This window comes from Styela clava, chromosome 13 (assembly GCF_964204865.1).
Source record: "Styela clava chromosome 13, kaStyClav1.hap1.2, whole genome shotgun sequence".
Lineage (NCBI taxonomy): Eukaryota > Metazoa > Chordata > Ascidiacea > Stolidobranchia > Styelidae > Styela > Styela clava.
The window spans coordinates 861,800-982,717 of NC_135262.1; the positions used below are offsets into that span (position 1 = coordinate 861,800).

The 120,918-nt window shown below is 35.8% G+C and overlaps 5 protein-coding genes and 1 pseudogene across 10 annotated transcripts; 1 reads left to right on the forward strand and 5 right to left on the reverse strand.

Moving 5' to 3' along the window:
• Positions 1-31,534: 31,534 nt before the first annotated feature.
• Positions 31,535-36,453, reverse strand: LOC120332262 (uncharacterized). The gene is made up of 5 exons (XM_078118985.1): positions 36,231-36,453; positions 35,961-36,019; positions 33,881-33,931; positions 33,221-33,498; positions 31,535-32,280 (listed from the first exon to the last, which is right to left on the reverse strand). The coding sequence occupies exons 1-5, from the start codon at positions 36,371-36,373 to the stop codon at positions 32,083-32,085; spliced, it is 729 nt and encodes a 242-aa protein (XP_077975111.1). The 5' UTR covers positions 36,374-36,453; the 3' UTR covers positions 31,535-32,082.
• Positions 36,454-47,655: 11,202 nt separating this feature from the next.
• On the forward strand, positions 47,656-60,214 carry LOC120333326 (mitochondrial thiamine pyrophosphate carrier-like). The gene is made up of 7 exons (XM_078119237.1): positions 47,656-47,827; positions 51,207-51,362; positions 53,987-54,130; positions 54,472-54,654; positions 55,428-55,599; positions 56,321-56,412; positions 57,136-60,214. Exons 2-7 carry the CDS (start codon positions 51,231-51,233, stop codon positions 57,352-57,354), a joined length of 942 nt encoding a protein of 313 aa, XP_077975363.1. The 5' UTR covers positions 47,656-47,827; positions 51,207-51,230; the 3' UTR covers positions 57,355-60,214.
• Positions 60,215-64,954: 4,740 nt separating this feature from the next.
• LOC120332261 (kelch-like protein 3) lies at positions 64,955-75,882 on the reverse strand. The gene is made up of 13 exons (XM_078119252.1): positions 75,781-75,882; positions 72,391-72,511; positions 72,048-72,204; positions 71,471-71,688; positions 71,087-71,233; positions 70,583-70,676; positions 70,358-70,390; positions 69,941-70,017; positions 68,847-69,027; positions 68,011-68,145; positions 66,704-66,856; positions 66,193-66,334; positions 64,955-65,786 (listed from the first exon to the last, which is right to left on the reverse strand). The coding sequence occupies exons 1-13, from the start codon at positions 75,840-75,842 to the stop codon at positions 65,663-65,665; spliced, it is 1,644 nt and encodes a 547-aa protein (XP_077975378.1). The 5' UTR covers positions 75,843-75,882; the 3' UTR covers positions 64,955-65,662.
• Positions 75,883-77,604: 1,722 nt separating this feature from the next.
• On the reverse strand, positions 77,605-89,639 carry LOC120333324 (kelch-like protein 28). 3 transcript variants are annotated; one of them, XM_039400725.2, is made up of 13 exons: positions 89,332-89,639; positions 87,229-87,349; positions 86,284-86,440; positions 85,755-85,972; positions 83,032-83,178; positions 82,404-82,497; positions 82,252-82,272; positions 81,936-82,012; positions 81,219-81,399; positions 80,856-80,990; positions 79,641-79,796; positions 79,125-79,266; positions 77,607-78,383 (listed from the first exon to the last, which is right to left on the reverse strand). In XM_039400725.2, exons 1-13 carry the CDS (start codon positions 89,394-89,396, stop codon positions 78,260-78,262), a joined length of 1,638 nt encoding a protein of 545 aa, XP_039256659.2. In that variant the 5' UTR covers positions 89,397-89,639; the 3' UTR covers positions 77,607-78,259. The 3 variants fall into 3 exon arrangements, with proteins under 3 accessions (XP_077975733.1, XP_039256659.2, XP_039256660.2); XM_078119607.1 differs by lacking the exon at positions 83,032-83,178 and having other exon boundaries at positions 77,605-78,383; XM_039400726.2 differs by lacking the exon at positions 77,607-78,383 and having other exon boundaries at positions 79,236-79,371.
• Positions 89,640-100,303: 10,664 nt separating this feature from the next.
• LOC120332259 (kelch-like protein 21) lies at positions 100,304-114,149 on the reverse strand. Of its 4 annotated transcripts, none has more exons than XM_078119249.1 (14): positions 113,955-114,095; positions 110,360-110,456; positions 110,004-110,124; positions 109,553-109,709; positions 108,991-109,208; positions 108,593-108,739; positions 108,074-108,167; positions 107,679-107,717; positions 107,503-107,579; positions 105,457-105,637; positions 104,593-104,730; positions 103,705-103,863; positions 103,138-103,279; positions 100,304-102,889 (listed from the first exon to the last, which is right to left on the reverse strand). In XM_078119249.1, the coding sequence occupies exons 2-14, from the start codon at positions 110,419-110,421 to the stop codon at positions 102,766-102,768; spliced, it is 1,659 nt and encodes a 552-aa protein (XP_077975375.1). In that variant the 5' UTR covers positions 110,422-110,456; positions 113,955-114,095; the 3' UTR covers positions 100,304-102,765. The 4 variants fall into 4 exon arrangements, with proteins under 4 accessions (XP_077975375.1, XP_077975376.1, XP_077975374.1 ...); XM_078119250.1 differs by having other exon boundaries at positions 110,360-110,434; positions 113,955-114,088; XM_078119248.1 differs by lacking the exon at positions 110,360-110,456 and having other exon boundaries at positions 113,955-114,149.
• Positions 114,150-116,052: 1,903 nt separating this feature from the next.
• On the reverse strand, positions 116,053-118,304 carry LOC144431352 (uncharacterized; annotated as a pseudogene).
• Positions 118,305-120,918: the final 2,614 nt, after the last annotated feature.

Consider the following 120,918-nt stretch of genomic DNA (forward strand, 5'->3'; position numbering starts at 1 on the left):
CAAACCACACGACTAAAAAACAGCACCCAACAGTAAACCAGACAAACACAACACCAGGGGTCGGAAAAAATGCGGCCCGCGAGATGATTTGTTGCGGCCCTTGAACGACCCGACATTTAATAAATATAACAAAAATTAATCCCAAATTTATCATTGTCTCTACACGGATTTATGTGGTCACAAGTGCTGCTGTACGGCGCTTCTTATGTAACAAGTAGCGTCAGTTGTATGTCGTTCGCGGAGCGACGCGGGTCGAGCATTCCAAAGTGCTTGATCGGAAAAATATTTTTTTTTCTTGTGCATTCCAAAACCAGTTTGCTCGACACGCCCAGTCAGCATAGCAGTTGTTAAGTGTTTCAATGTTAAACTCGTTGTCGTTACGGAACGAGTCGTCGAAAATTCGACCCCGAGACCCAGCACTGCGCCACAGCTCATCTGTGCGACAGTGCAAAACGTGTAATGTGCACGTTCGGAAGAACGTATGGCCCTCTAAAATGCATTACACTTAGATTAAATTTCGTACTCGATTGTCAGATCATCAGTTGGACGACGAGTTGCCATAAAAACATCATCTTTCACATTGATAATAAGTACATAAAAACAATGTATTGCTGGATAATAAAAAAACCCACATATACATCTCATTGGGACAGGCTTTCAACACAGCAATAGAAGGGTAGCAATGCGAATGCGCCATAATTTGAAGTTTAATTTTGGTAGCGATTGTTCGAAGGCGGAAATATTGCGGCCCGCGCGCTACCAGAAATGTTTATATTTGGCCCGCAAGTACATGAATTTTGCCGACCACTGCATAACACTATTGAGCAACATGTCTGATTTCATAAACAATTGCCACGGCAGTATGTCGCAATAATGCTGGGTCAATTGTTTTCTCTACGCCCGTATAAGAATGTCTCTCATCAGTCCGACAAAGATCTCCCCAACAAAACGATACAGGCATTGTTAACTTTCCCGAAATCTTAATGTGAGGCCTGGTTTTCAATATTGATAACTACAAAAACGAAATATCGAAATAGGCTGGAAGTAAGAAACATGTTACGTGTGTCAATGTCGACCATATCTCAAATATGGGAACAGTTAATGGCCATCAAAGAAATACAGACATCACATTAAATAGCATCACCGTCGTTTTTAGTATATTGTCAACATAAATTTCCTAATCCGTATAATTTATTGCATAGGCTTAGTTCGTTAGTATAAAAGTGGTCCGCCAAAAGTTTGGTCAAGCTTTACCGGTCCGTCACTTGAAAAAGGTTGCCGACCACTGCTCTATATGACCGCGATCAAAATCTGTGTCAAATTTCAGCTAACTAGAGAATATAGCTAGATAGTCTTTATAGTGCTATCCTCCAATCCTAAACGATACGATACATTCTAAATTTGAAGTTGTGTCATAGGAAATAACTTATAGTGTGTTCACAACACAGAACGCCCACGTGTCAAGAACAGTGAAGCGCATACAGCATTTACTTTTAGTTAAGTTTCCCTCACGTAATACACTGCGTTACTTAATAATAATATTAGAATATCAATATTTAAGTATTTCATGCATTATTGAATTAAAAAACTCATCTAGGTAGCTGGTTAGACAAAACTGTTACCGGGTCCTATAGATATTTATCCATAATCCTCATGTTAGGATCTAAGGCTCCTAATTTAGTACTTGCGTGACACCACTATGGGGCAGTGGTTGACTGACTTGACTCCCAGGCAACAACTGAAAATCGGGAGCGCACAGTAAATCTGATCATCTACTTTTGCTGTTAATCGTAAATCTCGCTGGTGTGCCTCATTAGACAACAAGGCAGGTTTGTGGACTCGTGTAAATGCAATGAGTTTCATCTACATTTTGGAATTAAGTTGAATTTACTTGGACTTTGGCTACTGCAACAGAAGGTATGAATGAATATTAGGTCGACATGTCAATTCGGAAAAACCTATTAAACTTTCGACTTTCTGAAGGAAACCGTTTGCTGTCACTGATATGACATTGTCATTTGATATGAGTAGCAATACCTGAGCATATATCATCTTCAGTCGGGCTGTAGACAGGCGTGTGCTATAGACAGCAAACTTTTTTGCTGCCCAGAACGAGTTTCTCATAATGATGCCCCATAGACCTAACCATAGAGGCGGTTGCCCCATAGCCCTAGCCACACCCTTGGAAATGCTGCAGGAATGGCCATTTCCGAATACTAAACTATTCCGAATACATTCTAAAACAATGTTTTCGAATCTGGAATTCCGAATACATTCTAAAATCAAAAATAACATATTTTTGTTTAAGTTCATTTAAACCCAGTAAAATAGGAAATAAGCTTCAATAGAAATATAAGAATAATGCCACAAACCAACAGTATATGTACACAAAGTAATCGATAGTTTATAGCTATCAATAAAAATAATAGCAACTTGTGACACAGTCAGTTTATTAAAATTGTACACTTAGTACAAGTCAAGTCTATTGACAAAAATACTACTTGTATTCAGATAGTTGTGTATATTTTCTGAGAGTAATAAATGCATTGGCAATACAGGCAACTGAAGCAAGCAACAACAATCGAATATCCATTACGCCTTTACAAATTCTAATATTTAAGCCTAGAGTATTCTACTACCTACCAGTATATTCGTATATTAATTTATGTGAACCATATTGTAATTATGTGTAGCATATCGTTATGTCTGAAATTAGCAATAAGTTAGAGGATAGAAGACCACCACTGCCAGGCCCGCAGCCCGGATTTTCAAAATCGGAAATTCCCATTGCCGCCTGTAACAGCCACCACGTTTCCGTGCTCGTTCCGTCTTTTTAGCGTATAGTGATCATCCTGTCACGTAAAATATTTAATTCATGACAACTACGAGATTCTGAAATATCTTTATATATTAATTTTATGTGTCCAACGTAACTCGCGGTTGCTTCTTCTTACGTCAAAATAAAAACATTACTATTCGGTACACGGCGATCTGTGGCCTAAACGAGATAAACTGCCTGATGCATTTAATTTTAATACGTATTTTTGCAATCTCGCCAACTCGATATCGCCGTTGGAAAAATCTCAATAACTGATATAAAATCCTGTAGAGTACAACTTCATTTCATACAATGATTTTACATATAAAGTTTAGCAGTAAATTAAAAAGACATATCGCCGCGATTACTCCACCTGTTAAAAGAGCCGACTTTTACAACAGATAATATAACGACGAATATATATTTTTCTGTTGTGCAAAGTATTTAATTCGTGACCGATACGGACATATTTAAAATATCTTGCTTTATTAATTTAATTATTTTCAATTTAACCTGCGGCTGCGTCGACAAAATAAAATTCTCACCACTCTAATATACCATGGCAATCCGCATAAAAATAAAAATGTTTTGTAAACTGGCCGATTATATATTGTTTTTATCCGTATTTTGCGAATTCGGCAATTTTGAGATGTTTAACACTATCTCCGATCAATCGAAATGCCGCCACTCCGATTATTTTTAAGATAAAACCGTTCGTAAAATCCATAAATATGCCGTAAAATTTATTTCATCAAAATAAAATTGATTGAATATACTTTAGATTAATTATATTATATACATTCTCACAATCCGGCAAAAGTCGCGTTTCAAACCTTGTATAATGTTAACACAAAAATTTCCGACGGCAATTTATTTAAGGTAATGGATAATCAGGCAAATCCCGTCCTCAATTAGTGACGATATGTTTGTAAACGCGGACCAAACATAATGTGGAAATTTTGAGATTTCCAGTGCCTAGAAGAGCGTTTTTTAAACTGTCGAGAGCTTCAATAAAACCTATTTTGTTTACGGTTAAATTTTCAGTATTTTAAATTGCCGTATTTCAATCCAAAAATGTGCGTTTTCTTCAGAAACTCGCCGCCGATAAACGTATTCACCGGATTTACAATTCCGTGCGAGTACAAAAATAAAATAATTGTCTTCGTTATCGTGAAACAAATTTGTGGAAAATTTGCGTTTTAGAAAAAGTGTTCGTATTTTTCAGCAATAACTCGACCATTTATTGTACAAACAGACCAAAATTGCTTGATTCTTTTTATATCTCTTTTAATTTTTTTTGCCAAGATGCGAGTAATTATGTTGGTTGGTTATTTTGTATCAGTATAGCCGCTTTATTATGGAATATATAAATCAAAGTTGCTTTCATTTGCGATCGGCCTTTAATTAGGTGTTTGACAAGTTCGGTATTGATTACCAGGCGGTGTCTTGGTGGTTAGGTGTTTGACAAGTTTGGTATTGATTACCAGGCGGTGTCTTGGTGGAGAATTTACACTTTAGGTTTCGATCAGTTGCGATTGCGATTGCGCACGTGTCCAAAACCTACGAGTCTGCTGCGTGTTTTTTTCACATCGCCCCCACATAAAAGTAAACATTCTCGTATTGCAATATTACGTATTTAGACGTTTCATAATTTCGAAGCGTTCCGAGTAGTCAAACACAGAACCCCAACAAGTTCTAGCATAATAAAAGGCGATTTGATATCGTACACGTTTTTTTTATTTTACTTTCATGCTCTGCGTTACTTTAGAGTTAATAATGGAGCAATCTGTAATATGTTAACATTGTACTGCAAATAATAAAGACACTGTTGGAATATACTAAGATTTAAAAGTTATGTATTTGTAGAAGCATCTATCTCCGAATCTTATTATTTACGAGGTATCATACGCTTACAATCTAATACCTTTTTTTCAAGTCCGTCTATGTTTTGCCAAAGAACCGTTATAAATCTGATCTAAGCAATTTTTACACTGTGGTTTTCATACGATGCCAGTGTTATCAAATTTTCCGTTGTTTCCCCGTTTTCAGCGCATTGTCGGACTCGTTCGTATATTTTTGGGCCGATGTTCACCGTCAACGTCCACTTGCAGTTGATATACAGGTACATTGTTCCCATTGAGATAATTAAACTTATATATAGTACGGAATACTGAAGTTGCTGAACGTTTCTAGTTGTGGGGTCGCGAGTATCTGTAGGCTTTGATTTTATCAAAAATGGGATCCCGAAAAAAAAGTTTGGGAACCACTGCTCTATATGACCGCGATCAAAATCTGTGTCAAATTTCAGCTAACTGGAGAATATAGCTAGATAGTCTTTATAGTGCTATCCTCCAATCCTAAACGATACAATACATTTTAAATTTGAAGTTGTGTCATATGAAATAACTTATAGTGTGTTCACAATACAGAACGCCCACGTGACGTATCAAGAACAGTGAAGCAAATACAGCATTTGCCTTTAGTTAAGTTTCTCCCACGTAATACATTGCGTTACCTAATTATAATATTAGAGTATCAATATTTAGGTATTTCATGCATTATTGAATTAAAAAACTCATCTAGGTAGCTGGTTAGACATAACTGTTACCGGGTCCCATAGATATTTATCCATAATCCTCCTGTTTGGCTATAAGGCTCCTAATTTAGTACTTGCGTAACACCACTATGGGGCAGTGAGTGACTGACTTGACTCCCAGGCAACAACTGAAAATCGGGAGCGCACAGTAAATCTGATCATCTACTTTTGCTGTTAATCGTAAATCTCGCTGGTGTGCCTCATTTATGGTGGCCCATCGTTGTCACGCGTAAAATTGAAAATAAAAATAAAAAATAAAATAAAAAACCGATAATAAAAACATTTTTGTAAAAAAACATAAAAATAATTAAAAAAAAAATGAAAAAAAAAAATTAAAATTAAAAAAAAAAAAATAATTGAAAACGAAAAAAAAAAAAAAAAAAAATGAAAAAAAAAAAAATGAAAAAAAAAAAATTGAATAAAAAGAAAATAAAAAGGTTGACAACGATGGTCCGCCTCGTGGCCCATCGTTGTCACGCGTTTTTATTTTTAGAAAATTTGCTTCTGCTTGGGACCAACGATGTCAGGCATAATCCTACGCGCACAAATGTGTTCCCTGGGTTTCAAACTCACTACTGATTTTCTTGAGCAATATTCAATATGAAAATGTTCTATAAATTCTCCATGCTACAAGTTCAACAAGAAGTAATATATTTATAACAATGATAAGAGAATATAGAATTGAATACGAAAATTCGGAAAATTTGTTTTTACGTGTATAAGGTAATTTAATTGGAGAATGCTGCTTAACTACTCAGTTGTCTGGACACTCGCGATGCCGGTACCGTACCGTCTTACCAAATACCGGTAGTCGGTTATAGTCGCTTTGCGTCTGACCGTACCGGTAGCCATACAATCACTCATCATCTCCCATTCTTTCACGAGTGATTGCATGGGTACCGGTACGGTCAGACGATACCGTACCGGCATCGCACGAGTGTCTGAGCAGTTAAGCAGCATTTTCCAATTAAATTACCTTCTACACGTAAAAACAAATTTTCGTATCCAATTCTATATTCTCTTATCCTTATTATAAATATATTGCTTGTGGTTGAATTTGTAGCATGGAGAATTTGTAGAACATTTTCATGTTGAATTTATTGGATATTGGTCATGAAAATCAGTAGTGAGTTAGAAACCCAGGAAACACATTTGTGCGTGTAGGATTAAGTCTGACAACGTTGGTCCCAAGCAGCATCAAATTTTCTAAAAATAAAAACGCGTGACAACGATGGGCCACGAGGCGGACCATCGTTGTCAACCTTTCTATTTTCTTTTTATCCAATTTTTTTTTTCAAATTTTTTTTTTTTTTTAATTTTTTTTTTTAATTTTAATTTTTTTTTAAATTTTTTTGTTTGTTTTATTTTTCAATTTTTTTTTTAATTCAAATTTTATTTTATTTTTTTTCAATTATTTTCATGTTTTTTCACAACTATATTTTTATTTTCGCTTTTTCATTTTATTTTTTCATTTTTTTTTTAAATTTTACACGTGACAACGATGGGCCACCATACTCATTAGACAACAAGGCAGGTTTGTGGACTCGTGTAAATACAATGAGTTTCGTCTACATTTTGGAATTAAGTTGAATTTACTTGGACTTTGGCTACTGCCACAGAAGGTATGAATGAATATTAGATCGACATGTTAATTCGGAAAAACTTTTTAAACTTAAACTTTCGACTTTCTGAAGGAAACCGTTTGCTGTCACTGATATGACATTGTCATTTGATATGAGTAGCAATACCTGAGCATATATCATCGTCAGTCGGGCTGTAGACAGGCGTGTGCTATAGACAGCAAACTTTTTTGCTGCCCAGAACGAGTTTCTCATAATGATGCCCCATAGACCTAACCATAGAGGCGGTTGCCCCCCATAGCCCGAGCCACACCCCTGGAAATGCTGCAGGAATGACCATTTCCGAATACTAAACTATTCCGAATACATTCTAAAATAATGTTTTCGAATCTGGAATTCCGAATACATTCTAAAATCAAAAATAACATATTTTTGTTTAAGTTCATTTAAACCCAGTAAAATAGGGAATAAGCTTCAAAAGTAATATCAGAATAAAGCCACAAACCAACAGTATATGTACACAAAGTAATTGATAGTTTATAGCTATCAATAAAAATAATAGCAACTTGTGACACAGTCAGTTTATTAAAATTGTATACTTAGTACAAATGACCATATAAAAAGGTAGCCAAGGACGCATCATTGGTACCATGATATTACGATAATAGTCAAGTCTATTGACAAAAATACTTCTTGTATTCAGATAATTGTGTATATTTTCTGAGAGTAATAAATGCATTGGCAATACAGGCAACTGAAGCAAGCAACAACAATCGAATATCCATTACGCCTTTACAAATTCTAATATTTAAGCCTAGAGTATTCTACTACCTACCAGTATATATATTATATTAATTTATGTGAACCCTATTGTTATTATGTGCAGCATATCGTTATGTCTGAAATTAGCAATAAGTTAGAGGATAGATGACCACCACTGCCAGGCCCGCAGCCCGGATTTTCGAAATCGGAAATTCCCATTGCCGCCTGTAACAGCCACCGCGATTCCGCGCTCGTTCCGTCTTTTCAGCGTATAATGATCATCCTGTCACGTAAAATATTTAATTCATGACAACTACGAGATTCTAAAATATCTTTATATATTAATTTTATGTGTCCAACGTAACTCGCGGTTGCTTCTTTTTACGTCAAAATAAAAACATTACTATTCGGTCCACGGCGATCTGTGGCCTAAAAGTACGAGATAAACTGCCTGATGCATTTAATTTTAATACGTATATTTGCAATCTCGCCAACTCGATATCGCCGTTGGAAAAATCTCAATAACTGATATAAAATCCTGTAGAGTACAACTTCATTTCATACAATGAATATACATATAAAGTTTAGCAGTAAATTAAAAATACATATTCATCGCCGCGATTACTCCACCTGATTAGATGCATGGTTAGTGGACGGGGTCGTAACCGACTAGTGGTTGGGTTAATCACCCAGCGACCGAGGATCCGATACTTGAACGCTTTAGTAAACTTAATCTATATTCAATCCTAAGTGCTGTGTAAATCAGCTCTTAACATATTTACGGTTGTGGCAGATTCCATAGTCTAATTATCAAATCACTAACGTAGAAATTACTTTCAGCCTTTTTCTTCTCATCAAAACTCTTTTTGATCAGTCTGGCGATTTCTGTAAGAAAATTAATATTTTAGTCATGTGAAGGGTAAGACTTTTAAATCAATGTCCGTGATATTTTAACGTACCTTATTTCGCAGATCATGAAGCGCACCTAGCTATAAAGCGCACCTAGCTATAAAGCGCACTGTCAATTGCTTAGATCGGGTTTCATATAAGACGGAACGGGTACCGTTATGATTTCGAGTGCATGCGATAAAGCATTAGGTAGTACCTGATCCATTGGGTGCCCGCTTATAAAGCGTACGATCGAATATTTCAGAAAAAAAAGTTTTGTATGTGTGTCTTATGATTTGTAAAATACGGTACATACTATATCTTCATTGTACTTCAAGTAACTTTGTCATCATAATAAAAAAACGTCGAAAAATATCTTTCATCAAATATGAGACGGACTTGTTTATTGCAGTGACCGATGGCCTACTATTTCAGGCATTTAATCCTGCTAAGTTGGCATTGCACGTTGAATATCTCAGGTTCAAGCCCCATGCTGAACATATAACTTAGGTTTTATTAAATTGATTTAGCGATGACTGTAACGCCAATATACTGCAGTTACTTTTTTCCCGCTAGATGGCGGTATAAAAAGTATTTTCTCTCGCGCATCATAGGTGGTCGGAGTTTTATAATAGAATAAGATAGAATTCACATATTTATCCCGGAGGAAAGGAAAGCCAATAAGACGGCTTAACCATATGGCGAACCACGGCCTCTCGTCCGGTTACCATTCCATATCGAGCATGGGATTAGTTAGCTAATTTTGGGGGCATGCACTTGATGGTGGAGGAAGCCGTAACTGACCAGCGGTTACGTAAACTACCCTACGGCGGCGAGGAGTCCAGCAATCCCTTGCACATAACCATCCTTGCATGGGATTCGAACCTGCGAACCCACGCAGAGTAATCAGAGGTGCGGCGGCGAGCGTATTTCTAACGCTTAGCACGATGAGCCACACCGCCGTGCCAAATACAAATCTGAATTTTACTGCATTCGCAGTGGAACATAAATTCTTATGCTTTTTGCAACACCGTTTTGCTCTATTGTTGAACGATTTAAGAAAACCGGACGTGTACGGGCTTGCTTAAATACCTTGGATAACTTCGAAAGCCTAGTAAGTCTGTAGGGATATTATTTAAGATAATGTTGTATATGAGCGGCTTCTTGTATCTGGCTTTGTTCGGAACAAAAGACACGACTTTGACTTCTTTCAAGATTTTGGGCTGTCTAGCTCTTAATCGGGAGTTCAACTGTAAATTTTGCCCAAAACCACAACTCTGGTTAATAGTTTCCTATCCGAGTTCAAAGTCACAGTTTTCTTCCATTTGCCCTTTGATAAAATGTGGAAAACGTATTTGGCCATCAAACGCCGTGAAAGAGCCATTGCTACATATACATTCCTGCACAGATAATCAATCAATGGGCAATTTTTTTTTATCATACTTGAAACAGTTCTCGACTCGAACTGCATGGTGATGTAAATTTATACTTCAGCTTCGAACTTCCAAAGAAACCAAATTCTAACAACAAATTTTTTCAGTCTTATCTACGCGAGCTTACAGTCATAGCCTTACAGTCACTGGTCACTGTCTTTCAGAACAGTAAAAAACAATTATATACAATATTAAAAAAGGAAATAATCACACAGTTTACTGGGTGACGAAGCGACGGGGAACCAAAGCTGGTTATCGAGGTGCGACACCCAAGGTCGGAATATCTGATTAAAATTATCAGGAATTATATTTACGATACCACTGTCATTGTCGGTGAGTACCGTTTGGCTTTGCTAAATAATTTACCAACGAACAGACTGCAGACAGATGGGGGACTCTCCACTCTATCTAACTCGTGCTAGTGTTATCCTCTCACGTGGTTACAATGTGAAATTGTAACGAGAGAGAATTGAAGTTCAGCGAATGCCCCTCCCTAGACACACCCCTGAAAAGGCTACACAATTTTACCTTCTTTGCATAAATCACATGTAATGAGATAGATACGTAATATATTTGTTTTTTAAAAGGTTTCAACAGACAAAAGCCTAACAATTCAAGGCATGGGTTGGTTGCATAAGAGTAACGGAATAATATAAGTAATAAAAAGTAGAAGCGAGTTTTACTTATCGATCGAAACATACTTGTGTGACCTTTAATTTTGTCTAATTCTAATCACAGGCCAATATCACTGATCAATAAACCTCACAAATAAAAAAATAACAAATATAAAAATTTAACTTTCATAAACACGTAATTTAGTCTTCTCTCTTAAATAAAATCATGTTTTAATGCCAGGGAGACAGACATTGCAAAAAAGAGTAATTTAAGTTTGGATCATCTATGACTTGTTATAGTTTATGCATAATCCAACACGAGCCAAAAATAACTCGGCGATAATCAACGGCCATAGGAAAAGCAAACAAAATTTTTTGATAAAACTGATAACGTTTATCTATGCACATTACAGTAAAGTTATTAAAGTGTTTTGTCTTTTTATATCAATCAATCCGTCATCTAAGTTTACTCAGGTTTTGAGCTAGTTTTATATTTCACAGAAGACACCGTAGTTTGTAAAGGTTGGTGGTTCATTGTACATTCCCTGATATTTTTTTTCCTCTGAATCTTTAGAGACAAGAACACCAACATTTGTCCACGATGCAAGGTATCTAGGATAACCATCATACCACATTTCTGTTACGAGTGTGGTATTTTCTCCACTTGACAGCAAAAGCTGATTGTTCTGTAACAATTAAATAAACAGCTCAAAATCTGTTGTTGAAATAGGGTGTAAACCAGAAAGTAGTCTAGGAATGGGACGAGTCCGGTATTACAGGGATTCGACGAATCCGAGTAATAGGTCATGGACTCGAATCGAATCCTCCGAATTCATGACGTCACATGGAAAACTACGAAAAACACGTTTTCGACTGTGCTAACTGCTAACTCGGTATTTTCTTGCCTAAGCGCCGTAGGTAGCTAATGAACTATTTTAGAAGTATATTTTTCTTCTTCGGCCGCAATACCAAAGCCGAATTCTGTACAATGTTTGTCTTGGCTGTGAACTTGCTTCAAGGTCCACCGGCTTTCGTTAATCTTTAGCGGCGATTCAGCACAGATGATGTTCTAATGCCGTCGTTACGTGACCGTCTGAACCCACAATACGTCGGAATGCTCTTGTGTCAATAAAAAAACACAAGATTTCGACTACGACTCGTGCCCGTAATTGCAGTAAGTTTTAGCTGTAGTCTTACCATATCGGATCCGCAATTAGTAGAAAGATGTCACTCGTTACTTACCTACTAATGTTTCATTTTTACGTAGACCGAAAACTCAAACACACTGCACCAACTTGTACGGTACTTCTCTATATATACGTACACCAATGAGGATAGACTATATATATGCTTGATAAGGGAATTTGGGGGTAGATATTTCAGTTTGGTTGGCGTCAACATTCCTAAAAATAGCTTTTACCTTGCGTCCTTTTATCGGGATATTCGTCGTCGTTTTATATTTCATAGATTTATAAAGCTAAGCTAGAATGAGTTTTATCTGCATATAATGTGCAACGGGTACCAGTACTAATTTTCAGTGTAGCCAATTAGGCACTACCCGATCCATACATTAGGCATTAGGTACCCGCGTATAAGGTGCACGATCGAATTTTTAGAAAAAAAGGATTTCAAGTGCGCTTTATGGTTTGTAAAATACGGTACACACTTTATATAATTTTATTTAATTCAAGAGTCTTGCTGCACACTAACACAAATGTATTTCTGTAACGTTTCGTCTGATCGGGGTCAGACTTCTTCAGACAAGTGGCAGTGTCCAAATTTTATTTATTCTTTCTATCGAAAACAGATTCAACATTTGATACCATTATTTATGTGAACGCTATTGCGTTTCTTGCCACAGTTGTAAAATGCTAGTGTTATTGTGCAGCACTCTTGACTTAAATGAAATAGTCATTTTCACGCTTGCTACAGCATCCTTGCCTTATACGCGTACGGATCCACTTGCGCAAAGGCATAGAGCAAGGAAAGGTAGTTAGTTTCACGCAACCTCAACTGTTAGTTACTTTATATAACTTAGCGACTTTACCCATATAATACAAAAAAGACCTCAAAAAAATCTTTTATCGAATATGAAGCGGACATGTTTATTGTAGTGATCTTTTTGGGTCTTCTTTGTGATCTTCTTGGTCGTCCGCAGGGTTTGGTAATGGCCTATTCGGACATTCTAGGTGGGCATATTCCGCGCTCCAATATTAAATGATAATCGAGGCTGTGTATACAATTAAAAAAATCCCGATGATTTTAAAAATTCTAGTTTCTTGCAGTACCCGTGAATACGTGGATTGAGATGCACGACAGGAAAAAGTCATTGTTTACTCGCGAGAAAAAATATTTTTGAACCTAAAATATATCATGTATTAGTGTAAACTCACCAGACTCATCGTTCTTCTGTAAAATAAATACAAAATACAGATGATTAGTTGAGTGATTATAACACCTAAGCTGTTGATATTACTTGCGTGAGATGCAGAAGTTGGATCAATCATAAAATTGGGGGCAAACTATTGAGACCGAATCATGAATTGTTAAGTCTATGCCGAACCGAAAAGCATCAAGTCCTTACTAAAATCGTATATTTGAAAGTGTCCCCTTGTCCAGAGCCTTGTTTAGAGTCGAAATGTGAAAAAAGTTAATATTAATAAGAACTCTATTTTACCTTGCAATCTCCAACTTGGACGAGTTTCCCATTCACGATCTTGGAAACGCAGGTTCCAGCTGTCAAAAAAAAAGAGGTGATATTCGAAACAAGAGAGCAATTCTCAAATACAAAGTGTTTTGAAAAAAATATAGAAATGTCTTATATTATAGCATTTGTGGTACCAGAATGAACGATTGGGTGTATAAAGGAAAGTATCACTGTATTATGTGAACCAAGATGGTGAACACCGGAACGTAGTATGTGTACCATGTTAGAGTTAGGCCATTATTTCAGGTACAAATACTACGGGTGTCACTTGGCTAGTCCCCGAACTCATAATAGAACTGAAATGCGGAAAATTGGAATAAAATTATGAAATTATGTCCTAAACTTAACCTAGTACACATAATACGTTCCGGTGTCCGCGACCTTGGTTCACATACTTTGGGAGAGCTGAAAGGAATGCTTGCAAACATTATTTATCAAGTAATTGTATCCAAATCTTACCGGGTACTTTTATCTTCGCAAGCAAGCCACAGATGAAAGAGATGAACAAAATGATTTGGAAGAAGTACATATTTGCTTTTAGAAAGGTTTGATGACGCGACTAAGCTCTTAGCTAGACGGTAAATATCTGTAAAAGTATTCAAAGTTATTACAGGTTCATAACCGCTCCGTTAATATATCAAATAATTTCAAGTATACGCTAGACTTCATTCTCGTAAACCTACCTACATTGGCGCGATAGTGCGTTTTCGCAAAACTGAAAAATACACAGCTTCACAACTCCAACTGTTATTTGCTCCACCTATAATATTGCTCGCCAAAACCCCACATAATTTAAAATTTAAATAATCTTGCATGTCGTGATATTCAGTTTGTCGATCACTCTCTATATGCCCATGTTTAGAATCCCCATCAAATTTCAGCTCACTACAGAATCATTTTTGCTAACTAGAGAATTTAGTTAGAGAGTCTTCCTAGCGCGACCCGCTCATTCTAAACACACAAGACATTTGATGTTGTATTAAATGAAATATCATATAGTGTATTCACAACACAGAACGTCCACATGACGTATCATCAGTAAAGCGCACACAACATCGATCTTTACGTAAGCTTCCTGCACGTACAGCATATTTAAAGCAATACATTGCGTTTCTTAATAATAATTTCAAAATATCCATATTAAAGTATTTCACGCAGTATTGAACTAAAAACGCCAGTTGGGTAACTGACTACACGAAGCCTGGATGAATATTGAATCGCCAAGTTGATTAAAAAAATGATAAATGAATATAGAATACTAAATTCCTACCCAAACAGGATAACTACTGAATTGTTATTTTGAAACGTGGTGAGGGTGTATTTTCACAATCTGGCATTAGTGGGGAAGGCTTTGTACAGTAGCTAACAAAAGTAATTTCAATATTACATTCTCGCAAAACTACACTGTCATAAAAGTTCATTCCTTCGCAAGTTAATTCTCGCAAAGCTACATTTCCGCAAAGTCCATTTTCACAAACCTACATCATCGCCAACCTACAATCGAGCGAAAGTCGCAAACCTAATGATCAAACTAGTTTACTGACTACGGATTTATTTCGGCTAACTAGAGAAACTATCTAGAGAGCCTTTAAAGCGTTCTAAACGACACAAGACATTTAAAGTTGTGTAATAATTAAATATCTCTGTGTTCACAACAGAACGCCCACAAGACGTATCGTTAAAAGTAAAGCGCAACCAACATCGACCTTTAATTAGTTTCCCCACGTAATACATTGCGTACTTAATACAAGAACGATACTAAAATATAAGAACACAAAAGACAAACGGGTATGCAATCTGTCACAGTGGAAAATCTGGGTAATCTGAACAATTTTTGAAGACGTCATCACACGCAAAACGAATTCATCAAAGCCCGCAGAAAATTTTGAAATAAATAAAAGTAATAGCAAAAAATACAATCATCAACCACTGAAAATTCCGGGTTCAGAATGATTTCAAAATGTAAATTCCGAACTCAACCTGCATTCCTAGCCTCCACCCTAACGGGATAATTACTAATTATCTTTTTTGGACCGAAGTGGGGGTGTTTTTTGGCGGGGGTGAAAATGTAAAAATGTTTTTTTTGCGATTTCCACGTGAACATTAATATGAATTGATTTAGTCTCAGTTTAATCAATATCTTATTGCACGTAATTGATTTCTCACCACTCACTCATTAATAAGTTGAGTTCACTTTAAAATATTCTCGTATTGCTTTGTTCCAAGCAAATACTCATTTGTACAGAGCCTCCACCAGAAACACCCCATCACGTTCAAAATAAAAGTAATTATGCAGTTAGGGTGAAGGCAAGAAATGCAAATAGCTGGAAATTCACATTTTTAAATCATTCCTAATCCGAACCTTAACTGAATTATTACTAATATGTTATTTTTTCTCAGATCTCACATGTTTTCCATTATGGGCGAGATATTTGTTCAAGAGTCCCCCAAAAGGCATTTAATATTACATTCTCACAAAAAATACTTTTCACAAAAGTTTGTTTTCTCAAACCTATATTTTGCTGCTCTATGTCCTCAGGCTCCATTGGACCTTGATGTTTGATTACTGGGACAGGTACACAATATTTATGGGCCTCGATGAATTAACTTAACGCTCCTGGCTGTGTCGTCGCCCTTCTTCATTTATGCCCGCCCCAAACCCAAAGAGTTGGAATTTATATAAACTTGCATGCCAGAATCATCGTCAATTTTAGCTGACTAGAGAATCTAGCCAGATAGTCTTTATAGCGCAATCAGCCCAATTCTAAACTATAGAATACATTTGAAGTTATGTCATAATGAAACATCTCTGTGTTTACAACACAGAACGCCTACATGACGTATCATAGAAAGAAAAGCAGTAACAACATCAAACTGTTGTTACGTTTCCCCCACGTCATACAGTGCGTTACTTTGTAAGAATTTCAACAAATCAATATGTAGTATTGGAAGGAAATCGTCCGGAAAATCCATTTTTTTTTGGTTTTAACGGTATATATGTCTAATGGACGTCTTTTATCGTAGATGAATAGCGAAGCCTGTTGGCATCTCGGATTAGAGATGTAAATTAAGGCTGTAGTTAGGCGTCCATTGTTCAACATCCGACTCAACGATGAAAATCTGTAGCTCAAGGCTATCCAACCCGCGACCGTTTTGAGTGACCCGCGATGTAATAAGTTCGTAAGCAGACTTTTTATAAATATATTTGTATTTCTTATAGCTTTGATCCTACTTGCCAATAAAAACCGGTTGTCTTTGTTATGAACCTACCACTCAAAAACATTCATGTAACAAACGCCTCGAAAATATGTCAATTTTTTAGACTTAGGCATCCATACAAGCTGGCAATGCTGTACGTAATTATAGTGATGCACCTCGTGCGACGCATCCTATAAAAATCAAAGTATTTCCAACGTCATAATAGTTTATCTGTCTCTGTTTGAGTAATCGGACTTCGCTTGCAGTTAGCTAGGTGGGACGAGTTTTTTTTAGTACAGTATGGTTTGAGTAATATTTGATTGAGCAAATATGACCATACAGGAAAACCGATGACGTAAATACAGCGACAAAACCGAGTTTTTAATGATCAATGGAGAATGCAGTTTTTGTTTATTGAGAGGACTGGGAAGCCCATGTGCCTGGTCTGTCAAGAAACAATATCTGTCGTAAAGGAATATAACCTCAAACGTCATTATAAGAGCCGACATGAAGCCAAGCATTACAACATCACAGGTCAGGAACGTGAAGATAAAATTAAACATTTTACCAAGTCAGTACGTAGGCAACAAACCGCCATCACAAGACTTGAAGACGTAGCTTACATGACTCCGTCAAAGCAAATTACCTTTATTCTCGGGACATTGCTGAAAATATGAAATCATTCAGCGATAGAGATTCCATAAAAAGCTCCATTATACATGCAGCGAAATGAGTCTTGCCTAAAACGGTAAGGATATTTAAAAAAAAAACAGTCTTTCAGGAAACACAATCCACAGGAGAGTTAGAAGACCTTTCTCGCAACACCGAAAGAGTTTTGAAGGAAAAATTGCGCGTTTCCGTCTTTTACTCATTGACACTGCTTAGCTACTTATTTTTGCTCAGGGGATTGATAGCAATTTTCATGTATTCGAGGAACTTAAACTGTTAAAAGATCGCGCAAGAGGTGAAGATATGTTCAAAGCATTAAAGAACGAGATGGAGTTATATGATTTGCGTTTAGAAAAATTTGCGGGCGTGACTACAGACGGAGCACCGTCAATGACTGGGAAATACACTGATTTGGTTACCCGTTCAAAATTCAGGACGAAATTAATAAAAAACACATTCATGGATTATCACTGAATTACACACCAAGAAAATGTATGTCCAAAAACGTTGAGATTTGATGCCTTCATGAAAGTGATTAATAATGTGATAAAATTTATTAGGTTATTTTCAAAACTTTTTACCATCCGAATGGAAAGCAGATCTTGGCGACGTGATTTACTACTGCGATGGTTGAGTCGTGAAAAGGTACCAATTTGCCGATTTAAAAGATTCAATCCAGAAATTCATGACTTTAAAAAATAAACCGATTTCGGAATTTGACGATCCGCAATTCATAGCAGATTTTAATTTCTCACTTATATATATTCTCCCATAGCTATTGTCAAGCGTTAAAATGCAACAAAGAGGGCAATTGAACATCAGCTTGGCAAAAAAGATCTGAGTCATTTCCCGGTAATGGCTCACCCAAATTGCAAAGAGAATTCATCGAAATTTGTGACGTGCATTTCTGAATTGCAAAACACGCTCACTGAGCGCTTCCATGACTTCCGTTTACAGGAGCGAAATATTATTTTCGATATACATGTGTGCATTTGGCAACTAGATCTTTTTAACCGGACATCAGTTTTTTAGTTCGAGAAAAACAAACTAAAGTGACTCGTTAACGAGTGACTATTGAGTTGATTGAATTGGTAAATAAATGTAACTTGAAATGAATAACTTACATTTGGTGCAAATTCTTACGTAAAATAAAACTTGATTGGTATATAAGTTATCATTAGTTAGTAAATTAAAATGTGAATAACTTACATTTTGTGCCAATTCTTACGTACATTAAAACTTGATTGGTATATAAGTTTTGTTGAAAAGTTTGCGGCCCGCGATAAATAGGAAAGTGGCCCGCGACACAAAAAAGGTTGGGCAGACCTGTGTAGATGTTATATGACGTTTATTGCTAAGTCATCATCGGTGCCGATATGAGAGTTTCCTAATTTCTGTCAAACATGCGCACACAAGTGACTAGGATTTAAAAGCTGGAAAGTGAAATTTGTTCTGGTCGGCAGGTTCCGTAAAAGTGTTCGAATTTTTCAGCAATAACTCGACCATTTATTGTCCAAACGGATCCAAAATTGCCGGTAAAAGATTTATGTGGTACTTAACCTTTCCAGCTGGTCGGTATTAGTAATTGTTAACGAGTAATAGTGTTACGAGCGCCAATAATATTTCCCTTTTTATATATTTTTTTAATCATGTTACATGTTTAAACATGTTTAATCATGTTACATGTTCTGAATGAGTATAGTTGATCCGCTGGCACGCAAATCGGATATCGCCAAGCTGGAGAAATTATGTTGGTTTGGTATTTTGTACTAGTGTAGCCGCTTGGTTATCGAATATACAAAACAAGTTGCCTCGTTAGGCGATTGACCCCTAATTAGGTGTTTGACAAGTATGGTATTGGTTGCCAGTCGGTGTCCTGGCCTAGTAATTACACTTTAGTTTCGATCAGTGGCCGAAGCGCTTTATTAATTCGCGCGCGTGTCTAAAATCTACGAGTCTGCTGCGTGTTTTTCCACATTGCCTCGTCAAAAAAGTTAACATTTTCGTATCGCAATATTACGTATTTGGACGTTTCATAATTTCGAAGCGTTCCGAGTAGTCAAACACAGAACCCCATTAAGTTCTAGCATAATAAAAGGCACCTGAACGATTTGATTTCGTACACGTTTTTCCTATTTTACTTTCATGCTCTGCGTTACTTTAGAGTTAATAATAAAGACACTGTTGGAATATACTAGCTAAGATTTAAAATTTATGTATTTGTAGAAGCATCTATCTCCGAATCTTATTATTTACGAGGTATCATACGCTTACAATCTAATACCTTTTTTCAAGTCCGTCTATGTTTTGCCAAAGAACCGTTATAAACCTGATCTAAGCAATTTTTACACTGTGGTTTTCATACGATGCCAGTGTTATCAAATCTTCCGATGTTTCCCCGTTTTCAGCGCATTGTCGGACTCGTTCGTATATTTTTGGGCCGATGTTCACCGTCAACGTCCACTTGCAGTTGATATACAGGTACATTGTTCCCATTGAGATAATTAAACTTATATATAGTAAGGAATACTGAGGTTGCTGAACGTTTCTAGTTGTGGGGTCGCGAGTATCTGTAGGCTTTGATTTTATCAAAAATTGGGATCCCGAAAAAAAAGTTTGGGAATCACTGCTCTATATGACCGCGATCAAAATCTGTGTCAAATTTCAGCTAACTACTACTGCAACGGAAGGTATGAATGAATATTAGGTCGAATATTAGGTCGACATGGTTTTCATGTTTTTCAAATTTGTTATATACACATATTATTCAATTGTTTGATGTCATGTTTTTTATGTTTTGTAAATAATAATGATTAGAAGCATAGGCGTTAACTAAATTTATTTATTAAGCTGAATCAGCATCGTAGGTGTCGCTGCTCGAAGACCTTTCGTGGTCCCTCGCGACTCCTGTCACACATATGAAGTTCTTTTTTTTTACTTATTGTATATCTTGCCATATTTCCGTGATATATTTATATTGATTGTGTTGACGAATAAATGATGATTGATTGATTGATTGATATTAAACTTTCGACTTTCTGAAGGAAACCGTTTGCTGTCACTGATATGACATTGTCATTTGATATGAGTAGCAATACCTGATCATATGTCATCTTCAGTCGGGCTGTAGACAGGCGTGTGCTATAGACAGCAAACTTTTTTGCTGCCCAGAACGAGTTTCTCATAATGATGCCCCATAGACCTAACCATAGAGGCGGTTACCCCCATAGCCCTAGCCACACCCTTGGAAATGCTGCAGGAATGGCCATTTCCGAATACTAAACTATTCCGAATACATTCTAAAATAATGTTTTCGAATCGGGAATTCCGAATACATTCTAAAATCAAAAAATAACATACTTTTGTTTAAGTTCATTTAAACCCAGTAAAATAGGGAATAAGCTTCAATAGTAATATCAGAATAAAGCCACAAACCAACAGTATATGCACACAAAGTAATCGATAGTTTATAGCTATCAATAAAAATAATAGCAACTTGTGACACAGTCAGTTTATTAAAATTGTACACTTAGTACAAATGACCATATGAAAAGGTAGCCAAGAACGCTTTCTATCGTTGGTACCATGATATTACGATTACAGTCAAGTCTATTGACAAAAATACTACTTGTATTCAGATAATTGTGTATATTTTCTGAGAGTTATAAAATGCATTGGCAATACAGGCAACTGAAGCAAGCAACAACAATCGAAAATCTGTTACGCCTTTACAAATTCTAATATTTAAGCCTGGAGTATTCTGCTACTTACCAGTATATTTGTATATTAATTTATGTGAACCATATTGTTATTATGTGTAGCATATCGTTATGTCTGAAATTAGCAATAAGTTAGAGGATAGAAGACCACCACTGCCAGGCCCGCAGCCCGGATTTTCAAAATCGGAAATTCCCATTGCCGCCTGTAACAGCCACCACGATTCCGTGCTCGTTCCGTCTTTTTAGCGTATAATGATCATCCTGTCACGTAAAATATTTAATTCATGACAACTACGAGATTCTAAAATATCTTTATATATTAATTTTATGTGTCCAACGTAACTCGCGGTTGCTTCTTCTTACGTCAAAATAAAAACATTACTATTCGGTCCACGGCGATCTGTGGCCTAAAAGTACGAGATAAACAATGATTATACATATAAAGTTTAGCAGTAAATTAAAAATACATATCGCCGCGATTACTCCACCTGTTAAAAGAGTCGACTTTTACAACAGATAATATAACAACGAATATATATTTTTCTGTTGTGCAAAGTGATTAATTCGTGACCGATACGGACATATTTAAAATGTCTTGCTTTATTAATTTAATTATTTTCAATTTAACCTGCGGTTGCGTCGACAAAATAAAACTCTCACCACTCTAATATACCATGGCAATCCGCATAAAAATAAAAATGTGTGGTAAACTGGCCGATTATATATTGTTTTGATCCGTATTTTGCGAATTCGGCAAATTTGAGATGTTTAACACTAACTCCGCTCAATCGAAATGCCGCCACTCCGATTATTTTTAAGATAAAACCGTTCGAAAAATCAATAAATCTGCCGTAAAATCTCAGAGTAAAATTTTTTTCAGCACAATAAAAATTGATTGAATATACTTTAGATTAAATATATTATATACATTCTCACAACCCGGGAAAAGTCACGTTTCAAACCTTGTATAATGTTACCACAAAAATTTCCGACGGCAATTTAATTGAGGTAATGAATGGATAATCAGGAAAATCCCGCCCTCAATTAGTGACGATATGTTTGTAAACGCGGACCAAACATAATGTGGAAACTTTGAGATTTTCACTGCCTAGAAAAGCGTTTTTTAAACTGTCGCGAGCTTCAATAAAACATATTTTGTTTACGGTTTTATTTTCAGTATGTCAAATTGCCGCTTTTCAATCGAAAAACTTGCGTTTTCTTTAGAAACTCGCCGCCGATAAACGTACTCACCGGATTTACAATTCCGTGCGAGTACAAAAATAAAATAATTGTCTTCGTTATCGTGAAACAAATTTGTGGAAAATTTGCGTTTTAGAGAAAATAACACAAACGTAAAGGCGTTTACGGCCTAAATAACACGTCCGCTGATAAAGCAATCGCGCGCAAGTTTCTATAGAGAATGTTTTCATTCAACGGAAACGTATCGAAAGCGGCGTCGGGAATGTGTGACGTCACACAAATATCCGATATTCTTATGAACGCTAATTCCGATATTCGAATAACTAGATATTCGAATACTTTATTCGAATTGGCCATTCCTGGCTGCAAGATTTCACCATTGTGACAGAAATCACACGGAATAAGACAGTTACGAATTATATTTTCAGAGCAAAAGATTTCAATAGACAAGCCTATCAATTCAAAGCATGAGTTAAATATTAGTAAAGGAATAAAATAAGCAAAAATAAGTAGAAGCAAATTTTACTGATCAAGACAAACATACTTGTCGGACTTTTTATTTTGTCACATGCCGACTTCACTGTGGAATGAAAATATCAGTAATTTACTCAAGTAAAAATTCACCTCAACATTAAAATTATTTCAGTAAGACTAAAAGGAAAGTTGTAACCTTCAATAAGCACGCAATTTAGTCTTTTCTTATAAATAAAATCAGGTTTTAATGTCTGGAAGACAGCTATTGCAAAATACGCAATGTAACGAAATTAAAAAGTGATTAAGTGAGCAAATGATTTCAATATTCCAAATCAAGGCATGGGTTACATAATTTTGAAGGAATAATAAAAGTAAAATAAGTAGGAGCAAGCTTTAGTTATCAAGACAAACGTACCTATGTGACCCTTCATTTTGTCTAATTCTGATTACAGACTTAATTTAACTTTCATAAGCATGTAATTTAGCCCCCTCTCATAAATAAAATCGTGTTTTAATGCCCGGCAGACATACATTGCAAAAAAAGAGTAATTTAAGTTTGGATCATCTATGGGTTGTTTATAATTTAACCATAATCAGACACGGGCCAATAATAACTCGGTTAGAATTGAAGAATCAACGGCCACAGGAAAGCAACAAAATTGAGATAAAAATGATATTAGAACAAGTTTATCTATGCACATTATAAAGTCATTAGAGTGTTTTGTCTTTTTATATCAATCAATCCGTAAGTTAAATTCACTCAGGTTTTGAGCTGGTTTTATATTTCACAGATGACGCCGTTGGATGTCCAGGATGGTGGTACATTACCGATTCCCTGATATTTACTCTCGGGATTTTTATCGACTCCCAACACCAACATTTGTGTACGATCCATCGGATCCCGGATAATCGGGGAACCACACTCCTGATGCGGGTGTAATATTTGCTCCACTTGACAGCAAAAGCTGATTGTTCTGTACCAATTAAATAAACGGATATAAATCTGTTGCGGTTGTTATTGATAGGATGTAAACCTGAAACTACTGGAAGAAATATTTGGAAATCTTCGACCCAGTGACGTAAACGAGTAAAACTCTGCTGAGATTACAGGTTGTGACTTATTAAACTTACCTTATACTGCATTCCAGTCCAGATGCCATTATCTGTCCAATCATCGGGGGTCAGTGGATTCAGATGAGTGAGCAACATTCGGTAGTGAATGAGATCGTAAATATTCGCGGATTTGCCGATGTTCATTGATTTGCAAATTGGTTCAGCACCAGTTGAAGGTGACGTTTCGTACATCACAGACAACTGCTTGGAGACATTTCGAATCGTATTTGAAGTCCCATTTAACTAAAAACATTATTTTGGTCAATGTATATTCCATGTTAAAAAAGAAACGCCTTCAGAAATGGCTTAAAAAATATGGGATTAGACTTAGACAATTTGTTAGTTCAATGAAACTTCATTCCGAAATACTGTATTCTAATAATTTCAGCGATAGAAAACGGAATAAACCCGTTTCGGATAATAGATGCATGGTTAGTGGACGGGGTCGTAACCGACCAGTGGTTGGGTTAATTACCCAGCGACCGAGGATCCGGTACTTGAACTCTTTAGTAAACTTAATCTATATTGAATCCTAAGAGCTATGTAAATCAGCTCTTAACATATTTACGGGTGTGGCAGATTCCATAGTCTAATTATCAAATCACTAACGTAGAAATTACTTTCAGCCTTTTTCTTCTCATCAAAACTCTTTTTGATCAGTCTGGCGATTTCTCTAAGAAAATTGATATTTTAGTCATGTGAAGGGTAAGACTTTTAAATCAATGTCCGTGATATTTTAACGTACCTTATTTCGCAGACCATGAAGCGCACCTAGCTGTAAAGCGCACTGTCAATTGCTTAGATCGGGTTTCATATAAGACGGAACGGGTACCGTTATGATTTCGAGTGCATGCGATAAAGCATTAGGTAGTACCTGATCCATTGGGTGCCCGCTTATAAAGCGTACGATCGATTATTTCAGAAAAAAAAGTATTGTGTGTGTGCCTTATGATTTGTAAAATACGGTACATACTATATCTTCATTGTACTTCAAGTAACTTTGTCATCATAACACAAAAACGTCGAAAAATATCTTTTATTAAATATGAGACGGACTTGTTTATTGCAGTGATCGACGGTTACCATTCCATGTCGAGTATGGGATTAGTTAGCTAATTTCGGGGGCTGCACTTGATGGTGGAAAAAGCCGTAACTGACCAGCGGTTACATGAACCACCCCTACGGCGGCGAGGAGTCCAGCAATCCTCTCGCACATAACCATTAGTGCATGTGATTCGAACCTGCGAACCCACGCAGAGTAATTAGAGGTGCGGTGGCGAGCGTATTTTTAACGCTTAGCACGATGAACCACACCGCCGTGCCAAATACAAATCTGAATTTTACCGCATTCGCAGTGGAACATAAATTCTTATGCTTTTTGCAACACCGTTTTGCTCTATTGTTAAACGATTTAAGACCATCAAACGCCGTAAAAGAGCCATTGCTACATATACATTCCAGCACAGATAATCAATCAATTGGCAATTTTTTTTATCATTCTTGAAACAGTTCTCGACTCGAACTGCATGGTGATGTAAATTTATACTTCAGCTTCGAACTTCCAAAGAAACCAAATTCTAACAAGAAATTTCTTCAGTGTTATCTACGCGAGCTTACAGTTATAGCCGTACAGTCACTGTCTTTCCGAACAGTAAAAAACAATTATATACAATATTAAAAAAGGAAATAATCACACAGTTGGGTGACGAAGCGACGGGGAACCAAAGCTGGTTATTGAGGTGCGACACCCAAGGTCGGAATATCTGATTAAAATGATCAGGAATTATATTTACGATACCACTGTCATTGTCGGTGAGTACCGTTTGGCTTTGCTAAATAATTTACCAACGAAAAATAATAATTAAAGATTGTACAAAAAAGTCATCAGACTGCAGACAGATGGGGGACTCTCCACTCTATCTAGATTTTTCGTGCTAGTATTAGCCTCCCACGTGGTCACAATGTGAAATTGTAACGAGAGAGAATTGAAGTTCAGCGAATGACCCTCCCTAGACACACCCCTGAAAAGGCTACACAATTTTACCAGTTGTGGGGTTGCGAGTATCTGTAGGCTTTGATTTTATGAAAATTGGGTCGCGAAAAAATAAGTTTGGGAACCAATGCCTTAGGCTTAGACAACAAGACAGGCTTGTGGGCGCGTGTAAATGCAGGAAGTTCATGTACATTTGTGGGGCTGTTGAATTAAGTTGGACTTTGACTACCGCAGCGAAAGCCATAAATGAATATAATGTCATCAATTCAATTATTTGAAATTATCAAACTTCCGACTATTCTGAGGGAAACCGTTTGCTGTCATTGGAAATACTGCACGATATCGCCACCGTAGCGAAATTCACAAGAGATAAGACAGCTTTGAATTATATTCTTCAAGCAAAAATTTCCAATAATCAATCCTACCAATTAGAAGCCTGAGTTACATATTAATAATAGAATAATATAAGTATAAATAAGTAGAAGAATTAGTATCGGGCCAAACATACTTGAGTGACCTTTCATTTTGTCACAGGCCGAATGCATTGTGAAATGAAATGCGCAAGGCGCAAGGCGCACTCCCGCGTTTGGAATGGGTGCATAAATAAGAATCACTGTAATAATAAAAACTAAAGAATATTTGTAATACTACTGCAAATGCAAATAAAATTCTCACTCAGGAATAGCAGAATTCCTCCCCAGTTGGGAAACGTTCAGTTAGGGTTAGACGATTACTCTCTATATCAGGTGTTCCCAAATTGTGAGTCGGGACCCCGGATGGGGTCGCGTGAAGATTTTCCGGGGTCGCCTGTCAAACATGCGCACACAAGTGAATAGGATTTGAAAATTGGAAAATAAAATTTGTGCTGGCCAGCCGAAATACCGAAAAAATGAACAACTTCGGATTTTTCAGCAATAACTCGACCATTTATTGTCCAAACAGCGCTAAAATTGCTTGATTCTTTTTATATCTCTTTTGATTTTTTTTTGCCAGGATGCGAGTAATTATGTTAGTTGGTTGTTTTGTATCAGTATAGCCGCTTAGTTATGGAATATATAAATCAAAGTTGCTTTATTTGGGGATCGGCCTTTAATTAGGTGTTTGACAAGTTTGGTATTGATTACCAGGCGGTGTCTTGGTGGAGTATTTACACTTTAGGTTTCGATCAGTTGCGAAAGCGCTTTGTTAATTTGCGCACTTGTCCAAAACCTACGAGTCGGCTGCGTGTTTTTTTCACATCGCCCCCACATAAAAGTGAACATTTCGTATCGCAATATTACGTATTTAGACGTTTCATAATTTCGAAGCGTTCCGAGTAGTCAAACACAAAACCCCAACAAGTTCTAGCATAATAAAAGGCACCTGAACGATTTGATTTCGTACACGTTTTTCCTATTTTACTTTCATGCTCTGCGTTAATTTAGAGTTAATAATGGAGCAATTTGTAATATGTTAACATTGTACTGCAAATAATAAAGACACTGTTGGAATATACTAGCTAAGATTTAAAATTTATGTATTTGTAGAAGCATCTATCTCCGAATCTTATTATTTACGAGGTATCATACGCTTACAATCTAATACCTTTTTTCAAGTCCGTCTATGTTTTGCCAAAGAACCGTTATAAATCTGATCTAAGCAATTTTTACACTGTGGTTTTCATACGATGCCAGTGTTATCAAATCTTCCGATGTTTCCCCGTTTTCAGCGCATTGTCGGACTCGTTCGTATATTTTTGGGCCGATGTTCACCGTCAACGTCCACTTGCAGTTGATATACAGGTTCATTGTTCCCATTGAGATAATTAAACTTATATATAGTAAGGAATACTGAGGTTGCTGAACGTTTCTAGTTGTGGGGTCGCGAGTATCTGTAGGCTTTGATTTTTACGAAAAATGGGATCCCGAAAAAAAAAAGTTTGGGAACCACTGCTCTATATGACCGCGATCAAAATCTGTGTCAAATTTCAGCTAACTGGAGAATATAGCTAGATAGTCTTTATAGTGCTATCCTCCAATCCTAAACGATACAATACATTCTAAATTTGAAGTTGTGTCATATGAAATAACTTATAGTGTGTTCACAACACAGAACGCCCACGTGACGTATCAAGAACAGTGAAGCAAATACAGCATTTGCCTTTAGTTAAGTTTTTCCCACGTAATACATTGCGTTACCTAATAATAATTTTAGAATATCAATATTTAAGTATTTCATGCATTATTGAATTAAAAAACTCATCTAGGTAGCTGGTTAGCCAAAACTGTTACCGGTTCCCATGGATATTTATCCATAATCCTCCTGTTTGGCTATAAGGCTCCTAATTTAGTACTTGCGTAACACCACTATGGGGCAGTGATTGACTGACTTGACTCCCAGGCAACAACTGAAAATCGGGAGCGCACAGTAAATCTGATCATCTACTTTTGCTGTTAATCGTAAATCTCGCTGGTGTGCCTCATTAGACAACAAGGCAGGTTTGTGGACTCGTGTAAATGCAATGAGTTTCGTCTACATTTTGGAATTAAGTTGAATTTACTTGGACTTTGGCTACTGCAACAGAAGGTATGAATGAATATTAGGTCGACATGTCAATTCGGAAAAACCTATTAAACTTTCGACTTTCTGAAGGAATCCGTTTGCTGTCACTGGTATGACAATGTCATTTGATATGAGTAGCAATACCTGAGCATATATCATCTTCAGTCGGGCTGTAGACAGGCGTGTGCTATAGACAGCAAACTTTTTTGCTGCCCAGAACGAGTTTCTCATAATGATGCCCCATAGACCTAACCATAGAGGCGGTTGCCCCCATAGCCCTAGCCACACCCCTGGAAATGCTGCAGGAATGGCCATTTCCGAATACTAAACTATTCCGAATACATTCTAAAATAATGTTTTCGAATCTGGAATTCCGAATACATTCTAAAATCAAAAATAACATATTTTTGTTTAAGTTCATTTAAACCCAGTAAAATAGGGAATAAGCTTCAATAGTAATATCAGAATAAAGCCACAAACCAACAGTATACGTACACAAAGTAATTGATAGTTTATAGCTATCAATAAAAATAATAGCAACTTGTGACACAGTCAGTTTATTAAAATTGTACACTTAGTACAAATGACCATATAAAAAGGTAGCCAAGGACTCTTTCTATCATTGGTACCATGATATTACGATAATAGTCAAGGTAATTCATGACAACTACGAGATTCTAAAATATCTTTATATATTAATTTTATGTGTCCAACGTAACTCGCGGTTGCTTCTTTTTAAGTCAAAATAAAAACATTACTATTCGGTCCACGGCGATCTGTGGCCTAAAAGTACGAGATAAACTGCCTGATGCATTTAATTTTAATACGTATATTTGCAATCTCGCCAACTCGATATCGCCGTTGGAAAAATCTCAATAACTGATATAAAATCCTGTAGAGTACAACTTCATTTCATACAATGAATATACATATAAAGTTTAGCAGTAAATTAAAAATACATATTCATCGCCGCGATTACTCCACCTGATTAGATGCATGGTTAGTGGACGGGGTCGTAACCGACTAGTGGTTGGGTTAATCACCCAGCGACCGAGGATCCGATACTTGAACTCTTTAGTAAACTTAATCTATATTCAATCCTAAGTGCTGTGTAAATCAGCTCTTAACATATTTACGGTTGTGGCAGATTCCATAGTCTAATTATCAAATCACTAACGTAGAAATTACTTTCAGCCTTTTTCTTCTCATCAAAACTCTTTTTGATCAGTCTGGCGATTTCTGTAAGAAAATTAATATTTTAGTCATGTGAAGGGTAAGACTTTTAAATCAATGTCCGTGATATTTTAACGTACCTTATTTCGCAGATCATGAAGCGCACCTAGCTATAAAGCGCACCTAGCTATAAAGCGCACTGTCAATTGCTTAGATCGGGTTTCATATAAGACGGAACGGGTACCGTTATGATTTCGAGTGCATGCGATAAAGCATTAGGTAGTACCTGATCCATTGGGTGCCCGCTTATAAAGCGTACGATCGAATATTTCAGAAAAAAAAGTTTTGTATGTGTGTCTTATGATTTGTAAAATACGGTACATACTATATCTTCATTGTACTTCAAGTAACTTTGTCATCATAATAAAAAAACGTCGAAAAATATCTTTCATCAAATATGAGACGGACTTGTTTATTGCAGTGACCGATGGCCTACTATTTCAGGCATTTAATCCTGCTAAGTTGGCATTGCACGTTGAATATCTCAGGTTCAAGCCCCATGCTGAACATATAACTTAGGTTTTATTAAATTGATTTAGCGATGACTGTAACGCCAATATACTGCAGTTACTTTTTTCCCGCTAGATGGCGGTATAAAAAGTATTTTCTCTCGCGCATCATAGGTGGTCGGAGTTTTATAATAGAATAAGATAGAATTCACATATTTATCCCGGAGGAAAGGAAAGCCGATAAGACGGCTTAACCATATGGCGAACCACGGCCTCTCGTCCGGTTACCATTCCATATCGAGCATGGGATTAGTTAGCTAATTTTGGGGGCATGCACTTGATGGTGGAGGAAGCCGTAACTGACCAGCGGTTACGTAAACTACCCTACGGCGGCGAGGAGTCCAGCAATCCCTTGCACATAACCATCCTTGCATGGGATTCGAACCTGCGAACCCACGCAGAGTAATCAGAGGTGCGGCGGCGAGCGTATTTCTAACGCTTAGCACGATGAGCCACACCGCCGTGCCAAATACAAATCTGAATTTTACTGCATTCGCAGTGGAACATAAATTCTTATGCTTTTTGCAACACCGTTTTGCTCTATTGTTGAACGATTTAAGAAAACCGGACGTGTACGGGCTTGCTTAAATACCTTGGATAACTTCGAAAGCCTAGTAAGTCTGTAGGGATATTATTTAAGATAATGTTGTATATGAGCGGCTTCTTGTATCTGGCTTTGTTCGGAACAAAAGACACGACTTTGACTTCTTTCAAGATTTTGGGCTGTCTAGCTCTTAATCGGGAGTTCAACTGTAAATTTTGCCCAAAACCACAACTCTGGTTAATAGTTTCCTATCCGAGTTCAAAGTCACAGTTTTCTTCCATTTGCCCTTTGATAAAATGTGGAAAACGTATTTGGCCATCAAACGCCGTGAAAGAGCCATTGCTACATATACATTCCTGCACAGATAATCAATCAATGGGCAATTTTTTTTTATCATACTTGAAACAGTTCTCGACTCGAACTGCATGGTGATGTAAATTTATACTTCAGCTTCGAACTTCCAAAGAAACCAAATTCTAACAACAAATTTTTTCAGTCTTATCTACGCGAGCTTACAGTCATAGCCTTACAGTCACTGGTCACTGTCTTTCAGAACAGTAAAAAACAATTATATACAATATTAAAAAAGGAAATAATCACACAGTTTACTGGGTGACGAAGCGACGGGGAACCAAAGCTGGTTATCGAGGTGCGACACCCAAGGTCGGAATATCTGATTAAAATTATCAGGAATTATATTTACGATACCACTGTCATTGTCGGTGAGTACCGTTTGGCTTTGCTAAATAATTTACCAACGAACAGACTGCAGACAGATGGGGGACTCTCCACTCTATCTAACTCGTGCTAGTGTTATCCTCTCACGTGGTTACAATGTGAAATTGTAACGAGAGAGAATTGAAGTTCAGCGAATGCCCCTCCCTAGACACACCCCTGAAAAGGCTACACAATTTTACCTTCTTTGCATAAATCACATGTAATGAGATAGATACGTAATATATTTGTTTTTTAAAAGGTTTCAACAGACAAAAGCCTAACAATTCAAGGCATGGGTTGGTTACATACGAGTAACGGAATAATATAAGTAATAAAAAGTAGAAGCGAGTTTTACTTATCGATCGAAACATACTTGTGTGACCTTTAATTTTGTCTAATTCTAATCACAGGCCAATATCACTGATCAATAAACCTCACAAATAAAAAAATAACAAATATAAAAATTTAACTTTCATAAACACGTAATTTAGTCTTCTCTCTTAAATAAAATCATGTTTTAATGCCAGGGAGACAGACATTGCAAAAAAGAGTAATTTAAGTTTGGATCATCTATGACTTGTTATAGTTTATGCATAATCCAACACGAGCCAAAAATAACTCGGCGATAATCAACGGCCATAGGAAAAGCAAACAAAATTTTTTGATAAAACTGATAACGTTTATCTATGCACATTACAGTAAAGTTATTAAAGTGTTTTGTCTTTTTATATCAATCAATCCGTCATCTAAGTTTACTCAGGTTTTGAGCTAGTTTTATATTTCACAGAAGACACCGTAGTTTGTAAAGGTTGGTGGTTCATTGTACATTCCCTGATATTTTTTTTCCTCTGAATCTTTAGAGACAAGAACACCAACATTTGTCCACGATGCAAGGTATCTAGGATAACCATCATACCACATTTCTGTTACGAGTGTGGTATTTTCTCCACTTGACAGCAAAAGCTGATTGTTCTGTAACAATTAAATAAACAGCTCAAAATCTGTTGTTGAAATAGGGTGTAAACCAGAAAGTAGTCTAGGAATGGGACGAGTCCGGTATTACAGGGATTCGACGAATCCGAGTAATAGGTCATGGACTCGAATCGAATCCTCCGAATTCATGACGTCACATGGAAAACTACGAAAAACACGTTTTCGACTGTGCTAACTGCTAACTCGGTATTTTCTTGCCTAAGCGCCGTAGGTAGCTAATGAACTATTTTAGAAGTATATTTTTCTTCTTCGGCCGCAATACCAAAGCCGAATTCTGTACAATGTTTGTCTTGGCTGTGAACTTGCTTCAAGGTCCACCGGCTTTCGTTAATCTTTAGCGGCGATTCAGCACAGATGATGTTCTAATGCCGTCGTTACGTGACCGTCTGAACCCACAATACGTCGGAATGCTCTTGTGTCAATAAAAAAACACAAGATTTCGACTACGACTCGTGCCCGTAATTGCAGTAAGTTTTAGCTGTAGTCTTACTATATCGGATCCGCAATTAGTAGAGAGATGTCACTCGTTACTTACTTACTAATGTTTCATTTTTACGTAGACCGAAAACTCAAACACACTGCACCAACTTATACGGTACTTCTCCATAAATACGTACACCAATGAGGATACACTATATATATATGATTAATTAGGGAATTTGGGGGTAGATATTTCAGTTTGGGCGGCGTCAACATTCCTAAAAATAGCTTTTACTTTGCTTCATTTTATCGGGATATTCGTCGTCGTTTTATATTTCATAGATTTATAAAGCTAAAAATACATAACAAAGGCATCAATTGATAAAAACAAAATGGACTTAGGACTCGGTAAAAATGACCCCGACTCGAATCCGAGTCCGGATCCGAATCTCGGCCCATCCCTAGAAAGTACTGGAAGAAATACTAGGAAATCTTCGACCTGGTGACGTAAACGGATAAAACGCTGCTTAGATGTGTGACTTATACAACTGATCTTATACTTCATCCCAGTCCAGATGTGCATCCATGCCCAAAAAGCAGGTATCAGTGGACGTACATGAGTGAGCAACATCTGGTAGTGAGTGAGGTTGTAAATATTCGCGGGTTTCCCGATGTTCATTGATTTGCAAATAGATTCAGAATCGTTGAAGGTGACGTTCATTGTGCCATACACAACTATTCGGAAGCATTTCGAATCGTATTTGACGTCGCATTTAACTAAAAACATTGAATAATTTTTGTTCAAAAATGAAAAAGCCTTCAGAAATGACTTCAACGAGCCTGGGAAAAAATTTGCTTTGTTGGTTCAATAAGATTTTATTTTGAAATACTGTATTCTATTAATTCCAGGAGAGGGAAGCCGATAAGAAGAACTAATAAACAAATCTATTTCAGATAGCAGTTTAGATGTATGGTGGTGGAAGGAGTCGTGACCGACTAGTGGCGGGGTTAATCTCCAGAGACGACTAAGGGTTCGATACTTGAAATCTTGGTAAATTAAATCTAGATTCAAATCTAAGCGCTGTGAAAATCTGCTCTTAACCTTTCTACGGATGTGGCAGATTATTTAGTCAATATATCAAACAAATATATAAATTACTTTCAGCTTTTTTCTTCTCATCGCGACTTTTCTTGATCAATCTGACGATATCTGTAAGAAAATTGCTATATTTTAGTCGTGTGTAAGGTTAGTTGTGGTCCATAAGGCGCACCAGGTTATAATGCGCACCACCCCAATTGTTTAGACTGCGTTTTCCCTGCATATGATGTGCAACGGGTACCAGTACTAATTTTTAGTGTAGCCAATTAGGCACTACCCGATCCATACATTAGGCATTAGGTACCCGCGTATAAGGTGCACGATCGAATTTTTAGAAAAAAAGGATTTTAAGTGCGCTTCATGGTTCGTAAAATACGGTACACACTTTATATAATTTTACTTAGTTCAAGAGTCTTGCTGCACACTAACACAAATGTATTTCTGTAACGTTTCGTCTGATCGGGGTCAGACTTCTTCAGACAAGTGACAGTGTCCAAATTTTATTTAATCTCTCTATCGAAAACAGACCCAACATTTGATACCATTATTTATGTGAATGCTATTGCGTTTCTTGCCACAGTTGTAAAATGCTAATGTTAGTGTGCAGCAAGACTCTTGAACTAAATGAAATAGTCATTTTCACTCTTGCTACAGCATCCTTGCGATATACGCATACGGATCCACTTGCGCAAAGGCATGGGGCAAGAAAAGGTAGTTAGTTTCACGTAACCTCAACTGTTAGTTACTTTATATAACTTAGCAACTTTGCCCATTATAATACAGAACGTCGTCAAAAATATCTTTTATTAAATATGAAGCGGACTTGTTTATTGCAGTAACCGATGGCCTAGTACAGTGGTTCTTAAACTTTTTCGAGCGCGACCCAAATCTGAGTTTTATGAATACTCGCGACCCAATCCTAAATAACGCAAAATGTGTTTTTAATGTTAGTACAGTTTGACTCAAATACAGACAACTATTTATTAGAAACAGTCCATTGACTCAGTGAGATTGATGAAACTGAAATTTCCTTTTCATTATATCTTCAATACACAGCTCTATTTTACATAACGCAATACGCAAGTTGTCACGGGTATCGAGGTGATTGCGAGCTTAGTTTTGATAACCGTCAGTGCCAAATATCCTCGCTCGCACAAGTGCCTTGTCGCGAATTGTAGCAGAAAAGGCGTCCGCTGTCCGTCGCAAACACGACATCCTAGCTGGCCTTCGGTATCTCTCGCAATATACAACTTTTTACTCATCAAATGTGCACACACCGCTTCGTTCGCGGTAAATGGTGCCTCGAGATGAAGTCACATTTTCTCTAGATATTGAATAATGTAATGTCGAGAAGCGAGCTTTTTCATTGCGTCGTCTATTACAATTTACAATACCAAAAAGACACCCATTTTTGGTTATTTTAATCCACTAAGACGACATTCCACGCGGTCAACACAACGTTGCATGGTTACCGATACCATAAAAATAATACACGTGACTGGCATATCAGAATTGTGATGTAACAATGAGCTCAAGACAGTTCTTTCCGTGAATGAAATTTTATATTCCATTATTTTTAAATACCAGAGTTTAGAAGCTAAATTGAAACATTGGGAAATCTGAAAATTCGTCCGTCTCCTCTTAGATTGCCCTTGCATTGACGACCTTGTCGCGACCCATTTTTAAACCTTCCGCGACCCATGTTTGGGTCGCGACCCATGCTTTAAGAACCACTGGCCTAGTAGTTAGAGCGTAAAACCGGCTAAATTGGCATCGCATTTTAAACATCTCAGGTTCGAACCCCATGCCCAATATATAACTTAGGTTTTAATAAATTGATTCATCAATGACTGTAACGCCAATATCTTGTAGTACAGTTGGTTTTATTCGCTAGGTGGCGGTATGGAGCAGTGAAGCGAATTCCTGTTTCATACTGTTTGCAACACAACACAAAAAGAAAAACATTTTGCGCTGATAATGCGCGTCTTTTGAGAGCAACCATGGTCGCCCGGAGGGTTTGGTAATAGCCTATCCGGACACTCTAGGTGGGCAGAATCCGCGCTCCAAAATATTAAAGTCCAAAGCCTTGTTTAGACTCGAAATGTGAAAACACCAGATAAAAATACCAACTCAATTTTACCTGGCAATCTCCAACTTGGACAAGTTTCCCATTCACGATCTTGGAAACGCAGGTTCCAGCTGTCAAATATAAAACGTGATTTAAATAATGAAAGAGCAAAATCTAAACGAGTTGGCTGATTGATAGCTGAGTGTGATGAGTTTTGAAATCATCCAGAAATGTCTTTTATTATAACATTTCTAGTACAAAAAGCTAGGGTTGGAAGGATTGCTAGAAAATTAATCAGTATTTCAAACTCTATCAATAAATTATATCCAAAACAAATCTTACCGGGCAATTTTAGCTTCGCGGACAAGCCACAGATGAGAGAGATGAAGAAAACAATTTTGACGAATTCCATCTTTTCTTCTAAAAATGTTTGATGACACAACTAAATGCTTATATATAAAGTAAATATCTGTTAAAATATTCATTGAAAGTTATTTTAGGTTCATAACCGCCGTGTTAAAATGCCTTGCTCTGAATTGACCTCATTTGTTGACATTTTATAATTATTTCCTAGAAAAAGTAAATTTAACAATGACACAGAGCGAACGAAACTCATTATTGAGTGAGTGGCAAGAGATCAACTGCTACACACTGCATTCTCACAAAAGTTCGTTCTCGCAAAACTACATTCCCCCGAAAGTCCGTTCTTGCAAAACTGCATTTCCGCGAAAGTCCGTTCTCGCAAAACTACATTCCCGCGAAAGTCGGTTCTCGCATTATTGAGTTTTATGTTATTTCATAGTTTTTGAATTTTCAAATTCAGTTTCCCAGATCTTTCTTCTAGGAACATGAACTGTTGATTTTAAGGTTTGAATGCAGGATGTATTTGCTCAGTGGCATATTCATGTGATTTTTCTATTTTCTGAATCATCACTAGATAAAGCAAAGGCAAATGAAATGCAAAGCGAATATGAAAATCTCTTACAGCGTACGTACTAGATGAAGCATAAGCAAATGAAGGGAAAAAAATGCAAAGCGATTATAGAAATCTTCTACAGCCGCAGGTACTAGATGAAGCAGAGGCAAATAAATGAAATAAATGCAAAGCGATTATGAAAATCTCTTACGGTCGCAGGTACTAGATGAAGCAGAGGCAAATAAAGGAAATGAAATGCAAAGAGATTATGAAAATCTTTTACAGCCGCACGTACTAGATGAAGCAGAGGCAAATGAAGAAAATGAAATGCAAAGTGATTATGAAAATCTCTTACAGCCACACGTACTAGATAAAGCAAAGGCAAATAAAGGAAATAAATGCAAAGCGATTATGAAAATCTCTTACGGTCGCAGGTACTAGATGAAGCAAAGGCAAATAAAGGAAATAAATGCAAAGTGAATATGAAAATCTCTTACGGTCGCAGGTACTAGATGAAGCAGATGCAAATGAAGGAAATGAAATGCAAAGCAATTATAAAAATCTCTCACATACAGTGGTTCTTAACTTTTGCGAGACTGCCGAACCCCTACTTCACACTGTGAGCTATCGTCGAACCCCAATGTTTTGAGCAGTTAAAACCAGGGCGCAATCAGAACTTTCTCAAGGGATAATTCAATAACTTCTAAACTTTCTGATTTCCAACTTGTGCATTAAATCGAGCTACATTTTACTGATAGATTATGAATTTGAACGTTGACGAAAATATTCAACTCAAAATCATGAGGTTTGCCACAACAATCTTAGCTAAGCAGAAAGCAACTTAAACGCTATCACGCAGAAGCACAAAAAGCGTGCAACATCTGTGGCAATACGAGTTTTTGATGAACTGGAATATAAAGTAAAGCCGTCATTGACAGTTCCAAAAAAACTTGTATCTGCGCGAAACTGCACGTAATAAAGCCAGATGTAGAAATTTGAATATCTGCATTGAAATATTGTAATTTTTGCATGAGTAAAAGACTAGGCAATGGAAAGACTTTCATGGCGTAGAATTATTTTAGAGGACGTTCGTCGATCTCCAGGAAGAACCCTACCGAACCCTAAGGGTTCGATCGAACAAAGGTTAATTAAGAAACATTGTACAAGATAAGGCAGAGAAAAATGAAGGTAATGAAAAGTGATTATGAAAATCTCGCACATACGCACGTACTAGATGAAGCAAAGGCAAATGAAGGAAATAAAATGCGAAGCGAATATGAAAATCTCTTACAGTCGCACGTACTAGATAAAGCAGAGGCAAATGAAGGAAGTAAATGCAAAGTGATTAGCCCTCTGGATATTTTCTAACGTGACGCGATCCCTTTCACGATATATGCTAAATTTAAAATTAGTATGCCCTACAAAAGAAAGGATATTAAGCTTTAATTCGTTTTCTGCGTAGTGGACACAGTGATCATTTTGTTGTTATGTTATCCTTAGTCTTGTTGTTGTTTTTTGACACGTTTTGAAGAAAACGCTTTTCTCTTTGATGACTTGACCCATTGCTTTGAAATTTTTAGTGGTTAAAAATAGAATTTTTCTCCAGAAGGCTATTACTTTTTTTTCCGCTATGACGTCATCAAAATTATGTGGCTCTACGTGTCCATATATTTGAGTATAGCTCTCTTGTCTTGAATCAATTCATATATATATATATACTATGAATTATTAAATTACCCCGTTATCCCAATAATTAAATTTTTTATACCGGTCTTTGAGTGGATTATCACTACTATTTGCTGAGTATCGTACTTCAGGCTATTAGGTCAATTTACAAATGAACGAAATAGTATGCAAAGTGATTTTGAAATTTGCATTCTACAGCTGTGGTATATAATTCACAGAAATACGAATCGCAGAGTAAAATAATCACAATTAAATTAATATTAAAGCAAGGCGATGAATATTTTTTATTTTCATTTACTAATATACTAATTATATTTTTAATAAGTACTAAATCAAGTTGTACTTTCTAGAAATTTATAGCAGATAGTAGGATTTTTCTAACTGCGATAACAAATTCGCAAGATCGCAAATAATTTAAATCAAAACTAAATATAACCGGGTAATATATTCTCACATTATTATGTTGGCAGATTGCCGTGGCATTTAAAGAAGTAATGCTTTCATCTTGTCATAAGTCAACGCAACCGCGAGTGACCATGAACACAATTAAATTAAAATAGGAAAACATTTTAAATTCTTGTCGTTGTCAAGGATTGAATATTTTGCGACAGAAAAGGGCATTTATACACTAAAGAAGTCGGCCCTTTTTGACGAAGGCGTAATTGCGTAGCATTTCCGATTTTGAAAATCGATCGGAAAATAGTCCGCGACCAAAAAAGGTTGGGAAACGCTGGTATAAACTAACGCGCAATCCCACATGATATTGATTTATAGTAGTGGTTCTCAATCACCATTCGCCTATTTCAGAACCTCTTATTCCTCCGTCAGTATGCCCAAAAACTACGTAATTTGTTCAATATTTGGATTTAATTTAAGCTAAATTTTTTCGCCAGCTGATATTTTTTTGAAACTCCACTTCAGGACGTTGACTAACAAGCTCGAATGGCATCTGGGTAAACTTGGCCAATTATTACCTGCGCCTGCGTATAAACGCTGACCAACATGAAAGAGCATTATATAATAACGAGATACCATATCTTTTTGCAACCCGTTTCCCGGGCCGGCCGTATGTGCGCATGCAATTTAGCTTGCTAAAATATCGCTGTTCCCTAAGTCTGAGCTCACGGACCATTTGATTTTCGTTTCATTTTCTGTGCGGTCACTGCGTGTTCTGCTCTCAATGTGCTCTGAGAGGCGGTGTTCGCGATACCTTCGTATTTAATCAACTGAACAGTGATCATCTGTGACGTAATAGAAAGAAGTTAAGAGTCATTGTTGAAATAACACGTTTTTATTGGCTGAATATAAACCAATCAATGTGCAATAAAATTGAACCAATAAGAACCCAATGAATAAATTGCAACATAATACAGGTTAATAACGGTCTTCAATCTTTTTACCGTGGTTTACCTTTTACAATTTTTCAAGAACTTTGTATACCTTACAAATATCCGTGTTTATTTAAGGCCTAAATAAGTATTGAAGTTTAAGCATAGATTGTAAAAAACTAAAACTGAAGATACCGCAATATCACCATGCAATCCAATGAGCTACTGTCCACAAGTTTACGTTCTAAATTTGACTGGCGGCCCTGGCGTCAACGGGAATAATGTTCAACGTTATTCAAGCGACGTGCATGACAGCCAAAATCGTCAACCCGGACACGTGCCTGCATTATTTCGTGTATATGACATTTTATATTTCATGTTCGTCGCGTTTGCATTGTTGTCTCTAAATTTATTATCATATATAGATATATATATCAAAGTTTAGAATTCCTGATGCTTCAGGCTGTTCACCCTTCGTATACCGTTTATCAGATGAGTACCCTACTTATGGTCCGATATAAACTTGGGTAGGCCGTATTCCCGGTTGAAGAACACAGTTTTAAGGTTTGAATGCCGGGAAGATGTGTCTGTTGAGTGGCATATTCATGAAACTTTCTAGTTTCTCAATCATCACTAGTTGTAGCAGAGGCAAATGAAGGAAACGAAATGCAAAGTGATTATGAAAATCTCTTACAGCCGCACGTACTAGATAAAACAGAGGCAAATAGAGGAAATGAAATGCAAAGCGAATATGAAAATCTCTTACAGCCGCACGTACTAGATGAAGCAACGGCAAACAAAGAAAATGAAATGCAAAGCGAATATGAAAATCTCTTACAGCCGCACGTACTAGATGAAGCAACGGCAAACAAAGAAAATGAAATGCAAAGTGATTATGAAAATCTCTTACAGCCGCACGTACTAGATAAAGCTGAGGCAAATAGAGGAAAATGAAATGCAAAGCGAATATGAAAATCTCTTACAGAGCCGCACGTACTAGATGAAGCAGAGGCAAATAGAGGAAAATGAAATGCAAAGCGAATATGAAAATCTCTGACAGAGCCGCACGTACTAGATAAAGCAAAGGCAAATGAAGAAAAAGCAATGCAAAGTGATTATGAAAATCTTTTACAGCCGCACGTACTAGATAAAGCAGAGGCAAATAGAGGAATGAAATGCAAAGCGAATATGAAAATCTCTTACAGCCGCACGTACTAGATGAAGCAGAGGCAAATAGAGGAAATGAAATGCAAAGCGAATATGAAAATCTCTGACAGAGCCGCACGTACTAGATGAAGCAGAGGCAAATAGAGGAAATGAAATGCAAAGTGATTATGAAAATCTCTTACAGCCGCACGTACTAGATGGAGCAGAGGCAAATGAAGAAAATGAAATGCAAAGCGATTATGAAAATCTCTTACAGCCGCACGTACTAGATGAAGCAGAGGCAAATAGAGGAAATGAAATGCAAAGCGAATATGAAAATCTCTGACAGAGCCGCACGTACTAGATGAAGCAGAGGCAAATAGAGGAAATTAAATGCAAAGCGAATATGAAAATCTCTTACAGCCGCACGTACTAGATAAAGCAGAGGCAAATAGAGGAAATGAAATGCAAAGTGATTATGAAAATCTCTTACAGCCGCACGTACTAGATGGAGCAGAGGCAAATGAAGAAAATGAAATGCAAAGCGATTATGAAAATCTCTTACAGTCGCACGTAGGCCTACTAGATGAAGCAAAGGCAAATGAAGAAAATGAAATGCAAAGCGAATATGAAAACCTCTCACAGAGCCGCACGTACTGAATAAAGCAGAGGCAAATGAAGAAAATGAAATGCAAAGCGATTATGAAAATCTCTTACAGTCGCACGTAGGCCTACTAGATGAAGCAAAGGCAAATGAAGGAAATGAAATGCAAAGTGATTATGAAAATCTTTTACAGCCGCACGTACTAGATGAAGCAACGGCAAACAAAGAAAATGAAATGCAAAGCGAATATGAAAATCTCTTACAGCCGCACGTACTAGATGAAGCAACGGCAAACAAAGAAAATGAAATGCAAAGTGATTATGAAAATCTCTTACAGCCGCACGTACTAGATAAAGCAGAGGCAAATAGAGGAAAATGAAATGCAAAGCGAATATGAAAATCTCTTACAGCCGCACGTACTATATGAAGCAACGGCAAACAAAGAAAATGAAATGCAAAGCGATTATGAAAATCTCTTACAGTCGCACGTAGGCCTACTAGATGAAGCAAAGGCAAATGAAGGAAATGAAATGCAAAGTGATTATGAAAATCTTTTACAGCCGCACGTACTAGATGAAGCAACGGCAAACAAAGAAAATGAAATGCAAAGCGAATATGAAAATCTCTTACAGAGCCGCACGTACTAGATGAAGCAGAGGCAAATAGAGGAAAATGAAATGCAAAGCGAATATGAAAATCTCTTACAGACGCACGTAGGCTACTAGACGAAGCAAAGCCACATGAAGAAAATGAAATAATGAAAATTGCTCAGTCGCACGTACTAGATCAGTGGTTCTCAAAGTGGGGTCCTCGGATCTTTCAGTGTCCTTGAAGCACTTTCGGAGGGTCCGCGAAGGAAATATGTCATATGACTCAAAGCTTTATAATACAAAAATTAAGTGCTTAAATTTGCATATACACATTTGTCGCCATTTGCTGCTTCGCGATCACTGCTGGAGACACTGATTCTTCACTTACTGCAGGGGTCGGCAACCTACGACCCGCGGGCAGGATCCGTCCCGCGGAGCACTATGATCAGGCCCGCGACGCTTCACAAAATTATAGTAACAAAACATCCGTTTTGACGAAAATATTCTTAAGACTAAATTATATTATAACCTAACAATTATATATTTCACAATTACTCGTTTAATGAGCATATAATTTAAATATAATTATGCAAATGGCAACAAAACGCAGAAAAGTTGATGCTAAGTGCAAAGGGTTCAATGGCGCTGAAAATATTCGAATGGAATTTTATAAGATGCAATGAGGAAATAAATCTATATTTTATTCGAGAGATGTATCACTGCTTGATTTTTATTATAAAAAGTACCATCCGTTCGGTTTTTCAACTTTCTAAAAATATGTGCGCCCCCCCCCCCCCTAATGACTTGCAACCTTACTTTTGGCCCGCGAGCGACAAAAGGTTGCCGACCCCTGACTTACTGTTTCGATCACGCTACCCCATTGTGTTGTCACATGGCTTTGGGGCCTGTGATATCACAGAGATAGTTCAATTGCTGCTAATAAAAATTAACTAACTGCAGAGGCGTAGTTGACGCTTCCTATGTGTTTATTAGTATAGAAGGGAGTTACAGTAGGCAGTTTATGAAGTTATGCCCTTTCGCTTTTAAATTCTGCTTTACAACGAAACAAGTGCACCCATCTCATTAAATTTCGTCATATACTTTTGTTCGTTTTAATGTTTTTGAACACGTAGTGGACATAGCGATCGTTTCAATATTATGTTGATGTTTTTGTTATTATTCTTCTTCTTCGTCATGATTATATCGCTTTTATCTTCGAATACTGGACCAATTGCTCTGAAATTTTCAGTGGGTAAAGATTGACTTTACTTTTACTTATTTCAAAAATTTTTGTGGATTCTTCAAGAGATTCGTTTTTTATGTGCCAGAATGAAAAATAGCGACACCTTGTGACGTGAACGTTTTGCTTACATCGGACGCCATTTTGTGTCCGACTGAACTGCTCACTTGGTGTGAACATATTTGTAGATTGTGATCTGACGGTACGGTAAACCGTACTGTACTGCGAACAGACGTGTCCATTTATTTGGGCGTAGCTCTCTTGTTCACTATCATAAATCATAAAAAATCATAAAATAAAATCATAAATAAAATTGCAAGGGGTCCGACATGGAATTTTTTTGTGGAAAATTTTGGAACTACTGTACTAGATGAAGGAGAGGCAAATGAAGGAAAAGAAATGCAAAGCGATTATAAAAATTTCTCACAGCAATTCGGACTAGATGAGGCAGAGGAAAATTACAAAAAAATAAAATGCAAAGCGATTATGAAAATCTCCTACATCCGCACGTATTAGATGAAGCAGAGGCAAATGAAATAAATGAAATGCAACGTGATTTTAAAATTGCATTCCACAGTTTTGACATATACTGACATGGTCAGTAAAAACTAACGCGCAATCCCATTTGATATTGATTTATAGTTGTGGTTCTCAATTTATAATCTTCGCCTATTTTGGAAGTCGTTATTCCTCCCTCAGTGTGCACAAAACTACTTTATTTGTCCAATCTTTAATGAAATCTCAGCTAGTGTTATACGCAAGTCGCACTCTCGTTTTGTACAGTTTAACTTTAAGTAGTTTATAATGTGTAAATTAATAATTAAAGTATTTATATTAATATAAATACTACAACGAATAGAAAACTCTGCCAAGAGATGAGTCACCTTCACTTCTAAGTGAGTGCTCGTTACTTTGCTCAGAGGTGAGTCTACTTTACTTCTGAAGGAGTTCTCGTAACTTTGCTTGGAGATGGGTCTACTTTACTTCTGAGTGAGTGCTCATAACTTGGCTCAAAAATGAGTCTACTTTACTTCTGAGTGAGAGCTCGGCACTCTGCTATGAGATGAGTCTACTTTACTTCTGTTCGAGTGCGCGTAACTTTGCTCAGATGTGAGTTTAGTTTACTTCTGAGTGAGTGCTTGTAACTTGGCTCAGAGGTAAGCCTTCATTACAACAATCTTTAATCACTGAAAATATCAAAGCAAATGGTCCAGTAACAAAATGATCCATGAGTCTATTTCGTTTTCGTTCATTTCTGGATTATTCCAAAGGTTGTCACATTCAGCTGGAAACTTGATAACAACTTTAGGTTTTGCTCTTTCATGAATTAAAATATCACGTTTTATTTGAAAGAGAAATCTACCGCGACCTTCGACGGACACAAAAACAAGATGGCGCCGATTCAAAACTTTCGTCTGAATCGAATAATTTACTATTTGATTCGAAATGTCTAGTTATAATAACTTTATTAATCATCTGTATTTTATATTTAATTTACAGAAAAACGATGAATCTAGTGAGTTCGCCCTCCTTCATGATATATTTTGAATTCAAATATACCTATTCTACTGGCCGTGAACATATAATGAACGTTACGCCTTTTATAAATGGACACGAAACGGACCTATGGATAGCTTTTTTAATAGGTTGTTGTTGTTTCTTTTATTAATATTTCTTTTTAGTGGTTAAAAATTGTGTTTTCCAATAGAAAGCGTTTACAATTATTTATTTTAAAATTTGCTATATGGGAATCATTTTTGTGTGTGATGACGTCATCAAAATTAAAATTTACGCATCTTGTGGCAGTATCGCTTCCGCGTAGGCTGATATCTGGTGCTGATGCAAAGTCGTGAGACTGTGGACTCGGTAGTCTGGTGTGACAGATTGCATACTCTATGGCACATATATATATGGTATCGCTCTTTTGTCAGGTAGTGTTTCATTTTGAATCAGGCTCTGAACAACCATATATTGATAGGTAGGACGGCACTATTGCCTCGTAACATTACTGGGCTGGCATTGCATATTCAATTTATTATGCTATGGGTGATGTGGTCAGTGGCGTATCAACGTAAAATGACGCCCATGACAAAATTTGAAATTGCGCCCCCTTCGTTTGACTGGCAACTTTTCAACTGACTGTTGTTAGGTTGAGAGTGCGTTAATATTTGAGTAAAATTACAAATTTCAATTATTTCCAATTTGAAATTATTTTATTGAAACAATTCACAATTAAACCTTCTAGCGTAACAATCTAAACGACGTCCATGGCATCTATACCCTACTCCACTGGAGGTGACCAGGCCTGAGAGCTTGAAGCTACGACGCCAACTCAGACAAGTCAAACCGCTCTGACAAAGAAAATAAAAATGTCCACTCTATCGGCTCTTAGAAATAAAGTTTGGCAAAAACAATTCACGACGACAATAGTGTATGGATTATACTTTGCAAAAGTCGGGCGAAGTTAATTGAAGTGGTCAGCCAAAATAAGCTATGTACGTTAAAACGTGACTAAAACTGATTGAAAACGCCTTACTCTCACACAATTAAAATATATCAATTATCTTGTCGCCAGACTGATAAAAAATAGTCTTAATGAGAAGAAAAAAGCTCAAAGTAATTTATATTTGTGATTTGATTAAAGTATATGCCTCGACCGTCGCCGGGGATTAACCAAGTAACTAGTCGGTTACAACTCCATCCACCTGCCATACATCTGAACGGTGGCGTATTAACGTAAAAAGGCGACCATGGTAGAGTTTGAAAATGCGCCCCCTAGATCGTTGGTTGACAATTTTATCAACATTTTTTATTGAAAGGAGATAACTTCTACGTTATTATTTTAAAAAATGACAGGTTTTGACTCTTTATCATTTAGAATTATTTTATTGAAACGTTTTACAGTTCAAACTTTTCACGAATTTTGAGGCCCTGTTCACACAGCGCCCATGGCACCAGTCATGACTGCCACACCCTAGACACGCCAATGCATTTTAACTTCTCATCAAACCGGAGTTGCCCCGCGGTTTTTAGTTTGTCGCATCAGCTTTCCGTTATCCGGAATTAGTAAAATACAGTATTTCAAATGTAATCGACAGTAAATTACAGTCATTTCTGAAGATGTTTCGTTTTTTAAATATGAAATATTCAATGACCACAGTAATGTTTTTAGTTAAATGTGACTTCAAATACGATTCGAATTGCTTCCCAATAGTTGTGTATGATGCAGCCAACACCATCTTCAACGATGCAATTCAAATGGCCCAACCCTAACCTGGTACAGAAACTACGTTCCAGTGTCCACACTCTTGGTTCACATACTTTGGGACTACCAAGAATTAAATTTTTACTTTTTATTACTTACTTTTATTATTCCTATACATTATTAACCGTATAACCCATGCCTTAAATTGGTAGGCTTGTCTATTGTCCTGACAAATGAATCATATCTATGACCATATCTATTTTTATATTTCATGTGATTTCTGTACATAATCAAACATAATTATAAATTTGTAGATTTGGAATTTTTGGATTTTCTTTGTTATTGTTTCGAACCACTAGTGATTCATTCATTATAGATGTACATAACAACCGAAGATCTGAGTGAGAGCTTGGAGAGATGGAGATTTTCACAAAGTTTACTCTTGGGGTGACAAGGCTGGATTCGAATTTATGATATCTTAATCGCCATTCTATGGTAATACCAACTAGGTATTGTCAGAAAAAATATCTCAACTGTGGTGACACTGGTATTAGATTCCACGATATCTGGTAGGCTATTAGATTCACGATAGATCTCTAGACTGGTTATGAATTAGGATAGGATAGGATTTACATATTTATCCCGGGGAGAGGAAAGCCGATAAGACGGCTTATCCAAATGGCGAACCACGGCTTCTCGTCCGGATACCATTCCAAGTAGGGTATGGGATTAGTTATATTGTTTGTTTTCGGAAGCATGAACCTGGTGGTGGAGGAAGCCGTTCGCACATAACCATCCCTGCATGAGATTCGAACCTGCGAACCCACGCAGAGTAATTAGAGGTGCGGTGGCGAGCGTATTCCTAACGCTTAGCCCGTTGAGCCACACCGCCAGTTAGTTATTACCTAGCTATCAGTACTTTTATATGGCAGGCGGTTTAATGTTCTGAACAAGTTTTGGATGTGAACATTGGCCATTTTATAAACCCCAACTCGTTAAAAAAACACTCCGATAATTTTGCGATCTTTCTAGGGTCAAGGGTCGGGGGAAACGAACAAACTGCACACAATCACACTCGAGTGCGGTGTGTTTCTATCGAAATGGCGTCCGAGGAAACGTGTTTCTCACTGATATCCTGATGATAAGTTACGAGTAACGTTGAAAGTTATTGTTTTTGGAATTAAATCTTGCAATCTGTTGGTGAACAGGGCAACAAGCTAAAAAGTAAGTTGATTATGATTTTATGATATGAGCTGATGCTCGACAGACCTGACACCGAAACATTGATCGACAGAGAACTGGAGAAAGGGTCTCATGTAGTTTCGTACCTAACATACTTCTGGTGGGCGTAGAATATCAATATTTGCATGTGTCAATCCTAACCCCCACCTGACTACGCCATCCTAAAATTACGTCTTTACGACGTCACAGAGCTGCAGTGACGTATACAGTCCCTTAAACTCTACGAACTGTCATCCGAGACGCGCTCGTCTGCGCACCTGAAATCGAACGACTAACCCCAACCTGACTACACCATTCAAAAATTAAGTCATCACAATGTCACAGTGACGTAATAGAGCCCTTGAAACTATACGAACTGCTATCCAAGACGTGCAAACGAGCACCCAAAATCGAACAGTTATTTCTCTCGTTTTCTCGTCGCAACGATTCCAATAGGATAGAGATCGATAACGCCAGTCAGTTCTTTATCGTCGGCGCCAATGCCATTTCGGGCGATTGTACGTATATTTGGCAAGCTCTATGACGTAATTGTGATGTCGTAGTGACGTAATTTTTGGATGACGTAGTCAGATGGGGGTTAGGATTGACATATCAAAAAATGTTATGCTACGCCCACTAGAAGTAAGTTAGGTACGAAACTACACGAGACCCCAAAAACCAATATTTCTAACCCGTCAATTCTGCAATTTTTTCACCGTAGCTGCATTGGCATTTATTCTACACGCTAAACCTCGGATTAACTTTCTACGACTATGGGTTAAAGCTATACAAACCACCAAAGTAGGACACTCGAAAGTTGTATTTGCGACCGAACGACCAGTGTGCGACCACGGATTTCAAGCCTTGAACATCGTTTCTGCTGCGTCGAGACTAGAGCATACGCAGCCATGCATGAAAAAATTGGGCTTCTAATTGCATTTCTGACCGTCAGATATTTTAGGAACACTGTCATTTCGAACAAAACTCGTCAATTTATATACAAAGCACCGCATCACAGCAATCAAACAGACAAAAACATGGTGGTCGCAAATTGGTAGACAAAGATATTATCAACGTATTGGAAATGCGCACCCCCCTATTCCCGCTCAAATGTAGAAACACGAAAATTCAAAGATGGTTAAAAGAAACACAACTCTACCCCTTTGCCAAGTTTCATCTCTTTATCTCTTATATTTGTATGGATTTTCAAGTTTTTTTAATGGGACAATGGGTAGTTGGCGACATGAAAAAATGGTCCGTTTTTTTCGGTCTGGTTTTCGGTCTTAACTTTATTGTTTGTGGCTGCATTTTAGTGTGATTTTGCAGAGCTATGAGGGGACAAGTGGACGATAACGCGTGAGAAATATTGTCGCGGTTTGTTACTTTTTTTCGGCATTAATTAGATCAGGGATCAGGGGCAACTTCTCTAGTCGGCGGGCCAGATGTGGGAAAATGAAGTTTTCGGGTGGGGCTCGATTATTACAGGAAATACTTCGGTATCCAATCTTTGTTAAATGTTCGACACTCTCTGTCAAATTTATGTTTCTTGGAAATTGGGATATTCCATTGTTCATAAAACTTAGTATAAAATCTAATTTCTAAAATCTATTTATCTTTAAATTCTGAGTTTTAGAATATAAATATAACTGATAACAGTAGTGGGGAATGTTTACAACGCTCTCTGCTTTGACCTTATATTGTTTGTTTAACAAGTGTGCTAACGCAATTGTTTGTTCACTAAGGCAATTGTTTATTTCACCAGCTCGCACTGACAGTGCGGTGAGAGTAGAGCGATCGGCAATTTTCAGGAATGATACGTCGGACCACGTTACAGAGTGTGGTTGGATACAGTCAGCGCGCCGGTCAAAATCTCGTCCGGGCCCGCGGGCCGTATGTTGCCCACCCCTGAATTAGATCGATGAAGTTGATGGTCGCAAATAGGTCGTGGCCGCAAAGTGGGTAAGCCACCCTAAGTGCTCAAATAACGCTAAACAAAAATGTGATTTGGAAATACAACCCAAATTATACAACCCAACCTGTTTATGGTAGTCATTATGAACGCAAAAATATACTATAAAGCAATTTTTCCAAGTAAATTGCTCCAACGCAAATTTTCACAAGGATTTGCCACAACATGAATTTTCACAAGAATTCGCCACAACGCCAATTTTCACAATGATTCGCCAAAACTCGATTTTTTAAACAAGGACCCGCAACAGAGCGAATTTTCACAAGGATTCGACACTGCACGAATATTCACAAGAATTCGTCTTAACACGAATTTTCGCAAAAGATTGCTACAATTGGAGTAGCGGATCCTTGTGAAAATTTATGTTGTGACGAATCCTTATGAAAATTCATGTTGTGGCAAATCCTTGTGAAAATTTGCGTTGTAGCATTTTTTAACAAAAAAATGATTATGCAAAATTAAAAAATTAGAGAATAGGTGTACACGTAACAGCGCTAGCCATAACAATTTTAACTGGCGAAATGCTGCGCTTTTTGTCAAGATATGGCCATTTAAAATCTTTGTTCGAAGTTTGGAACTGTCCGAAGTTAGGCACTTTGACGGTAGAGCACGTTTGCCAGGTCTAGTGTAGTAACTCACACCTGGCTGCTTCATTAAAAAATTACATCACAATGACATAATAAGGCCCTTCAAACTATATGAACAGTCATCCAAGGCGTGCAGACGATCACCCGAAAACGAGCAAGTTATTTTTCTTGTTTTCCCAATATGAGAGGGCCCGTTACCGTTCGGGATCTCTTCATCGTCGGCGCAGATGCCAGGATTGTTTTAAAACAAAATATCGTCGACTGACAGATTGGTCAAATAATTAAAAACCAGAATGATAAACTATTTGGATGGATGAGACCTAGTAATTGATTTTCCAAATGTTTATTTACGTTACAGTGACGTAATAAAGCCACAAAATATACAGATGGTTGTTCTAAACATTTCCTCGTCATAACGAATCCTAAATAAGAGAGACCGCTGGCGTTGATGAGTTCATTATTGTCAACGAAGATACCATTTTGGCCAATCGTAGTTATACTTTGACAAGCTCTATGGCGTGATTGTGACGTTGTTTTTGGATGACACAGTCAGGTGGGGTTAGGAATAACATACGCAAAAATGGTTATGCCAAGCCCATTAGAAGTACTTGTACCAAACTAGTCTTGGTAGCTGTTGCCATTTTAGTGGTCACTCATAAATGCTCTCAAAGATCAATCTTCTCAATTTTTGAGTGAGTAACTTCGAGCAAATTTCTGTAGAAAAAGCATTAGGCTATTTCTCTTTTGGTCAATTCTGACCATCTTAATTCAATTAATGACGTCACTGGTACTTTTATCTTTATATTCGTGCTTTTTAATTTTTTAGACTTCCTGTCTCAAGCGGTTGAATATGGTACTTGGTTATGACCCAGATACGATAACAAAATCGACGTTCATTCATCATATTGCTTCTGGAACACTAGGTGGTGCTGTCACACGGGCACTCATCTCTCCTTTTGATGTCGTGAAAATCAGATTCCAGGTGAAAAATATTTTACTCAGTAAAACCATCAATAACCGAGAGCAAAGCCTCTAGACCAAGGGTCACCAAACTATGGCCCGCGGCGTAATTTTATCCGGCACGCAATAACACGAAAAAATGGCGAAATCTTTTCCCAAGGGAAATTTTCCCGAGCATTGTCTTCCTTATTTATTTGATAAAAGGGGCCAATCAGCAAGATGCAAAAAAGTGACCTAATAATAGGCCTTCTTGCATCCGCTCAAACACTTTTGTCACCTTGAGATATTTCCAGTTTTGGTTGTGAGCAGTACTTCGTTTTTGCGATTTTGAATGATATTCGTTAGTTTTTGGTTGTGTTTGAAAAATTTAAGTATGAATCAAATATATCAATCATCATTTGCCTCCTTAAGAGTTGTAGTTTTAATAGTAGTGATGAAAAATTAGTCTAGAAATAGCTGTGACAAAAAAGACTAAAATTATCTACCGGTGCAAAACGTTTTCCGCGAAAGCTGCACTCGTATACTTGTGGCCGTTGCTTTCGACGAAACTGTTTACGTTTCTTGTGCTGAAATGAACGTCGAATGTGCATGTTGCGCTAACAGTACTGTGATCCTTCGCGTACTGCTGCAATTTCACAAGTCACACTAACTTTTGAACTGCCTAAATGCGAATATTCATGTGGGTATGCTAGAATCAAACAAATTAAAGTTTATCCGATTTAAATAAAAACTGTGCCAGTGGATAGATCTGAGTGAAAATAAGAAGACAAGTTTATAAAAAAAACGCTCTAGAAACAACGAAGACATTGGAGTTTTAGTACCGCCCAACATGCCAATTTTTTCCATAAGGATTGTATTTCTTTTTTGGTTAATAACTGTAATAAATATGATAAAAGAACACATATCAATCTCTAATCTTTCGATCTGCGTCACATCTATGGAATATTGAGACTATTTCAGAATTTTATCGTCGCAAATAAACGCTGGAGTTGTGCATGTTAGTTTGACAGTGGTTCATTGTGGGTAACAATTAAAGATGTTCTGATAGAACAAATTTCATAAATATTGGTAAGTAAGTATCAATTTAGGAAGGAAATACACACGATCACATAAATTTTATTGGTGTCCATAAACAATATCAAAATTTGCACTACGTATAACTTGAAATTTATGCGCTAAAAAAAAATCAAATACCAGATGATAGTTGTTTATTTTATCTAAATTATGTCAAAATTTCATGGAATTCCAAGGTACCGCAGGCAGTCCGTGGTCGTTTATATGAGCGGTATTCCAACGCTGCGTATCAGTACATAGCAGACGTGATGCGTACATATTTTTGGCGCGAAAAAGTGGATTTTTTAACATTCGTAATTCATGACAGCAACGTTTTGCTAACAGCTAAACTCAGGATAGTTGAATAGATATAGAAATCTTGTATATTTGTTTTCCTAGGATGTTCTCGATCTATTAAACCTTTATAAAGGTTTTTCCAGTTTCCCCAATTTTCCCAATCTTCTGTGTGTTCATTGTTTATGTTTTGTGTATGATTTTTTGCGGAAAAATTAAAATATACCTATTATACTTATATATTCTGCGATAGAGATGGAATTTAATAATAATCAAGTCTTCAGAAATGTAGATTATATTTATTGTTGAATAAATTGAATGGATTTCCAAACTTTTGTGAATTTATTGTATTGCATTGACGAAAATATTTGTCCGGCCCGTTTCAACACAGTTTGAGTCATACCTGGCCCGCGGTCAAAAAAGTTTGGTGACCCCTGCTCTATACCAGTGTACTTCAACCTTTTTTATCGTGGTATACCTTTTACAATTTTTCAAGAACTTCGTATACCTTACGAATACCAATGTTTATTTAAGGGTTAAATTAACATTAAATTTTGAGCACATTTTGTACTGCAATATCATCATGCAATCTAATAAGATAGTGTCCGCAAGGTATAAATTTGCCTGACGGCCTTGGCGGCAACGGGAATGATGTTCAACGTAAATCAAACGAAGTGCATAGCAGCCGAAATCACCAACCAAGACACGTGACCGCATTATCTATATAATTTGTTATGTAACAATGTGCTCATGACGGTTCTTTGCGTGAATGAGATTTTATATTTCATGTGCGCCGCGTTTGCATTGTTGTCTCTGCTTGAATATTTTATAATTTATTATATTAGAGTTTAGAATCTCTGATTTAGGCTGTACATCCTTCGTATATCCTTTATCAGTTGTATACCCAACTTATGGTCCGGTATACACTTGGGTACCGTATACCCGGTTGAAGAGCACTGCTCTAGACCATGGCTACTCAACTGGCAAACCATGGTCTGAATCCGCTCTTGTATTTTGTCAGACGATACATTTGGAATTTTGTTCGCATAATCAAATATATATTTTTGAAATGAACGGTCATTTTTAAATTTTGTGTACAGACCTCTAGTGAAAATAGCTGAGTAGTCCTGCCCTAGCCTTCAAATCCATCAACACCTATTTTTAAATTTCTGATTGCAGAATAATAGTTTGAGACTGTACATTGCAACACACTTGCTTATTTTTCTATCCAATATTCATGGAAAATTCATCTTTCAAATAACACGCCCCTTTCACACCCCTAATTTTATCCAATTACAGCTCCAATCTGAGGCGGGCAAGGCAAGAAGATACCGCGGACTCTTTCAAGCAACGAGAGTTATATTCAAAGAAGAAGGGGTGACTGCATTCTGGAAAGGCCACATACCGGCTCAATGGCTGTCTATGGTGTATGGAGGTGTCCAGGTATTGTACTTAGTTATAGAATCTTTTTTGTACGTCTCTTTTCATTGATAAGAAGCTACTAAGGATAGGGATCAGTCTGGATTTCATGGCCCTTTTTTACGAAAAATCGTGGCACTGTTCACTCAGTGTTCAGTCTGTAGTGGGTCTTGGCATTTTAATTCTAATACCCGTTCGGGGACTGTCTGTGTTAGCTAAGTGAATATTCCCCTGCCCATAGGCTTCGTCTCTTTACACAACCTGATGTACAATAGGCGCAACTATTTACATATGGGTACACACACTTCTGGAGCGCCGCACTAGAAGCTTACTGTACTTTATTTTATCTTCGAATTTTGTTTCAGTTTTGTGCGTTTGAATTCTTCACAACGATTGTACATCAGATCTTACCCCACTCTCGCCAAGAGACTGTGAAAAATATGACGACTCACGGAGTGTGTGGTGCGTTATCTGCGATCGTAGCGACTATTGTAGCGCAACCACTGGATGTTTTACGTACAAGATTTGCCGCTCAAACTGAACCGAAGGTGAGTGTTGCCTGAAAGCTTGGTGGTTGGAACGCTTTGCTAAATGTTTCTCAGTTTTTCATGATCCCTGGGACCCTGTATCCCCTCCTAGGACTTTCAACACTTGTGGGGCCTGTTTTCTACCATGAAAAAAACTAGTTTTGCTTTTAATGTGTTCCTATTAGTTATTTTATGCACCAAGTTTAAGAATAAAAAGCCAACAACCAAAAGCAAAAGAACACATGTATAACATTCATAGAATGAAAAGAATCGCAGTTAATTTACTTCAAATTATTGTAGTTGCCAAAAATGGATCCTAGTGAAGGCCATTGCTCATGGCCCCCCTGAGTGCTGCTTTGCGGCACGCTTGAGGGCTCAGTTTGACAAACCCTATGTGTTGGAAACACTTTTGCTATTTCGCACTTGCGAATTACCATTTGTGGTTTTTCAGGTTTGCAGGTTTGAGTCCCCAAATTCTGTGTGAAAGGATAGCTTGACTCCTTGCCGTCGTGTTTAGTTAACCAAGTAATTGGTTAACTAGTCACATACCCGTCCTGATCTGGACAGGAGGCCATGGTTCACTTTATTGGACTATTGGGCCGAGGAAGTAAAATATTCAATCAAAATTAATAACTTTTCACAGTCAGTGATACAAATTGCAAACTGTCAATTTGCAAATGTTTATATTTTAGAATTAAGCAGGCAGTCATGAGTAATGCAGTAACTCTGGTGCATCATGGGCCACCATAAATTTATGCAATTTCAGTAGCTTAAAAAAGCTCATTTCTTTTAAGATGTTTACATCAGCGACCAGAGCGGCATTTTTCATGGTTCGACAGGAAGGATATTTCTCTTTATATCGTGGTTTGATTCCGTCTCTAGTTCAAATAGTTCCATTCTCAGCTATGCAATTTGGTAGTCGTTCGTTTTTTGAAGCAGTTTGGATTCGCCACGGTTTGAAACCAGGTATGACAATAAAATTCTTGTTTTGCTTCGCCATACTCCAGCGGTTCCCAAAATGGACCCAATGTCTCATTGGTTGTGTCTGTCTGTATGTTCAAGTGTCTAAACGGCTATAGCAATCAGGATGAAATACTTTGAGTAGGTCGGCTTGTCACCTTCGAATTATGCGTTCCACCCATAGTTCGGGTTAACTTTTCATTTCTTTGGCGGTAGCAAGAAAAATCGGTATTCTCTGTGTTAGGCAAGTGAATATACCCCTTGCTCATTGGCTGCCGTCTCTTTACACAACTTGAGGAAATAGGCAAACAAAATTAGTTCCCGCCATATCGATTGGTACACATACTTTTGGAGCGCCAAAAAATCTATCAATTATGTGGAAATGTTAAATTTCCTCACCTTCTTCGAAAATGAAAATACTCCATGCATCATCAGCTGGTGAAGCGTTCGTAGCCCACTCAGTAGTCTCACTGCTGATTGGCCTGTGCGTTTGCAGGTTCGAACCCCATGTGAAATAATTATGTACGATAAAATTACTGGACCGGGTGCCCCCTGTTATCCATTAGCAACCCTCAACTGACCTTCAATATCGCCGCCTGCCAGCTTGCTTTTTCAGTCAATTCCAGTTTGATTCTTCAAGTTCTTTTTTTAAATGTTTGCTGAAGATCGAACATACCCTGACTGCACAACCCTGCTTTATTTAATACAAATGATATCTATATTTCAGGGAATTTCAGTGAATTTATATGTGGAGGGTGCGCTGGTTTACTTGCCAAGACATTTGTTTATCCATTAGATGTTGTAAAGAAAAGATTACAGGTTTGTATTTGCTCAGACTGAATGGTCATTCCACAATTATCCTGTCCATTCTAGGCAAAGGCATCGATATGTATATAGTTTCATTTCTGCTTTCATTTTATTGAGCCTGTTTGCCTGAATAGCTATAAAAAAAAAACGATTTGATTGATTGATTGTGCATATATTTTGTAATTTAGATTTTTGTTGGCTCTGAATCTGCTGTGGTTAACATATAACAAATCAATGTTATAAATGCTTTCAAAAAATATTTTCCAATATTAATTATCAACCTTATAATGTCTTCCGGAGGCTCTTAGCTCTCATGGCCCGCGTTTATCATTCCAGTGGTATTTATAGTGTTATTATAATTCTAGATTTCAAATCCTATTATGTTCAAACAATTCATACTTAACGAAGTGTGAAATAACCTTATCAAGCAATAAAAATAGGAAAAACTAGAATTTTCTTGTAAAGTGAAAAGTAGAATGAATTTTGCATAGCATTGTGGCCCCCTTGGGTACCGGGCCCCCCGGTTGGGAACTGCTGTTCTAAAACTATGATGGCATTAAAGATCAAAGAATTAAAGTTTGCCAACTCTTAGCAACTACAACCATATTTTGGTGATGGAGATTTCAGATTAACTGGTCCATTAGCTGGTGTTAGGAATAACAATTTTTTATAATAATGGGCAAAATTTAGCAAAGCAATACTTCCAATATACAACACATTCTTTGTTTTATTCAGATCCAGGGCTTTGCGGCTCCAACAGTCAGTCAGATTCGTCACTATCGAAGCTTTTTCCACTGTTTCAGTGCAATATGGAGACACGAAGGCTTTTTAGCTTTTTTCAAAGGATTCAAGGCGGCTGCTTTGAAATCATCTCTAACGTCGGGACTTGTTTTTGCCACTTATAGGTTTTTTAGGGAACAATTTGAACCAGAAAAAACTGATAGTGGTGGATGATTTAGGTTGATGATTACGATTTTCATATTCATTGGGAGGGAAAGGAAAGCCAATAAGAAGGCTTGATCATATGGCGAACTCCGGCCTACTGTAATGTCACCAGTTCATGTTAATCTCATATGTAAGGACTTGATGGTGGAGGAACCTGTATCCAACCAACGAGTATGTTAACCACTCTCTGGCAGAGACCAGCAATCTTCTCACAAATATATGTATCGCACAGGATTCGAACTCGCGTAGAGTAATCAGGGGGGTACTTCCGTAGTATGTGTACCAGGTAAGGGTTGGGTCATAATTTTATTAATAGCCAAGTGAATATACCCCCTACCCATAGGTTTCAGTTCCTTTACGCAACTTGATGTAAAGTAGGCGAACAAAATTAGTTACCTCCACATTGGTACATACACTTCTGGAGCTTCATCAGGGGTGTATTAACTTTGTGCTTAACACGATGTGCCAACCGTCAAGCTAAATTTGAACTGAAGAAAAATTAAATCCAATTCTGTGTCATTTAATTAAGTTCAATGTCTCCTGGTTTGTTTAAAGTTGATTGAATTAAATCCGAGCTCAATTATTGTGATAAACCAAACGATGGTTGAAAATTTTGGCTTTTTTAGGCTCGTTTTTCTGCTTAGAAGCTTTAAATTGCAACTTCAGCTCTATTCCAAAATAGTAAGTTAACTCTAATACCATTGTTATAAAGCATTAAGCCATTAACCCGACTCAAATCACTATTAATCAAAGACTCTGGAGTGAGTTGATTCATCAGAATTGAATCACGGAACTTGAAGAGATTTGACTCTGTAATTCTCTAAAATTCGTGGCTTGGAATTCGTGGTGTCTGAGCCCAGATTCAAACCCATTGGCTCCTACTATCTGTTCTATGTTGGACTTGAACCCAATAACTTATATTTGATATTTTGAAATATTATTTTAAATGTGTTTGTACATTTTTGATAAAATATTAGAAAACTTAGGATTATAATCGTTCACCATTTTTGGCCCCTGGTTTAAAAACCCTGCCCACCCCTGTTATAGACACTAGAATTATTGACTAGAGTCAAAATTATTCGTCAAAGACTCAAGAGTGACTCAAAAACTAATCGACAGCGAGATAATCAATATTTGGTTAGAATACAGGACTCGACTTGAGGTTAAACTTGACTTGGGGTTCAGGGACTCTTTTACCCAACACATGTCAATATGCCAAACTACTGCTCCAAATTTTAAAAACCAACTTTATGTCAATAAAGAGTTATCTTGAATTGCAAAATTATGTTTAGTATATATTGTGATTTTAATTGCTTCTGTATGTTAAGCGAAGCCATTTATTTGCTCATTGAAAGGCTACCAAGGGCGCAGTACAAAAATGGTTTTTCGCTCTATGAGCCCTACGTTAGAATAAAAAATTTTTGGTAACAGAAGCTTTTGCATTTGATGCTTTATTTGTCTGTTGAAAGTGCTGAATCAACTTGGTGCTCCTGCTTTGTTATTGTTGGTCAGATTACCGAAGTCTCTCTTGAAAAGCTCTTTATTCATTCATTCATATTAAGTTCCATAACTGTATATTCTACTCAAAATTTGCATCTCTACAAAATTCGTAACAAACACTGATGAGGTAGCAATTAGAAAAGTTACTACCGTGACGTTCACTTCTGACCACTCCCTGCCTTTGTTGATAAATTCATAACTTTGCCTATTTTTGGAACTACTCTCTCTCACTGTGCCTGAAATCTCTGTTTTCGTTATTTGTTCAATCTAGCTAGTTTTACATTCGAGTTATACTCTCTAGCCCAAGGTTTCCCAAACTGAGGTTCGTGATGACTGTGCATGGGGTCCGAAGCGACATGAAAAGAGTTTATAATGTATATAAATAAATCACAATATCATCGAATTTTCGTTAGCCTGCCAGTATTCAACGTTAGTATGTATTGATTTAGACTTTCATGAGTTTTATTTCATCAAAAAAACATTATCCTTCCTCATTGGTTAGGTACGGAATTTGACACGGCATGGGATGAGGGTCTGTCAAAAATAAGATTCGCAAACAGTGGTTCCTGGCTCCAAAAGTTTGGGAAACCCTGCTCGAGCCCACCGGTTTGTAACTAGTAAACCATGTGACCAGTAAGCCCAGCAGTGGGCCACAGTAACATTTCCATGTGGGCCACAAACCTATTAAAAATTGCTAGACTTGTTGCTAAATTTAGTTGAATTTGATGGTAGTAATGAATGATGATGCTGTCTTTTGTTACAGGGTGGTAATTTTCTCCTAATTATTAGAGTGAAGCTGTCTATTTTTGCAGAAAGAATGTTTTTTTTTGTTGTAGTCATTCCATAGCCTGAAAAAGTTAATGGGCCACATAATTTTTGCACAACAAAAATGGGCCACGAAAAAACAAGGTTGAGAACCACTGCTCTAGTCTTTATACACTGATACAAAGCAGTTTTCAACACTCAACCAACAAAAATTGTCCCTCCCGGTTACGAATTCCTGTGTTTTCGTCTTTGTTTAATTAACGATGGATGAACTATGATGGATGCTTAGCTTGTTAATTAGTTAGTAATACGCACAACTCACACCCAGCCTTTCGTACAGTTTGAATAGTTTATAAAGTGTGGTGCATAAATAAATACTACTCCCCTGGGGATGAACTCTTCTCTAGTGCGGGAACATTGACTTAGCCGCTGCCCACTGGGCCATCCACTGATACTGTATTAATTCACTTTTAATTCTTGCCAAGCTGTAGCAACGAATATATTGCGCAATTCTTGCTTCCATTGCTATGTTTATTTTGAATATTTATTGTTGCCATTGTTACCTTGATTTATTGCATTTTTTAATAATTTTATCTACAAAGAAGTGATTTTCTAGATTTCGAGGGCAGAAGAGAATAGATAAGACAGTGATTTTTAAGATTTTCTTGACACGCGCCCTCAAGGATGTGTGTAATCTATCCCCCCCCATTTTATTGTCGAAAGTTGTAAATATTGTTTTTATGGTTAATAGTCAATGATTAGGGGTTTGGAATATTTCACACAAAACAGATTTCGGACGACAAAGCGTAGCTGCACACAACAAATTGTTTGTTCAAAATGTTTTGGAATTTTGCAATCTGATAAAACTGATTACTCCCAACGCAATAGAAGCTTCGGTTTTAGTGAAACCTCGCATTTTTTCTATGGTAGGCCAGTGAAGTAGCGACCTTCTTCAATCTACCTTACTTGTTGCAAGAATGGATGGACAGAATTCACATATTTATCCCGGGTAGAGGAAAGCCGATTACATGGCGTAGTCACAAAGCAAACCGCGACCTCTCTTCCGGTAACTAGTCCATCAGGTATTGGATTAGATAGTTATTTGTTTCAGATGCATGGATTTGGTGGTGGAGGAAGCCATATCCGACCAGCTCTTACGTGAACCACTCTACACGGTGAGGTGTCCAGCAATCCTCTCGCACCTAATTATCTCCGATGGGATGCGAACCCACGCAGGGTAATCAGAGGTGCGCCTTACCGTAGAGATGTAGAACTCAGGCTTGTATAAAGTCTTGCTTTGTAGAAAAAGATGAAACATTCCGCGAACTACAAATACAATAGATTTTCTCAATCGTAGATTACTAGGGATAGGATTCGTTAGCCGGTAGAGGTAAACTGTTACAATCTACTTTTAACCATGAAACGGCGTTCCAAGGAAAATCGTTTTTGAAACCCAACAAAAATTGTTTTTTTCTGTGACTTTTGATTCGAAAGAATATCATTGGTAAACAACAAGAAAATGTAATAGTTAATGTCAATATATTTTCGTTGTTGTATTGTATAAAGGCCCAGTCCTTAGCTTGATTACCAACTCCCAACAACGGACAGAAAGAAATCTGACTTCAGCAGCACACAAATCGATATAATATCGCCTACTTTATTAACACAGTTCTGCAGTATGTTATTGATATAGAGTCCAGGGTGGTCTAAGGTTGTCGGCTCCGGGGGCCACAAAATTATCTTTGCATTATTCTCAGGCCACAAAAGTGCCAAGAATAGGTAAACAGTGCAATACGAAACAAACACTTTTATTGTGCAAACGCAACATGCAAAAACCTGCGAAACAATTTGTTTCAGATTTAATAATAAGAATCTAAAATATTTAACAGAACTACAATGCAGAATCTTCAAATGCGAATGTCACCAAAGTGGTTTTATGTTTCCAATGCAGAAACTAAGGATTTTCGGGTAATTTTAAATATATAAATTCTCTAAATTTGAAATACCACAGTTCTTTAGAGGCGATTAGTTGCTTCGTTGAATCTAACAGACTGTTACATTGTGCCCCATGGTCTGTCCGAATGTACCTCACAGGGGTGCAGTGGGACACTTGACAAACGTTTTTTAAAGCATTTTGGTGGTAAGATGTTTGTCGCTAGGGAATTTCTTGGTCACTGAATAAAAACTACATTTATCCCTCTATGCATCAGTACGGCAATGTCAAATGAATGTACAGACAATGGGTCTCCAAAGATGCAAAAGAAAACCATGGTCTCAACCTCCCACTACATTAAATTCTTCTCTAAGTAGTAGGAGATCTAATCTTGATTGCCCAGTCATAACAATTTGTTTTGTCCTAGAGATACAGGCCTGCAACTCAAATACCGTACAACAGCCAATAGTTAGAAATTTAATTTGTATGACAAACTCGTTTTTTTCCCATTTAAAGGATATGAGCAAAAAGTTTTACAACTAATAATTCTATTTTTTGACAGAATTACTAAAATTCAATCAACTTGTTATGAATATGGCTACAAATTATTAAAAACTATTATTTATGAAGGTGAAAAACGGCTAACTAATTCCATACCTGACATGGATGGACTGGTAACCGGGCAAAATATTTTCTCCTATGTCATTCCTAATTATGTAAATCCTGGATTTCTCCTTTGAAACTGAACACAGTATGTGTACCCGGTTAGGGTTAGGAGCATCGAGCTGCGAGCATGTGCACTTCAAGTCTGATAGTTCTGGGTTAAATCTGCAAGGTAAATGTGTTTGGAGATCAAAAAGTACACGTCTCAATACACATTGTAGTGTGGCGGCGCGTCAATAGTTTCCTCGCCTTCGTTTTTGTCGCTTGTTTCGCTATTTGAATCAGTTAGAACTCTTTAGTCCATTTGCTTTCGATTTTCCACATTCCTTTTGAGCTCCTCACTTCTTTCCGGCTTTGCATTTCTTAGCCTTAGACCCCATAATGAATAAGGTTGATGCACTACTTCGCACTCCGTTTTCGCAGCTGCCGCTAGAACAAAAATTAGAGGTACAACGTCTTGTGCCTTATCAACCAAAAAATTGTTCACTGGAACAATCCCATGACGGAGGAAAGCGTCGGCGTACATTCTGCGCAGAAACTTGGTATAAAAAACACGAATGGTTGTGTTACAGCGATGACAAAAATGCACTTTTTTGTTTTTATTGCCTACTTTTTGCTACCGCCCGTGACTCACGTTGGTGTAAATTTGGTTTTAGAGATCTTAAACATCTTTCCGAGCGTGCCAGGGATCATCAATCTTCTATGGAGCATCTGGACAATGCAGTAAAATACCGAACATTCGGAAATGTTAATATTGCAGCACAGTTGGATGAAGGACGCGCGGTTTCTATTCGTCGGCACAACCAAAACGTCGAGAAAACCGCCATGTTCTCGGTCGATTGATAGATGTTTTGAAGTTCATGGTTGTCACGAGCTGTCCCTCCGTGGGCACGATGAACGGGCTGGCTCTTCTAATAGAGGGGTATTTTTGGATATGGTGGAATACACCTCATCCCTAGATACAGTATTGAGAGATCATCTTGATGCCGCAACTGTTTCGAATAGGACATCTAAGGATATTCAAAATGATTTGCTCGACTCAATGTATAAAATTTATTTACAACATTTGGCTCTGGAAATTGAGAATTGCCAGTTCCTTTCGATTCAGTCTGACGAGACAACTGACATCACGTGCGTTTCCCAACTGGCTGTGATTTTTCGGTTTGTGAAAGATGGTAAACCTACTGAGAGATTTCACAGCTTTGTACCAATCGTTGATCGCACGGCTTGTGGGATATCGGCTGTACTGAAAGAAGTGTTACAGCTCTTACAACGCGAAGTCAAAATTGATAGCTCAAACTTATGACGGCGCGGCAGTCATGAGTGGGTCGAAACATGGTGTTCAAGTTTATATCAAAGAAGATTTTCCTCATGCGCATATTCTACATTGTTATGCACACCAATTTAACCTCGTTATTAAAAATATGTGTCTTGATACCCCTCTCGTCCGTATATTTTTTGCAAATGTTTCGGGGTTTTCTTCATTTTTTTCCGTTTCGCCGAAGCGCTCTGACCTCCTTCGCCAGATATGTAGCCGCCGTCTCCCAGCTTGTGCACCAACACGTTGGAACTTCCAATCACGCGTGGTGCAGGGCGTGTCCGAAATTAGGTCTGAGCTCATTGAGTGTTTCATTGGCATTCAGAGCTCTCCGGTTTGGGACGAACGCTCTGTGAGGGAGGCGGCAGGTCTTAAGCGTCTGCTAGAAGATGGTGAGTTTTCATTTTATCATTGCAGTCAAGGCTAATGGATGGAGCGTCTGTGCAGTCGTGTATTTCAGACTTCTGCGATGCTGTATCTCGTATCCGGGAAACAATAAAATACGACGACACATGGAGTGCTTCTTTACGCCGCGGGCAAACAACGCAGCGTTTGATTTTGTATGCAAAGGAATGCTGTGACATTCTGGTGAATCAAATAGGCGATCGTCTGCGCAATGAACACCTTGCCGCGTTTTCTTTGATAAACCCCAAATTTTTTTTCTCTATAGTATTAAAACGTATCTCAGAAACACAATGAAGCAAGATAGATTAAATTCCTTGGCTGTTTTATCCATTCACAGAGACGTTATTTCTGGGATGCATGACTTTAATCAGCGCGTTATTGAGCATTTTGCTTCCAAGAAACCGCGGCGTGTTGCATATTTGTTCAAGCAGTAGAAGTCTAGCAGCATCTATATCTATGAGTGAGCGACGCATGTCTTATCTTTGCATTAGCTTTCCTTTCTTCATAGTAACGTTTTAAACCTTATTTTAGGTTTTGTCTGCTTTCCCGAAGTTTCTGTTAATATGTCATTGTATTTATCTGGGTAAATATTGCCTTTCCTTTCGAAAGAGGTTTCAAAATAAACTATGTCTATATTTATTTATCCCTTGACTTGGACCGGTTTTAAAGACACTTTCTTATCGTTAAAAATTGTCGCTTTTGCCGATTGGTTGTTACCGATGGAATGGTTTTTATACTCATAAAATGATGGGAGAACTTACAGCGCTCATCCTGTCCCCGTAGATGGGGGTGACTTGGTCCCGCAGTAGCTTGCCCCGGTTGTCAAAATGACCACGCGCCGTCACTGCATTGTACAGAGAATGTAATTCAGCATGTAGGGAAAGCGCGATAAACGAGTAGTGATTGAAGAGCAACGACACCTAAAAAAGGAATAATAAGTTCCGATTTTTATCTACTCGAAGTAGACTAAAGCGTAGTAGTTAATAAGGCAGATTTGAAGATCTCGTAAAAATAACATTGCTGGATTTACATACAAATTAGTTTTATTTTTTAGTTTTGTGATTTCTCTTTACGTAATGCTGAAAATTAAATGTTACACAAATTTAAAACAGACAAATTGGTACAATGTAATAACCGTTATACATATATAGCAATTACTAAGCTAATACAAACATTGCATTCCGATATTTGGAAGCTGAACAATGGAATCCAAACAATCTTAAGTTCTAACATTGACTTGAATGGTTCCCGTTGTGACAATATAAAATGATATTTACCATTTAAAATCGCACTGAAAAGCAAGAATTATTGATAGATTAAAAATTACCGGAATCGATACAAACAATGCGTTCTGGGTATATGTAGTCTCATGTTCTAGTTTGGCTTAAATAGTTCAAGTTATTCTGAATAAAATTATACTTTCAATCACACTAAAAGAGCAAAATTGATAGATTGAAAATTACTGGAGCTAATAGAACAATGAATTCTGGATATAAGTTGTCTCAACAATGGAATTCAATGGCTCTCAGGTTCTAATATTGACTTGAATAGTTTGCGTATAGCTGAATAAAATTACCTTCACAATTGAAGATCAAATTATCAATGGATTGAAAATTTGCTGATTTGATCAAGCACGTAGGATAAATATATCCATACAAGTTCTCAATCAATAAAGTGATTGTCAATCATAATTGTAAAGGGGATCAGGTTGGCGTGGGATATTCAGTCATTGTTTATGAAGGAACATTTAAAGCGATGGAAGCCAATCCCTGAATGTCTTTTCCACCCATTGTTTCAACAACTTTCCAGGAGTTTACAGCGGGATCATATTCTTCTATTGTATTCTTGGAATTCAGACTGCAATGAATAACGGCGAAATAAAAATATTGAATGGTAAATAAAAGAATTGATATATATATAGTTAGTGATACATCGGTTTAATGTTTACTTATTTTATTACTTTCTATTGAAATGAAAATTGCACAAATGAAAGCTAAGGAACAAAAATGCCCACTTTGGGTTGGATTTCTGTTTTCTTCAGTGATATTTACGCATGGAAATCACCAAATCCGGGTTGCAATTAATTAAATAAATCGAATTTTTCAGTCATAGAAGATTTGTATGATTGAATGGTTGCTTATTCAGAGTTTGAATTACTAATAAACAGAATATGTTGTTTTCACTTTTGGTCTAAGCAACATGTGGATTAAATAATAGATACGTGCAAAAAATATCTTAGTTTATGAAGCAAGTTCCAACTCACCCTCCAACGGCAAATATCTTTCCTTCCACAACACAGGCGTTTAAATCCGTTCTTGAATTGTTTAATCTGGCAACAGTGGTCCATGTTTCAGCAACTGTATCAAAGCGTTCCACAATGTTCAAGTAGCCATTGTTGCATCCACCTTTTAAAACAATAACAATAAAAGTATCTGGAATATTCTGGAATTATGAGAAACTCATATTACATGGAATTATTTCAAATTTTTTGCGAGTAATTCGCAGTCATTTTGCCAATCGAAGTGAGTGCGGGAAAAATATATTAAATTTATGAACCACATGGCTAAATCCATGTATGGTTAACCAGATGTTACGGCATTAAGACAGAGATCTCGGGATTTAGTATTGATAAGTGGAGCATTTGCTTATGCTACATTGAACGTGAAAAGTCAACTGTCATTTTGCAGAAAATCGTACACCTGAAAAGCTACTTATCAAGCATCTGATGTGCTGTTACTGCGGAAAATAAAATGTAATAAAGAGTAAATTCTCACCCATAACATAAATCTTCTTATCAAGTTCAACTGCAGCTGCACCATATCTTGCACTCGGCATTGGAGGAAGTGTCGTCCATGTCGAATCTGATGGATTGAATTTCATAGCAGTTGATAGTTTTTTGCCGTACCCTCCAATACAGTAGATGAAACCTGAATGAAATAAAAATAAAAATAAATTAGTTTTGTAAATTAGCAATGTAACCACAAGTTAAATATAAATAACATAATCTTGTTCCTAGAAATATTAAGTTTATTTAAGAGCTTTCGTTAGATCATTTTTCTAACTTCTTCAGATAAAAACAGATAAAATTATTGATTTTTATCATTTTTTATCATATCTTGTTTTATCTGAAGAAGTTACACTATGATCTAACGAAAGCTAAAAAATAAACTTACTATTTGGTGGAAAGAGATTATGTTATTTATCTTTATGATACTATGTCGTTCAAGCACTCTTGTGACAACTGACACATACGGTTCGGCAATAGAAAGGAGAAAGGACTTGCAGTAAAATACACAATACCCTAGTAAACTCAAGTGCTTTCACCAAATCTTATATACAAAGCAGATGAAAGCTGTTTTATAGAGTCAGACTTTTTGCTACCGGTCTGCAGCTGGAGAACATGAACCCAATTGGTTGACTCCCCGAAAATTTGCCTTGTTTACTGTTACATTGTTTTGCCCTATAAGCCACCGATGAAGCAAATTTAATTCTTTCAATACCAAGTGCACTTTTAGTTTTAACTTACTTTGTTATCAATGTGAGAGAAAGGTTGTGGCATACTTAGCGGAACAACCATAATTTAGGTCCATTTCCTGTGCACTTTCTAAGGTATTGAAATAATTTCCATTTAAAATACGCTCAGAAATAATATTTTCGAATGTGTTATCTATTTTCTACAGTTTTCTTCGCAACGACCAAATTGCTGAAAATTCACAAATAAAATTACTCTAAATTATTCAAGAAATAAAGAATTCAAAATATCAAATACAATCACGTTTGAATTCATTTCCAATCTAATATATTTTGAAAGATTCTCATTGAATCAAAACAGCTTAGTCATTATTTTTAAATTGTCTTATAAGGTAAATATTCCTGTTAGATATGCTCTGTCGCCAATACAGCCGATTCTACATTAAGGCGTTTTTACAGCAGTTCAATCCTTTTCTTTGATGCATCAGTTCACTGTCGTTAAAGGCAATTTTACATCAAACTACTACCCAACGTGTATGCTATAAAACATATGACCACACCAACAGCTGTGTATATTTTGCAGTATAACTTCATCCTTTATCAAACTTACCTCTTGCAGCAACTATTGATGTATACCGTCCTTCCACAGGTTTATCAGTGACATAAGACCAAGTTCCATCAGATGGATCAAATTTCTCAACTGTTTTGCTGGTCAGCTCAGAGTCATCAAATGCATAGATTGAATCTGATTGATAAAAATAAATGAAATTATTCTAATGCATGGTTGAGGAAAAAAGAAAGGAGTAATTATATATTCTATTTAAAGTGGCTTTTATAGAGTTGCAGGCACTTTAAGATAGAAGAGCTATCTTAGAGTCCAGAATCCGCCATGACCTTGTGAGCTGCTTCAACCTGGTGAAATCTTGTATTAGATACCCCAGGTTAAAATTCGTCGAAATAATTAGCTAACAATCATAAACTCATTCCAGCTATGTTGGGTCAAATTATAAAGCAGTTATATTAAGACATATGCCAAAATTGACATATGTGTCAGATTGGAATATTGCGGCCAGATCTAACGAATGTTTTGTGAACAATTTTCAAAAGGATTAATTTACTACTTTTAACCTAATATAAAATAATATAAAATCTAATTTCACCTAATATAAAATAATGTCTAGTGACCAACAAGTTTAAATCATGCTAAGATAATCACGGGGAAGAGATCACCAGACACATTGTCCAAATTGGAATCAGGAATTGAACTAATCCAGCAATCCATCCCCTTTTCATTCCAGTTAGCCGATACTGCTGCAGATCATATATCCAAAAACAGAACCCAAATCATATGAAACATAACTTTTGTGCAAATCATCCTAAATTACTGAAACTTGTAGTACAATCATAAGAACTTCAAGTGTTAAATACATTATATGTCATACTAACCTTCAAACGTAACCACCGCCAAACGACCCTCTGTCAGTTCCCGATCTGCCAGTCTTACCCATGTAGCATTGGTATCAGTATATTTCAGTTGATAATTGGTTCCGTCATTCACAAGAACAAAGATTTTGTTGCCTTGAACAACAGCAGTGAAGTTTTTGTCAACAAATCCATCACTGATGTCCTGATGAATAGAATGTTGTATTTAATTCATTAATAACGTGGTGTCTGATAACCATGGATTGGAAGGTAAAGCAGAACAAAACGGATTTTTACTAGTCAGTCTGACAAGTGGGTGTCTGAACTAAAGCCTCAAAAACAGTTGTTGCAAAAACATTAAGATATTCCCAAGTTTTCACGAGAATCAAAAAAGTCTTGCAAACTTATATAAATATAGCATAGAATCAGGTCTGGGAGTCTAACTTTATCTGATCTAGACATTATAAATTCACTGAGTCACTTGAACTGCATTGCTCCATGTAATTAGGCGCGGCGGCGTGATTCTCTGCGCTAAACATTAGGAATACGCTCGCTGGTCGCCACCGCACCTCTGATTACCTTGCGTGGGTTCGCAAGTTCGAAACCCATGTGGGGATAATTATGTGCGAGAGGATTGCTGGACTCACGTAACCGCTGGTCGGTTACAGCTTCTTCCACCATCAAGTCCATGCTTCCGAGAAAAAAAATATTAACTAATCTCATACCCGACATTTGATGGTAATCGGACGAGAGGCAGTGGTTCGCTATATGATTAAGCCGTCTTATTGACTTTGCTCTCCCACGGGATAAATATGTAAATCCTATTTTATGTGGAACCGGAGTATATCCACAAACATATAAAAAGTTGAAAAGTTTCAAAAAGTAATATAATAGCTATCTTTTTTTTGCCTTATATTTTATGTAGTACGATTTATTAATTTTGCCAAAACTCACAAACCAAATTGGTATGAATCACGATCTTATGTTATTCGTGCAAAGTAGACTTGAAATAGTCCAAATATAACGAACTGCAAGCAGGGATATCACTATGGGAATCCTAGAGCAAAAATATGTTTATTTAAACAAGGGCACTAACAATAGAGTTGAAATTCACAAACCTGTAGTTTTGTCCAGGTTCTCAAATTAGGACGAAATGTTTGAAGTGATTTTGACTTTTTATCAAAAACGGCAATCGCTAGAAAAATAATGTAAGTTTAATATAATAATAGTATAAGTATAATATAACTTTTTCAGTCAATCAACCAATTTGGTTGTTTATATGAACTACTGTTGGAAGAAACACATAACGGGGTGAAACAGTGGGCGTGGTGTGCTAACCTGAAATCCCGAACACGCGACGCCAACACAGTTAGGCGATACTGTAACGACCATCGTGCTTGGTTTGAATATATAAACTATGCTGAGTTAGGAACACACATATATATATATAATGATAAATTTGAAAATGATATCTAAGGCTATGAACTCAACTATCTCACAAACAACCACAAGCTTAGCTTTTGCTATAACCTTACCATTACTCGGCTGAATACTAGTCCGTCCAGGATCTGAGAGAAAAAAATGAAATTTGTCACTTGACCCGTAACCATAAAAAGTAATGATTTCAGAAATATTTCAAATAATAACGCATGGGTTGAGGTATTCATAGAATATGTTTAGTAATAACACATTTTGGAAATTATATATTTGATAAAAGTTAAGCTATATACAGTATTATTATAATTGACTAATATACATACTTTTGATGTCTATGTCCTCAGCAACGAATTGCGATCCGCCAGTGAAATTCATCAAAAGTGCTCTGAGGCAACGTGCAGAATTAAAAACCAAAGGCTGAATAACAAAATTAAATTCATTTTCAGTGAATATACAAGCAAAAATCAGAAATTATTCGGTATAGTCACAGTCGAGGTTATGCATCTGTCATGAAGAGTTGGTCTACTATTACTACAATCTAGATCGAGTGGTATCAAGACAACAAGAGGACTTGTTTCACCGCGGTTTGACCAGCCATAATCGGCTTTCCTTTTTCTCCTATTTAAATAGAAAAATTCTATGGTAATTACTCGGATAAATGAATGAATTATTCAATCTCTTGTACACTGGATAGGTTCGAAATTATCAGTCAACAAATCAAACTTATTATAGGCAAAGAAATTCAAAGTTCAGCACTTCTAATACTAACCCGGATTTGAGAACAAGATTTCTAGGAACTATCATATTTATAAACTTAGTTTTCTAACCTCTTTCTCCAGCAGAAACTTCTGATAATTCCCCGACATTTCCTTCAAATTCAGGTTACCAAATAATTCTTCGAACGTCGATGCCCGAGTCTCTACATCGAAGTTGGTCCAGATAATCAAAGCTTTGCACTTGACAGCTTCAGAGGCCTACAAATGGAAAAAATCAAACATAAATTTGTAGATTTAAAGCTGAACCTGGATAGACAGGTACAAAGATAAACAATTATAGTCAATTTCATCATAACTTTATAAATTTCTCGGATGGAACCTGGCTATATTGAAAAATAAATAATACAGTTCCATTGGATTTCTGTTAAAATATGCTTGAAATAATGTACGATACCAAATGACTCAATCTTGAAAAAAAAAATTTAAAATCCTTACTTCGACTTCGTTCGATCCAACCAAGAAGGAAATATAATCTTTATCCAAATGTTCGAAATCGTCTTCAGCAGCAATTGATTGAAAATTTTCCAGAGCATATTTGTTGCAACTTTCAACTAAACCGGTGCAGTTGAAAGTGTTCGCAATCATCTTTGTTGAATAGAACGATTCTGGGCTCAGTTCCTTCTCAAGAGATACAGCAATTTTGTCGCACATACCTGTGTACAAAACAAATAATAGAAATTCCACCTATAAACTAGAAAATATCCATTTTTAACCTGAAGTCTCAATTTAAAGTATTTGTCGCTGTCCATGTAACGTCCGAGTGAATTGAAAATAGCTTGTTTGTCATTCCGGTAAATATCCCATAACTTGTATTCCGAAGAAAAATTCTGCATAAGTTTCACACAGCACATTCATGTGTATTTTGAACAGTCAATAGATTGCTATTGGTCATCACAGCAAATGCTCTACTACTGGCAAAGCCAAGTCTACGTTAAGTTCTTGCCCAAGCTCGATTGGGCGTTCAATTTATTACAAAATGTCAATTTAAATTAAAATACCATAGATGACCCACCTTGTAACTGGAGCATATGAGCGGTAAACAATAGTTGTTCACGCTCCTCAAGACCAGAGGTTGAAAAATTACCAGTGTAAATGTAATTGATGCAAGTTTTCACACTTGAGTATTGAACTTGTTTTATTGTCACAATACCAGCGCTGCTATCAACGTTCAGAAATATAAGACAATAAATTGTAGATATATATTCAATATTTTTATAAGCAATTTTCTGAGGGTTTTGGTCTAGTTAATCAGTTATCAATATTTTACAAAAGGACAGAGAAAAGCATCTCGTCTAATTATTAGTTATACAAGTGAATATCTTATATTACTTGATAACTTATGATTCAACACTTACTTCATGAGACAACATTGCCCGAAAATAATCTGATCCTGCTGACAGAACGTTCCTGTGTGCTGGTATTTTCTCATCGCCGACCATAATTGCGATGTCACTATGCCCTTTGCTTTCTCTCTGTCTGAAATAAAACAAGTAATAGTAAGCGGATAAGAGAACAGTTTTCATGTTTATTTAAAGAATAAAGAAGTCTCTAAACAATTTTGTTTGGTTGTCAGTCCAAATTACTTACAAGGGAAGTTCAACAGTGAATCGTTTTAAAGACCCCGTGAATTCTGGTTCAACTTAAACTTCAATTTTCCTCAAATCTGATCTTCATAATTTAGGACTTTAGGTCACAAGAAGTTGGGTTTTATTAAGTTATTGCCCCACTGCCTTTTGTTTATCTTGTTTTTTTACTGATATAAAATTCTGACTGACTAACCTAGGTCCTACATTCTGTATAGCAGTGATTTTCAACCGTGTTTCCGCGTTGCTTAGGGGTTCCGCCGGCACAGTTCGGGGGTTACGCAAGTTTTCATTCAATTTGAGTTTTAAAATGACCAAATATTTTTTTTTAATTCCGCAACAACGTTCACGCCAAATCAAACTTATATTCACGAATTTCATATTAACGTGTTTCCGTGTAAAACAAAATGTACTTGAAAACGCAAATAATACTTTCAGACATTACGGCTTGGAAATAATACTGCAAAATATTACAAGACAACGATCTGAAAAGTTGAAACATCTAAAAAATCTTCAATTCAAACTTTATGAGGTTCAAATATGGGTGATTTTTTAAATATATGTTTTTAAGGTAATCGAATTATTTCGAACTTTCCCGGTACCGGTGGCGCAAAACTGAATTTACCTAAAAATATAGGACTAATATAAGAACTTAGTATGACAACAAAATGTAGTGACATAATGCGATTTTTCGATCATTGGCAATTTTGTAAAAGTTGAAAGTTTTGGTAAGATCATCGAATTTTTCGAGCTTTTCTGGTCCCGAGGCAAAAACATAAAACTACCTATGGAAAGAGCACTAACATAGCAACTTGTTGCACTAGAAAATGAAGTAACATAACGCGATTTTTCGAACTTATCTGTGTTAGAATATAGGCAATTTTGTAAGAATTGAAAATTTTATGAAAGAGAATCGAGCTTTTTAGGTCCCGAGGGCAAAAATATGACTTTACCCGTACAAATAGGACTAACATAAAGACTGATTACACTAAAAAGATTTGATGATATCCTGTGATTTTTCAAACTTTTTGGGGTTCAAATATTGACAATTTTTTTCAAAGATTGAAAATTTTGGTAATATAATCGAACTTTTCGAGCTTTTTCGTCCTCGGAATCAGAATATGAATTTACCCATGGAAAGATGAATAACATGAGGATTTGTTGCAAAAAAAAATTGTGATGATATCCTGCGTTTTCTTTTTTAAATTTTTTTGGGTTCGATTATTGGCAATTTTGTAAAATTGAAAATTTTGGAAAGAGTATCGAAGACCGGAAAGATCGAAATATTCGAACCCAAAAAAGTTCAAAAAATCGCAGGATATCACCGCATTTTTTGTTGTTGTGAATCGTTCTTATATCAGTCATATATTCATTGGTGAATTCAGATTTTGCCCGCGGGACTTGAAAGGATCGAAAAATTCGATTAACTTACCAAAATTTCTAATTTTGACAGAATTGTCAATATTAGAACTGATAAAAGTTCGAAAAATCGAGAGATATCACCAAAATTATTTTATTGTAACAAGTTGCTATGTTCGTCCTCTTTTTTTCATGGGTAAATTAATATTTTTGCCACCGGTACCAGAAAAGGTCAAAAATTCGATTATCTTATCAAAATTTTCAATCTTCACAAATTTGTCAATATTAGAACCAAAAAAAGTTTGTAAAAATCGCTGAATATTCCTATTTTTTTGTGTGTGTTTTCATATTAGTCCTCTATTCATTCGGTAATTCATATCCCCCTCCCCCGGGATCCGAGAAATTCGATTATCTTAACAAGTTCCAAACCCGAAATAGGTTTGAAAAAAACGCGAAATATCAACACAATTTTTTTATTGCAATAAGTCGCTGATTCAGTCATTTTCCCATAGGTAAATTCATATATTAGCCCCTGGATACGGGAAAGTACGAAAATTTTGATTATCTTACCAAAATTTTCATTTTATGCAAAATTGCCAATATTCGAACCCAAAAAATACAAAAAATCGTTGGATATCACTGGGGAAATACCACGATATCTTTATTTAATTTTGGTGAGATAATCGGAATTTTTCGACCTTATCGGTCCGGTGGCAAAATATAAACTTACCCGTGGAAAGAGAAAATTAGCAACTTAATGATATAAAAAAAATTGAAGTGATATCCCGCCATTTTTCGAACCTTTCTGTTTTCGAATATTGGCAATTTAAAAAAAATGAAAATGTTGTTAGGATAATCAAATTTTCCAAGCTTTTCCCGTCTCGGGGGCAAAAATATGGATCTACCTGTGGAAAGAAGGCTAACATAGCAACTTGTAATGCGACTTTTTCGAACTTTTTTGGATTTGAATAGACATTGACATTTCTGTAAAAATTGAAAATTTTGGTAAAGTAATCAAATTTTTCTTGCTTTCCGTTCCCGGGGGCAAAATATGAATTTACCCACGTAAAGAGGACTAACATAGCAACTAGTTGCAAGAAAAATATTATGGCGATATATCACGATTTTTTCGTACTATTTTGGGTTCGAATATTGGCAATTTTGTAAAAATTCAAAATTTTGGTAAGATAATCAAATTTTTTCGAGCTTTCACGGTCCCGGGAACAAAAATATGAATTCGTCAATGAATAGAGGACTGAGATGAAAACTTATCGTAAAAAAAAAAATTGTCGCGATATCATATTTTCACGTAACACGACGCAACATTCTCGTACTCCCATGGAACAGTACCCTCACTGTCTTAGGGTGCGAGAATGTTGCGTCGTGTTACGTTAAAATATTAAATGAATAAAAGTTTTTGAAATTGCAAAGGAAATTCATCGATACCATATATTGTTTTGGTCCTCACAGGATGTACAAATACTTAAACAATTACTGATTAAAAATCAACAAACCTGGCTAAGATATATTGAGAACTGATCTCATACCAAAAATGGAAATTGTAAAGGGACTTTATGGACATCCTGCATACAATGATTTAGTATTTGCACATGAGAACAGTAATATTTTGAGCAATTCCAGAATGGGTGAGCAAGAATTGGTTGAGGATATTTCAAGAGGACAAAAAATAAATAAAAATTTCTGTTTTAGATCTTGTAATAACATATCCCCATGAATATGCTCAATCAGAATGAATGCAATATTAACTGATCAGAGAATTCAAGTTTAATTCTATGTACTTACTTATTGAGTGCCATCATCATTTTCCCACAGTGCTCCAAATCATAAGCATCAAGAGAACCCATTTTTCAGTTTGAACTTTCAACTTAACTGTGTAACTGATCTAGCAAAAATTAAAATAGTACTTTTCAGAGAACATTAGCTGTGTGGATAACACTACCTGCCTTTTTAATCTATTACTTTCCACAAATAATAATCAAGTTTACCCCTTCTATTCCTAATAATTGCTTACCTAAAACTGAAATGCGGGATAATTATAACAAATTTCATTACTACTTTATACTTCACGATTCTACAATAAGCAATACTACCAAGCACTTTCACAAAGTCAGTGGATTACGAGAGAATGAAATGGCGATACTATATTAACATGCTAACTGTTACATGGCTACGCGCTGTTATGACAGATCTCAATATTTGACGTAGAACAAAGAATTCCATGACGTCAAACTATTACGAGGACAGCACAAAGTCTATAAATATATTTACACAATATCGCTGAGAGTCTTACTTGGTACCGTGGGTTGTATGATGGGTCAATATTTAACAACAGTCAATAGACCTACATAGAGAATATGCCTCGTGAGTGGGACAGAGTTACACATGAAATATTAGTTCATACATACTTCTATATCAAGTGAATCACACATTTCCTCCGTACAAGGCTCTACATAGGCAACCAGTGAGACATGAGCTGATAGAATAACTCTAGCTAATAAGCCTTCAATAACCCAAACCCTATCGAGTATTTTTACTAGACTGACCTTGACAAGACCAATATGGTTTAGGAATTCCAGAAGTTCAACTCAAGTTTCACTTGAGGCACCCTAAGCCGTAACAGTAAGCTTTGTGTATTATTTTGCTTAATTAAAATATAACTGATTTAGGAAACCCTGCATCCGAAGCTAAGTTTATTTAGAAGTGTAGAGCTAATGCACTATGATAAAAGAGTTGATACAGGGCCCAGGATCGAGGTAGGTGATTCCTCAATTTGCCAAAATAGAAAGTATTTGTGTGGCGTCAAATATTTTTAATAAGACTAGGATCTGCCATTTTTTAAGTTTGTTACCATCCTCGAGAAATTCCCTGATAAATTGGGAAACCCGCTGGACATCATGATTTTCCATGCGTTCAAATGCCTTTCAGATCGTGGCTAATATAAAATTTGTGACGCAACAATCAGCAAGTCAGCATTGTGGATAACTTCACCATGCTTGTAGTTTTAATCTTCATGCGTCAGACAGTGCTGGATTAGACATTAATTTCGACTTCATAACTCAATAACATAGTTGAGAATCAGTGCTATGGAAAAACATGAATAAACCGGTAAATTATACTTTAAATTTGGTGATCGTATCATTATGTTTTCAAGATGTCCTTATTCTTGGGTTCATATCCATGGCATCCCTGGCTATAATAAAAGAAAACGCCCTAGCGTTCGACGTCTGTGTCTATATGAGTTTTCGATAAAGTGTAGTGGAATTTATGTTGTAACTGTGATATTCAGGTCCGAAGCTAGACGCAGTATCATACGAGTTGTTTAAACGTGTACGTTTATATATCTGCGATGAACAATAGTTGAAAATCGTTTGATTCATGTTAGCTGTTATATTTGCTGATAATGAGGTATTTTACTGAAAATTTAATTTAAATCGGCTGTTATTACGGTATTTACTGTGATATTTATATTTGCTGTGCTATTTTTGTATTTACTTGTGTTTATTTGCTTTTTTCTGTTATTTAATATGGACCATGATGGTCTGGACTCTGGGAGTATAAACGAATTGAATTCAAATTATAAACATTTGTTCTGGGCAACCTCAATATGGCGCAGGGTCATATTCTATCTCTCCATTGATGTAAAACAATAGACAGACGCCTTTTTCAACATTTTAAAGCAGTTTGAACTTAAGAAAATTGAGCTACCAACGTATTTTTAAAGATAGTTAGCTATACAGCTACATTGGAAAAAGCTGGGAGCAATCGAACAGCAGGCAACCAAAATGTTTGATATTTGTTCAATTTCATAAAATTTTATTGAAACTAGTTGTGTGCAATGATGGCCACTGTAGCAAATGTGGAATGTAACTACAGACTGATAAATGGCCACCACGCAGTGTTAGTAATCAGTAGTTTATTTTTTCATCCTACAGAAAATACACATGTACAAAGTAATTCGGGGCGGTGAAAAACATGATAAGTCATTGGTATTGACTGTCGCACAACGACACATAAAGTGTATGATGAGTTCCGGCCCCTATCTACAAGTCTCACCATACGTAGAGCGTAATTGAATAGTTCGAGTAAATAAATGAATGTAATATTATTTACAATTGTAAATCACGCTAAAAGAAGACACTTTCCGCTGTTTTAGTCAATCATGTTTGACAACTAAATCAGTAGAAGTTGACAACGATCGAGATAACTGTAAATTATTGCATTTGAAAATATTTATTGACGGTTTTGAAAATCCAGTTCTTGTTTATAAGGGAACATTCAGAGTAATGGATGCTTCTTTTTTGATGTCTTTCATACCCAGTGTTCCAGCAACTACCCAGGAGTTCCCAGTGGGATCAAATTCTTCTATTGTGCTCTTGGGCTTATTTCTGCAATGAACAACGACAGAATCAAAGTATAAAATGGGAAATCCAAAACTTTATATGTATAAATAGCTGATTCAGTGATGTATCTACGGCATGGCTCGTGGGCGCCGCGCCGTTTTAGATAGAGGCGAAAAAGAGCGAAAAGTTTTAATCGTGAAATGTTTCAAACATATAATTTCAAGTGATTCAATAGTCTTGCTGCACACTAACACAAATATATTTTTGTAGATAGTCTAGTAGAAACCCAATCAATAGAAAAATATAATTTCAAATATCTGAGAGTCGTACTTTTTTTTAGACAATAACGTAAACTACAGTTATCCTAATACAACAACAGTCGGTAAAAACTATCAGGGGGAAGCAAATTGAAACTCGTCCATTGGCGCCAATTTACACAAATACTAAGCTGAAATAAACCCTGATACTTGATTTGTGAATATTTTTTTAAAATGAGTTCATAAATAATGGCTAAATAGTGGCGTCAAGACTCATTTTGGGTTAAATTTCTGTTTCACCCAGTGATATCTACACATAAAATTCAATTAATCATGCTAGACTAAGAAATCACATTTTTTCTGCAACAGCATTTTTTGTATGATTGAGTTATTGCTTATTTAGACGTGATCAAGTAAATGCCGCTAATAAACAGTCTTGAATACCTGATACACAATATATATATTCACAACATGTTGATTGAATATAATCAATAAGTATGTCAGTTCATAGAATCGCGTTACAACTCACCTTTCAACAGAAAATATCTTTCCTTCAACAACACATGCTTTAAAATATCCGAATGAATTGTTTAAACAGGGAACAGTGGTCCATGTTTCAGAAGCCATGTCAAAGCATTCCAAAATATTGTAGCATATATTGGCGTATCCACCTTGTCAAATAAAATAATCTCAGATTCTTGCAATATTCGCCGCGAAACAACTCAACTAGTGAGCTTTTGTCGATTGGAATATTGCGTTTCATAATTTCCTAATCGCTAAACCAAAAAGAATTAAAAAAAAACACATTTTATAGTTTTGCTAGTATTTTGTAGATGACAAACTTAAACGAACTTATTTTTGATCTTAGCTAAATGGATTAATCAACAGTCCTAAGACAATATTGTAGGTCTAATATCAATAACATCGTAGTAAATTTTCAATAAATTTCAAGTTGCAGCAGGGTAATAAATATGAGTGGTTGCTATAAAGAATCTAGTTTGAAGTGCATGTGCAGCAAAGAATATACTATAAAGGAAATTCTCACTCATGACATAAATCTTTCCATCGAGCTCAACTACAGCTGCACGATTTCTTGCATATGTCATTGGAGGAAGGATGGTCCATTTTGAATCTGACGGATTGAATTTCATTGCGTTAGATAGATATCCATTGTTGTATCCCCCAAAACAGTATATAAAACCTGGACAGAATAAAACAAGAATATGAATCTGCATTGGAATATTACAGCATGTTCCTGCAACATAACATATGCATAAAGCAGAGAATACCAGTTTATTAACCTGGCTATTTCACCACAGAACTACAATTGGAGAATATACCTGAAACCCACTGAACTTTTATTGATCTCATCAATCAATTAATTTTATTATGGTCACTCAGGCATAAAACGAAGCAACAACAATTGAACAAACAAAGCGCAGAGGACCCGAAGGGTGAGCATAACTTAAGGACAAAGGTAAAACTACGCAAATGTCAACAAACGCACTATGATCATCGTTGGATTCTTTTGTCATAACTATGATTTGACCATGGCCTATGACCCTATTTTTTCTATCACAGTTTTTAGAGCTGAACTTTTCTTATGTTTTTCTGAGACACCTGAATTGCTGATTTTTTTTTATTTTACGAACAAAATGACTCAAAATTATTCCGCAAACAAAGAATTTATAAATATGTATTTACTTACAAAAAATTTTGAATCAATATCAATATTTAATTTGTTTGGAAGATAACAGATGGTGTGCAAATTAAATTATTATTCAAACTGAACTAAAAAAAAACTCGATTTCCTATTAAAGCACCATGGCAATGTTTTATAGGTAATGATTACTGTAGCTATATCACCATTACAGCCAATTCTACATTAATCTCTGTTCTGTCAAGTTTTATATGGCATCCGAATTACTATAACGCATAATTATGCCCATACCAGAATGGCGAACCTTTTCCAACCGATGGGTTAAATATTATATTTTTATAATAGAAAAGGAGACTGTGTGTCATGATTGTCTGTCTACCAATGAGAAACTTGCTATTGAAACTTGTATTTCTGTTTATTATTGTGTAGTTTTGAGCTTTATCGCCAGCATATTCGTACTGTTAAGATAGTTCACATATTCTTAGATTCAATTAATGCCGGGTTTTACATAAATTTTTATCACTCAACAAACATTTGTATATTTTTAGCTGGACCACATGGATATTTCCGATTTCCTATATATATGTTCATCAAACCTACATCCTGCAGCAACTACTGATGTAAACCATCCTTCCAATGGTTTCTCAGTGACATGAGACCAAGTTCCATCAGATGGATCAAATTTTCCAACTGCTTTACTGTTGTTGCCAGAATCATCGAATGCATAGATTGAACCTGGTTGTTAGAAAATAAATGATTCAAATGTAAAGATGAAAAATTAAGAAATCACAATATTACTATTGGAAAGTTTGGCCATATCAGTTGATCAATTTCACAATGATATATTAATTTGAAATAAATGTTTTCGGTTAATGGTGATCTTTCGTTCATAACAGAAAACATAGGAAATTTGAATTCTTCACTCTCAATCATGTCCTTTAAATCTTTTCATTCCATACTAACCTTCAAATGCAACAGCAGCCACACGTTTCTTCGTCATTCTCCGATCAGCCAGTCTAATCCAAGTAGCATTGGTTTCAGTATAATTAAGTTGATAATTAGTTCCATCAAACACAAGAACATATATGGTGTTGCCAAGTACAACAGCAGTGAAGTTTTCGTCAACGAAGTCAGCACTGATTTTCTGTTGAATAAGATTGCATTAATTGATTCGAGTCAATGAAACTATGATGTCATGGATAGTGCTTGGCATTTTTGAATATCTGTTGTTTCAGAATCGAATCGAAAATTAATTTGAATTGAATTTCGGATACTTAAATATGTAATTGTACGTAATTTTTATTGTGATTGTAATTAGACACATCAATCGATAAAAACACGTGATCTATCACTAGGATAGTTTGCTGAGTGTTAACACACTATAAAAATTATGTTTCATCAATATGAAGAAAAGAGTCAAATGTCAGAATTTAATTTTAAAAATAAGGCTTGAATACGAAAAATGAGGAATTACCCTCAACCGGCAGATAACAGAAAACAAGATGGCATCGAATCAAAATTTCCGACTGACACGGTCCAATTTACCATTTGATTCGAAATGTCCAGCCCAAGTCATGATAACCATGGATCAAAATTTAAGACATTTTGAAGCCGGACTAAATAAATTTTTATTTAATAGTAATGTAGTCAAAGAGTCTGTAAGAGTGTTGCTTTACAAACCTGGAGTTTGGTCCAGGTTTTCGTCTTTGGATGAAATGCATGAATTGATCTTGATTTTATATCAAAAACAGCAATTGCTGAAAATTTTTTGAGGAATTGTAAACATGTATGAAAAATAATTTGGGGCATCAGCCAACAGATTTGTTTACTTGAACTAATGACGTGGAACCAGACACAGACTTTTATATGAGGAGGTTTGTAATTTTCAATGAATGATCAATTAGGTAATCAAATAAAAGTTCACATCACAAGACTATGAACTAATGACACAACCTTACAGCAAATAATACTGATATTTTGGTTCCCACAAACTTACCATTGATCGGCTTGGCAGCATCTGAAAAAATAAGAAAAGTTCCAAATTTAATTTCAATCCTATGGCATATAAAAAATCGTAGATAAGAAATCATCAACAGAAATGTTCACTCAAATCTTTGTGACGTTATCAAAACTAATCAATATACATACGTTTGATGTCAATATCTTCAGCTACAATACGTGATCCATCGGTTGGAATATTCATCAGTGCTGCGTGATAACGTGCAGAATCAAAGACCAGAGGCTGAATTACAGAACAAAGTTCATTATCAGTGAGTGTGATAATCACATCGCCACATGGATAAAATAAAGTAATAAATCGCAGTGTTCAATGTAAACAAGACACAAAACGAGAATATCGGTCGTAGACCGAAGACTTAACGATCGAAACTGCGGTTTCGATTTATGACTCCAAAGTGACACCGCGTGTCACATCAATAATTCATAACTCGCTAATTATACGACATATTTCATCCAAAATCAATAAGCTTCTGGTCCGAGAAATGATGAATGTACATGCAAAATTTGGAGCAGATTCATCTTCGCCTTCGTGAGATATCGCGTTCATCTAATCTAACACACAGACAAATACCCATCAACATACTTACCGTTCTTAAGATCGATAAGTAACTAGCGGTCAGCAAGGTTAAACATGTAATTATTTTCCGTAACGTGGCAAAGTTCAAAGTGAGAAAAAACATCACATGTTCAGCAATGTCAAGTTTTCCACTACAATAACTACCCAACTATCTCCGATAAAATAAAATTAATTTCCAACCTCTTTCTCCACCAAAAACTTTTGATATTTCTTTGATATCTTTGCCAAATCCAGTTTTTCAAATAATTTTAGAAATGTTGATGTTCGAGTCTCTACATCATGGTTGGTCCAAATAATCAAAGCTTTGCACTTGACTGCTTCAGTAGTCTGTAATCAGTAATTTATTTTTGCACATACCGAAAATACAAAAGTATGCAAACAGTCTGGTAAAACATAAATAATTATATTTTGGCGTGAAGACGCGATAAATCAGCCATGGTCATCGAGCAACGTTACCTTTGGGGGAGTCTAACAAAGAATCATAAAAAAAATGGAAAGGTATAACAGAAATAGGCCTTACATGTACGTTTAAGCGACCTGGTGATTCCAGTACAGAATGGCCCTGGACATTTCCGGAGTTGACATTTAGTGTCCCGGGATTGGCTACGGTTATCCCGAAATTTAACGACAACCAGGGCATTCTAAATTGGAGGGCATTGTAAGGGTATCGGCTTCGTTTGAAACTGGAAACGGATGTAATTCACGCAAATATAGTTTTGAATAAAAACGATTACTGGTTTATTAAAATAGATGTGAGTTGAAATTTGTGGATAAGACATGTTTCGTCAACCTTGACCTCTTGATGACATAACACTAAAATAAGCTGAACACAATGGATGATAACATCATATACAGCAGTCACCTTAATTTGAGAAGATTAAAAACTCAATTCGTTGAGATTTGTTGAAAAATTTAGTCAATAAAGTTGCGGCGTGTAATAATATTTTGTGTTTCTTGTTTTTAGTTTATATTGCACTGCTAGTGTAAGGCTCATTAGGAGCAGGATTTCATTATTCAGTCAGTTTTCAGGCTCGCATAGCCGTCTGTTTTAGGACGCCTTGCTGACAGCTCTTGTCTTAGCGAGAGTTCATTAATATTATATTTCCGTAAGGATTACAAATTTTAACATAAACTTGGTGAAAACTAACAAAGACATTTTTAAAGCGGCAAAATCACAACACAAATATTAATTTAAATACTAGAAAGAGTGCTTTTTTGAATATTTAAATCTACTTAACACAAATTAAACATTTTCCTTTTTTAGTTTTATGCGTTGCTTTTATGAGTCAACGGTTCAACATTTTACCAGTTTCTTTGATTACGATAAAATTATTTACAGTTTCTGAAAATAACGCTGCACATTGCGCACTGTTACTTTTGACATGCTTTGTGTTTCACAAGCTTCCGTTGCATCAATTTTCAAATTAAGGTGTCCCGGAATGTTTTAACGCAAAGTTGGCAATCCTAGGTTAGAGCGATCAGGAGATTTTTATATTTATGTTTAAAAGAGACGTATGAGGAATCGTGTAGGTCTCGGGGGAGATCATTTCAAATTAGAACATCTTTGTATTACAAGGAATTTTGGGATTTGGTTAACGAGAAGCGAGGTACAAAGAAATTACCCCTTGTTTAGGAGCGAGTGTTATGTTCATGTACTGAACTAATAGTGACGAAATAATGGTCAAAAGTCGCTGACAATTGATCGTTTTGAAATTGATGCATGACCTATGCAATTTCAAGCTTACGGATGTCAGATAATTTAAGCCCTTTATTCTTGTAGTATAAATTGTTTAAGTTTGAACGAAGGGGGGCTCCGGGGAGAATTCTAATGGCCCTATTTTTTGTGAAACTTTCAATTTATGCTTGTTTGTTTGACTTGTAGAGCCCCATGCAGCTATGGCATATTGAATGTGACACTGGAAGAGCGCAAAATAGACTTTTCTAGGTGTGGAATTTCGCAAATAATGACTTGGCTTACCCAGAATCCCTACAGACCTTGAAAGTTTTCTATGTCCTCCAGTGGTATGCGTGTTCCACTTTAATTGGTTGTCGATGTTTAGGCCAAGATATTTATAAGAGTCGACGACCTCCAATTTGATGCCATTGATTTTGATTGAAAAATTGTGTTGTTCAGTGCGAGATTTTGGGCTGAACAACATGACTTTAGATTTTTCTATATTCACGGTGAGCTTATTGCATATCATCCAATCGAATATTTTATATTTTCAGAGTTTATGGTAATTTGGAGTGTGGTCATATCTTTCGCGCTGGTGAGCAAGCAGGAGTCTCCAGCGAATAGTTGGTCTAAAAGATTAGAGCCGTTGGACAAGTCCTTTATGAAACTCAAGAAAGCTAGTGGTCCAATTACAGACCCCTGAACACTTCCGCAGTGGATGGGCAGCATTTGAGATCTATAGATACCCACTTCAACAAATTAATTACGACCCGTAAGGTAATCCGATAATAGTTTGCCTGCAGTCACTCTCAAACCATGGTATTTTAACTTATGAGTGAGAATACCATGGTCAACCATGTCAAAAGCTTTTCTCAGATCTAGAAATGTACAACATACATACTCGCCTTTGTCAATTTTGTCATAAAATAAATGAGTACAAGTCAAAGTTAGCATGGGTCATTGAATGGTGAGACTGAAATCCAAATTGGCATTTGTTGATCTAATTAAATTTAATGCAAGAGCTGATCATCTTAGTATATAATAGTTTTTCCAATTGAACAGAAATCAAAATTTTTAGATTAGTAGGAAGATGGTCGATTAAAGGTTTTACCTGGGTGGACTTGCTGAATAAGATAATTTTTAATTTCTAACGATAATAATATTAAATACATTATAATTTCATATATATTTACAATAAAAAATATAATAGCAATTTTTTATCCCTCACATTGATTGCTTTTGATCCAAGCAAGAAGGAAACAAAATCTTCATCCAAACGTTTGAAATTTTCTTCAGCAGCAATTGATTGGAAATTCCTCAGAGCATATTTGTTGCAACTTTCAACTAAACCGGCGCAGTTGAAAGTGTTCGCGATCATCTTTGTTGAATAGAACGATTCTGGACTCAGTTTCCTTAAAAGCGAAATGGCAATTTTGTCGCACAAGCCTAAATAAAATGGTAATCTATCATATAAGGCAGAGAACAGCAGTTTTAGAAACAAGATATTCGGTGCCGTGCACTTCGATTCATTTTTCATGCCTTTATTAATTTAACCAAGGGAACAGAAAAGTAGATATAAAAAAGCTACGAAAATCCTAAAAAAATTTGGACTGAATAGACTGATTGTCAATATCGTTCTTAATCATTACAAGAAATCCTTACGACTGATAAAGCCAAGATAAACTGACTGATAAAGATTGATTGAGCACCCAACTCGTTCCATTAGCAATTTAAAAAATTTACCAGAAGCCACTCACCTTTTATTTGCATCATAGAAGCGGTGTATAATAGTTGCTCACAATCTTCGCCATAATGAGTGAGAAGATTACCGGTATAAATATAATCGATGCAAGTTTTTACACTTGAGTATTGAACTTGTTGCATTGCCACAATTCCATTTCTACTCTCAATATTCTAGTATAAGAAGCAATGCTGTGTGAGATTATAAGTAAACTGCAGCTGCTCAATCGAGCAATATAAAAAGTATAACATGAAATCAATAAAAAAGGCTGCGAAATCATAGGGAAACTGGTAAAATTCAACATTGCAATGTAAAAGACACAATAAGAACTCAATAAAAAGACATGAATATATTTATTCCAGGTGACATGTATTTGAAGACTGTGGATCGAGGGATGCTGAAAGAGTAATTTAGCAAATTTCAGCGGGACTGGTAAGAGGCGATGAGGAGTTTTTTATATTTATGTTTGAAAGAGTTGTATGAGGAATCACGTAGGTCTTGGGGGAGATCGTTCCAAATTAGAACACCTTTGTATTTAAAGGAATTTTAGGATTTGTTTAACGAGAAGCGAGGTACAAAGAAATTACCCCTTGTTGAGGAGTGAATGTTATGTTCATGCACTGAACTAATAGTGGCGAAATAATGGACAAAAACCACTGGCAATTGATTGTTTGCATATATAACACTTAAGATAAAGGTTGACAAGGGCCAAATGTAGGTTAACAGTTATTGAGTTAATTAACTATGAATAACTGTTATCCTAATTTTGGGCCACCCTGTATATTGAGAGGTTTCATGACGCAATCTTTGTGTTCTCGGTGAGGTTGTAAAGCAATAGGTTGTAATATAATGGGGAATAAAGCTCAGGACATTTTATATGGTTTCATGAATCCTGATTATTGCTATTATTTATACAAGAGAATATCTTCTAATACTTGATAAATTAAGATGCAACACTCACTTCATGAGACAACATTGCCCGAAAGTAATATGATCCTGCTGACAGAACATTCCTGTGTGCTGGTATTTTTCTATCACCAACCATAATTGCGAAATCACAATGCTCTTTGCTTTCTCTTTGTCTGAAATTAAAACAACTAACTTATTTAAATTTGAAAACACTGCAAAATTTACCAAGTTTATCACAGGCATCGAGAAAGTTTTTGTTTCAACTCCAGACTGTAACGAATAGAAAAAAAGCAAATAAGACAGCTTGATCATAAATGAATTACAACGTGTAATCCAGTTGATTGGATACAAAAGCAGCTAACTAGTAAACAAATGTAACCGGTCAATTTATCACAAACCTACACACTGTGGTAGTGGGCATTGAGTTTTATGTTAGAATTTTCCAACTTGCAATGTCAACATCACTATACACAACACTCTTACCAAAATGGTGATATTGAAGATTACATAAGTAAAATCACAATTCAATATTTTTAGTGACAGAGAAGTCTGATGCATGCATATAATACTTCTGGACCAAATAATAAAAAGACATAATAAGCACTTTCTGTTATAACAAGATTATGCATATAAAAATAGAACCCCGAGTGACCTATCTGTTGCTGAGAATTTCACAGAATGTATTTCAATAAGAACTACGATACAAGCTGAAAATTAAATTATACAGCTATTCAATAATGTTATTCAAGTTTATTACTTATCGATCTTAAGATCGGTAAGTATGTTGATAGGTATTTGTCTGTTTGTCTGTCTGTTAGATGAACGCGATATCTCACGAAGACGGAGTTGAATCCGCTCCAAATGTACATTCATCATAACTCGAATGAAATGCCTAGTGATTTTGGATGAAATATGTAGTATAATTAGCGAGGTATTATTTATTTACTAATGGGACACGCGGTGTCACTATGGAGTCATGAATCGAAACCGCAGTTTCGATCGATAAGTCTTCGATCTCCGACCGATATTTTCGTTTTTTTAATTCTCTAGCGTGCGAAGATATTTCACCCAACATTCGGCTGTCTCTTTATCTCATGGAAATACTTTTATGTGACACACGGGAACACTTTTTATACGACACGCAGGAACACTTCTTATATGGCACATGCGTAAATACACTTTTATATAGCACATGAGAACACATTTCTATGACACTTGGAAACACTTATATGATACATGGGAACATTTTATATGACCTTATATACGGGAACACTTTTATATACCACTTGGGAACATTTTTATATGACAACTGGAAACACATTCATGTGAAATATTTGGGCATTTCCTTGCCCCTTGTCTAATATTTACTGCTATCCTGTTATTGCCCCACCAGTAATTTTGTTTGTTTATTGGACCGCGAGGTCCAATTTCATTGATGTCAGTTTGTCTAAATTCGTAAATTCGACAAGAACCTGGGCAGCAATAATACGTTATGCAAGAGTTGAAAGAAATGAAGCGATTGAAAGGTGAGAAGTCATGTATCAAGTTGTAGGCTGACAGTTGATGTCTAAAATTATCAATCATGTTTCAAAGCAATGCCAAAAAGTCAGTAAATCTAATTTAAATTTTATGTTCTTAATGAAAAATATATTTTTTTTTATTATTTTAATTGACAAGATTTGATAAATACTTCTAAAATAACTCACCATCTTACTGATTGACGTTAAAAAAAAATAGGAAATTGAATTCACTGAACGACATGACCCGCGAGGTCTAGCGTGTCCTATTATGATTCAGTACAATGATCTGGCATTTTTAGACATTCATTCATTGGCTTCTAAATTATTCTGAATCTTAAAACCTTCCAGCAATATTGTAGTCCGAAGATATTTAATATTTAGATTTGTAGTACACACTAGTTAATATATGTATAAAACTTGTCTGGCAGAATATTCTGAGTCTATTTTAAGTATATTAATTCTTCCAGTTCAGTTGAATTATTCTAGGCTTTCACAAAAAGATTGTGAAAACAGTATGAATCAGATTCCATATCAAGGTTTGGTATTATACTTAATGAGATCCCGAATATTCTCAGTCTGTTTTCAATGCAATGTTAACAAAGCAGTAAATTTTACATGAAATTCTATGGACTTACTTATTGAGTGCCATCATCATTTTCCCACAGTGCTTCAAATCATATGCATTAAGAGTTAGATTCATTGTTTCGGTTCCAGGTGATTAGAAAATTCTGACTAAACTCACTAGGTTGCAGATAAATCAAAATAGCTTTGTGAACATAAAAAGGTTTAATATTCTCTGTCTATATTAACATGAAAGTTCCAGTATAATTTCCACATTTGATATGAGAGATTTTCATGCCTTGCTAATTTACCGAAGGTTTGTAGTTAAGGTGTAGCCTGATTATCGTCGTCTCAACGACAGATGTAAACTATACTCAGCCAACTCGACAACAACCAGCTTAATGTATCGCCAAAAACACAAAGCAAACTGACAAACTAAATAAAATATAGCCTGGGGGCTTTTACTTATTTAAAAATTATTTTATAAAATTTTAAATTCATTATGCTGAGACGTGGTGATAATAAATTCCACACAATAGCGCATAAGTAATTGACCCACATTATATGCTATATATATCCTCCACTGTTCCCATTTCCTTTGGCGAATTCAATTAATGAAAAACAACTCAAGACTAAACAAAGGATTTTTTCACAAGTCATTCACTAATGTTTCCCTCGTTGGCACTAGGCCGCGAAACGATGCTGTTTATCCTCCAGTTTTGTAGCGGATATATAATAAACTTGTTGTACAAAATTTTGAAATGTTCCTTCGAAATTTAGTAATAAATGATACCTTGTTCCAATTTCCATGAGTTGCACGTTTTACGAAAAAAACGCTTGTACTACAAGAAATATGTGCTACCATCTGCCCTATAGTCTCTGCTTTTCCGGCAACATTGGCCAATGAAAGCAGACTTCTGTATGAGGTAACAATAACATTTTTATCAGCTGCAGTCGGTCGGATGAATCTCAGTTTGTACTGCTCGCTCTAGCGCAGAGTTGGTAGCTTTTCCATCGTATTTTTCAGATATTTTAGTTAAGGTATGCTAAGACGGTGTTAAAAAGTATAAGTAAGCTATTAAACACTTGTAGATTCTTACCATGATTAGCGATTTTAGTTTCGTACTAGCTCATATAACGTTGTTAAATAAGTAGGGTGCAGTAACTTCAAGGAAGGCTAGACCTAGAAAGATATGCCCCCAAACAACCATACAGTATTTGCATGCTTGTATGGAAGTTTTATGATTAATTTAATGACGATTCTTAATATTCGGCAAACTTCTACTGCTATATAGGCTACAGCATATTTAATTCAGAAAATAATGATTCTTTGTGTAATACACGTTTGTGATAATCCAATTTAATTAATGTCAGTTTGTCTAAATTCATAAATTCGACAAGAACCTGAGCAGCAATGATAAGTTATGCAAGAGTTGATAGAAATGAAGCGATTGAGAGGTGAGAAGTCATGTATCAAGTTGTAGGCTGACAGTTGATGTTTTAAAATATACAGGGCATTTCAGACTGTGATTTATCGAGATTCGGTGTAGAAACAGTTCAGGACCGTAGTAACATCAGATAAAATGCATTATGTATGAGAAATATTAGTCAGTATTTAGTTATATTTTTATTTGTTGAAAACACTCATGTTGTTTCAAATACAATTTTCTTCCTCATTTTAGATACTGTACTATAAAGAAAACGGAATGTTACACCAATCCAACCTAACGTAAGCTATTATCCCCGCTGTAATCGGCGCTATATCTGTAAGAATAAAATGGATCGAAGACGTCTTAAAGAAAAGCGTAACGGTATCATAACATTTGCAAAGAGCTTAGTGGGCTAATCCTATTAATTTTGGGGCATCTTCTGCACTTGTAACTGCCCAGTGTGCATCAAACCGATGTTGGAGGACTCCAAATTCTTTGAGTTTCTTTCTTAATTATGAAGATCTTTTAAGGGTAACGATGCATTAATGACTAAAGCTGGAAAATTTGTTTTTCAATTTTATGGAGAGGGTATGAAGAATGTAAATGTTTTGAGGGCAAATCACCAGGCAGGAATTCATCACTGTAACCTAGAACCAATTGGCCATGAATGGGTTCCTGATGATTGTGTTTTGCGGGTCAAATTAATGGATTTACTTCATGCCCTCAATTAAGTTATTGCGTTGGCAAACTGCAAGTGTAAGTAAAATAGGTGTCAAAATAATTTATGCACGTGAGCCGAAAACAACCTGGATTACACAGAATTCTGTTTTGTATCGGCTGGAAAAACTACAGTACACTTGTAGAGGAAAAGTCGATTTTCGAGAGTGAGGATTTCAGAGGCAATTCAGAGGAAAAAAGTGAATTAGATATTGTAGTTAATTGAATAAATTTAATCATTAGTTTTTCATAGACATCCGTTAGTGTCGAAAGTCCTGCTTCTATAAATAATACTGCATTTGTTTTAAATACACAACCACGTAAACTGAAGAAAGATTGATTGTAATATTTTTGTTCACTGTGTTATATACATACTGTATTTATTCAATTTTATTGACTTTTTCGTGTGAATTTCCCAGTGAGAAATACTAGATTTATTTGTGCTGTTGTGCTCAATATGTTAATTTGCGACTTCATTGCATAAAAATGAATGAGTTTGCTAGCTTTTATAAAATAAATGCAACTTCATATGCTGTTCTTTGTTGTAAACTGCTTATCTATTGAAGTCTGATTCTGGTCAGACGAAACGTTCCAGAAATACATTTTGTTATTGTGCAGCAGGAATCTTGAACTGCATAGTTTTTATGCTGTGTTGTTGTACACCTGTGGTTATTGATTTTCCGGAGAATCCCCTGATGTCCAATTTTCGCTTTGGGTTGTTTTAGTGCTCACGGTGTTAATTTGCGACTTTGGCAGATAAAAATTGATAAGTTCTATAAAATGAATGCAACTGTTTATTCTGTGTCGTTGTAAACCTATGGTTATTGATATTTGGAGAATTTCCTTATATCCATTTTTGCATTAGAATTTTTGAAACATGTTTTGTAGAAAATGTGCAACTTTCGTTAGTGGGAACAAGCTGTAATGCATTCAGCTAAAGAAAGTATATAGTTACCAAATGTGCGCTACGAAACTCATTTTCTAGTTTTTTTCAGGGCCTCGTCACTTTTTTGTGTCGTGATCCCATCCAACGTTGGATTTTGGTAAGTTCATGTCTCGAACAAATCAAGTGTTTTGTAAGATTTATTGTAAAAATACATCAAAATTATGCCCTATACCGTAAATATATACTACTACTAGATGTCCAACTCCGCTCGCCGTATAATAAACAAACAAAGGCGATGTTGCACCTCCAAGTGGCGGGCGTCACGGTTGGTTTGATTCAGACAAGATGCTTAACGACGACGACGCTCCTGCACCACAGCTCGAAAACTAGCCCTGTTCATTGATGACTGATCGAAATATTTGCTGAAGGACGAAGAAATTTGATAAAAATGAACAAATAATTGTGAAAATGAAGACACAGTCTGTCTTGCAAATGACCAGGATGATGTGACAACTTCCTTGTCGAAAGAAAGCAAGGCATCAAAAATGCGATGCATTGCAAAAAATGTCAGTCAGATGTAGGTAAAGTGGTGACGAAAATGAATACTTTGCACTTTATATTAAAAAAACGATTAGTAGCACAACATTTTGGTCTCACTCTATCTCAAGTATTGTAGCTTTCACAGAAGTTTTTTCTCCACTTGACCTATAATCAGGGCTGCCATAACGTCCTTATTTTTAAAATTTGTCTTTATTTTGAAGGTCTTTGTTTTAGGAAATACTTTTGTCCTTTATTCTAAGAAACATCTTTATTTTGACGTGTGTCCTTATTTTTAACCTTATCTGATTATACCAGTGAATTAAACTTTGAATTCAGTTTAGATCTAGAACTTCATAAAAAATAATGTGAGTTAACGTAAAAAATTTGCGTGATGATTATGAGAAAGAATTCAACGGCGTCAAACGAAACGAAGGGCCAGTGATTTGTTCACTGCAGCTTTTGTGAATGTGACAACAATCTGGAATGCATAGGTAGAGCAGCAATTTCTGTTAATAATGCAACCCAGAAACACAAGGCTCTGCTCAAGAAATTAATCAAACGAATCTATAAATAACTTTTTTATGAGTCAATGATTATACAAAGGCTATCTCAACACAAGTTTCATCTCAAATTTCAGCTATGCAAGTAGCTGAAATTTATTTCCATCATCACATCATTGAACATCCGAAACTTGATATAAAATAAAAATATTTTCAATTCATTTATGAGCAAATACTTATTAAACAATGTAACTGAATGTCAAGATGTAACAACACTACTTGAGAAAGTATTCAAAAAATTTGAGCAAATGTATAAGCAAAGTACTGGAGCCAAAATAATCACAACAAGATGGACAATAGAATTCATGGAATACGAAAACAATTGAAGAAACACAGCAGCTAGAACGAAGATTAAGATGTATGTGATTACAGTCAAGTTTCCGTACTCCTGAAGTATGCGTACCAAGAACTGAGGAAACCGGAACGTAGTATGTGTACCACGTTAGGGTTAAGTCAAAATTTTATTTCTTTTCCCTTATTTTAGATCTATTACGAGTTCAGGGACTAACCAAGTGAGTTTTGTAGTATTTGTACCTAAAAGTATGGCCTAACCTGGTACACATACTATATTCCGTTGTCCGTCATCTTGGTACACGTATTTCTGGAGTACCCAAATTGTTTTCTCAATAATCCATAGAAATACAAATTATTGTTTTAATTACTAATGTGAATAAACACTGAATATCGAGTTATATTAATAGTGGTATTGATGTTTTTTAAGGCTTTGGGAGTGGTTCTTAGCAATTTAGGTTCTATCACGTGGACATTGCTACATATATTCATTTACCTTTGATGCATTTCAATCAACTGGAGCACCGATGGATTCCCAGCCCCGCGACCTGCAAAATATGCATCTTTAAAACTGAAAATCTTTTGGCGATTCATTCAATATTTAGGAAGAGGCCTCATGCCACGAAAAATTTATATGTATGATATAGTAAAACAATTTAGAAGATTTTTATCTTACACTTAAAGGGGGGTCTGACAGATGTTTGGTCTAATATGGTATATCACATGTTGAAGGTACCAGTATTTGGAGCTTTTCATACGCTGGAGAAGCAATGAAATGTTGTTTAAATATGACTACAGAATGTGTTGCATGTAGCTGTATAGCATTTATTTTGTTAAAAAATCCTTGAGCTTATCACCTGTTGTGGACTTCCAGTGTGTAAAATAATTTATGAAATTTTAGCTGATCTCCTGCAGTCTTTTGTCTACAGATGTTTCAGAGAGTAGTAGTTTGATTTCCGTTTTTGAGGGAAGCCACATCAGTAGTGCTGTTGCATATGTCAAAAAAGGTATTTTGCAGTTTGCAAAACTTAGCGTTGCTTCAAATTCAGATATCTCCGAAATCCTAGCAACAGATGCAGGAAGAACCTACAAAGAAAAATTTCCCCGGTTCATCTGTTATTAATGACCTGAATACTGTTGGTAATTTTAGAAATAATAATCATGATTCAAGTATTTAAATACTCAATAGGAGATAGATCTAATAGGAAAATACAAATGAATTAATACCCAAAACAATTCTTTGTGCTATACCTGTGCTCAATATTTAACATACATTTTTATCAAGCTATTGAGTTAAACATGTTGGTATGTTAGTTTACATGGCTGTTTTAAATGTTTTTTTTAGACATATCTTCATAAATTCCCTCTAGATGTGTTTCCATGCCAAAACCCCATCTGGTGACAGCAAATAATTCTTCAAAAGTGAGTTTCAAGACGCCTGCAAAAATTTATATTTTAGTTACGATATTTTGAAATAAATTGCGCACAACGATTGAACCTTGTCTACCATCTAAGCATGTATGTGTTTATATATAAGTATAACAGCCACTTTGACAAAGTATTATTTGAAACAAAAATGTGAATACCCCTCAAAACAAATTGGAATTAATAAAATGTAACGGTTCCAGGAGAAATATTAATGCATTCAATAAATGTGGTGGATTTTGCAGTAGCAAAAAAGTTATTGCTATTGATCACAAATCAATAATTTAAAAACACTCGACAAAATAATTCAAAACTTTTTTGGCACATCTAAAATTATAAATATGTATATATGTTGAAGTCATGTTTAGATAATAGCAATAATAGGAATCCAATTTATGTGAAAAAAGTTATTAGTAACAGCCTGAAATCAAGCAAAATGGATTATCATGGCAAACGTAAAACACCTCTTATGTTGTAATATGCAGCTGGTGACTTCGTATACAATGACAGAATGAGTCTGGGAAAAAATTATTAAGATCAGTAGAACTCCATCATAAAACACTAATTAATTGAAGTTAAAATATGTGTGCTTAATTTATGTTTTTCATACAGACGTCACAATTACACGATTTCAATCACGCATCAGTCAATTTATATTCTTGCTTACTGCTTTGATCACACAGCATAATCCTCACACTGCAACTTTTTTATGATCCGAAAATAGACATATCTCTTATCAAAATTTACATTCCTTGACAAATCATTACTGTATTTGGTACCTATACAAAATTTACAACTTACTCTTTTTTATGCTGAACAATCGTAGCACAAAGCGGCTTGCTACTAGACTACATCTACTCATGGGAGCTTTAAAGTGAATTTAAAATCTTACTGTCAATGTGTTTTCGAGTGCTGAACCGGTCCCAAGGCCTTCCCACTCAATTCATGGTTGCTCTATTTTGTTTTGTAATCTGCATTCTATCAGTTTTATAGTCAAGTATATCGTGTAATATTCCATGTGCACAACTAACTTGAATATTTATAAGTCACTCACTTAATCTTGACGCGAGACAGCGCCGTCAGAACACAGAAAAACGCAGGAAGTCGCACGATGATTTTCGAAGCAATAATTGTCTGTCAGCACCAAGTCAAGCGTGACGGCGAATTCAACACCGGGACCAAACTTCCGGAGTTACACGGGGTTGCCTATACGCATCCTTTCACGTCGGAACCTGTCATGTGTTGTCTAGCCAAACACATAAGACATATTTAAAAAGGCTTTATAATTCAGCAAGCATTTATTACGGATGACTTCCTAGTCAACATAAACATTCAGATTAACATACAACTAACACAGCCTAACACAAACACAGAATACTAGCACGCAGCATGTCTACAGAAATATACCAACGTGAAGGTCATCGACCTTTGACCTAACATGATCACTTATCATGACATACCCCTTGTTAATAAAAAATTAAAGCCATATCATGCATCACTCAGAACTAAATTCAAAGTTGAGAATTAAACATGACAACAAGCGTTTTAAAGGGACAATCATCAAAATAATAAACATATTAATATTCTTCAATAAAACGACAAGATCTCCTTGTAGATCTTTTTAATTGTCTCTGTGATACTTGAACATTTTCTTCATCATCATAAGTTGAATCCATCATTGGACCAATATATGTAGGTATATCTTCTCTTGTTTTCAAAAGATGATATATATTCCTTCTGTATCTTGAACCATCAGAAGTCTCAACATAACATGATCTGTGTGTATTATGTATTTATGTTTACCAACCACGATTGCAGGAATCCATTCATCATCACGTCTAATTCTAACAACATCTTGATTTTGTAATTCTTCCATCTGCCTATCAGATCTATCATGAAATTTCTTCTGTTCCATCTGTCTTTGATGCAAATGAGAATGAACATTCTTTGCAACTTTTGGATTCAAAAGTTTCTTTGAAACAGGTATTTTTGACCTTACCTTCCTGCTCATCAGTAATCCAGATGGTGAATATGACATATCCGAAATTGGAGTATTACGAAATTCAAGTAATGGCGGATCTATTAAAATCCCCAGCTTTTTTCGGCAAATTCTTGATCAACTGTACAAATCTTCCAGCAAGACCATTGCTTCTTGATAATTTAGACTTGAAGTTACAATTTGTATTTCCCATTCTCTTAAGGATTTGTGAAAATTGGAACTGTTAAATGGCATGTTGTCAGCTACAATTTTTTCAGGTATGCAATGACGGGATAAGATTTCTTTCATACCTGATATTACGGAATAACTTGTCTTGTTCTGTAATTTCGGAATTTCTGGATATTCTGAAAAATAGTCAACAATCAACAGATAATCTTTTCTTTGTTGTAAAATACATCTGAGGCAACTGTAGACCGAGGCATGCTTGGAATCTCATGTGGAATCAAAGGTTCTTTTTGATTAATTCTTCGATGTTTCAAGCATGTTTTACACTTCGAAACATAATCTTCTATATCAGCATTGATATGTGGCCAAAAGGCAGATTATCTTGCTCTTGACTTTGTCTATTCGATTTCAAAAGGAGCAATATGAACTCTTTTCAATATTATCGGTCTCAGTTTTGTTGGAATTATTATACGTTCTCCTTTGAGAAGTAATTTCTCACAAACCGTTATCTCATCTCGAAAATTTCAATATTCGACTATGTCTTGAGATACTTGTGACCTTTTCTCTGGCCAGCCATTCGGACAGTATTATACAATGATTGCATTTGTGAATCATTTTCTGTCTCTTGTACAACTGTTTTGTACACATTTTTTTTCATATCTTCACTGTTCACGACAGAACCTAGAACATGAACGTTTCATAAACTGACTATCGTACAATGTACATATCGTCGTTGTGCCGTAGCTCTTTGTCTTGTGTATTGTATTAGTGCAGGGGTGACCAAGCCGCGTGTGGCTCTTTCCTCCCGCAAACGACGATTAATCACTTTTCGATTAAATATATCATTATTCATCTTGCATCTATATCATCTTGCATTCTTCTTCTATGTCGAAGATACATGAACGACTCAATTCACTTTACCATGCAACCGTTCATTATTACGTCACAATCAAATTCTTTATTTCACAACGGTCGCCGTAATCTAAATTTGAGTTGGGTTGCGCGAGACTAATTTCCTATCTTTTCTCAATGCCTTTATGCTAGTGGATCCGTATGCGTATACTGCAAGGATACTGTAGCTGGAATAAACATGACTATTCTATCCAATTAAAGAGTCCAGCTGCACACTAACACAAATGTATTTCTGTAACGTTTCGTCCGACCAGAGTCAGACTTCTTCAGACAAGCAGTTTACAACAATGATAAAATATTGAAAATTTTGGAGGGGAAGTGAAGCTAATTGAAAATATTGGTTAGATTTGATCTTGTCCGCCTGATTTGTTTGAACACTTTTTAATTACTTCATTATTTACGCCCCGTAATCGTTTCGAAAACGAATTCGGCGGCAAACGCACAGTTTACCAGGTGAGTGAGATAATTGAAGAGCAGATAAAACACAGATAACGTCGTCGACGACTCGTTTAATTCGGAAACGAATAGTTTGAAATTCCCTCTAGTCTCAGATCAGGCTGCAACTGCAACTAAATATGATCGATCTTTACGAAGAAATCAACTGAAATGCGCTTTACGAGAGGGGACCATTGAGTTAAGGGAAAAGCATGCCAATGGAAAAATACCCAATTTTAAACGAGCTGCGCTTAAGATATTTTCAATATTTGGGTCAACATACGTCTGCGAATCTGCGTTCGCTACCATAAAACACGTGAAATCAAAGCATTGATCTGTTTTGACTGACAAATATGTGAAAAAACTGCTTCGATTGGCTTCAAAGAAATACAGGCTAGATATTTAAAGAGGACTGTTCAATCCAAGGAATGTCACAAGTCACACGAAGTGTAAATTTTGAGGCAAATAAACATACATACATATCTTATAATGGCTAGCTGTACGTATTGGTATGCATGAAATGCAATTCCAGTCAAATTACCATAAATGGCAGAATAGCCAGAACTATATACAGGATTACCATCTGCCTAGAGCCAAAAATAAGAACGAGTGTCAAAAAGTCACAATAATACCAGTCACTCGATTCCCCGAAAGCTTTGTACGCAAAACAAGAACGAGTCACTGATATTGATGTTTCTAAGACAAAATAAGCAAGCAACTCAAAAATAGGCACTTTTTTTAGAAATAAGCACGTCCTTACCTCATAAGACACCGGCTACAAAATAAGCACAAATCTTAGAAATAAGCACGATATGGTAACCCTGTCGATTACAAGTTTCCAGACAACAACAGCAGAATCTGATGTTAAATTATAGCGGATTCCCCGTCTAACCTAAACCGTCGGGATTATTCATGCATTAATTAAAAACAGTCAAATTCGCTGTTAAATAAAATTACCTGCATAATAAAATTGTTCGTATTCATTTAGGGGGAGAGTAAAGTGTCAAGTTTATCATAGGGTGACCTAATAGGGAACTAAATAAAAAAGAAATAGTGAAATCCCGCGGCGGGATAATTAAATATACTCGCAGTACTTTTGTTGACAAAAAATCCACGGAATAAAACAATAATTTTTACTTTAACATTTACTTCACCAGAAATTGCACGAAGAAACGAGCTTCAACGAAACGAAAGTCTTAAAGTCTGATTTCGATGTTGCGTTTTCAATACACACATTACACTAAACCCAGTTTTACAAAACTAGGTTGTTTGCTATGGAATCAACTATCAAATGATAATTGGAAACACTCCGCACAAAGAAGCACATATTCGTCACTTTCAATATCAACACCCAATTGGTCGGCTTTAGACACCAAGGTTCATCCATATATGTAGACATAAACTGTCACGCAAAATGAATGTTGGCAGTTAACGGAAATTTTTGGAATGTTAATGTATATAACACAAATATACAAATCGAGTATTCGTATTGCGATTCACTGACGGTATCTATACAGAAGATGATTGATTAGGACAACCTTATCTATCGCATCCATGCAATCAGTCATTAACAAAGTGTTTCTTTGCATTGCAAGCGCCTCGACAGGTATCGACTAAGAGAGATCATGTCGCCTTATTGGAACGTGTTGCGGGAAATGATGGTCAATAAATAGCTACGGCCTTGCGCAGTGTTTAATAATCGATCGTTTATTTTTTCACTATACGGAAAATACACATTTCATATGTATAGTGCAGAAAATGCAATTCAGAACCAAATAAGACTGCACGGGTTATCAAGAAACAAAACCTAATATGTACAGTAAGTTCCGGCTTTATCTACAAATGAGCCGCACCATGAATAAAATATATATTTATCATTGCAGATATGAAAGTCTCATAAAAATCACATCGCTTGAATGACATACACGAACTAGTTTCATTTATAGTTTTGGAATTTTCTCGTCACATACAATTGAGGATTAAAAATTACGTAAAACTAATGAAGAAAAAATTGGGAAATTGAAATACCAAACAATACATTTTAGAATTTAAATAAATAAAGACTCAACAATAAAATCCAATTTCTCTCAAGTTCTAACATTGACTTAAATTGTTTCCGTTGTGACAACATAAAACAATATTTACAATTTAAAATCACATTAAAGAAGAGAAAGAATTATTGATAGATTGAAAAATTACTGGAGTTAAAACAAACAATGCATTTTGGATATATGTAGTCTCCACAATGAAATCCAACTACTATAAGTTATATTTACTTGAATTTTTTTCGTTATGGCAAAGTTAAATAATATTTACAATTTAAAATCACGCTAAATAAGCAAAAAATATTGATAGATGGAAAATTTTAGGAAGAAACATTCAAAGCGATAAAATTATTTTGCATTGTTCGAGCGACACAATAGTGCCAAGAATCGGTTAACAGTGCATTACAAAACAAACATTCAGTATTTGTCATTTATAATGCTAAAACATGCAAAAAACTTACCTAAACGTGCGAAAGTCTTTTTATTTTTACATTTAGTGTAAGATTTCTAACTCCTCATAATGAAAAAGTGCTTTCGAACATCGATCAGATTTTCAAAGCAAAATTTTAAAATGCTGTTTCAAATCACTCTTTTATCACCGACTCAACTTGCTGTCATATCAAGCAAGCATTGTGGTATTTTTCACTCCCACCTCCAGTTGAAATTCTGTTTAAATTAGTCAGCTTTCTTTTTAAATTCATGTTTACAAAATTCCTTACAAATAACTGCAGATTGATTAACGCTTTCTTTTTAAATTCATGTTTACAAAATTCCTTACAAATAACTGCAGATTGATTAACGAATGTGAGGTAAGGGAGGAAATTACTAAATTTTCTGGCATATAAGAAGCATTTTATGCAATACTGTTTAGACTCGATACAAAAATAGGCCATACCATTAATATTTAATTTTCAGGCATAGCCAACCTAGACTAATAGAATCCGCATTCGATTTTTAGCTTTCTATGATGCCAAAATTGTTAGCATATATTCTCGACCAAAAAGATATAAAGCCAGATAACAATTCAGACCAGAGAACATCATTCAACTACTCCAGTTAGCTCCGCTAACCATAAAACTAGTCAATTCAGTTACTATAGCGATGTAACATTATGTTAAAAGAATTTTCCGGGGTAATTTTATGACGAAACAACACAAAATGCGATTTGTTTGATTAAGTGGGTTTGGACCACCCTGGCCTATCCCATCTAGTCTTTCAACAACTTTCCAGAAGTTAATTTCCACGAATTATTCTTCAATTTTGTGTTTGTACGGAATTCTCTAATTAAAACTTTTCACTTCGCTTGCAAGGCTTTTCAGATGCAAAATCTGTTTATAATTCTGGTCAAAGCGAGGTACCGAACCTTAACTATCAATGGAATAAGTATTTGCAGGAGAGCAAAAGGCAGTCACTGCGGTGCAAATATACATACATTTGAATACTCTGGTAAAATAGAATATATTTTACATGTACAAGGCAGATCCAACGGAGACGGTACTGGTTATCGAGCAACGACTCCTACTATGTAAAAAAAAGTTCCGGATTTTATCTACAAAAGAGTTGCACCATAACTAGTCGCGACATGCACGACCTAATTTTATTTTTAGTTTTATAATTTTCTCTATCGTGAATTAAATTTTACATAAAATTAATAAAGAAAAAATTGGGAGAATGAAACAACCATCACACAAATTACTAATCTAATACAAACAATATATTTTACATGAAGTCTCAACAATGAACTCCAAGCACTGTCAAGTTCTAATGATTTGTAAATGATAATTACAATTTAAAATCACACTAAAAGATCAAAAATTATCGATAGATTGAAAATTACTGGAGCTAAAACAAACAATTGCATTCTAGACATATGTCGGTTCAACAATGGAATTCAATGATTCTCAGGTTCTAATATTGACTTGAATAGTTTGCGTATAGCTGAATAAAATTACATTCACAATTGAAGATCAAATTATTATTGGATTGAAAATTCGCTATTCAAACCAAACCCGTTGATCAGTAAAATTTATAAAATATTAAAGTTATAGTTCAATTATAGTAGAGTCAAAACACCTTGGTGTTTGATGGATATTCAATCCTTTACTAGGAAGGAACATTCAAAGCAATAGAAGCATAATTCTTAATGTCTTTTCCATCCATTGTTTCCACAACTTTCCAGGAGTTCACAGCGGGATCATATACTTCTATTGTATTCTTGGAATTCCCTCTGCAACGCAATCAAAGTATTAAAAAGCAAACTCAAGAATTGATATATATAGTCATACATTGGTAAAATTTTTACATGTTTCATTAATTTTCATTTATATGACGATTGCACAAATGATGGCTAAGTAGCGATGCGACACACTTCAAGTTGAATTTCTGTTTTACACAGTGATATCCACGCATGGAATCACCCAATAAATACATACAATCCAATAAATATCTTAGTTCGTGAACCAAGTTCCAACTCACCCTCCAACAGCAAATATTTTTCCTTCAACGACACAGACTTTGAAACTGTATCTTGAATTGCTTAATCTGGCAACAGTGGTCCATGTTTCAGCAACTGTGTCAAAACATTCCACAATGTTCAAGTGGCCACAGTTGTATCCACCTTGTAAAACAATAACAACGATGAAATTATCTGATAGTTTTTTTGGATCGGCATCGGCGATTTGCAATATTTTGGCTTTATACAAGTCAACTAGTGGTATGATGCCGATATGACCTGAAATACTGTGTTTTATCATTTTCTAACTGCCAAACCAGAAAGATTTTGGAATTATGGGGAACTCATATCACATGAAAATATTCCGAATTTGTTGCAAGTAATTTAAAGTTATTTTGCATTTTGAAGTGAGTTTGAAAAAAAATATGAAATTTACAAAGCATCTGACCAGTGAAGCGATTACCTAAGCTACATTGAGTAAAAAGTTAGCTTTCATTTCCAGAAGACACGTACACTTGAATAGCTACTTATCGAGCAACTGAATTGCAGTGTAAGTGCGAGCCAAAATGTATTGAAGAAAAAATCCTCACCCATGACATAAATCTTCCCATCAAGTTCAACTGCAGCTGCACCATTCCTTGCAGTCGGCATTGAAGGAAGTGTCGTCCATGTTGAATCTGATGGATTGAATTTCATTGCATTAGATAGATTTTCAACTTTATTCCACCCTCCAATACAGTAGATGAAACCTAAATAAATATTCAATTAAAAACCAATATAGAATCATTGGAAAAGATATCACTATGTTTAGTAAGTTGGGACTCTCTGATACAATTTCGATGCAATCAAGTTCTTACATCATATCTCATATATGAAGCATATAACGGATGCTTCCGACTCGACAACTTCAATTTAGTTCAATCATTTGCCTTCAAGACACAAGTTTTATACTTTCAAGTATAATTTTAGTTATGGAATTCATATCGTGTTAAATTATGCGCAATAGAACAACGATAATGTATAATAATATTTGTGAATATAGAAAAGACTATAGGCTCCATTTTATAAATTTTCAATGAAACGGATGTCTTTTACGTTATACTGAGCGAATTAAATTGCTAAATTGAAATATTCAACTAATTTCCACAAATCATTTTTAATTGTCGATTCGTTTTAGACATCTTTGGTTACAGGTAATCTCAAATCCGATCAATATCATGTCGACTTGAGACAGGCATCAGTAGTAGTTTCGCTAAATAACTTGTACTTCAATTTGGCGTAATAAATATATGATACATTTCCAAATGGCGCCTCTGACATTTTGAGCAGCAGTTTAAGCACTTTCTTTGTTGCATCAGTTCACTTCCGATACAGGCTATCAAATACCCAAACTACTACTCTACATGTTTGCTATACAGCATATGACTACACAAACAGTGTATATTATGCAGTATAACTTGATCCTTCATCAAACATACCTCCTGTAGCAACTACTGACATATGATATCCTTCCACAGGTTTATCAGTGACATGGGACCAAGTTCCATCAGATGGTTCAAATTTCTCAACAGTTTTACTGTTGTTGTTGTTAGAATCATCAAATGCATAGAATGAACCTGGTTGTTATAAAATGAATGCAATTATTCTAATGAAGGGGGTGAAGAGAAGAGAAATGAGTATTTATATCTTTCTTTAAGGTTGATTCCAGAGAGTTGACGGCACTTACAAATTTTAGATAGAAGAGATAACGTTAGAGTCCAGAAGCTGCTATGACTTTGCGAGTTGCTTCAACCTGGAGGAGTCTTGTATTAGATACCCTTCTAAGTAGTTAGCTAACAGCCATAAATTCGTCCACGCTACGTTGGGTCAAATTATAAAACATTGTAGATTTTCATGGGTTTTAGATTGGCCAAAATTGACTTATGTGTCAGATTGAACTATTTTTGCCCAATCTAACGAATGTTTTTTGAACAACATTCAAAGGTTCAATTTAATACTTTCGATTTAATTTAAAATATATAAATCTGCAGTTGATAAAACACTGCATTATAATCATCATAATGTCTAGCAACCAATAAGTTTACTTGGGTTAAATCATGATAATCATGGGCGATAGATCACCAGGCACATTGTCCAATTTTGGTTCCAAACAGAATTCAGGAATTGAACAAATCAAGCAATCGATATTTATGATTTCAGTTAGCCGATACTGCTGCAAATCATATATCCAAAACAGAACCCATAACATTTGCGCAAATCATCCTGAATTACTGAAACTTTTTGGTACTGTCACAACAAGTTCAAGTGTTGAATAAATTTTCTTCATTTCAAGTCATACTAACCTTCAAATGTAACTGCGGCCACACGTTTCTTTGCCAATCTCCGATCTGCCAGTCTAACCCATGTAGCATTGGTATCATTATAATTCAGTTGATAATTGGTTCCATCAAACACAAGAACATAGATGATGTTGCCAAGTACAACAGCAGTGAAGTTATTACCAATAAATTCATCACTGATGTCCTGTTGAATAGGATGTTGAATTTTTCTCAGTAAGATCGTGGTGTCTCATAACCATGTATTAGAAGTTAAAGTAGAACAAAACAGATTTTTACGCCAGCAATTTTGTCGGTGTTCATGACAGAATCATGTCTTCAGACTCTACTCTACGGTATAAATCCACTAGTCAGGCTGACAAGTGGGTGTCTGAATCAAAGCCTCAAAAACAATTGTTGTAAAAACACTACGTTGTTTCGAGGTTTTCTAGTCTAATTTGATCTGATCTAGTCATTATAAATGCACTGAGTCACCTGGGGCTCCATTCGCCAAACTTCTTTATCATTTAACGTGTTAGTAAAGCACCGACTTTCTCGTAAAGGCAAAAATGGTATTCACGAAGCATCGTAAATATTCGAGAGAAATAATTCGAGAGAAATAATTCGAGAGAAATTTTTGCGCGCCCAAACAGACGTCTCGTAAACTACCTTCTTCTCTGATTTTACCGAGAATCGGTATTCACCAAAGTTCTTTAACACGCTGGAGTGCGCGCAAACTAACGAGGACTAAATTATCATCGTTAGCAGTACTAGTTCGGCCTGTTCTTAGAATGGATTCGAGTTGAAATAGTCAGTTTGCATGCATTTGCAATCTCTAAATGCCTAACCTGGGTAATTGTGACTGTAGTCTAATACATGTAGAGTAGTCAACTCTATTCATTGGAGTACAGCTACAGGTATAGGCCTGAGCCTATACCCAGACTAACTCAATGCAGCAATTAGTACCGGTACTGACATCAAATATGGAATTACATATCATATATTTCATTGTCGGTTACAGAAGTAGTTCACAATATGTACTCCAGCATTTATCCATAGATTACTGCTATATGACCCAAATTTTAAAACACAGGCCGCAAACATGTAAACCCTACAGACCGTCGCAAGATAGCCTTGTCCGCTTCGGGCGGCAAGCGGCGGATGAGTGATTCGGTTGAGTGATCATACAGGGGTTTTGTTCAACGACGACCGTGCGTTAGATTTTGAAAAAGAACTTGCGCGACCGTGCGTAAAGTGTTTACGAGATCTTTCGTGAATCGCACTTTACGAGATTTTGCTGTTGCGTTTTTGAGAGACGAGGTTACGTGCTCGTAAACGCGGATGTTTACGAAGTTTGGCGAATGGGGCCCCTGGACTCCATAACTCCATGTAATTTGGCGCGGCAGTGTTGGTTCATCGTGCTAAGCATTAGGAATACGCTCGTCACCGCACCTCTGATTACTCTGCGTGGGTTCGCAGGTTCGAATCCAATGCGAGGATGGTTATGTGTAAAAGTATTGCTGGACTCTTCGCTGCCATAGAGTGGTACACGTAACCGCTGGTTGGTTACGGCTTCCTCCACCATCAAGTCCATGCTTCCGAAAAAATAAATAAAAACCTAATCCCATACCTGACATGGGAAAGTAACCGGACGAGAGGCTGTGGTTTGCCATATGGTTAAGACGTCTTTTTGGCTTTCCTTTTCCCTGAGATAAATATGCAAATCCTATCTTAATTCGCTCACATAGAATGCCACTCATATGGAACCGGGGTATATCCACAAACATATTAAATGTTAAAACGTTTCAAAGAGCAATTTGATAGCTATATTTTTCGGAACTTATCTTCTATGCAGCGCAATTTATTATTTTTGTCAAAACTTAGTTTAAGCCACATTCGGTATTAATCATGATCATTTATATGTTAATCACACAAAGTAGACTTAGAATAGTCCAAATCTGACTGTGAGCAGGGATATCACAATGTGAATACTAGAGCAAACAGCACCTGGTGGATGATTAAAATATGATTACTTAAACAAGGGCACCAATTATAGAGTTAAACTGTACAAACCTGCAGTTTTGTCCAGGTTCTCACATTAGGACGAAATGCTTGAATCGATTTTGACTTTCTATCAAAGACAGCAATTGCTGGAATATTATAAGAAACTTCAGAACATTGGAAATTTTGTACATAAACAGAGAAATAGGAATTAACCTCTTGAGTTGCTTAGCCATCCATAAACTTACCGTTACTCAGCTGAACTTGATTACTAGTCGGTCTAGGATCTGAAATAGAAAAATGATATGATATAATGAGTTTCATTTGCTTGATGAAGCTAAACTGAAACATGTATTATGTGGAATGAAAATCTACTCTATTGTTGCTATTAATTCTCGACTTCATCTTCTTTGAGCATCTGACAAAGTGATACTTATGAATCCAGCAGCACAAGAAATGTAGCATCAAGAACAATTTGTCACATGACCCGCAACCATAAAAAGTAACGACTTTCAAAAATATTTTCAAATAATAGTGCATGGGTTGAGGTTTTATTAGAATGTGTATGATAATAAAATAATTTAGAATTTATATATTTTATAAACAGTTTCACAGTATTATAAAAATCGACCAATATACATACTTTTGATGTCAATATCCTCAGCAACAAATTGTGATCCGCCAGTCAAAATCTTCAAAAGTGCTCTGAGGCAACGATTAGAGTCAAAGACCAAAGGCTGAATAACAGAATTAAATTCATTTTTGGTGAGTATTCAAAACTAAATTATAAAATCTGTCGGTATAGTCACAGTCGAGTCTGTGCATCTGGCGTGATGAATTGGTCAGATATTACTACAATCTTGTTCGAGAAGTAACAAAACAACATGAGGATTTGTTTCACCACATGACATAGTCATATTCGGCTTTTATTTTTCTCTCATTTAAATAGAAAAATTCCACTCGGATAAGAAATTAAAACTAGAATCATTCTCATTCAGAATGGATTATTCAATCTATTGTACCCTGGATAGGTTCAAAGTTATCAGTCAACAAATCAAACTTATTGGAAGCAAAAAAAATCAAAGTTCAGCACTTCTAAAACTGACCGAATTCGAGTTCAGAATTTCTAGAAACTATCATATTTATGAAATCATTCACCGACCTCTTTCTCTATCAAAAACTTTTGATAATTCCCCGTTATTTTCGTCAAATCTAGATTCTGAAATATTTCTCCAAACGTCGATGCACGAGTCTCTGAATCGAACTTAGTCCAGATGATCAAAGCTTTGCACTTGACAGCTTCAGAGGCCTACAATTTAAAAAAGCAAACTTATAAATTTGCAGAAATGATTCGAATCTGGCCTGGATAGACATGAATGCACAAAGATGAATAATTAGAATCAATTATAACTTTAGATTTCCTAGATGGATTTCCTATATTGAATAATAATAACTGTATGAGAAGAGTAAGAGTTGATTTGATTTTTGGTAAAATATGCTTAAAATAATGCAGGATAATGAATGAGACAATCTGAAAAAAAGTAACTTTAGATTCCTTACGTCGACTTTTTTCGATCCCACCAGAAAGGAAACATAATCTTTATCCAAATGTTTGAAATCATCGTCAGCTGCAATTGATTGGAAATTCTTCAAAGCATATTTGTTGCAACTTTCAACTAAACCGGTGCAGTTGAAAGTATTTGCGATCATCTTTGTTGAATAGAACGATTCTGGACTCAGTTCTTTCTCAAGAGATATTGCAATTTTATCACACATACCTGTGTATGAAACACATAATAGAAATTTCACATACAAACTAAAAAAAAACATTTTCCAAAAAGCCAAACTGGAGTCTCATTTCAAAGTATTTGCCGTTATACATGTAACCTCTGAGTGAATTCAAAATGTCTAGTTTGTCACTACGGTAAATATCCCATATTTTGAATTGCAGAAAAAAATCCCGCATAGGTTTCACACATCACAATCACGCGTATTTTGAACAGCCAATATATTGCTGTTGGTTATCAATGCAAATGTCTACGTCAAGTTATTGCCCAAGCTTGATTGGGCGTTCAACTTATTACGAAATGACAATTTAAAAGAATTACCATAAAACACCCACCTTGTAACTGGAGCATATGAGCGGTAAACATCAGTTGTTCACGCTCCTCACGACCAGGAGTGGGAAAATTACCAGTGTAAATGTAATTGATGCAAGTTTTCACACTTGAGTATTGAACTTGTTTCATTGCCACAATGCCAGTGCTGCTCTCAACATTCTGAAATATACCACCATGGATTAGATTTATTCTCTGCAAGTTAAATCCCACTTTTCACATGAAGTCTAGCACCTCAGTAACAGATATATACACAACAATTTCGTTTGAAATTCTGTGTGCAGTTATGGTCAAACAATACTTTGTAAAAGGGTAGATATATGATGAACATTTGGTAATGTCTCACAAAATGGAGATCTAACTAAATCATTTTATAACATCTCATAAATTTTAGTTATTAGTAATATAAAAGAACATCACTTCTATTTGTTCACAAATTTATGATGTAACACTTACTTCATGAGACAACATTGCACGAAAATAATCCGATCCTGCTGACAGAACATTCCTGTGTGCTGGAATTTTCTCATCGCCGACCATAATTGCGAAGTCACTATACTCTTTGCTTGCTCTTTGTCTGTAATTGAAAGATGCAATCTTTATAATTGTAAACGTTTGTATTGTCTTACATTTGTGGCGTAATTGCATTCAATTTGCATACGTTGTATACTAATTGGCTACTCACTGAAGTGAAGACGTTGTTATGTATGCTGTGAGTTGCTCGCCAGTATGCTGAGTAGTTATAAATTTACATCCTATTGACTGGTATTGTAATGTGGCGTAAAACATTCACACTAATTCTACGTACTTACTCGTTAAGGGCCATCATCATTTTCCCACAGTGCTTCAAATCATAAGCATCAAGAGGATTCATTTTTCAGTTTTACCTTAATTCAATATGTTACTGATCTAACAAAAAATAAGATAAACATGACTTTTCTTTCCAGTTGTGCGCAATTCACTACTTTTTAATCAATTCTTCTCCACAAATATCAATCAAATTTACCCCATAAGAGCAATTCTTTTCCATATAATTGCTTACATATGCAAAAATGCAAAATAATTATAACAAATTTCATTACTACTTTCATTACTATAATTCACCATTTTACATTATGTAACGCTGCTAATGGAACCTTTCGCGGATCAGTGATAGCATTAGATACTGCTAAGTACTTTTACAAAGTCTAGTAGATCTCATTGTCTGAGAACAAAGTACATAAATATATTTACACAATATCGCTGAGAGTCTTATTACCTGGTACCGAGCGTTGTATGATGAGTTAATAATTGACAAAAGTCAACAGACGTACATTGAGAATATGCCTAGTAAGTGGGACAGTGTTTTAAATGAGTAACGGGTTCATAGATATTTATGTATAGCATTTTGAATCACAAAAAAGGCTCACAAGCAGTCAGTGAGACTGAGCTCAGAGACTCATTAGGCCTAAAAGTAAAGATTGAAATGAAAAGCTTTTGATACGCTAATCCACATTGTATGTTTTTACTAGACTGACATGACAAGTCTAATCAATTTTGAAAATTTCAAGTAATTCAATTAAAAATTGACGAAGTCGAAGTGTACGAATTTGATTTATTGGTAAGTAACTTGAGCTAACCAATTAACAACATTAGCATCTCCAGAGAGTTTCCACCACCAAATGTTTTGTATGAAATAAAAAAAACAATACATTTCATAAATAGGATGTGGTTAATTCAAATCCTTTAAATCACAAAACAACATTTCAAAATATCAAGTATCTCACACAGTAACAAAAATACCAACAACGACTGCTTATCGTAAACTCATCTCAAATCAAATTCCCGGTAGTTCCCCGTTTGGCATTATCATTACGCTTTTGGGGCATTTAGGGATTTTTGATATCAATTTTTCACGAAGTATGCAAACACTACAGCATTTGTCTTAGGTCAGTAAAATATTGAACATATACTCCGTCTTAGTTATACCGTTTCATTATTATGTAGATACTGTTACAAATAAACACACATACATTTTAAAATGAATTCATGCTAAGAACAGGCCAAACAGGCCGTTAGGAAACTTTGATGAATACCGATTCTCGGTAAAATGAGAGAAGAAGGCACTTTACGAGATGTATGTTTTATCGCGCAAAAAATTCTCTCGAACAATTTCTTTGGAATATTAACAATATTTCGAGAATACCATTTTGCTGTTTACGAGAAAGTGGGTCCTTTACGAACACGTTAAACGATAAAGAAGTTTGGCGAATGGCGCCCCTGGTCAGTTATGAAAGTAGTTTAACAGTTAAAGCCGCTTCCAACCCCCCACACGAGATGAAATACATTTGATAGGCAATGAAAAACTAGAAATTTCCGCTCTTGCTAAAGTTAGTATCTCTTTTCTTGTCAGCGGAAGCTTTACAGTTTATAGTATCATTCTATCGAAGATATGAAAAATTGACCATCGCTTCATTACATGTATTATTTAGTTTACAGTGAATTTTGATACTTTGTCTTTACTCAAAAACCCAGCATATTTACCTTATTCCACCAACTTACTTCATTGTATATTTTGCTCTTCATGAAGAACACTGCACATATGATGCCACGGCTCCATATCCTAAGTATTTTTGTAACACTCTTCATGTATGAAATCAATCATGTTTATCTCGATTTGGCTCAGCGGCTCTTTGGACTAAGCGTTGAGAATATGCTTGCCACCGCACCTCTGATTACCCCGCGTGGGTTCGCAGGATCGAATCCCATGCGAGGATAGTAATGTGCGAGAGGATTGCTGGATTATTTTTGTAATTATGTGTCGCCCTAAATACTTCAAATTTTTTCCTTATGACCAATTATATATATAGATTAGATTAATTGGAATTCACCAAAGCTGAGGAAACACATCATCATTATTCATGCCGTAAAATTGTTAGCGAGTCATTGACACTAATAACACACATAAAATTTGTGTAATTCAATGCCATTGCGATATAATAAATGACACAAGATTGAAGACACAATGGGGATTATGAGATTCATCACTACTATATGACTATTTATATATTTGCGAATTGCTCTCACGCTAATAATCAAATCTATCCTGTTATAGCCCCACCACTAATTTGTTTAATTTAATTTTTATCTCAGTAGAATAAGTTTTATGGAGTCATTGTCCCACCTTTCTATGCTTCTCTTATGTTGTTCAACGCTTTTGCTTACCTAACTTAACCCTATCTAACCTAAGATAAACTGAATCAAAGGAAACATATAAGTAAAATTAGTGGCAAGGCAATAATAGTATAGTAACTGATATACAAATTATTTGGTCATGGTTTAATAATTTCAATTGATAGAAATTGCCCAATGATACTAAAATATACTCCACTCCTGAAATGAGAATAGCTGGCTGTCTGACCAGAAATGCTATTATAAAGGAGTCTATATCATAATAGAGTACATTCATCTCAGAACCCTTGAAAGATTCCATACAAAATAGCAATGGTACTGAAATAGGGATATTCTGACCAGTTATGCTTCAGTGATAATCTAGTGAATTGAAGAAAATGAAGAATACGATCCAGACCTGAAAATTACTGGCTTGCAACAGTTTTCAACAAATCCAAATATAGCATTCAATTTGAATTATGACATACAAACTAAAAACTGGTTTACGGAATATTCATTGCCGAATAAGAGGGTAATAATTCTGCCAGTTTTATTTGTATCACCCTTCTGGATAGGATACACTATTTTTAAGGCACAATAAAATGCTGTAGGAGGGCGTAATATCATATTTCATAAAGTTATGAAATTACTCAATCAAATTTCAAGAAATGATAAAAAGGAAGTAAATTTAACTTAAATTTTAAGTACTCCGTTAATAAATACATAGCGATTTACGAAAAAAATATTTTATTTTCAAATTTTGATAATAAGATTAGATAGACTTCTAAAAAACTGACTATGTTACTGATTAAGCAAAATATAAAGATTTTATCAATAAATAAATTATTCAAACTAAGAAATTTAATTTACTTAATGACACCACCCAGAAGGTATATTATGTCCTATTATGATTCAGTGCCATGATCTGGCATTATTAGACATTCATTATTTGGTTTTTGAAATATTCTGAATCCTAATTGTTTCCACCAATACCATAGGTGCATAATATCTAGGTGTATTAGTCCACAATAACTTTTATTTGTATAAACTTTTTTGGCGGAATATTCTTCGTCTATTTCAAGTGTAATAATTCTGTCAGCTTTGATGCATTTTTCTAAAGCTTACGCTAAAAACAGGAAGATTCGAATGCCCTATCGCAGTTAGGTACTACATTGCATGAGATCCTGAATATGCTCAGTCTAATTTAAATGCAATATTAACAAAGCAGTAAATTTACATGAATTTCTATGTACTTACTCGTTCAGCGCCATCATCATTTTTCCACAGTACTTCAAAATATAATCATCAAGAGTTAGATTCATTGTTCAAGTTCCAGGTGATTAGAAAGAATTAACTAAACTCACTATGTTACAGATCAACCACAATAGCTTGATAAATAATAGTTCTAGTTGGAGGAAAATGTGCTATTAGAAAAAAAGTTTCATGCTAACTACATTTTCAAAATTCTGCATGGAAATTACAATGCAAAGATTATTTATATTTCTGGACTAACATTGCATAACTGAAACTCGTACTTAATTAGAACATTGATTTTACATCATCGCCGAAGCATGAGAAAACATTCAATCATATTCTTGAACATTTGCATTATTATATACAAGATAATGGAGAAATGGCCATACATTAAGTGTATCTGTCGGCTTTTAGGGATAACTTAATTATTTTGGCAAGAATTTCACTGAAACTTAGTATGCTGATTACATTTTAAAAAGAAAACAATGCAAACAGAAATCAAACTATTGCATTTCAATTTTTCGAAAATTAAAAACAACTAAAATTGTTTTACCATGACAGTTTCAGTATAATTTACAAAAACCACACAACAACAACCAACTCAATATATCTACTATAAACACACGACAAACAGGCAATCCATATAAAATATTGCCTAGTCTTAGTAGCCTCACTAGCCTGCATGTAACCGTACCGGTACCGCACCCATGAAATACTATCCCAGTCAAAATACTATAAAGTCAAAAAAGCCAAAACTATATCACCTACATCTATGGTGATTAGTTATCACTACACATAGATTGTTTGTAGATTGGTAGTATTGGTAGATGTAATATAACCCCAGCATTGACTGACAATAGTTTTTTGTCTTGCGTTCGTTAACTCGAACTGTCTATCTGTCGATAGCCTTCGGCTGTAGTAAGGAAGACGTTTGAAAACACCTTATGAGTTTATTGCAATTCCGACAATATATACAGAAACACAATGTACACACAATTAGATCAAATCTAGTCTGATTAACACAAAACACATTGCTGAATATATAGCTTTCTACCAAGCAATTAAAATAGAATAAAGAAACAGATTTTTACATTAACGATTAAAGAATCACGCCTCATTCCGGTTTCTGGTTATCTTTCGGTTCACTATAATCAAACATTATTAAAAGTGTTTTCTTGAAGTTCATTACTAGCAATTAACTTGTCATTGCCAAGTCACCGTGTTCACGTACACACTCCAATTATGAGATGTAAAAAGTTGTTCTCAAGTGGATAGATAATTTGGTTTTAACAAGATATTTCGAATTTACGTTATTGGAATATTACTGGAAATGAATTTTATTTTTACATGGAATGGCACCGAAAGGCTATTAAAACTTGAAATTGGATTTTGAGAAATTGATAATTGCTATAACGGGAATAATTAATTCTGTTTTTCATGAGTTTCTCACGAATTGGGATAATTTGGTGTAGTTTTGTAGTTACATAATAACTAATTGGCTACATAACTCCCCCGCACGAGTTCGGAGAATTCTAAGGATGCAATTTGGGCTAAGAAGGCGGAAATGACGTGCTGTTTTCATGAAATTCAACTAAAAATAAAGAATAATATTCAAGCTGTATAAAGGTAGAGTAAATATAGTTATTCCTGAGGTAGTTATACATGAGGTATATTATTGGTATAGGTATTGATGTATATGCACAAAGTAATTCTTTGTAAAACACATGCTAGAAAGAAATTATGTTAAACTATAATATGTACAATATGAGCATTGCTATTCGACTAGTCTGCCAGACTAGGGTATAAGTTCGAATTGGATCTATTATTGAGATTTGGTCTAGCTTGATAGATTTGACCCCCCTGATCTTGTCTATTGTTTTGCACAAGAGGTTGAGGTGGTTCAACAGGGTTCACTTGTTCCCTGCGAGCAGCCAAGTATTGCCGAAGCCGTTGTATTCTAGAAGTCCTTCATCTCTCAGTTTTGGGCAAAGTTTTTTGATAAAACAAACGGTCCAAATAGTGGCCCAAATGAGAGATAAATGGAATAAGAGCATATAAATACCTGATAAAATTGACATCTTAATGAAAGAGAGGGCATGAACAAAAGTGTCTTGCACTTCATGTGAGATAGCATCAGTATCAGTGTCTGATGTGCTATCTGCATTAGGTAGGGTTTGCTCACTTAATATTCGTTCTCGAATAAGGTTAATGTGGCTGATTGATAATAACATACTATTAATATCATCATAATCCTGGTGTCCCCTTGGTAATTCGTTATATGCTTCAGTGTAATCGATAGGATTAAAATTGTCGACAAAAGGCTTGAATGTGGGTCTCAGAAATTTTACATGCATATCCGCATGATTTAAAGTATAATTGACGTAGTTATAGAACCGACCGTCAATTTGAAACGTAGATATACGACCAGGCGTATAATTTTCAGAAAAATGAATACCCACATAAGCGTTAGAATCAGGGAATATTTGTGCAATGATCGTTTCATTGCTATTATTAATAAAGTGCACTAAAGTCGGGTAGCATATTTACCCTGTAAAAAGAGGTTCCTAAGAACGGTAACGTTAATACGTTGGCATTCAATTTCGGTCAATATATCACGGTGATAGCTGCTCTGTTCCCACCTAGTAACTGACTTAGGATCTTACCGGGGTATTGTTTAGACAGTAGTTTAATATTAGTGGTTAGAATGCTTTTAATTTGGCATTCCAAATAATTAATATCTGCTGTCAATTTGTTTATTACCTCGAAAACCCTATCAGTGCTTTCTTGAATAAACCCAATTAGAGCAGAAGATTCTGAAAAATTCTTTACAGTATAATCGTAATTAAAGGCGGGATATTTAAGAGTAAAAAGGGATGAACCATCAAATGCAATGCATTGTTGCGTTTCGAATAACAAACCAATATTTAAAACTTTAAAACCAAGACTTAAAACATCTTTTAACTGACTTGCCACATGAACCCCAATTATGGATTGATTGCCCAAGTTTTGGAAAATCTAAGCGGTAAATCTGATTAGAAGAATTATAATGTAAAATAAGTTCAGTAACAGTTGTTTGGTATTAAGGGCAATCAATTAAAGGGTGGTGTTTCCAAATTAAAGTTTGACTTCCTAACGTGCATGACCCAGTTAATATGTTGCAGGTGGAAATTGAAGGGAAAGCACCTAACATTACCCCATGAAAAGGATCATACGAAATTTGAATACGAGACAAATGAGCATTGATCACTTGTTCGTGTCTCGAGGATGGCCAACTGTAAGTAACTGTTGCCTTGTTTTGAGTGGACCAAGTATTTGGGGAAGTGGGTTCTAAATCTCCAATATTATCAGCTTTTAACGTGTGTACCCAATCTTCACAATATAAAGGGGTGGGTGGTTCTATCATGGTAGAAGTCAGTTTACTCGAATGTACACCAAAGAAAAAATAATGACTAGACCATTTAGTAGCAGACTTCTGACACACATATAAAGTAATATTTGTATAGCTAGAAGATAATTCATGTACCGTAACAGAGCATTGCTCAATGGTTTGGGATGTCTCCTTAGTACAATTATTGGGCTTCTGAATAAAGTATTCAGCTTTGGGTCTATTGGGGTGACATAGGTTTACTGTAATGGTTGGAGTTGGTAAAGCAGATTTAAATGGCAGACTAGACGAATAAACAAAAAGATACATACAGATTGCGAGGCACTTAATAGTAAACATAATCGTCTCTCTGCGGCGGTCTAGTTGTCCTTCCGTGTCGAGTCCTTGATTTTAATGATCCTGAACCTTGTTGATTGCTATTAGTTTCCTCGTTGTGTCTTGTTTTGTAAATCCGAGTTTTGTCTGATTCGATCTGCTTGAATTGCCAATTGGTCCACTGTATTGTCGTAGTTTGACGCCAAAATATTTCTGATAGATGATGGTAACTTTTCTAAAAATAACTTCTTGAGCAGGCTGTTAGCAAGAGTTTCCTGCAAACGTTCAGGTCCGATTAAAAATTTCAAACGTTTTAGCATTTCAGAAGGCATTTGATCTCCTAGTTCGGAAGTGTGCAAAAATGCAGTCAATCTCTGATCCTCCGTGGGTGCAAATTTTGTCAACAAAGCTCACTTAAGCTGAGCATATGGCCTAACTCCATGTATCTCTAGTAAATCCAAGCCAATTTCATCGATTACACTGACATCGACCTGCTGACCTGGCGTAAACTGGTTGGATAACTTTGTGTAATGCATACTCACAGTATTTAGCCTGACAACTGCAGCTCTTGATTTACAAACAAGGTTCCAGACAACAACAGCACGTGCACCAGCACGTCTTAAATCTTTTTTAGATTTTGCCAACTTTCCTGATTTTCCGTACATTTTTTTTTTTAAAGGTCCACGTTGGATTCATAACAGTTTTGGATTCATAACAGTTAACAGTCCATGTAGGGATGGGCAATGTAGAATAATTTACTATTCTAGAATATTCTAGAATAGTTAAATCGAATCCAGAATACCGAATCCTATTCTATTTTCATACATATTCAAATAGAGGGAATTTTCCTGATTGCTGGATTTAGATGTCAAAAAATTATAAATGTATTACTATAAATGTATTATTTATTTGGAAATGTCCTTAACATTGTATTTGATTTGATACTAAACAGGCATTTCCCAGGACAATGAAATCTAAGAATATTACAATATTTTTGCTTTCAATTGTTCCAAATGTATGTAATCTCTAAATACTTATATGCTAAATTACGCTTCAAACACTTTAATAGTAAGCGGTTAAATACAAAAATAGATATGAAACGGCATTAAATTATTATTAATGTTATAGAGTGTCGAGTGTACTAAAACACACCCGCTGAGAATTAATTAGATGCAGGACCAGCGTGTGGCCACTGCAACCTATGCGACCGGTGTAAAATATTAAATTTAACACTATCAAATAAAATCAACTTATTATTCTGTGCGACAAGACGTGCAAAACAAGGTTCCCGTAAACGCGATTTCGTAGTTAGTTATTAGTTAACATCATCTAAAGACGAATTCAATTTCTATTATTATCGTTATATATCATTATCTACCCAGACTTGGCCCTACTCAAACTCAATACGTTACTATTTTCGCCAGATGTGGCATCTTTTTTTTAAGTTTATCGGCGAATAATATTACTACAGACACTCGATCAAACGTGCGTCTATCTTGAACGATAGAAACGGACCGAAAGATATGTAATCTTTTGGGAGTGAAATTTAAATGCGACAGATCGTCGTGTTATGCGATATAACTTTGTATTTCGGAAACTGGTGTAATAAGAGTAATAAAATTATTCCAAAATAATATTTGATTTAGATTAATCGCAAGTAATGTCATAACATTTTACGCCTGGCTTTTGATTTACATGCATCATTTTCTGGGGAAAACTCGCCGGTCGCGGAAAATCATTTACAGTAATGTAAAATAAAGCAAGGCACGCCTGTAAACAATTGAAGATTGTTGCAATCAAATTATCGGAATATCGCCAGTAAGTCGGCACAAATAATTATTATTATTAAACCCTCGCTAGATAGCAAAGCAGGAAAACGCAAAAAATGGTGCAATAACGAGTCTTCGCCGTAAGGTGTACTTCACGACTTCTTGTTCAGAATACGCCTTTGAGATTACTGTGTTTGATGTTTACCGATTTTACGGGTTCTTTGCGATTAGGCAAGTTTAATTAAACGAGAGAAATTTCCACGCGAGAAAGAACGCTCGTCTTTAATTGTTAAATTAGAAATCCGAAATACAAAAATTGACGCCCGGCGAAAACGCAAAAATGGTGCAATAACGAGTCTTCGCCATGAGATGTACTTCGCCGACTTCCTGTCCGGAATACGCCGATTGATATTACAGTGTTTGAAGTTTACCGATTTTACGGGTTCTTTCCGAGCAGACGCAAGTCTAGCTAAACGAGAGAGATTTCCACGCGAGAAAAACGCTCGTCTTTAATTGATATTTAGAAACACGAAATGCAATAATCGACGCATGGCGCCGGAGAGGCGGAAACCGAATCCTGTTATCGGATCCTGTTGGATTCGAATACTTAGGGATTCGAATCCTCCGGATTCGGTATTCTATATTGCCCATCCCTAAGTCCATGAATTCATAACAGTTTTGTAAAAATAAATAAATGATGAAAAAATAATCATAGAACATAGTTACATATAATAAACAGATATATTTGTAAATATCATCCAGTATTATCCAGCAATTCATATTATTCCATTGTTGATTCCAGATAAAGTTTCCCATGTTTATCAGTAAATATACATTAATTTATATGTTTTTAATTTATAACAGAAAAATAAAAATTTATACAATTAGTCATAGTTCCGTACATTTGTTTGTTTTGCCATGTATTGTTTTGTTGTATTGAAAAATCGAAATAAACACTTGCTTACTAACAGCGGATTCTGATGTATCAATACGGGGGATTCCCCGTCTAGCAAACAGTCGTGATTATTCATGAATGAGTCAAAAACCGGTCAACTACGCTCATGATGTCGGGTATTTTACGTTATTGGACACGTTTAGTGGCCATAACGATCGTTTCAATATTATGTTGTTCTTGTTCTTTGACACGTTTTTAAAAAATCGCTTTTCTCTTCGAATACTGGACCAATTGCTTTGAACTTTTCAGTGGTTAAAGATTAATTTCTTCGCTAGAAGGCTATTACTTTTATTTATTTCAAAATTTTGCGTGAATTCTATGAAATTTCGTCTAAAATTTTGCTGTATTATTTTTTATCCATGGGAACACGGATTTTAGTCAGTGTCATGACTGGCTGTACGTTTTGATTCTGCAAAATTCTTGCTACTGGAAATTCAGAACTTTTTTGAGGGTACCGGTAGCGTCAAAGGTACCGGTAAAGACTGATTCGCTCTGGTCTAACGTGTCCATATATTTGTGCGTAGCTCTCTTGTTAAAATACTG

Coding starts and splice junctions, on each gene's coding strand:
- LOC120332261 (XM_078119252.1), bottom strand. CDS start 75,842: ATGGGTTCTCTTGATGCTTATGATTTGGAGCACTGTGGGAAAATGATG. Junction 71,689..72,047: donor TCATATGCTCCAGTTACAAG/GTGGGTCATCTA, acceptor TTTTGTACACAG/GTATGTGCGACAAAATTGCT. Junction 71,234..71,470: donor TTGGATCGAACGAAGTCGAA/GTAAGGATTTTA, acceptor TTCCATTTGTAG/GCCTCTGAAGCTGTCAAGTG.
- LOC120332259 (XM_078119248.1), bottom strand. CDS start 114,019: ATGAATCTAACTCTTGATGATTATATTTTGAAGTACTGTGGAAAAATG. Junction 110,125..113,954: donor ATGATGATGGCGCTGAACGA/GTAAGTACATAG, acceptor TTTCAATTACAG/ACAAAGAGCAAGCAAAGAGT. Junction 103,280..103,704: donor TGGGAAGATTTATGTCATGG/GTGAGGATTTTT, acceptor TTGTTTTACAAG/GTGGATACAACTGTGGCCAC.
- LOC120332262 (XM_078118985.1), bottom strand. CDS start 36,373: ATGAATATTTTAACAGATATTTACTTTATATATAAGCATTTAGTTGTG. Junction 33,499..33,880: donor TGAGAAGAAAAAAGCTGAAA/GTAATTTATATA, acceptor CAATGTTTTTAG/TTAAATGCGACGTCAAATAC. Junction 32,281..33,220: donor TTATCCGTTTACGTCACCAG/GTCGAAGATTTC, acceptor TAATTGTTACAG/AACAATCAGCTTTTGCTGTC.
- LOC120333324 (XM_039400725.2), bottom strand. CDS start 89,396: ATGAATCTAACTCTTAATGCATATGATTTGAAGCACTGTGGGAAAATG. Junction 82,498..83,031: donor AGTTTTTGGTGGAGAAAGAG/GTTGGAAATTAA, acceptor TCTGTAATTCAG/CCTCTGGTCTTTGATTCTGC. Junction 78,384..79,124: donor AAGATATTTTCTGTTGAAAG/GTGAGTTGTAAC, acceptor TGTTCATTGCAG/AAATAAGCCCAAGAGCACAA.
- LOC120333326 (XM_078119237.1), top strand. CDS start 51,231: ATGGTACTTGGTTATGACCCAGATACGATAACAAAATCGACGTTCATT. Junction 55,600..56,320: donor TCGCCACGGTTTGAAACCAG/GTATGACAATAA, acceptor TCTATATTTCAG/GGAATTTCAGTGAATTTATA. Junction 56,413..57,135: donor TTGTAAAGAAAAGATTACAG/GTTTGTATTTGC, acceptor TGTTTTATTCAG/ATCCAGGGCTTTGCGGCTCC.